The sequence below is a fragment of the Hyperolius riggenbachi genome, chromosome 2 (genome assembly GCF_040937935.1).
Source record: "Hyperolius riggenbachi isolate aHypRig1 chromosome 2, aHypRig1.pri, whole genome shotgun sequence".
In the NCBI taxonomy this organism is placed as follows: domain Eukaryota; kingdom Metazoa; phylum Chordata; class Amphibia; order Anura; family Hyperoliidae; genus Hyperolius; species Hyperolius riggenbachi.
Window position 1 is genome coordinate 163448861 of NC_090647.1, and position 121896 is coordinate 163570756.

The 121896-nt window shown below is 44.1% G+C and overlaps 2 protein-coding genes and 1 long non-coding RNA gene across 4 annotated transcripts; 1 reads left to right on the top strand and 2 right to left on the bottom strand.

The window, feature by feature from the left end:
- Window positions 1–16197: 16197 nt before the first annotated feature.
- NAA16 (N-alpha-acetyltransferase 16, NatA auxiliary subunit) lies at window positions 16198–83320 on the bottom strand. The gene is made up of 20 exons (XM_068267803.1): window positions 83013–83320; window positions 79024–79108; window positions 75540–75644; window positions 72920–73077; window positions 68374–68508; window positions 66599–66752; window positions 66072–66191; window positions 57333–57428; window positions 53993–54099; window positions 46906–46978; window positions 43642–43811; window positions 42295–42447; window positions 40186–40314; window positions 39814–40027; window positions 37715–37908; window positions 33914–34022; window positions 28487–28585; window positions 28256–28399; window positions 24604–24701; window positions 16198–17884 (listed from the first exon to the last, which is right to left on the bottom strand). The coding sequence occupies exons 1-20, from the start codon at window positions 83064–83066 to the stop codon at window positions 17684–17686; spliced, it is 2598 nt and encodes an 865-aa protein (XP_068123904.1). The 5' UTR covers window positions 83067–83320; the 3' UTR covers window positions 16198–17683.
- Window positions 83049–112331, top strand: MTRF1 (mitochondrial translation release factor 1). 2 transcript variants are annotated; one of them, XM_068267804.1, is made up of 10 exons: window positions 83049–83433; window positions 91960–92385; window positions 93930–94021; window positions 94182–94263; window positions 95128–95235; window positions 97998–98170; window positions 100259–100376; window positions 100812–100948; window positions 103594–103692; window positions 112097–112331. In XM_068267804.1, the coding sequence occupies exons 2-10, from the start codon at window positions 91977–91979 to the stop codon at window positions 112211–112213; spliced, it is 1335 nt and encodes a 444-aa protein (XP_068123905.1). In that variant the 5' UTR covers window positions 83049–83433; window positions 91960–91976; the 3' UTR covers window positions 112214–112331. The 2 variants fall into 2 exon arrangements, with proteins under 2 accessions (XP_068123905.1, XP_068123906.1); XM_068267805.1 differs by lacking the exon at window positions 83049–83433 and having other exon boundaries at window positions 92303–92389.
- LOC137545967 (uncharacterized) lies at window positions 93589–121629 on the bottom strand. Its single transcript, XR_011026138.1, has 3 exons — window positions 121461–121629; window positions 113928–114071; window positions 93589–93931 (listed from the first exon to the last, which is right to left on the bottom strand). It is a non-coding gene; the product is annotated as an uncharacterized lncRNA (long non-coding RNA).
- Window positions 121630–121896: the final 267 nt, after the last annotated feature.

Below are 121896 nucleotides of genomic sequence, written 5' to 3' on the forward strand. Positions count from 1 at the left end.
AGCCCTGTGTATACAGTTGGGGTCCTTTTGTACTTGAACTGGTCATAGTCCTGTGTTTTTCCTGTTAATTCGATCTTTATTGCAATTTTTTACAATAAAAAAATATATATTATGCATTAAGTGTTTGTCATTTGTTTTATTCCCTCATGGAGTCTGTGAATGCTAGAGAGTAGGAGGAAGTGTTTTTTTTTTTGTTTTTGTTTTTTATTTTTGTTGATTTTGTTTTGTTTGTTTTGGCTATACATTTGAATAAAATATAGATGCACAGTGCCTGGATCCATGATGTGCCTTCTTTATTTGATTACACAGAGATGGGGGAATCCTCAATATACTGTAACCTGTGTTGTATAGTAGAACAGGTTATAGTGAATCCTTTATAATCCATTATAGTAAGTATTGAGAGTTTAAAAAAATATTAAATCATATAGAAACAAACCTAAACATGTATTTCTAGTTAAGTAAAATATAAGGAAATGTTTTATACACACTTTCCTGCCAAATATACATATGTCCAAGCAAGAGGTACCTGAAATCATGTTAGCCACAGCAAGGGGTCAGTACAGTCATTGATAAAGAGGTACATGCTGAGGTACTGTTGAGAAACACTGGTCTAATCACAATACCAGCATGTCCTGTTTTACTAAACAATTCATGTTCGGTTTGGTTTCACCTCTACAGTGTAAGTGAACTCAGAACTTCCTCTCTGCTCTAAAACATAAGCAACAGCATAATAAGCTTTAAAGAAATACATTTCTTTGTTACAGCTGAAAGAAATCCTGCAATCAATCTGCAGTGTCTACTTCCTGCTTTGATGGAAGCAGACATATTGTTAACATCCTGTGTTTACCAATTAGCTCTCACAGTGAGCTAACACAGCTGAAGAGATCAAATTACAACTTGTAATTAGTCACAGATGAGGGGAAATTATACAGGCTAAACTCTCTAAATACATACAGGGTGAATTTCTCTTTGTTTTCCTTCTGTCTTGTGCAAGAGTTCAGGTCCGCTTTCACTTCAACAGCAAACCTAGCCCTTACATTGACCCTTGACCACAGGTAACAATGTCAGCGCTCAATATACACATGCTGAGATGACAAGTACTGGTTCTGTAGTAGGATGTCTCCATCCAAAAGTGTCTTTGCTGCCATACAGTGAGATAAAACAGAACTATTAGTAACTAGCAATGACAAGGAGAATGTCTGTGTGTACTACGTATCCCCAAGCAACATATGGTGCTGGTATAAATAAAGTTATTGAAGCCAATGGTTATAGTGTCACAGCAAGTACACTGACAGCTATACAGGCTGAGTCAGAAATAGGGCTGCCTGCCTTAGAGAAAACCCAACATACAATTTTCACTGTGTGGTGTGTCAATGAGCCATGTTACTTCTCCATGAATGACATGCACTAATTAAGGATGAGATCATGGGAATTGTCTTGAAAGCAGACAAGCAGATGAGGATGTCTGTTTTGCAAATGAAGTCAGCTCCTGTTTCTTGTTTTTTTTGCAGCTTTCCCTTGTAACTGTGACATGTGAAAACCAGACAATAACCGCCCTTGCATAATAATACTGAGCACTGGTGATAATGGTGGAAGCCATTCATCCCTGACAATGTGTGCATTAATATGCAAACTGTACTGCCCACCCGTGCTTTTTATGCACTGACCACAAATCCCTGATGCCAACCTTGTCCCAGTGATGACTATCCAACCCAATTGCCTTGCTTCCCCGTCCATATTCATAAAACCTCAGAAGGAAAATCAATCATAAGTACTAGAGCAGAAAATATTTAAAAGAATAATGAGAAATTAGTCTCTAGATTGTAGGTGAACCCTATAGGCCCACATACAATTCACATTAAAATGCTTTTTAAACCACCAGCAAGAAAGAAAATACTCAAAATAATTTACATGGTACTTTGTCAGCTACCTTTAGGTACTTTTTAAATTGCAAATTACTGGAAATAATTGTAAAAAGAAATAAACAAATTATCTCCTGATGGTGTAATGGTTAAGGGCTCTGCCTCTGACACAGGAGACCAGGGTTCGAATCTCAGCTCTGCCTGTTCAGTAAGCCAGCACCTATTCAGTAGGAGACCTTTGGCAAGTCTCCCTTACACTGCTACTGCCTATAGAGCGCTCCCTAGTGGCTGCAGCTCTGGTGCTTTGAGTCCGCAAGGAGAAAAGCGCAATATAAATGTTATTTGTCTTGTCTTGTCTCCTAGGAGAAAACGGAGGACCGCAGTGTTAAACCTCCTAGAGACCAGGCATTTTTTCCCTAATTGGCCACTGCAGCTTTAAGGCCAAGCTGCAGGGCGGCACAATACAGCAGAGGAGTGATCCCCCCCCCTTTTCCCCCCACCAACAGAGATCTCTGTTGGTGGGGTTTGATCGCTCCAAAGTTGTTTATTTTTTTTATATAAATATTTAATTTATTTTTTTAATAAAAATGACCTTTTTTTTTATTCGGTTTTCCCTGCTCCCTTCCTCCCCCGCCAGCCAATCAGGGTGATCAGCTGTCATAGGCTTCAGCCTATGACAGCCGATCACTGCCCAGCCTATGGAGGGGACAGCCGTGACACATGGCAGTCCCCAGTACAGCGCTGCTGCCGATCGCATCGCTGTACATGTAAATAGACGGCGATTACGCCATGTAAGGCCCAGTTCACATTAGCGTTCGCTGACTGGATTTGCCTGATCGGATCCGGACCGTATACTGTGCAAACGGAACGGACGTTCCGCATAGCAATGCAAAGTCTATGCGGCCGTTCACACGCGTCCGTTCCGTACAGAACGGAGCCGGATCGGATCCGGACACTTTTCCAACATGCTCTATTTTTGGGTCCAGATCATCCGCCCAACGCACCCGGACCGGAGCCTGACTGCACCATCCGTGCATAGAAACCAATGGGAAACGGAAAGCACAGAACACATTGGCTATAAAAACCTGACGTTCTACCCCACTTTCTATGCATTTTCTAGCGGCCATTTTGGATGGGGACACATGGGCCCAGCATTTCTGGAGTGGAGCAGCAGTGACTTTGTGCTGGAGCTGTTTGGCAGTATGTCGGACGTGGAGGTGAGGCCTAAACAGCGGAGGACCTGATTCTACATGTGCACCTTCTGCTGACCTCCCAGACCCCAACAATATTTATATAGTTTGTTATCTCTTTTACCAAACGGATCCGGATCGCAACCGTATCAATACATATGCAAACGGATCCGGTCTAGTCATCCGGTCTGTTCTTTACAGAAACGCAAGTGTGAACGGGGCCTAACAGTCTCCAAAGCAGCGATTGCTGCATGGAGACTGAAGGCGGGACGGAGCTCCGCCCCCCGAGAAGGAAATGCGCGCAATCTCCTTCAGTAGCCAGCTCCAGGACCTGATGCCAATTGGCGCAAGGCGGTCCTGGGGCTGCCGCCGCGGGCGTGGAGGTCGTAGAGTAGTTAAACCACCAGCAAGCAAGAAAATATTTAAACAAATATTTGACCGTACTTTTTCACCTACTTTTGGCTACCTTTTCAAATGCAAAGTGCTGAGAAGTTATAATAAAGCGAATATGAAAAATTATCTCCAAGGAGAAAACTCAGGAGAAAAAGTTAATTGCAAAGACTCTTAAATTAAAGGGGTAGAATGGCGAAAAACTGTAAAATTTAAAATATGTGCAAACATAAACAAATAAGAAGTATATTTTTCCAGATAAAATGAGCCATAAATTACTTCATTACATCTCCTATGTTGCTGTCACTTACAGTAGGTAGTAAAAATCGTCCCGAAGTGACAGGTTTTGGGCTAGTCCATCTTTTCATAGGGGATTCTCAGCAAGGCTTTTATTCTTTATAAAGATATTCTCTAAAAAGGATTTAAACAATGATGCTGGCCAGCTTCCCTGCTCGCTACACAGTTTTTTGGCAGTTGGACAGAGCAACTGCCATTCACTAAGGCCTAGTGCACACCAGAGCGGTTCTGCTGCGGTTTGCGATCCGCTTGTGGGTGCGGATCTGCTTGGGTAATGTATTTCAATGGGCTGGTGCACACCAGAGCGGGAGGCGTTTTGCAGAAACGCATACTTCCGGGGCTGCTGCAGATTTTGGATTGCGGATGCGTTTCTACCTCAATGTTAAGTATAGGAGAAACGCAAACCGCTCTGAAAAATGGCACTTCAGAGCAGTTTTGCAGGCGTTTTTAGTTACAGTAGCTGTTCAGTAACAGCTTTACTGTAACAATACATGAAATCTACTACACCAAAAACGCTTCACAAAACCGCAAAACGTTAGCTGAAACGCTACAGAAAAAGAAGAAAAAGCGTTTCAAAATCTGCTAGCATTTTGCGGATCTGCTAGCGGTTTTTGGTGTGCACCAGGCCTATGTGCTTTTGAAAATAAATAAATCTCTGAGAATCCCCTATGAAGAGATGGACTAGTCCACAACCTGTCGCTTCTGTCAGATTTCTACAACCTTCTGTAAGTGACAGCAACATAGGAGAAAAGTAAAGTAATGTATGGCTCATTTTACTCTGGAAAAAATGTACTTCTTATTTGTATATGTTTGCACATATTTTAAATGTTAAATTTTTTTGCCATAGTGCCCCTTTAAATTGTACTATATAGTTTTTCTTTAAAGTAAAGCTCTGAGACAATGGGAAATAAATGTTCTATACATACCTGGGGCTTCCTCCAGCCCCCTCCGTGCAGATCGCTCCCTCGCCACGGTCTGCAGCCTCCTGGATCCTCCGGTAGCTTCCCCAATCTCCGCAGTTTTTGGGCATACTGCCAGAGCCGGGACAAGGTCCTCCAGCACCCAAGGCTGAGACACCAAAGTGCGCCCCTCCATCCCTGCCACCCGAGCCGTCACACACTGATTGCTATTAGACTAAGAGGCGCCACAGGGCCCACAACCTCCCCAACACCTTAATATCTAGTTATATGGCTTGCAGTCACTGCCATGTATCCCCTTTTCTTATTTCTTTCTGCTTTAAACACAATTAGGAATGACAGCTAAATTAATTCTGCGCCCCCTCCTACACTGCGCCCTGAGGCTGGAGCCTCTCCAGCCTATGCCTCGGCCCGGCCCTGCATACTGCGCATGCACGGCTTGGTTGCACGCTCCCCTCGCCAGGAGCGTTCTGCACCTGTGCAGTACTACTGCGCAGGCACAGAACACTCCCAGCCACGGGAGCAAGACAGGGAGCGCGCTTGGCCGCACTGCACCTGCGCCAACTGGCCACGAAGAATGGGCTGCTGAGGATCTAGGAGGCTTTGGACCATGGAGAAGGAGTGATCTGCGCGGAGGGGGCTGGAGGAAGCCCCAAATATATATATAAAACTTTTATTTCCCTTCAGCTCAGGTAAGCAATCGGTATCTTGTGAGAATGTAAAATGAGAAAACCATCAGTCCACGCCAGGAACTAATGCCCCCATGGAGACATGGTACCTCAGAGAATGCAGGCAGAAGTCTGAGCATAGCCTGAGGTGCTGAACATTGCTTGGGGCCTGGCTTGTATCTTTACGGAACTTGTTCCTACTGAATTAACTTAATTTACTGACTAAAGTCATACCTGGAAGACAATAAAAGAAAGTTGTAGTAAACACTAAACAGCTTGTATTTACAGTGAGTGGCCTTCTTCATTAGCACTTGTTAAAACTATGCAAGTCTTTTGTGCAGCTGACAGTGAGGACAATAGTGACAGTGCTTACACTTGGCCTCAGGAATGAGACATGAGAGCTGCAAGTCTCCTGTGCAGACAGTGGGGCTGTGCTGAGGGACAGACAGTGCTTTTCACATTCTCTGCCCAGGGAGTCAGGAGATCTCATTATTCATTCCCAGTATTTGTAGACATCAGGTAGCCAGACTCACTCATAGTAGCCAAACAGTTTAACAAGTGTTTTATCTCATAGATGTTCAGTAGAGATGTTTGATGAAATAAGAATTTCATCTTGCATGCCAGATTAGTGCAAACTTTATGTAGCTGTAGCTTGGAATTGGGCTAATTAAATGCTCTTCCAATAGCAAGCCACATACAATGTTGTATTAAAATTGCATGCAAGGCAGACTTGTTAGTATCTCACTGACCATTTCTAGTGCTGAGCAAAGGTTGGCTCTCTAGTTGCTGACCACACATGGTCAGATGTTGGCTTGCCATCAAATAATGTGTACAACAGGAACCAGCGTTTGCAGGGGATGTCAAGAAATTAGCCAGAATCTTGATGAATAAAAGAGCTTCTAGTTAAAGCCTATCTACACTATTATATTTTCAAGACTCCCCTTATCCAGTCCCCCAACTACTGGAAATGCCCCCTTCTCCCCCAGCTATCCCTCGTTTGGGGCACTTCTAGCAATCACACTAGTGCTTATGCCAAGTCTCCAATCATCGTGACATCAGAGGAAGTGAGGTGCTCTTGGCGTGAACTTCTCCCTTTACAACTTATTGGAAGGGAGGTGTGGCTATTACAGCCACAAACTTCCCCTCCAGTATTTTGACGGGTTATATTGTTCAACTAGCCAATAATCTATATACATTGAACTGCAATCAGTGGAACTGGTTATTTCTATAGGCTTTGTATTGTTTGACCAAAATTACCAACAAAAAAACTTAAAAAAAATGGCTTGACTAAGGGCTAGACTAGCTTAACTTTCAAAGAAAAAAACTATACATCCTTATTTAGAGGAATCCAGGTTAGCCGGTGTCCTGTCGATTTACAATTCCCATCAAGTTGTTCTACCATCATAACTGCGCACGCGCACAGCCTTTTTGCACATGCGCAGAACAACTCTGACCAAATCACTCAATAGCCATCCGCGGCTTATCGATCTGTGCCTTCGGGGGCTCAAAGTGTAGAAGAGCCAGAGGAGACAAGCTGCGTGGTGAACCAAGGCCCGGGAGTAGAGGAGAGAGCAGCGTCTGACAGCTGGCGGGGACTTGCCGCTGTTACAGCCGCCGGAGGGAGCGCTGATCTGTGTGCCGCTAGTCTGACTAATATCTAGACACATTTATTTATCAATTGTCTATATATCCTACCTGATACTATAAACCTTTATACTTGTAAATCCTAATGAAGTAGGATGTCTAGACACATTAACAAATCGATTGTCAATTTATCCTACCTGTTATTTATATTTATTTAAATAAATCCCTATCGTTTTATCCTACTTGGTAAGTAAGCTGCATTGAGTAGGATACCTAGACAAATTGACATATCAATTGTCAATCAATCCTACATGGTAGTACAATTCTATGAAGTATATTAGTTTGACATACTGACATATAAAATTACTCTACCAAAGTACTCCAGGTATAATACCTGGACAAAGTATATCACCTAGACACCACACCGGCTATAATGTGTAAAGGAGACGCCTAGACAGCTCTAAATCCAGGTAATCCACAAATTCTAGCCAACAGTTTAGCTAGTCAACAACATTATGCAGATGTTAATTGAGTTTAATCAAGTTGTAATGTTAATTGAATTGTTAAATGCCTGGCTGGAGGTAGGTGTAAATTAGCTAGATGTGGTTCCTAGACTTGGTCATTTGCCCAATGCACCCCAGGGTGTTGCCACCAGACTGTCATTACAGCTCTCTGATGGCCCTCTAGCTTTTAAGAACCCTTTCAAAGTTCATCTCACCTTCCCAGTAACCTCAACAGTGCCCTTGTTTTTACCACAAGTCCCCTGCTCCTTCATTACAGTGTTCTGCAACTCTCAGTATAGTGACCCTCATAATACTGCCTTCATTACAGTACCTCCTTATTACTGTCACTTTCATTATCACGCTTCCTTCATTATAGGGAACTTGTAGTACTCATCACATTATAGTGTTCTTAATTATAGTACATTAGTCATGGTGCCCCCTAGTATTGCTCCCTCCACTATAATGTGACTCACAATAGCACTTGCAGACAGTGCTATCTCCGTTATACTACCTGTTCATACAGTGCCTCCATTGTCACCCCCCCCCCCGTGTGTGTGTGTGGTGTATGTGTACACATATACACACACTTTTTTTATTGTTATGTCTGTTATAGTGTCCTACATCTTAATGCGACAGGGCACATTTAGACTAGGCTGCCGTGTCAGTTTCTGAATTGGACGCTGCACCCATGCTTTTGTGAGTCTGCAGCCGAACCACTTACCTGTGCCATGCACGGCTATAGGGATTCTCATGCGTGCTGCGAAACACTGCAACATGCATCATTTTTTTCCCCGCACACTATTCAGATGCAGCCTATTGATTCCCAATCACATGCAGAAAACTGTCACAATTCGCAGCTAGTGGAAATGGGCCCTTAGTGTGTCTTTTCTTATAATGTCCCATCATTGCAGTTACAAGACAATGACAAGGATGGAGCATCGAGAGATTTTGCAGACTGGTTTCTTTAGCTGCACAGTTTTCCTCACCCATGTTCAGATCTATGTCAGTCACTATGCAGACTTTTGTAGACTTGTAGTTCACACAAGTCACATTTCAAAACCCCACTTTCTGAAGCTAACAAACTGCAGGGGTTTTGCATCTTTGTGGATGGGTGTACAGCTGCAGGCAAACAAAGCTATAAAATAGATTTCTAAAGTTGAACGTGCAGAGCAAAAAGTCATAATTTACACTAAAAATGCATGCTTCCAGAACGTAACTATTTACTACTTCAAATTAGGGTGATTTGGGTTTAAATGTAATTAAAAAGCATTTTTAAAGTCCATAGTTGTAAAGGAGTTATGTACTGTTGAACATGTAATAGGAGAGATCATCACACAGCCAATTCATACCAAATATTTATCTACAGTACATAGGAATCTTTTAACTTTTGTAGAGCTCTGCAGTGCCATCATGTGTTTCAAAGTGAGATAACACATTCCAGAAAACATTTTCATAGCATTGGATGCTTGGACACTAATTCAATTTCACACCTTGGCTCTTTTTAAATTAAAATGTTCTCCTAAGATTTTTCCTGGAGATACATTTTTCACCTATTCACACTGGAGTATTTACTAGCAATTTCATTTGATCGTTAGTGCTTTCACCTATTCACAATGGAGTATTTGCTAGCAATTTCATTTGATAGTTAGTGTTTTTAAAAGCACTACTGCATTGTAAAATGTATGGCTGTGTTCTCACTGTAGCGATCACCAGCGTTTAGCTAAAATCAAGCATGCATGAGGCCAGAAACCCACTAGGAGCGATTTTCTGAGCGCTTTGCGATTTGAAAACGCTTGCTAATGTAATGCTATGGCTGTGATCTCACTTGAGCGATGTGATTTTATAAAAATCCTCCATAGCATTGCATTAGCAAGAGCTTTTTCAAATCACTAGCGATTAGAAATTGCTCATAGTGGGTTTCTGTCCTTACTTAGTGATCTGTGAGCGACTGCTTTTCAATGTTCAAGAATTCCAAAATGCAATCACCCCAAAATGGCTTTTCCATGCAGTGTATAAATTGCAAGAAAATCGCTTTGCAAAATGCTAGTGATTCCCAGTGTGAATGGGGCCTATCTGCAACAAGCACGAAGTTGCAGCCAGTGAGTCAACGCATCTGATCTGCATGCGCCTTCTGGGCCAGTGACAAAGTATCATAGACAGCATCAGCACAAAAGTCAGGCAACTAGCATTGTTTATTAGAAAATGGAGATGGCACCTCCATATTACTTTCACTTCAGGTTCCCCTTAATTAACCAAAAAGCAATGAATTGTGGTTTCCAAGCCCCAAATGGCTATGTAGATTATGCAAAATGATTGAACTACAATCTTAGTTGGAATTTTAACACGTTGCACATTTTGTCCATCCAGTCAGTAAGATATGAACCAAAATAATATTAAAATTTTAGCTAGTTGTAATTAGAAATAAACAGGTTGCTAATTCAAAATAGCATTAAGTATGACATTCAAGACTCCCCAAATGTATGTGAGTCCCACCGCTCATGTACAGTGGTAAAGGCTCACCTGTCCGCCGGCACAATTCCTGGCCTTCTCCGGTGGCTGCTCATGTACAGTGGTAAAGGCTCACCTGTCCGCCGGCACAATTCCTGGCCTGCTCCGGTGGCCGCTCATGTATAGTGGTAAAGGCTCACCTGTCCGCCGGCACAATTCCTGGCCTGCTCCGGTGGCCGCTCATGTACAGTGGTAAAGGCTCACCTGTCCGCCGGCACAATTCCTGGCCTGCTCCGGTGGCTGCTCATGTACAGTGGTAAAGGCTCACCTATCCGCCGGCACAATTCCTGGCCTGCTCCGGTGGCCGCTCATGTACAGTGGTAAAGGCTCACCTGTCCGCCGGCACAATTCCTGGCCTGCTCCGGTGGCCGCTCATGTACAGTGGTAAAGGCTCACCTGTCCGCCGGCACAATTCCTGGCCTGCTCCGGTGGCCGCTCATGTACAGTGGTAAAGGCTCACCTATCCGCCGGCACAATTCCTGGCCTGCTCCGGTGGCCGCTCATGTACAGTGGTAAAGGCTCACCTGTCCGCCGGCACAATTCCTGGCCTGCTCCGGTGGCCGCTCATGTACAGTGGTAAAGGCTCACCTGTCCGCCGGCACAATTCCTGGCCTGCTCCGGTGGCCGCTCATGTACAGTGGTAAAGGCTCACCTGTCCGCCGGCACAATTCCTGGCCTGCTCCGGTGGCCGCTCATGTACAGTGGTAAAGGCTCACCTGTCCGCCGGCACAATTCCTGGCCTGCTCTGGTGGCCGCTCATGTAGAGTGGTAAAGGCTCACCTGTCCGCAGACACAATTCCTGGCCTGCTTCGGTGGCCGCTCATGTACAGTGGTAAAGGCTCACCTGTCCGCAGACACAATTCCTGGCCTGCTCCGGTGGCCGCTCATGTACAGTGGTAAAGGCTCACCTGTCCGCCGGCACAATTCCTGGCCTGCTCTGGTGGCCGCTCATGTACAGTGGTAAAGGCTCACCTGTCCGCAGACACAATTCCTGGCCTGCTCCGGTGGCTGCTCATGTACAGTGGTAAAGGCTCACCTGTCCGCAGACACAATTCCTGGCCTGCTTCGGTGGCCGCTCATGTACAGTGGTAAAGGCTCACCTGTCCGCAGACACAATTCCTGGCCTGCTCCGGTGGCCGCTCATGTACAGTGGTAAAGGCTCACCTGTCCGCCGGCACAATTCCTGGCCTGCTCCGGTGGCCGCTCATGTACAGTGGTAAAGGCTCACCTGTCCGCCGGCACAATTCCTGGCCTGCTCCGGTGGCCGCTCATGTACAGTGGTAAAGGCTCACCTGTCCGCCGGCACAATTCCTGGCCTGCTCTGGTGGCCGCTCATGTAGAGTGGTAAAGGCTCACCTGTCCGCAGACACAATTCCTGGCCTGCTCCGGTGGCTGCTCATGTACAGTGGTAAAGGCTCACCTGTCCGCAGACACAATTCCTGGCCTGCTCCGGTGGCCGCTCATGTACAGTGGTAAAGGCTCACCTGTCCGCAGACACAATTCCTGGCCTGCTCCGGTGGCTGGCAGCTCTGCAAGCGCTTGTACATGACACTGGTGCAGGGGGTGAGAGAGACACGGACACATACTGTATATACACACTGGGGGTGGCCCGGACAATTTCCAATAGATTTCAAGCTGAAACCCATTGGAAATTGGTGTGCAGTGTATGGGCAGGCAATAGATCCCTCTGTGATCAGATATGATTGGAGAGGGATCTATTGGTACATCGACTGAAGTATAGCCACCAAGTTTCACTCCTCCATACAAATGTCTTTGAAAAAAAACTGCGCCATCCACAATGTAACCAATGAGTCTTTACAGTGAGTCTTTGCTACCACAAAACCTATTATATGAATCCACGTTGCTGTGACAGCGCTCCTCTTGCAGTCTAAAACTAAACAGAAAACACATCCGCACATAGTGCATTACTGCAGTCTCAATTAGCAGATTACATTCATTTCACCCAACACGTGCAATGTGATGTCAATGTGCTCCACGCTTAGTGAGAAACAATCCCCTCCAATCTAGCAGCTCACCAGATGGACGTGCAGCCTTCAGGCGGCCAACTATAAATCACAGCCTCTACACTTGCTTTTCCATATAGCCATATGACTTCAGATTTATTGCACAATTCCACATGTAAAACAATTAAAAAACATACATAGCGTAATCCGGTATTTCAAATTGCAAAGGCCTGCGCAATTCTGAGGTGGTGTCCATCTGGTGAGCTGCTAGATTGGAGGGGAAAACAAGAGAACAGAAAACAAGAGAACAGAGTCAGTACTCTTACAAAGAATTTATTTATAAATCCATATCACATGAAATAAATAGAACCTCTTTGTAGCAATGCAAAAGGGTAGAATAACACATAGTACAGCTTTAAATGTATGAAATAAAGTTTTACTGTGATAAACCAGCTGTTTGGTTTGAAGAAGTGAAAGGATTATGAATGCAAAATGATTGCAGTGCAATGATCAGACCAAATATGTTTTGCAATAACATCTGAGAAAATGCAATGATCTCAAACCAACCTCCAATAAGTTAGAGAGTATAAGATACTTGGAGCACAAGCAGCAGGAGTTGAGAGAACACCCTAAGTGGGGAGGGTAAAAGGGTGATATACTTAGCACATTAGTTGGAAACCTCTGGATGGTCCAGAAGCATCCCAGAACTTTAGTAAAGCCAGTTCCAGTGCAGGGACCCCCTTCATTTTCTGGCCAAGGACAAGCTCATCCAGACTAGGCATACCCAGTAGAACAAAGCCACTCCTGCACAGCTGCTCTTCTCCCTGCACAAGCACTTTATTGTGCTGGGCATGCACGGACCTTACTCTTGCATGCCTAGTGCAGGTGCGCTCATCCATGGCATGGGTGTGTGGCTAGAAGAGTCCTGTTCGACTTGTGTGAGTCAAATAGGTATTGATGGAACCCTGAGCGGGCACAGTGGGCAGTAGGTGGCTCTGGGAACCCTCTGGATCATCCAGAGGCTTCCTACTGCTGAGGTATTTTTCCTCACTTCAGGTATTTTTTATATGTTCATCACTGATATCATTTGAGAACCATGCACTTTAGTAACTGCCATTAGCCTTGTGTAGAAGTGTTGTCTATACAGAAAGTAGCCAGACACGTCATTGTTCTATCAGATGACAAACTACCCAAGGATCTGTGTGAATGAAAAGTAAGGAAGAACATGTAAGTAGGAAGACACTCCATTACTGGAATAGCAGCAACCAGCACACACAGCAATATCAACTGGATTTTTGCTGGCTCTACCAATGGGTAATCATTTATTCCAAATCAAATGTTCTCCGAAGAAGACGTTTACTATATTAGAATTGGTCATATGTTGTATACCCACACAGGTGCATAGCTGGGACCTGAGGACTGAATCTACTATAGCCAGGGGTTTACTATAACGAGATTTTACTGCATTATTATTCTTCACCACTCTAAAAACAAACAAACAGAAAAAAACAGTAGTATTTCTTGCGGTCTCTTGTTAGTCTTGGACAGATTTCCATACTCCCGTCTGGACAGGAATTAAAATTAAATTCCAACAGAAATATTCTTGTGTGCAGTATTGTATCAGTATTACATCATTTTTATTGTCGGTCTATTGGCTGTTTTGATATAACTCAAAACTTTGTTTATTGAAAATGCTGATGCTATGTATACAAGACTGATCTTCAATAAAAGTTTGCTTTTGTTCAAAACAAACTCTTACAGACACAAAACAGTAAAACAAAACAAAAAAACCCCAAAGGAGGTTTCCAACACCAAACCATATTAAACCACACTAAAACAAAAAAAATAAATTCTGGAATCTAGCTTTAGCAGTCAGCACAGAACCCGAAACTGACCAGGTAATCCGCAATGGTCTTGCAGGTCCGAATATTTCAAGACCAGCCTTGATGAGTATCTTAGAAGCAGTCCTTTCCTCCTATAAAGTTATAATCACTAGCCATGTCTTCCTCTTGTAAATCCACCTCTGGGCTTCGTGTCTACCGACTCCCTCCCCCCCCCCCCCCTTAAAAACTGGACAGACACGGCCGGTGATTATAACTTTATTAGGAGAAGAGGACCCATATAGGATATACACTGGACATCTGCTTTCAGCTGGCAATATTCAGTTATCACTCAATTTTGTTGTCGATCAACATTACAATTGATATTAGTCTAAGGTCAATCAAAAGATATATCTGCAATGTTGGTTTTTTTAATTAATTTTAATATCGATCGTAAACAAAAAAATCAAATGATATTTGAATAGCGTATGGCCAGCTTTCCATGTTTACCAATACAGGTATAATCCTATTTTATCACCAGCGATATACGTAAATAATAATAAACTAAAAAAGGTAGCATTTACAAAACTTGGCTTACAGAAGGAAGACTGAATATTTTCTGTATTACTTGACAGAGTTACATCTTCCATACAGATCAAAGGAAAAGAGCCAGGATTCTGAAACAGTCCATTTTTTGCATTTGCTTATTTACAAAAAGAGCAAATTGCAAATTCCTTTATGTAGGGAAGTATCCATATATATCATGTCTTCCCTATGGTGCTTACTCAGTCATCTGATATATGGCTTACTGTGCTCCCACGAAGATATAAGCACCCTCTCCAACAACCATATACTAAACTAAGGATGACTACACAACCCAATAGCCACATGAGCCACAATAAATGCAAGATATATGACCTACCTACAATGGTGTGAAAAACTATTTGCCCCCTCCTGATTTCTTATTCTTTTGCATGTTTGTCGCAAATGTTTCTGCTCATCAAAAACCGTTAACTATTAGTCAAAGAAGACATAATTGAACACAAAATGCAGTTTTAAATGATGGTTTTTATTATTTAGTGAGAAAAAAACCTCCAAATCTACATGGCCCTGTGTGAAAAAGTGATTGCCCCCCTTGTTAAAAAATTAAAAACTTAACTGTGGTTTATCACACCTGAGTTCAATTTCTGTAGTCACCCCCAGGCCTGATTACTGTCACACCTGTTTCAATCAAGAAATCACTTTAATAGGAGCTATCTGACACAGAGAAGTAGACCAAAAGCACCTCAAAAGCTAGACAACATGCCAAGATCCAAAGAACTTCAGGAACAAATGAGAACAAAAGTACTGTAATTGAGATCTATCAGTCTGGTAAAGGTTATAAAGCCATTTCTAAAGATTTGGGACTCCAGCAAACCACAGTGAGAGCCATTATCCACAAATGGCAAAAACATGGAACAGTGATGAACCTTCCCAGGAGTGGCTGGCCGACCAATATTACCCCAAGAGCGCAGTGAAAACTCATCCGAGAGGCCACAAAAGACCCCAGGACAACATCAAAAGAACTGCAGGCCTCACTTGCCTTAATTAAGGTCAGTGTTCACGACTCCACCATAAGAAAGAGACTGGGCAAAAACCGCCTGCATGGCAGATATCCAAGGCGCAAACCACTTTTAAGCAAAAAGAACATTAAGGCTCGTCTCAATTTTGCTAAAAAACATCTCAATGATTGCCAAGATGATTTGGGAAAATACCTTATGGACCGACGAGACAAAAATTGAACTTTTTGGAAGGTGCGTGTCCCGTTACATCTGGCGTAGAAGTAACACAGCATTTCAGCAAAAGAACATCATACGAACAGTAAAATATGGTGGTGGTAGTGTGATGGTCTGGGGTTGTTTTGCTGCTTCAGGACCTGGAAGGCTTGCTGTGATAGATGGAACCATGAATTCTACTGTCCACCAAAAAATCCTGAAGGAGAATGTCCGGCCATCTGTTCATCAACTCAAGCTGAAGCGATCTTGGGTGCTGAAGCAGGACAATGACCCAAAACACACCAGCAAATCCACCTCTGAATGGCTGAAGAAAAACAAAATGAAGACTTTGGAGTGGCCTAGTCAAAGTCCTGACCTGAATCCTATTGAGATGTTGCGGCATGACCTTAAAAAGGCGGTTCATGCTAGAAAACCCTCAAATAAAGCTGAATTACAACAATTCTGCAAAGACGAGTGGGCCAAAATTCCTCCAGAGCGCTGTAAAAGACTCGTTGCAAGTTATCGCAAACGCTTGATTGCAGTTATTGCTGCTAAGGGTGGCCCAACCAGTTATTAGGTTCAGGGGGCAATTTCTTTTTCACACAGGGCCATGTAAGTTTTGAGTTTTTTTTCTCACTAAATAATAAAAACCATCATTTAAAACTGCATTTTGTGTTCAATTATGTTATCTTTGACTAATAGTTAACGGTTTTTGATGAGCATAAACATTTAAGTGTGACAAACATGCAAAAGAATAAGAAATCAGGAAGGGGGCAAATAGTTTTTCACACCACTGTACATACACATGACTTGTGACAGTAAAGCTTTCGTGGAAGTTTTCACATTGATAGAATTTCAATGAATTGTGAAGTCAGTTTATGATCTGCTGCTGAATGTACTCCTTTCTGTTTTGACTGGGAACAAGGCTCCTACCATGCTTATGCCACAAAGATCCATCAGGAAAACTTGGAAAAACATTTTGGCATCTCCTAGTGTCATCCAGATGCTGGTAAATGACACATTTTCATACCTATGGTCCTCCCTATGCCCTAGGACCATTTTACTCCATAATGTAAGAGATAACTGCAAAATGATCATAACATCTTGAAGATTGGTTTGAGAATGTTTGCTCCTTGGCCTAGCATGTGTGACTGGGGTCCATGGTGGCGGTATTAATTCAAGGTGAGTTTAAAGCTTCCTATGACAATACATCTGGCCATTCATAAAATTGCTTGGGCAGAAGACAGCACTTGTGTACTGTTTAATGCTGATAGATAATTTCCGACAGGTCCGATCTGATTTCGATAGTTTTTCTGATCGATTTTCTTAGAAGTGAATGAAAATCGATCAGAAAAAAGATCAGAAAATTGTTTGGGAAAAATGATCAGCCAATAAATCTGCAGAAAAATCTAATTGTGTATTTCCAGCATAAAGTTCAGAAGGCCTCATTGCTCTTCCCATAATTAAGACAAAAAGGTTAATGATTCTGGACAAGGAAAACAGCAGCAAACCCACCATGACAGCTTACTTGAATGTTTGAAAGTCGTCTTCAGACTCTCCACACAACAAACACACGTGACAGGAAAAGCAAGACGTTTTAAATCAGGATGATACCATTTATACAGGAAAACATAGACATTCCACCTGATATTGCTTCCTTGATATGCTGCACTTTAAGTTAAAATTAAAAAAGTGATTGGTATTTGATGAGTGTCTCTGCTTGGCAAACAAGTACTCCAGCTAGGAGCACGCGGCAGAGATGCTACCTCGGCAGGCCACTGAGACATAGCATGGTTTTGAAGAGAAGTCTTATAAATCACATCCTTGACTTAAAATCAATTCCCCCAAAAAATGTAAAAAAACTTTTACGCTAAGTACTTATATCCAACTAAAACTGCTACATATGACACAAAATATCAGAATTCTAGATTTGCAACATTCTAGGAAAGCATTTTGCCCTGTCTTAATGTTCATATTGCAGAAAAAAAAGGAGCATACTAACAAACTCCTTCACGAAATAAAAGTAAAAACAAACAAAAAACAACTTAAAACTGTACAGTAGTGGACATGACAGATACTGCTCAATTGGCCTTTCTTTGGGAGGCTCGTAGAGAGACAGAATGGAAGGCCAACCAGCCAGGAAAACAAAGCAAACCACATTCTGATCTGCCATGCACTTTAATGCACATGAACCCTGAACATGTCTCCTGAAGTCTTGCTGTTGTGCTAAATCTCATTGCAGAGCACATCATGGTTGATGGTGGCGTTGTTCATCTGTCTGGTGCTACAGTCTTCTTCATTTGAAGATAACATAAAGGCAGGTGTAAACGGGAAAAGTTTATGGCAGGCTGCCCGGTATTCCTCATACTGAGTATTACAGCTTCCAAAGCTGCCATCAAGCAGGGCTTCCAAGACCTTTGTCAGGCTCTGCACAAGAGTAAGGGTAAAGGTCAGTAAAAACAGTGCTGTGCAAGAGAATAAAGTATTTTATCAATAAATTCAGTGAAAAATGCACAAAATAGCAATTATATAACATTTCTTTGCCCTTTCACAAATTCATTCTGGGATTGTATGGAGATTTTTTTCTAGTATGTGATGGCAAACGTCAAGCTCAGGTTGTCACAATTGGCAATTAGAGTGGCCTCCCCACCAGGTTCCCAGAGGATGTAAAGACTCACTAGGTAATGTAATCTTTATGTCAGGAACACTGTTGCACCCTGCTTCACCGGCTGGTGTTATCACAAGTCACCAGCAGGTGGCTCTGCTATCCCTGCTATGTTACCTGCAGTTTCCAAGTTTCACCACAAGATGGAGTATCACCTTCTGGGCATGTCTCTGATCAACAGGTGTTCTCCTATCAGTTTACCATTTCCTATTTAAGACAACCACACCTCTTGCAGGATTGCCAGATCTCGAGTTAGCTTGGCTTCTGTTGCCAGGTACACCTTCTGATACCCTGCTCGGTAATCTTTTATCCTGATCTGCCCGTGTATGACCTTAGTTTGTGCTCTGACTTTGATCCTGTTACCTGATTCTGCCTGCTCTGTACTCGTTAATCCTGATCTGCCTGTGTATGACTTTAGCTTGCTCTTTGACATTGCTCCGGTTACCTGATCCTGTACCTCGGTTATATGAATATTGTGATATTGTATATTTTGTATATAGTTGCTAGTTTGCTGTGTGTTTGTGGGAGAGATTACTGTCACTTGTATGTATATAGCACGGTAGCAAAAGTACAAGTAAGAGGGCTAGCTCATACCACACTATATATAGTATAAAGCATCTGTAACAATTTATTCAATATAATTTCATTCCAATAGCAAAGGATAAAAGCAATTAAAAACAGTAACACAGACCCTGCATATTAAATCAATATATCATAAATAATGATCATAGAAAGCGGCATCAATGCATACATATATAAATAATGACTGTAAACCTGACAGTTCAAAAGAGAGCACCCCTACACTGCGTGAACCCGGGTTCAGAACCTCCAGCAAAAAGTGTGCAGTGAAAACCTACAATATAAATAGTAACAGTGCAAGTAACTCATAAACATAAGATGTAAATTGATAAACCTATAATAACCATGGATTTATAAAACAGTATAAAGTGCTATAGCGTGCATGTTTCAGTGAAACTGACAGTGGGTAACGTCACAGTGGAAATGAAGCAGGAGATATACTTAGCCGGTTTAGGGATGCCAGGGAGGCGAATGCGTTGGAGGTAGGAACCCTCGGCTAGCACACACTATGGTATGAGTGCAGTGTTTTCTCTATATTCTCTATATTTCTCTATTTTCTCTATATACAGTTTATTAAAAGCAGTTTCACTTATCTTTGTGTCCAGACTTTTGTATAAGCTGCTAAACGTGGTCAACAAATATCTTGTCTACAGAAGTCATAACGGTATATCTGGCCTAAACATTGATCACTAGCTGTACAAAAGACTACAATACTAACCAGCCCGCATGCAACTTCATGCAATCCATATCAACTTGCAACCAACCAGCATGTTATAGACTTTGCACCAATCCAGCCTGCAACTAACCAGCTTGAAAAAAAACTACAATAATAACCAGCGTGCAACTAGCCCACATGCAATTTCATGCAATACCAATCAATCTGCAACCAACCAGCAAGTTAAAGACTTTTCACCAATTCAGCCTGTAACCAGACAGTATACAAAAGACTACAATAAAATTCAGCTTGTAACCAGCCCGCATGCTATAGACTTTGCACTAAACCAGCCTGTAACCAGCCAGCATGCTAATAACTCTATCCAATCTGCAACCAGCCTACATTCAATACAAAGTGCAACAATTCAATCTGCAACAAGTCAAACTGCAATAAACCATGTTTCTTCCCAGCCTGCAACAAGCCAACCTGCAATAAACTGTGTTAAGTCTCATACAAACGGGCTACAACTGTCGCCGCAACCACGTGTCACGCGCGTGTAGCGGCGACAGGTCGCCCGTGTGTATGAGGTGCACGCCACGAACCGTCGCTTGTCAGAGCTGTTGTCGAGCGATTGATTTGGCCAATTGCCGGCAATAGCTGTCACCGCAACTTCAACGCAACTGTCGCTGGTCCGCCGTGTGTATGCGGACTAGCGACAGCAACTCCATACACAATGTATGGAGCTTCCGGCGGGGGGGAGGAACCTTCGGCGACAGCTTCCGCCAAATCTGTGTCCCTCTGTGCGCCGTGCGTACGGCTGTTGCACACAGGGACCAGCGGTGGCTCGTGTGTATGATCCATTACATCCCAGTCTGCTACAAATCAACATGCAGTAAACTGTATTTCACTTCAGCCTGCAACCAGTCAGCAAATTAACTGTACTTTAATTCAGCCTACAACAAACTGTATTTCAACCCAGGCTGCAACCAGCCAGCTTGCAATAGACTGTACTCCAGCTCAGCCTGTAACCAACTCACATGCAATAGACTGTACTCCAATTCAATCTACAACCAGCCAGCCTGCAAAAGATGGCATTTTTAGCCAACCTTCATTCAGCCAGCATGTAATTGCATGTCCTACAATCCAATATGCAAAGAATCATACTCCAAATCTGCCAACAACTGAAAATACACAGTACCAGTCTTTCAAAGAGATATCTGTTCCAGTACAGTACAAAGAAACTTGTTTCACTCCAATGCAGCTAAGAAAACCAATTTAATCCCTGTCCCCAAAAAGCAGGATATATCCGACCTAAATAACTACAGGCCTGTGGCCCTCACCTCGGTCATTATGAAGACCTTAGAAAAAGCAGTCTTGTCCGAGCTCAAGAACTCCACGCTCCCCCGACTAGACCCGTTCCAGTTCGCGTACAGAGCAAACAGGTCCACGAACGACGCCATCAACATCTGCCTAGAGCTCATCAGTGACCACCTGGAGAAACCTGACTCATACGCCAGAATCCTCCTACTCCACTTCAGCTCGGCATTCAATACAATCTGCCCTCGCATCCTCCAGAACAACCTGGAGGCACTTGACGTCCACTCGTCCCTACGCCACTGGATCACGGACTTCCTGACCGACAGATCACAAGTTGTCAAGCTGGGCAAGATCTCCTCCCAAGTAAGGTCTACTAACACAGGTGCCCCACAGGCCTGCGTCCTGTTGCCAATCCTGTTCTCCCTCTACACCAACAACTGCAGATCCACAGCAGACTCGGTCAAGGTCGTCAAATTCGCTGACGACACCACCATCATTGGTCTTGTGTCCAAAAATGATGAGTAAGACTATCATCAACAAGTCGACAGAATTTGCCGTTGGTGCAAGGAAAACAGGCTGGTCCTCAACACAGCCAAAACCGTTGAGATGGTTATTGACTTCAGGAAGCAGGCCCCCACCCCGCCCCCAATCTCCATTGAAGGCACGGAGGTGGAAAAGGTATCTAGTGTCCGCCTCCTTGGTACCCAGATCACCAGGGACCTGTGCTGGAGGACTCACACGAGCACCACACAGAGGAAGGCCCAACAAAGACTCTTCTTCCTTCGCCAACTGAGGAAGTTTGGGATGGCACAGGAGCTTATGTCAAACTTCTACTCTGCCACTATAGAATCCGTCATCTGCACCTCTATCCTGGTGTGGTATGCTGGATCCTCAAACAGGGACAAATACAAGCTTCAGAGGGGCATCAGGTCGGCGGAGAGAATCATTGGGAAACCACTCCCTTCACTTGACCTCCTCTACAACTCCAGACTGCGTTGCAGAGCACAAAGGATCGCAAATGACCGCTCACACCCAGGCCACCGTTACTTTAATGTGCTCCCTTCTGGAAGAAGGCTACAGACCATTTCCACCAGGACAGCTAGGCTTATGAACTCCTTTTTCCCTGCTGCCGTTAAACTCTTGAATTCCATTCAATGGCTCCCTCCGTCAGGCCGGTAGTCAGATCATATGGTTACAACGATATGGGTGATAGGCCATCCACTGGCTGTGCTTTTCTGTTTTTCCTGCCACCCGTGTCCCTATTAGTGCCTTACTCTGCTAAAGCCACTCCTATCAGTGTACAACTTTCTGCGCTATTGTGTTTTTACTGTAATGCGTCATCCACTTACTGTTCTTGGTTGCTTGGATGTCATGGTTGTTTTAAATGTCTTTGTTGTTGCCTTTTGTGTTGCTTTTTCTTTTTTTGTGTCGCTGAGTTCTCCGTTTGTGCCAAACCCAATTCCCGGCATGACCCAGTCATGCTTGGCGAAATAAACCTGATTCTGATTAATTCCAGCTGAGCTTCAAAGGACTTCTGACATTCCAGTACAACGTGCAGCCAGCTGTTCCAGCACAGCCACCACAAACTCTGCCAGCTGTTCCAGCACAGCCACCACAAACTCTGCCAGCTGTTCCAGCACAGCCACCACAAACTGCCAGCTGTTCCAGCACAGCCATCACAAATTCTGCCAGCTGTTCCAGCACAGCCACCACAAACTGACAGCTGTTCCAGCACAGCCACCACAAACTCTGCCAGCTGTTCCAGCACAGCCACCACAAACTGCCAGCTTTTCCAGCACAGCCACCACAAACTCTGCCAGCTGTTCCAACACAGCCACCACAAACTGTGCCAGCTGTTCCAGCACAGCCACCACAAACTGCCAGCTGTTCCAGCACAGCCACCACAAACTCTGCCAGCTGTTCCAGCGCAACCACCAGAAACTTTGCCAGCTGTTCCAGCACAGCCATCTCAAACTTTGCCAGCAGCTCCTGTACTGCGGCTACCAATTCTGCCAGCAGCTCCTGCACCACTACCACAAACTCTGCCAGCAACTCCTGCACCTCTACCACAAATTCCGCCAGCAGCTCCTGTACTGCCGCTACAAACTCTGCCAGTGGCTCCCGCACCACTACCACAAACTCTGCCAGCAGCTCCTATACTGCCGCTACAAACTCTGCCAGCTGCTCCTGCACCGCTACCACAAACTCTGCCAGCAGCTCCAGTTCTGCGGCCACAAATTCTGCCAGCAGCTCCTGCACTGCCACTACAAGCTCTGCCAGCAGCTCTTGCACGGTCACCACAAACTTTGCCATCTGCTCCAGCCCAGCCACCACCAATTTTGCCAGCAGTTAAAACTCCATTTCAGTCAGCCTTGTCTGTCCCAGTGTTGGTCAAAGATGATCCCTGGCAATGCAATACAGTCATGCCCTCAGAGACTTTGTGCATTCCTGCCATGCTCTCAGAGACTTTGTGTACGTCTGCCATTCACCGAGTAACTTTTGCCATGCACCCAGCCAGCATGCTAATAATTCTATCCATTCTGCAACCAGCCTACATACAATACAATGTGCAACAATTCAATCTGCAACAAGTCAAACTGCAATAAACCATGTTTCTTCCCAGCCTGCAACAAGCCAACCTGCAATAAACTGTGTTAAGCCTCATACAAACGGGCTACAACTGTCGCCGCAACCATGTGGCACGCGCGTGTTGCGGCGACAGGTCGCCCGTGTGTATGAGGCGCGCGCCACAAACCGTTGCTTGTCAAAGCTGTTGCCGGGCGATTGACTTGGCCAATCGCCGGCAACAGCTGTCGCCGCAACTTCGACGCAACTGTCGCTAGTCCGCCGTGTGTATCAACAAGTGTCAGGAACACTGCTGCACCATGCTTCACCGGGTGGTGTTATCACGAGTCACCAGCAGGTGGCTCTGCTATCCCTGCTAGGTTACCTGCAGTTTCCAAGTTTTACCACAAGATGGAGTATCACCTTCTGGGCATGTCTCTGATCAACAGGTGTTCTCCTAGCAGTTTACCATTTCCTATTTAAGACAACCACACCCCTTGCAGGATTGCCAGATCTCGAGTTAGCTTGGCTTCTGTTGCCAGGTACACCTTCGGATACCCTGCTCGGTAATTTATCCTGATCTGTCCATGTATGACCTTAGTTTGTGCTCTGACTTTGATCCTGTTACCTAATTCTGTCTGCTCTGTACTCGTTAATCCTGATCTGCCTGTGTATGACTTTAGCTTGCTCTTCTGTTACCTGATCCTGTACCTCGATTATATGAATATTGTGATATTGTATATTTTGTATATAGGTGCTAGTTTGCTGTGTGTTTGTGAGAGATTTTACTGCCAATTATTGTTATGTTATTAAAAGCACAGTTTCACTTATCTTTGTTTCCAGACTTTTGTATAAGCTGCTAAACGTGGTCACCAAATATCTTGTCTACAGAAGTCGTAACACTTTAAATGGAGAACATACGAAAACCTGCAAATTTGGTCTGGATGAATTAACTCTTTCCAATCCAACATGTCCAACATTGGCACTTTCCAGTTCAGCACCAATGCTGGACGTAGTCTACCACGGACATAGCCCGACATAGAAAAATATGGCCAGCACTATGGGAGCCATTGCCAGATCAAGTCTGGAACAGAGTCAGCCCCTTAAGATCAAAGAGCTAGACTAAAAAGAGACTAAAACTAGAAGAAGAATGCTAAAGAGTGAATCCCATGAAAAGTAAGCAGCCATGGAAGTTTACAAATGGGACCACAATCTTGCACAGCTGAACAACACCCGATCAGGATTATTTGCCTTGTTGTATATATGCTCTTTACATACTGCCTGAACACATAGGACACAGAAATACAGTGTTGCCATAGACTACAAGGGGTCAATATTCCACTGTAACTTATTTGACGGGCTTACCTGAACATTTCTATCAGTTAAAGAGTCTTCAAGTTTTGTAGCTATGGCAATTGCTTTCTCCTGTCTTGACTTGTCCAGATAATACATCATCTTTGCACCTGTGAGAAAGAACATTAGGTTAAACAGTAACAAAAACAGCATTGAGCAAGCAGTTGTACACAATGGTGATATTATGTAAAAAAAAAAAAAAAAAAACAACCAAAACAACAAAACAAAACAAATTGCCGAACAGTAACAACAAAAATTGCTGTTGTCCACATGAAATGTGTTAGTATATGAAATGCCTGTTTCTCCACTCATTCTTGAAAATATGACAAGAAGTTTTCATTGTGTTGAACCATTGCAACCATATCATACCACAGCGACAAGCATGGCGCTAACAAAGTAACAGGCAGTACTCCCCTGGCATTAGGACTGGCAAAATTGTTGCTCGCTGCCTGCGTATGGCAAAATGACCCAACCTTTCATGCATCAGGTCCAATATGTGCCACGCAAGTCATCAATCTTTAATCACATAATAGCAAACAAGTCCAGGTTTTCTGGATTGCTTATATTCCCACTGGAGATTCCTTTCAAGACAACTGTATAATCCAGCTTTACAAAGATGTGAACAGCATGCAGCTTTATGCATTCCAGAACACATCTCTAATTATGGATGCTTCATGAAACCATAGGACAATCCATGTGTTAAAAGAGATGGTAATGTATGCATTAAATGCAGGCATTTTACTGCAGTATGTAATGTGACTAGACAAAATGGGAGGCACCCAAATTCATATAAAAGGATTAGAAACAGTTTAAAAAGGAAGGTAAAAGGTGAACCTATTCATGTATCTGTGGAGGTAAGCCAAAAGTTACTTTTTAAACTTTTTGAGTGAATATAGGCGCCTCCCATCTTGTCTAAGTTCTAGTCTACCCTAGGGTTGCCGCGGTATACCCACTGGGTGCTGTTACAAGGAGATGGAACGCAAGAACAGGAAGGAGGAATGGGACACCTATACCTAACGAGCTATACTGGAGGCACCTATAACTGGCTACCATACAGGGGAGGTGGGAGAGTGGAGCTCTGTAAAAACCGCACCAGGGATTTGGGCGCAGCTGGCACCTGTAACGATCGGTGTAACACAGAGAGGGTCTGATTACCGGTGATCTGCAGTATCACCGAGAATGCAGATATATACCAGATTATTGATGATCTGCAGTATCACCGATAATCAGATATATCACTAACCTCTGGACACCTGAGACAAGAGAGTGTTAGGTGCGACAGTAATACTTTGAGGACTGTACCTCAGAAGTAGGTACAGAAGCAGTAAGGAATACTGCACAGAAGTACGTTCCTTCCGTTAGCCTAGACTCTCCCGGGGGAGGAGCTAGGCTGAGAGTAGGAAGGACAGAGAGTGAGCGACACCAGTGAGGGTGTCACTAACAGGTCTGGGAACTGCCTCTAACAGTAAGGCCAGTTCTCGAGGTCGGGCAAGCCAGGTCGTTAACACACAGACAGATAAGGTACAGATTCAGGAGACAGATACGGAATCCAATGGACAGGCAGAGTTTGGCAACAGGCTATCAAAATAGCAAGATACAGAATCAGAGGAATGGTCAGGCAGGCAGAAGGTCATAACAAATAATACAATACAATATTCCTAAGCTAAGGTGTGAGCTCCGTGATCATCAACACCTTTGGAAACTGATCTAGAACACAGATACTGACAAGGTCTGAGTGCTACCACGTAGTGATCGCAACGCCAGACACCAGAGAAATTACCAGCACCCAGTATATATACTATAGCACTCTCCAGCGCCACCCCTAAGTGCTGGACCAATGAGAACTGGTGATAAAGTCAGCTGACCAGCTTGGTGAGCTGACTCTCCTCTGGCTGTCATATAAGCTCTGCCTCTCAGCGCGCGCGCGTCCTTCTGAACCTGCGTGGACTATCAGTCCCAGCCACACCAGACATGTTTTGCAATGTATCTGCTGACTCGAGCGCGGGACCCGCCGCGCTGCTCTCCAAGCAAGCGGCGGCCTCCCCGCGTCCAACCACACTGTCATTAACATTGTCATGCGCGCAATCTGCCGCATCCAACGCGGACTCCACCGCTCTGCCCATGCGGCATGCGGCGGTTTCTCCGCGTTGTGCCGCCATGTTGGACGCGGAAACAGCCGCCTCACTCTGAGTACTTGCGGCTTTTCCGCGTTTCCTCACAGCACCGTAATAAGAATTATGGCTATAGTGGCATTCAGTGAGTAATTTGGGTGGCATCAAGACTGAGCACAAATTACAATAAAAACACTGTAATTCAGCTGCCAGCAATAGCTGGAAGCCGAATTACATCTTTCGCCACTATCCATAGCGATCTGGATAGTATTTATCACCGCCAGGACCTTTGCAGGAGCAGGGTGAGCCGTTTTACAGCTTTACCCTGCGCCCAAATCTCCCAGTCTTAATAATATGCATGCTGAGGGAGTGTGGCACATCTGGCTACCATACTGGTGTTGGTGTACACATTATTTAATGTAAAGAGGCGGCCTGGGTCCAAATAATTGTGTAATACCGTATACCGTAATACTGTGGCAGTTTTTTACGGTTATCATACCGTAGAAATTCATACCGTTGCAACCCTAGTCTACCCTGTTGAGGGGTTTTGGTTTACGTTGTTTAACATATAGTTTGTTTTTTTTTGAAGCGTGACTATTCAGCTTGGAAGAAATACATAGGAAGAGTGAGGCAGTACCTCCCCACATGTGCTATCAATGGTTGCAATTCATGGCAACGCAGGTTTGTGAGTACACAATTCTTAGGATCTTTATTACTACCAAAACAAGTAATGAGATTAGAGCAATATACTCGGCTCCTGGTGAGCCTGTTCTTTTGTTCTAAGAACCTCTGAACTACAGTTGTCCTGCTCAGTGTTATTATAATGGTTGCCATCTTAGCAACCTTTTATAAAATTATATTTCCCTGGCATCAGTGGCGAGTCCTTAGACATAACATCCTGGCCCCTTTGCAATTACATTTTTCTTTGAGTTTTCTCCTAGGAGACCATTTTTAATCTTCTTTTCAAAGGCAATTTGCACTTAAAAAAGTACCCAAAAAATAGATGAAAAAGTACTTTCAAATTTATTTTCAGTACGGTATTTTCTTGCCCACTGGTGGCTTAAAATGTTATTGAGAAGGTGTGAAAATATCACCTAGGACAAAATTCAGGAGATAAAAGTAAATTGTGTCACTTCTCTGGTAAAAGCATGCAAATGAAGACATTTTAGAATTCTAATTCCTATATACTTGTTCCAGAAGAGTCATTTAGATTATACCGAAGCCAGTGGATTAACATTACATCCAGGAAACATGCATTGTTTTTAGTATGACAGTTATAGCTCTCGAATGGCAAACATGTAGAAATTGCAAAAATGCTTCAGTTACAATAGAATCCCTTTATAGTAAATGTGTAAGGACCTGGCCAAGTAGTTAACCATATCAGAGGTTTACTATATCAGGATTAGTCATAAAGTGTTTATTTATACAGGCACATAGACGGGACCTGGGGACTACGTTTACTATAACCAGAGGTTTACTAGGACAAGAGTCTACTCTACTTGGATAGATATTTGAAGATTTAACACATTTTTAGAGTGATAGACACAATATACCTGAAAGCAGATGCTGAATGGAGGTAGAATTCTTTTTGAGAAACTCGTCGTTGAAGCTCTCCAGATCCTTGTTAGTAAAAATACTCTTCATTTCATGTAAGAGGACTTTATTCACCATTTCTGGGAGATTGCTGTGATCTGAAACTAAAAACATGGCATAATACAATAAGTAACAGGCAAACACAGAGAAGGTGTGTTTATTCTAGTGACAGTGAATGCTCTTCAGGTTACCTGACTTTGAGAACCGTATTAGACACTCATGCAACCAGGGGTTATTGCTATCAATGGAAAACGCTCTCTTGACAGACTGCAACATCAAAAGGAATTTTCCTGTGAAAATAAGGATAGGGTAGTTCTTTCAAAAGCATAAAATAAATAATTTTAGTACATAAAGCAAAGTTAGCTGGGCACTCGGCCTGCAGAGGGGTCCCACCACACATTGCCCATCTACTCACCCCCTGGTCACCCTATCTCCCTCCTCCATCAATATGCACCACAGACACAGGCTTGATGCATATCTTCATTGAACTTTGATGTTACTTTGGCTGTAATGTTTGACAATAAATGCAAGTAACAGGACAGTGCCCCGGTCTACCTCTTGTCATGCAACGCATAAAATAAATCATGACTAAAGGTAGCCATGCATCTACCGACATTGGCAGCCGATCGACCAATAGACAGATCTCTCTCTGATCAATGAGAGATCTGTTGGCCGCCATAAACCGCAGGTCGATTCCCCACCAATTTCAGCATGAAATCTTTCAGCAATCAGCCTCGTGACACTGCCCCGCTTCCTCTAGCTGCTGTCCTCCCTAGTGTACCTGCACTCCGCCAAATGCCCCTGCATTAATACTTTACCTCTCCACCGCTCGCCACTGTGTCCATACTCCTCTTCCAGGTTTGCCAGCGCATATTGGCGACAACTGCTAGGGGTGCGAACCTGGAAGAGTCCGGACACAGCGACAGAGAGGTAAAGTATTAATGCAGGGGCACCAGGGGGTACATGCAGTGCTGTGGAGTCGGAGCAATTTTGGGTGCCTGGAGTCGGAGTCGGGAAAAAAATGCACCGACTCCGACTGAATTTGTAACTGTAATTAAAATAGAAAATATGATAAAATGTTCTATTTCTCAGATAATAGTCATTAAAAATAATGTATATATACAGTAATAGCCTGATGTGTAGCCGTGTCACTAATAGAGATGGTCAATGAGATGGAAATAATTCTGCATTGATGCTGGTTTACGCAAATGTATGCACTCTCTTTGCTCATGAAATCAAATAAATTGATATGTTGTTAAAATTTGGTTTGGTGACTATGAATTAATGGGTACCTAAGGCGAATTAAAAGAAAAGCTTTATACATACCTGGGGCTTCCTCCAGCCCCCTTCAGGCCATTCGGTCCTTCTCTGTCCTCCTCCGCCACCTGGTTCTTCTGCTATGAGTCCAGGTAATTCAGCCAGTCAGAGCAGTCTGGCTACGTGCCGCTTCCACAGCCAGGAGCGTTCTGCACCTGCACAACAGTGCTGCGCAGGTGTAGTATGCTCCCGGCGGCGGAGTGTGTGCATGCGCACTACACCAGACTGGCTCAAGTACCTGGACTCATAGCAGAAGATCCAGGTGGCGGAGGAGGACAGCGAGGGACTGATTAGCCTGAAGGGAGCTGGAGGAAGTCCCAGGTATGTATAAAACTTTAATTTCATCTGTCTCAGGTTTACTTTGTTACACAGTAGTACTATACTCTACATATGCTCTCCCCACAGAGCTGCAGTGAATCCACTGAGAATGTTGTGCACATTGAACACAGAGGTGTTGTCTATCACCCATAAACCTTGTTCAGATTGTGCATGAAGAATGTGTAATAGAGGAAGAATCTCCTCATTCCCCTGCAGAGTACCTGCACATCATTCTTACATGTACCCACAATTACATTGCCTAGGGCCTGATAGATGTTCTTTGTTCCGGTCTGTACCTTTTACAAGTACTCTTACCAAGGACTAGTTTTAGCCTAAAGGGAATAAATATAGTAGGCTACATATCCTTCTCACTTCAGTTGTCTTGTAAAATTCCTAAGTGTTGGCAGTTAAGAGACGACTTTCACGTTACATACTGTTAATCAACAAAATTGTAATATGCAAATTAGAGGAGTCGGAGTCGAGGAGTCGGAGGTATCCTAAACTGAGGAGTCGGTGGATTTTTGGACCGACTCCACAGCCCTGGGTACATGTACACTAGGGGGGACAGCGGCTGGGAGTTTTTCATTGCGTTTGCGGTCATAGCACGCTGTTTCCACTGCTCACCAGATCAAGCATGTCGGCCCAACATCTTGCAGCATGTCTGATTGATACATCTGACCAATTTCTGGCCGAAATTTGTCAATTGGGCATGCTTTGGCGGCAGGCACCAATTTTCATGTGATAACAGGCAAGTTTTTGTCTCTGCTGGAAAGGGCTGTGATGCCGATACATGATCAGAACTGATCAAGTGCTTGTGGGTTATACATGGCACCTTTTCTGGAGAAGCACAGTTGTTTCTTCAACACTGAATTGTTTCCTAAAATAATCTGCAAAATACTGAATGACCTTATTCTATCTGTGACAAAGTATAGTCAAAATGTAAATGCAACTAGACTAGTCTACACTAGAAACCCTTACACAAATCAGATGGAAGTCGTAGACGAATGACTTATCGATTGACTATCGTCACAAGAAATTAAAGAATACCCTAGGTGACATGTGACGTGATGAGATAGACATGGGTATGTACAGTGCCTAGCACAAAAATAATTAGACATCAGTAGAGGCGAGAAATAGCTGGCACTGCTGCGAATTATGCCGAGTTCCTGTTTTTCTTTCTCTGACTGAAAGAGTTAAATGGCAGGTATGTAAGGGGCTGACTCAGTCCTGACTCAGACAGAAAGTGACTACAATGTGTCCCTCACTGATATGAAAATTCCAACTATAAAACCCTTTCCTAGCAGAAAATGGCTTCTGAGAGCAGGAAAGAGATAAAAATGGTCAATAGTTCATAGATTTGAGCTCTGGCATACTTCAATGAATGTGTTACTGAGCAAAAACAATAAAACAGTTAAAAACTTAAAAAGTAGATTTAAACAAACTAAAACTGTGGAATATCTTAAAAAGTCATTTTTAGGAGAAGGAAGATATATACAATTGTTTATTTCATTAGTTTATTTTCGTCTCGGGTGTCCTGTAAAGCGAACAACTGAAAAGATAACAATAAGCGATGGTTCTTGGTCATTTTGGCCAATCTGCCTGCTGCTTCATTTTGGCTGACAATCATTCATAATCAATGTGTATACACCAATCAGTAGATCATGAACAATGCGCCTGCAAAGTGTGGCTGCATGAAAAGAAGGCATTGTGTTGTCGTCCTGTTATTCAAAAGATGCATACACCCAACATAGTAGGGAAGTATTTGTGCATCAATGTGATGTTGGAAACCATCATCACACGAACTTTATGAGTTGATAGTGTGATGACTGTAAGAAGTATATTATTATTATTTATTTATATAAACGCCAACTTATTCCGCAGCGCTTTACAAAGCACAGTAAGACAACTCAGGGAACAACCAAACATATACAGCAGAGTCTCAAGCAGCACAAATATTGCAACAAAAACCGTAAACATTAGGAGGATGACCCTGCCCTTGCAAGCTTACAATCTAAAGGGTAATGGGAGACACACTAGGTAAGGAGACGTGGGGGGGGGGGGGGGGGGGGGGGGGGTTATGGATGAGGCATTGAGCCTTTGCCTCTGATTACACTGTGAACAGATAAGTATACAGGGGCTAAAAAATGTTATAAGCTTGTCTGAAAAGGTGTGTTTTAAGAGTGCGTTTAAAGTGAACCAGAGACGAAGCACCCTCATGTATTTTACTATATAAATCAGTGGGAACATTACAGAAAACACCTACCCTGCTCTCGGTTTCATCCTCACTGCTAAAAGTGTCTGTTGTCAGCTGTAATAAGAATCCCCGACTGAGCATTCAGTCTGGCTTTGCCGGGAATGATTATAGCTGAGTCATTATAGCAGAGCCACAAGGGGGCAGGCTTGGGCTTGAAAAGACACCAGAGAAGACAGCCTTAGCTATAATCATTCCGTAGCAAAGCCAGACTGAATGCTCAGTCGGGGATTCTTATCAGAGGTGATAACAGGAAGATTAAACAGAGAACAATAAAACAAACAGCATATTAGGTGTTTACTGTCATGTTCCCACTGATTTATAAGGTAAAATACATGAGGGTGCTTCATCTCTGGTTCTCTTTAACCTCCCTGGCGTTCAATTTTCCCGGGATTTCTGTGCAAACAGTGATAAAATGTATTTTTAAAACTTTTTTTTTCCTGTAACTTGCCAAAATGTGTCAAGCAAGGGTCTAGTGTACAGTGCAGGAGGGTATTGATGTGTATGCACGTTTATACTGTTCACAGCATGTTTTTTTTGAACGGACATTTCTGTCCGTACCGCTAGGGAGGTTAAAAAATGTCCAGGTTTGGAGCATGACGTACAGGCTGTGGAAGAGATATTGCATATTGTCTGTGTATTGATGTATTTGTATCCAACTTCCCAGATATTTACACGTTTGCTCCTTAAAGAGACTCTGTAACAATTTTTTCAGCCTTAGTTCTTCTATCCTATAAGTTCCTATGCCTGTTCTAATCTGCTCTGGCTTACTGCAGTCTTTCCTAACTGCACTGTCTCTGTAATAAATCAATGTATCTTTCCTCTGTCCTGTTTGTCGGGCTAAAGCTTGATTGTGTGGAATGTGCAGGGCTGCTTGTGATTGGTAGAAGCGATACACACCCTCTGCAGGCCCCCTGCATACTCTGAATGACTCATACACTATGCTTAGCTGAGCCTATTAGAAGCTGGTTAGTTTGTTTGTAAACACTGCCTAAAACTGTTAATTACAAGCCAGGATTGCAGCAGAGAGTGGCAGAAACAGCACAGAGGGGCACAGGAGAAAATAATGAATAGAATGGTATGCTTTTTATTGTAAGAATATTAGAGTACAGATTCTCTTTAATGTTTCATTAACCTCACTTCTGGAACTCTGCATTTCTGGCCGTGCGCACAAATTATATGTCAATTCACCTGCAGTTTACAGTGTCCTATGTACGCACGCCATTGCAAAGAACGCGTCCCACTCGACTCGGTCTTCCATTGTTAATTGTTCTTTTTTAACAACCTCCATCTGACGTGTGTATGAGACTTAACTTCAATAATTTATCAATACGAGAATCTTGCAACTAAAAGTCCTTAAAGGAAACATCAATCAAAATGTGCTGCCCCAAGATATTATTACCTGGGGCTTCCTCCAGCCCCTTGCAGCCAACATGTCCCACGCAGCATCTCCGCTCGCAGCCACTGGCCGGTATACACTGCGGACAATGTGGACTTGACTGACAGCGGCGCTTGTGCAGTAGAGAAGGACCGCGGGCTGGCGGCTGCAAGTGGAGATGCTGCGTGGGACAAGTCGGCTACAAGGGGCTGGAGGAAGCCCGGGTAAGTACATCATGGGGCAGCACATTTTGGGCACATTGAGGTTTCCTTTAATAGCACTTAATTCAAATGATTTGTCACCTATAACAATGAACTTCTTTTCTCATTATAGTGATGCTTTCCATTTTATTACCTTTTCTAAAATAAATCTCAAACGCCAGTAAATGAGTATGTATGTTGTTAGCTGCAAGGCTCTTCAATGGAGTGAGGAACTTGATAGCTTCTTCTAAGGGATGTTCAACCTGTTTGAGATGTAATAATACCTGGTTAGAAATGATACTAATGTGAAACCCTTAAAGGACAACTGTAATGAGAGGGATATGGAGGCTGTCATGTTTATTTCCTTTTCAACAATACCAGTTGCCTGGCAGCCCTGCAGGTCTATATGGCTGCAGTAGGGTATGAATCACACCAGAAACAAGCAGCTAATCTTGTCAGATCTGATAAGAATGTCAGAAACACCTGATCTGCTGCATGCTTGTTCAGGGTCTAAAGGTTAGTACACACGCTCTACTTTCAGGAATGACGGGTCCGTCAGACCCTCCTGCTGGGCGGTCGTTCTCCCGACAGTAGAGTGTTTGTACAGTCTGTAAGGCAGGCTGATAAGGCTGTTTCTGAACGATCCGCTCAGCGGGTTGGGGTTCCAGCGACAATAGAGCGTGTGTACAGTCTCTAAGGCAGGCTGATAAGGCTGTTTCTGAACGATCCGCTCAGCGGGTGGGGGTTCCAGCGACAGTAGAGCGTGTGTACAGTCTGTCAGGCAGGCTGATAAGGCTGTTTTTGAACTATCCGCTCAGCAGATCATTCAGAAACACTTATCAGTCTGCCAGACAGACTGTACACACGCTCTACTGTTGGGAGAACGACCGCCCAGCAGGAGGGTCTGACGGACCCGTCATTCTCTGTAGTAGTGCGTGTGTACGAACCTTATGGCTAAATGTATTAGTGGCAGAGTGAAGATCAGCAGGATAGCCAGGCAACTATTGTTTAAAAGGAAAACAATCTGGTAGCCTACATTTCCCTCTCCCTACAGTTGTCCTTTAAGTGCACTATAGAGAAAACTTCACACAAAATGCAAATAAGTAAAAAGAGTAAGATAAAAGTTGAGAGGTTGAGGGATTATAAGCAGAGCATTGTAAAAACCTGCCTGAGCTATTATTACAAAGAGTATAGCCTCATCTGATGCTCAGACAGACAAGCAATGCTGAAATCCCAGAGGGTTAATAAATGGCTGAGGGATGCCACTGCACATAAATGTCCTCAGCTGCTATTTTGCTATGCATAAAAAGGCTGGATTTTCCCTTGTGCACACTAGGCATATGCCCATACACACTTGCCACATCTCTATCTTTGTCACCCCTTCTCATTTGCCTCTGCAGGAGCTTATATAACTAGTTTGCCACCTCTTGATAGGCGCAGGGCCGGATTTGTACTTTTTACCACCCAAGGCCACTATCACCAGCTGCCCCCTGACAAACAACTAACGCCCTACCACACACACACACACACACTTTTATTGATCCCAGTAATCAATGTATTTAAAGATGCTTATTAACGATGCAATTTTACTGCAAACGACCAACTGTCAATTGTTTTATCGGTCTGTTTTGTGGATCCATTATATCTGAAATGGTCGGAATGGTTAATCATTTTTATTCCATTTATGGACCAAATCGATACTTTCCAATCTGATAGGTTGGAGCTGGTGGAGGGTGGAGTTGGATTCGAAAAGCGATGAGTGACAGCTCTGGTCACAGACAATAAGCTGCCCATGTTTGATGCCCCTTCACTCCCTGAGTTCCAGACACTTGCCCAACTGCTGCAGTTCACATGTTGGCAGGTTGACTGCATGAGTGTGCCAGCCTGCAACCCGCCCCTTGCTTCCTGGTGCCCTAGGCCATGGCCTATGTGGCCTTGCCTGAAATCCGGCCATGGATAGGCGTATCCTCTTTATAGGAAGAGTATTTCTATTGCATCCTAGAGGGGAATATTATACAGAGATACATTCTGACATATCAGTGTAATACAAATAGCATACTGAGCAGGGCATTAGAATCCATGGTAACACAGCAGGGGTTTAGCATGTATTAATGGTTGGGGCTTTCCATGCTATGGTGTTTTTGAACCTATAGGCTTGCGAGATGTAAGTATGGCCTAGTGCATAAAAGGAAAGAAACACACACCTGCAAGATATTGATACACAAAACTAAATTTCGTGGTAATCTTAGGCAATGATTTGTGTGACTACAGGTATTCCCCAGTGCCATTGATAATTGTTTAGTGATATGTTTTATTGGATACCTAATGACCAAATCTATTGCTATTATTTTGCTTTCCCAACTGCAGAAAGCCTCCCCATTCATCCCCTCTCCTTCCCTCTCCATAGAGCAAAACAGGCTGCATGCATGTGGTGGTCTCCACCTTCCCTAATATATAAATTAAGATCCTCTAAAAGATGCTGTAGTAGCATCTGTTTATCAGAATGATTTCCCCCTAAAATTAAACCCAATTAGTTGTTTTCAGGTTACTATGGCAAGTTCTGAAACTTGGCATTTTCTCTGTTATAGTTTTAATAAACCCGCCTTGCTCTACTGAAGGTGCAACCAGTGACTCCAATACCAGTCCTACAGATTCCCCAGATGGCACATGAAGATTGCACTCCAGAAAGGGGGGCGGGAAGCTCAGAACTCAGCTATACCTCATGGGTGACTGAAGGAACCAGGATGTCATCTGAAGGGACGTCAACCATGCAAAATTTGAATAGTCAATGTAAAGATTTAAGAGTACCGTAGTATAATTTCTTCATGGTGCTACTAAACTATGACAATTGTGACTATATGTATTGAACAACATCAAAACTAAATATAGCACTGCATTAATTAAAAGCAGACCAATCAAATAACTATTCACTGACCACTCATCAATCTATCCAATGCTATAGGGAGCGGTCAGCCACAAAACGTACGACCAGACCCCTCAATGGAGATAACATATTACCAGACCCCTCAATGGAGATAACATATTAAGATAAACCTCAGGTTAGGCATTTGAGCAGGGACAGTATGCCCAAAAAGGACATCACCGAAAAAGGTTTGGCCTAAGTTCATTGATTTGACTCAATACCGATATAATTAAATACACATTTGTATAATAGTATGCATAGCATCATATAATTCCTACTACTGAAGCACAGATATCCTTATCTCTTGAGAATAATGCTAAGTGTGTATGCTGTTTCCCCAAAATATAAGAAATCCCTTTAAAGTACGCCGTAGCAGGAATTTCGAGCATGAGCTAAATATAAGCCCAACCCGAAAGTAAGCCCTAGCAGTAGTAAGGGGACAATGTATGGCAACTTGTGTTATTATTATTATTATTTAGTATTTATATAGCGCCGACATATTACGCAGCGCTGATTACTGGAGATAATGATCTTGCAGACAGGAACATAGCTCAGTCATTGGCCCAATCACTGCACTCGCTGCTACTCAGCGAGTAGTCCCCACAGGCCAAAGGATTCAGGGGGACATCTGAGGACATGAGGGACAACGTGGCATGGAGCAGGGCATAAGAGGAAAATGCAGGAGGACACAGGGGACACCAGGAGGACATGGGGGTCATCAGAGAACATAGGAGACACAAGACAAAGGAACACAAGGGATAAAGGAGGACATGGGTACAGAGGGGGACACCAGGAGGACACTAAGGTACAGGGAAACACAGGAGCACACAAGAGGTGGATCCAGCAGAGGAAGAGGTGGCACAGTAGGGAAGGTAGAAGGACACACAGCACAGGAACTTGTGTGTTCATAGAAATATAAGACATTCCTGGAAAATAAGCCCTAGCACATATTTTGGTGCAAAAATGAATACAAGACACTATCTTATTTTCGAGAAAACATGTTAGTTGTAGTAGCGGGACAGGGTAAGTTACCCTTTCCAGTTTTTCAGGAACAAGTTCCTCTTTCGGACCATTGGTTTCTTCCTCCTCCTCATCTCTCTTCTTCTTCTGATTCTTCTGTTGCCGCTCCCTCTCCGCATGTTTCCGCTCCTCCTCAAGTTTTGCTTTCTTCTGGGCTCTCCTCTGTTTACTTAATACTTTCTTCAGCTCTTTGGCTGACAAGTTTTCTATACAAAAAAAAATAAAACAAATACACTTACATTAATATCATAGACAACGTAATTTGTCACGTAGTAAATTTAAAGAATCCATCATTTTGTGTTTTATTTGTGAAAATATGCATTTGGTCACACTCAGAATATCTCACTGTTAAAACTGAAGTCATTACTGATAATAAGAATTCATATAACTGCCATACATGACATTAACTTTTATAAGTAATATACCGGTATGTTAAAACACTAAAGACTTCATTATGTGAGTTATAAGCATGGTAATTAACAAAAGCTTTGCAGTCAGGCAGTAAAACAGACAGTCTTTGTTGGGTCCTTCCAGTCACACACAGGTAAAGTAAAAACGAAAGGGGCCCATACACTGATCCAATTAGCGGCCGATCGATCGCAAATCGATTGACAGATTGATCGATTTGTGGCCGTTTTTGATCGATTTCAATCGATCTGACATGCTGGAAAACCTAGGTCGATCTGATGAGATTGCTTATCATTTTGCATTGGACCTAATGGAAATCTGATGGCAAAAAAATGCCATCAGATCAATTTTCAATAGATTTCATACTGAAATCTATTGGAAATCTGTTCCTAGTAAAAAATTTTCCTAAACACATCAGATAGATCAGAAATCTATCTGATGATCTATCTGCTGCTAATCTAATGAGTGTAGCCACCTTAAAGGTGGCCATACATCTGTAGACTTGGCGGCCAATTGACAATCAGATTTGATATGTATCATGGCTAAGATCTGAACATAATGTTTGGAATACACAATGAATTTTTTTGGCAGATTTACTGGCCGATTGATTTTCCTGATCAATTTCCATTCACTTCTATGAGAACATTAATTTAAAAAAATGATCGACATTAGATCGGACCTGTCGGAAATTATCTATCGATCCATCTATCTGCCAAAAAAACTTGTGCATTTCCAGTATAAGATTCTAGCGCTGCAAGGCAAGAGTGCTAGCCATTTAGCCAATATGTTGTGTCTATAGACACGGTGACATGTTGCCGCCACAAAACAATCCTCAAAAACACTCTCAGTTCCTCTGTAAATGAAAGCAGTAAAGACACAAGAAGGAAATAAGTTAACATCATATAGTAAAATCATGTCACACTGATGTCTTGCCACAGCATAATCATCCATGTTATAAGTCATGAAGATCTAACTACTGGGCTACTAAGATGGAAGATATGTAGTTAGAGAATATACTTGCCCACATACAAATTTAATTAGGAGCTACAAATTAATTTCGGACTCATTGTAAGATGCACTCCAGTAAAAATAAAAAAAAGTCACCATAGCCTTCCTAGTTTTGCTTTACATTTAGACTTTAGGAGTGGGATAGTAGCATGCCAATGCTGAAAGTGTTGCTCTGGGAGCAACATTGCTTTTCAATATACATGTTGGCCAATTACAGATCATCCTGTTCAGTCTCAATGACAAACAACGATGGTGATATTATTCTTACCTCTTTCTGCCCTAACTATCTCTGACTCCCTATACTTTGATTGGACTCAACCCCTCCCCATCTTGATTTTTCCTGCATTCATCTGCATTTTCCTAGTTTCTTCTGTCAAAACAAATTACACACCCCTGAAGCTGTAAGGCCAACCGAATTATGGTGCCATTTCTGTGACCCAGCAGAATGCTGACTACATTACATGGATAAAATTCAGTGGATAGTCAAGTATAGTATTAGTTTGTCTCTTCCCACAGGTGTAGTGTTTGCTGGGCAATGACAGGACATCAGATCAGAAACTCACTCCACAATCTATCAGGAGTTGCTCTTGAAACATGCAGAAAATGCTAACTGCACATTCCAGGAACACCAAACGGCTACCAGAGACTTCAGATCTCCCCTACAACACTCTGTAGTGAACGTTGAGTGGATTTACCAGAGTTGACTTCCTGCTCTTTGCTCTCGTTCATTAGGGGGTTTTCATGCAGCTTCAGATAGATTCCTATGGCTACTTGAGCAGCTTTGAAATAGAAGACATGTTGCCTCAAGACATCTTCTAGGTGCAGAAGATCCACATAGGCCCTCAAGGTCATCTTCCTCATACAGTATGTGTGGAAATCAAACTGATCATCAGTGATCTCAAAGAAGTGCTGAAAAATAAACAAGGTTATTACATAAAAAAATTGGCACAACATTTAAGAAGCAGAGAAGCTGACCCAAAAGTAGCTATTTATGTTTTAGAAAAAAGCGAGCCCCTATTTCAGTCCACAGTTGTGACTAGAAAGGATATAAAATATTTTAGTTTTACCCTTTCTATTTCGTGACACTTCTTCAATGCCTCCCCGTATTTGCCCGTCCTCTGGAAGGCACCGGCACATTCTGTCTGGAACCACATGCACTGCATCTCATTCAGATTCTCCATGGCAGGAGTTCCTTCCTGAAAGAACAAGATTTACATTACTACGTAAAGTGAACCTGTGTACTACTAAATTGTGTCCAACCTTTCTCCCTTACTACTGTGTTTCCCTTAAAAATAAGACACTGTGGCAGCCCCCAGCACAGTAAAGCTCTTCCCTCCCTCCCTTCTTGATGTGCTGCCCTGGACCAGGTCCCCTCGGCTACAGAATGGCAGCCCCAACCCAGTAAAGCCCTTCCCTCCCTCCCTCTGCAGAGTTGCGAGCGGAGCATTACAGCAGAGGATACTCACCGGCTTCCAACGTAGCAGCAATAACTTCTCTCTTCAGTAGCACCCGGTTCCTCTGTTTGACAACGGCGGCTCATGTCATGTGACGCGGACCTGCGTGCATCACATGACGAGAGCCGCCGTTGTCAGGGAGTGGAAGCTGGACGCTGCTGAGGAAAGACGTAAACGCGGGCACGTTGGAAGCCGGTGAGTTTCTTCTGCTGTAACGGTAATGCACCGCTCGCGACTCCGCAGAGGGAGGGAGCGAAGGGGAGGGGGACACATTGCGCGGCCCAACTAGGCCTTATATTCGGAGGATGCCTTATATTTCAAGCTTTCCTGAAATATAAGACATCTTAATTTCGGGGAAGTGTTATATTTTAGGGGAAAGAAGGTAGTTGAGTAATTGGTGACAGATCCTTTTTCCCTCACAAGTCGCATCATTGGTGTCCGCCCCTTTCTCCCTCACTAGTCATGTGTCATTGTTGACCGCCCCTTTATCCCTCACTACTCATGTGTCATTGGTGACTGCCCCTTTCTCCCTCACTAGTCATGTGTCATTGGTGGCTGCACTTTTCTACCTCAATAGTCATTTGTCATCGGTGACAGTCCTTTCTCCCTCACTACTCATGTGTCATCTGTGACAGTCCTTTCTCCCTCACTACTCATGTGTCATTGGTGACTGCCCCTTTCTCCCTCACTAGTCATGTGCCATTGGCGACTGCCCCTTCCTCCCTCACTAGTCATGTGCCATTGGTGACTGCCCCTTTCTCCCTCACTAGTCATGTGCCATTGGTTTGCAAGTATTATCAGCACACCAGCTTTGCAGTTTATAGCGCTCTCTTTATTGTGCCAGTATCCACAAGGTATCCAATAATTGTTTCAGGAGCTTCAGAGTCCCCCTTTATCAATGAGTGTGGTTTACCTCCTCCTCCTCGATAAAGGGGGACTCTGAAGCCCCCAAAACAATTGTTGGATACCTTGTGGATACTGGCACAATAAAGAGAGTGCTATAAACTGTGAAGCTGGTGTGCTGATAATACTTGCATATCGATTGCACTACTTGGTGGATTGCCTACACCTTTATTAAGCACCCTTGACGGATTGATGGTGTGCCAACTCCACCTCTGGACTTTCATGTGCCATTGGTGACCACCCTTTCTCCCTCACTAGTCCTGTGTCATTGGTGTCACCCCTTTCTCCCTCACTAGTAATGTGTTATTGGTGTCCCCCTTATCTCCCTCACTAAACTGCTCCCTCTGGCCAACTGCCACCATCTCTACGCCAGTGGAAGCAGCTTAGTGAAGGGAGGAAGAGGTGGGCAGTGTTTACAACTCAGGCCTGTCTCACTCCATAAACAGTTGGACAAAGGTTCACTAAGTACTGTATTGTACTTAGGCATAACAAAATTCACTGCTAAGTTGTGGTAAATTTAGTACTGTACACAGGTTTTACGTAACCACAACTAGGCACCTGAAAGTAGCGATGCTCAAGTCTATGAGATGTGATGGGCTGTGATCATGTAATGCTTTAGCACATGATCACAACCAGCAAATAAGACCCCTACAAATCTTTCCCCTGATACAAATGATCACATGGTTCTCCATGATTTACCATACATGAGCACCACTACTTGTAAGGAAATGGAGAAGATCATCTTCACTTCAATGCTATGTGGAGGAACCTGAAAGTCAGTGAGCAGTCGTTTACTAAATATACAGCCATTAGGTTTACCCTTGTGAACTTGGAGCACATCTCCTCTGCTTCATGAATCATATTGGCTCGGAGCATGTATTTTGCACACTTGGAGTTTATGAATCGGTCTGCAGTGTCCAATGACTGAGCTTCATCCATCCACTTGGCAGCTTCTTTAAGATTTCCTATATGCTAGGGTTATTAAAAAAGATGCATTAGTGATGGGGAATCTCATGTCCTGAGGTTCAGTATGGCCTCGTTCACATTACAACACGCAGATGGCCATGCAAGCATGCACGCGTTGCCGAAATACGGACGGCAACGCGTGTAATGTGAGCGAGGCCTAAGTCAGGTGCTTTATGTAAAAACAAACTCATCTGAGATGACTTAAAGGGGTTCTGTGGGGGTTCCTGAGGAGAAAAACTGCCACTTACCTTGGGCTTCTATCAGCCACCTGCAGTGGTAATGTCCCACGCCGTCCTGCTCCCATCTGCCGTTCCCCGCAGCCGGCACCGGGCTATTATTCGGCTGTCACACAGACGAATAATGCGCGTTGCCGCACCTCCGCTCGCGTCATCTGAGGCTTACTGCGCAGGCGCAGTACAACGGAGCCTTGTACTGCGCTTGCGCAGTAAGCTTCCGATGACGCAGGCGGAAGCGAGCGGGTGCGCGGCCACTGTAGCGCAGCCGCAGTTGGATCCCATGCCGCTTAGACCGGGGCCGGCGGCGGAGAATAGCAAATGGGAGGAGGACGGCGTGGGACATTACCGCTGCACGGGGCTGATAGAAGCCCAAGGTAAGGGTCTGTTTTTCTTCTCAGGAACCCCCACAGAACCCCTTTAAGAGTTTTCATTATCAGTTACATTTCTGTGCATTTATTTAGTCTTGCAAACCCTAAAAAAAACAAAAAAACTAAACAAAAACACACACAAAGAAGCAAGAATGCAAATGCTTTCTAAAGTGGTGATCCTTTGTTTAACAAAATGCAACCTAATAGTCAATAAACAAAACAAAAAAATTAGCTGTGAGGTTTGATGTCACATATGTATTAGTACGCCGCCGGTGAGCTGCGTAGTACCGCCAGTGATGTTCCATTACACAGTTTTAATGGCTAAATAACACATCATTAGGTCTCCTGTTACTCTCAAAAATGAAACTTTGATGGTGTTCCATTTTGATTTATTTAGTTTGTAATGTTTCAGTGTATGCTGTATATACTGCTTTATAAATCAATAATAGGTAATACTGTAAGGCCTAAACTACAATGGGCTTACAGGCCTTCCAAGCTGGCTTGCTCGGGAGAATAATTACATAAACTATGCTAATAGGGTGCAAATTAGTGACACAGCTCAGACGTGTTCTGAAGTAAAATAGGTATGGTTTTACCTTATTAATCTTTGCTTTCATATAGAAAAGTTCTATTAACGTAGGCGTGCTTGCGATGGCAGAGTTAATATAGTCTAAGGCAACAGACCAGTGACCCAGTTTATCAAAGTGCTGTGCAAGGAAATATCGGACCCAGAGAAGCGTTGTAGGTGGCTCCCGTTCATCATTATCTGCAAATATAATAATGTGATAAACTGCTAAAAAAGGAACTCTACTCTGTTTCAAAAGCAAACAAGTGCGCAATATGCACATGATTAAAGGGAAAAAAGGGAACACATGGAAGTGAGTGACAGAAAGAGAGAAAAAAAAATCAGGGCATTAAATAAAAAAAGGTATTATCTGTTACCTTTATATGAAATAAAGGAAGAAAAGACAACAATTGATTAACGTAAACCTGAAGTATTAGATAAAATAGTGAGGTGGCAACAGAAAGAGGCTGCCAGTATGAGGCTCCCTGCACACTGCACATCCAATTTGCGATTCTGATTTTCCCTGGATGCTATTAAAACAAAAAGAAAAAACACAGAAAAAACGCAGCATGCAGTACCGATAAAAAATCGTAAATCAAAATTGCATGTTAAAATCGATTAAAAACCCAAATTGGAATCGGAATCGCATAAAGTGTGCAAGAGGCCTCAGAAGGTGTCTATTGCTGTGTCTTTCCTAAATCCCTGTCCCCTGCCACAGTGTTCATTCAACTGTCATATACAAATTACAGAAAACTCAGCTTTGTGGATTTTTTCATGCTTCCGGTCATGTGACTTACACTTAGGCTGGATTCACACTTGCCATTTTTTTCAGTGTGTTTTCTGCATAGAAAACCTGAGAACCGATGTTAATCAATGGGATCGTTTTTCAGGTGCAGAAAATTTAGTAACCACAATGTAGCACTGTCAGAAAACTACATGTAGAAAACTAATAGACAAGTGTGAATGCAGCCTTGGAAGCAGCTTGTACATCACATGGGAGTGCAGGGCTATCACAAGATCACATGGCGACTGTACCAAGAGAAATGGTTTTGGTAAATTTCTGTGGCAGCTGTCAGCTGTCTTCTCATCCAGAGGAGCACATCAATGCAGTGGTCACAACTACATATTGAATGTGACGGGTTTTTTTTTTAGATTTTAGCTCCTAATATAAATGAGTTTGACACCACTGCTCTAGATTGTATGCTCACAAAGGCAGCATTTCTTTTTTTCTGCTGTACTTTATCATATGAAGATCTATATTTCTGATGTTGTAAACCACACATCGCTCAGGGCGCCGGCTTCCAGGGAGGCGCACGTGATGTGCATTCAGCTGGCCCTGGCCACATTTCTACCTGTTGGCTGCAGCTGCGGGTTCCAGGTCTGTCTGTGGCTGCTGCAAGTGGTAGCTCCGCCCACTGGTACAGCTGGGGGTGATGGGGGCGAAGACTCCAGGAACCTGCTGCTGCCTCTTGCTGAGTCTGTGTAAGCTGTGCATGCCAGTAGCGCCCCCCCTCGCTCATTAGTAATATCTGCGCTGTGCACTTATCCGAGAGAGACCTGCTTGTCACTCCTAACTCCTGGCCATCTTCTGTCCCCAGCTACAAGCAGAAGAGTAAGATTCCCCAACTATCTCCTGGTTGGGAAAGGGGGGGGGGGGTGCCTATATACGCTAAAGGGGGATCTGCTTGTATACTATACACTACTTATCTGCCCAGCTATATACACTAAAAGAGGGATCTGTTTATATATACTAAAGGGGGGAATCTGCCTATATACACTAAGAGGGGGGGGGGGGGGATCTGCCTATATACACTAAAGGGGGGAATCTACCTATATACACCAAACGGGGGGATTTGTCTATATACACTAAAGGCAATTATGTACGTAAAGAGGATGAATGGGGAGGGGGGGGGGTTTACACTCAGGGCGCTGCGAAACCTAAGGCCAGCCCTGGATGTCCCAGTTGTACAGTGTTTTGAGCTTCTCTTGCATCTACGCTCCCCACTATTGCCCTCATTCAATTAACTTTTTCTCCTAAGTTTTCTCCTAGGTGATTATTTTTCATCTCATCTTTAAAATATTTTTCTGCACTTTTCAATTGAAAAAGTACCAAAAAGTAGTTGAAAAAGTACTGTTAAAATTATGCAGAGTATTTTCTTGCTTGCTGGTGATATTATCCGCCTTTTATTGATAAGGTGTTAAAATATCACCTAGGAGAAAACTTAGGAGAAAAAGTTCGTTGAACAGGGGGCCTATATGTCTTTTACTATGTACAGCACTACGGAAGATGTTGGCACTATAAGAAAAAATATAATAATAATAATAATGAAGCAATCAAAGAGACAAACAGGTGGGCACCTTCAGTTGCAAAAGTGTTGGCTTTAATTGTGTCAAAACGCCAGATCAAAACTATCTATCGTAAGCAGGCACTGAGGAATCATACATATCAAACGCACTTTAGCATGATGAAGAGTGGCGGACGTGGGAAAGGAGGCGGGTACGAAGGGTGAGAAGGGACCTTCTGTGCCCTTGCACCTACCTCTTCTCACACATCCACCACTTTCCATCATGCAAACACAGGATGAGATATATTTAGATATATATCTTGTACACTGGGTACATAACTGTATAACTGAGGGAAATTTGCATCTCGGTGACTATCTCTACTAGTGAATGCAGACCTAGACCCAATACCTACTATCCTCTTCTCAACACCCACAGGTATTGGAGGCCAAGAGGTCTGAAAAGCCAGGTTTATATTCAGAACGAGAGTTTCCTCAATCTAGATGACACTGCTGAGCAGAAAACATGCAGCTTCTCTATTTATTTCAGTAAAGAGATGGTCTTCTTCCTACTATAAAGTAAACCCAGCAGCCAAAGAAGAACACAGGTGCGAGATGTTACCAAAAAGTTCTAGTTTCTCACATTACTCCAGCGCTGCTCACTGCAAGTGCACACAAGCGGGAGCAGGTGATGAGGGGGAGTCATTCAAGATGATAACGCATGCATTGTGGATAATTGTACCTTAGCCCCGTGCACAAGGAAGATAATATTTCACAAGCAGCATATGTGAAACCACAAGGCCTTTCTACAGCATAAAATGCACATGTGTTGCTGCTGAAGAGAAGGGGAGGATAGCCACTAACTAAAGCATGCTTAGTTCGTACTATTTAGCAGGAGTCTGCAATATACTAAAGTGGAGGTTACGTTGCATATAGTGCAAGATATATCCAGGTAAAGCCTTCTAACGCTCAACCAAGTGGAAATGTCATCCAAGAAAAAAATAAATACGTACCATCGGCATTAAACAAGCCACAGGCTTTCAAAGAGTTTTCATACCCGATAACAAGTTCTTGTATTACAGAGACCTGTAAAACAAATACATCATGAAGAGAGCAACATCTTCAAAATAAACACTTAATAAACAAACAATTTCAGATGAACAGTGTTCTCTGGGATAACAGCCCACATAGCAGCAGCAACCTCTAATAGTTTGTAATGGATCCAGGGCTGAGGAGTCGGAGCAATTTTGGGTACCTGGAGTCGATGGTTTCAATAAACTGAGGAGTCGGAGTCAGATGATTTTTGTACCAACTCCACAGCCCTGAATGAATCTATGCAGTAAGCACACGATTAAACATACAGGGGGATCTCAAATTACATCTGGCTGATGTTCGAGGAAGAAAAGACGCACATCAGATTCTGCATACATTAAACAATGGCAACTTATACAGCTATCTTCCTGAGGAATTCATGCTATATCAAGAAGTACTGTAAACATAAACCAAGCAATGTATTCTATTTAAAAATGTTACACAGAGTAGGGACACCAAGAGCCACATATAGTGTAGTATGTACTGGTAGTTGATATGAAGTATGATAGAGTAATAAGCTATACTCACAAAGCAGGGTTACCTCCAAGGCAACCTCTGTATAGGCAGCTGGGGAGATTAGACCTGGCCCCACTCAGGATTAAGAAGTCGCTCTCCGTAGATGAGGAAAAAAGGGGTAACACCCCTCCACCAGGGGTGGACTTAATATAGTGTAGTATGGATACAGAGGCGCCAAAAGGATAAAATAATCTAAAAAGTTTAAAACATGAGTAGGTGGTGGACTTGTCTCCTCCAAGCAGACACAAAAATTGCCAATGCCTTTGTCAAATACAACAAGTTTGTTTACATACTCCGGAGGACAATGCAACGTGTTTCGCAGGTTTGATCCTGCTTCATCAGGCAATAACAACGGAGCAAGAGCATATGTGGTCAGTAGAAGAGCCAGGCACCTCTCTGCAGAGGTGCCTGGCTCTTCTACTGACCACATATGCTTTTGCTCCGTTGTTATTGCCTGATGAAGCAGAATCAAACCTGCGAAAACGCTTTGCATTGTCCCTTGGAAAGTGTAAATAAACTTGTTGTATTTGAAAAAACACATTGGCAATTTTTGTGTCTGCTTGGAGGAGGTAAGTCCACCACTTCCTCCTCATGTTTTAAACTTTTTAGATTTCATCTTTTTGGCGCCTCTGTATCCATACTATGCTATTTAAAAATTCTACTTCAAAAATGTATAAAATCAGATCCCCCTGTACACAACCTGAATTCCTTTCAGTTAAACCTTATCCATAGTTTCAGAGATACAAACTATGACAAAAACATTCAAACCACAACTTTTCCTGAAAATGCTGCCCTTTACCCGGATCGGGTCTTGCCACTTCCCAAGCCTTCCTGTTGGTTCTCAATGTGGTGGGTCATGCAAGTTTAACTGAATGTGGTCGCTGACCATATATTTTTATCATCGCACCTTAAGTTTTGCAATCAGCATGTTTTAAAGTTGTATTTACTGTATTAGGCAATACAAAATCAGTGTGAAAGGAAAAAATGTTGGGTAGTGTCCTTTCCTACTCTTTGTTATGGTTTATACTTGTTCTGTATGTAAGTTTTTAACATGTACCCCTTCCTCAATTATTGCACAGCACTTTATAATGTATAGGTGTCAATTCACCAAGCATTAACCAATTCGGTAATGCTGAAAACAGCTGTTTGACCAAGCACGTAGGAAAGTGTCAATTTACCAAGGCTGTTACTGCATGAAAAGCTGAAATTACAGAGCAGTGAGGTAATTTACCAACTTGTGCAGTAAATACCTCTACAAATGTCAGTAAATTTAAATTCACCAAAGTTACAGCATGCAGTAAAACAGTTCCATTACAGACAGTTCTCTTATGTCGGTATCAGTGCGAGACTCACAGAAGTAGAGCAGCAAGCAGAGAGATTACAGAACAAAACAGGATCCCCTGCCACCCTTCAGCAGTTTAACCTCTTAAATTACTGCTTGAAAATGCGGAGGAGCTAGTGGGAGAAATAAGGAGGTAGTAGGGAAATAACTTAAGCAGGGCATGTGTAAAGTCTCTTGGAGCTCATCTAAGCTGTGGCAAATAAATATAATGTTAAAGAGACACTGAAGCGGAAAAAAAAATTATGATATTATGATTTGTATGTGTAGTACAGCTAAGAAATAAAACATTAAGATCAGATACATCAGTCTAATTGTTTCCAGTACAGAAAGAGTTGAGAAACTCCAGTTGTTATCTCTATGCAAAAAAGCTATTAAGCTCTCCGACTAAGTTAGTCGTGGAGAGGGCTGTTATCTGACTTTTATTATCTCAACCTTAATTGAACTGTCTACTTTTCCTCTGCCAGAGGAGAGTTCATTACTTCACAGACTGCTCTGAAAGACTCATTTTGAATGCTGAGTGTTGTGTAATCTGCACATATTATAGAATGATGCAATGTTAGAAAAAACACTATATACCTGAAAATAAAAGTATGAGAATATTTTCTTTGCTGCTAATCTTCTAGTAATTATTCATAGTACACAACCAATTCATTATATCATTTTTTTTTTCGCTTCAGTGTCTCTTTAAGAAAAACTAATGGAGACAAGATTCAGAGCGAGCAGAGGCAGTATAACAAAACATGTACATCTAAAGGGATGTCAGGATGCCTCTTACTATTGTAATGCTGTCTCTGCTCAGAACAGCATGTAACAACACAGATACCGACAACTGGGCTTCAGTAAATTACCTAACTTCTACCGCACCTGTGAAAATATTGGTGAATTAGCACACAAAAGTCTAAAATACCGAATGCGGTATTTTCCCGACTATTTTTTTCTTATGTCTTTGGTGAATTGTCGCCATTGGCAATTTATATAAAATAAACAATATCAAACAGCAGTCCATGTTGATGTTGAAGCTGACCTGAAATCTTTACTGTAAAAAAACACCTCAGTGCAACACCGTCCTTTCCCTGGGATGACAATCCTCCTCATGCAAACTCCAGGTATATCGGTTTCTGTTAACCATCATCACACCCAGTGGGAATGCGACTCACCCTCTTTGGAGACCAACAGATTGGTCTATACACGCCTTGGGGTTATTCCCTGGCCACGCCTGACCACCACAATCTTAGCTGCTTCTCTGCAGGGATTTTATCACTGGGGTCCTCCGTAAGGATTATCCTCTTCTATTTAAAATTATGCAGATACCTCCAAAGAGATGCTCAACATAGCGTGATACTGTATTAAAACGTTTATTGCTAAAAAAAACGATTGCACTTACAGATTCCTGACGTTTCAAAACACATGAGTTTGTTAGACGGGCTTTCCCCCGTTTGTGTTGGCCACTGGAGGGCTGTTCCACGCTGTTATATGAGGCTGGTGTCGGCTGCCGCGCGCAAATCCGTCCCACTCCTCCTTCCCGTTCGCTCTGATCCCCGCGGAACAACCCTCCAGTGGCCAACACAAACGGGGGAAAGCCCGTCTAACAAACGCATGTAAGTGCAATAGTTTTTTTTAGCAATAAACGTTTTAAGACAGTATCACGCTATGTTGAGCATCTCTTTGGAGGTATCTGCATAATTTTAAATAGAAGAGGATAATCCTTAAAGAGAACCAGAGATGAAGCACCCTCTTGTATTTTACCTTATAAATCAGTGGGAACATGACAGTAAACACCTAATCTGCCCTTTGTTTCATTGTTCTCTGTGTAATCTGACTGTTATCACGTCTGATAAGAATCCCCGACTGAGAAGTCAGGCTGCTCCGTCTAGCTTTGCTACAGAAAGATTATAGCTAAGTCTGTCTTCTGTGGTGTTATTTCAAGCCCAAGCCTGCCCCCTTGTGGCTTTGCTATAATGACTCAGCAATAATCATTCCCAGCAAAGCCAGATTTAATTGCTCAGTCTGGGATTCTTGTGACTGCTGTTAACAGACACTTTTAGCAGTGAGGAGGAAACAGAGAGCATGGTAAGTGTTTTCTCTAATGTTCTTACTGATATACATGGTAAAATACACAAGGGTGCTTCCTCTCTGGTTCCCTTTAAGGAGGACCCAGCGATAAAATCCTGCAGAGAAGCAGCTAAGATCGTGGTGGTCGGGGGTGGCCAGGGAATAACTCCAAGGAGTGTATAGACCAATCTGTTGGTCTCCCTAGAGGGTGAGTTGCATTCCCACTAGGTGTGGTGATGGTTAACAGAAACTGATATGCCTAGAGTTTGCATGAGAAGGATTGTCATCCCAGGGAAAGGACAGTGTTGTGCTGAGGTGTTTTTTACAGTAAAAATTGAGGACTATTTTTGTACACTAGCGCACTGCCTACAAGAGCTTGTGGACTTTAGCTTATAAATCACCTATGGTGTGCGCTGTTATCCTGATTAACATGACCTGAAATCTTGAACAGCACACAATGGAAAGTCTTCATTCCACGTATAAATTCTGCAGAAAGCCACTGCACTGAGCTATGTGTTTGTTTAGCAACATCAGTGTGTAATTTGACTTATCAGTAACTGTGAATGAGAGCACCATGGTTCTGCCTGTACAGGAAAAGACTGAGGTGAAACCTTTTCTGTGCTCCCTGCAAAGTTAATCCAGTTAAAACTTCAGTTAACAATTTCAGTAAATTGTAATGAAGAGCTTTTTCCCTATAGGTTATTATGCTGTGCATTATCTTTTAGAGCGGACAGGAAGTTGTGAGTTTAGATCCACTTTAAATCACTAAAATCTGAAACCTGCTTGGCTGCAAATAGTCAATACCCAACTGAAGAAAAAAGTAGCAAAAAAATAATAATAATAAACATTTTCCATAAGCTGAGTTTGAAAGGCACATTCCAATAGCAATCAGGATAACAGGGGAACACAAGCAGCAAATTGCTGTTAGTAAAATATCTATTCCAAGAACCAAAAGTGCTTGCCACTGCATTATCAGTTGCTTCCTCTCATTTCTGGGTACAGCCAATGGAAAGTTTCTTTAAGGACACCTTAGTCCAAAACAAAATTTAAAAACAGCGGGAGCAGCATGTGTAATGGGCTCTCCTCATGCCCACCGCTCCCCCAATTCTTCTTCTGCACCCTCCGTTACCCTGTACCAACCCTCTGAAGCCATTTCCTTTTGGGAGGATTGTCGAAGACTGTGCAGGCGCTGCTTGGCGATGTGCATCCTTGATCAATCGCGCACCCGCGGCCAGGAGCGCTCTGTGTATGCCCACTAAGGTATACTTTAAAGGGACTCCGAGCAGTGCAGAAACTATGGAAAGATGCATATCATTTTAAAGCTCTCTTTCTCCTCTTTCCAATGATATATAAACCGCCACCCTACGCCTTTTAGTGTTCGCTATTTTCGCGATTGAAATTGCCGCGACCGTGATTTCAATCGCGAAAGTAGAGAAAACTAAAAGGCGTAGGGCGATGATTTAGGTGTCGCCAGAAAGAGGAGAAAGAGAGCTTTAAAATGATATCCATCTTTCCATAGTTACTTGTATTACACAGGACGACACTTTCCCCAGTGTCAGCAGCTCCATTCAGCAGAAAAAGTCGGCCTGTGTAATACAATGTAACTATGGAAAGATGGATATCATTTTAAAGCTCTTTTTCTCCTCTTTCTGGCGACACCTAAATCGTCGCTCTACGCCTTTTAGTTTTCTTTATTTTCGCGATTGAAATCACGGTCGCGGCAATTTCAATCGCGAATATAGCGAAAACTAAAAGGCGTAGGGCAGCGGTTTATATATCATTGGAAAGAGGAGAACGAGAGCTTTAAAATGATATGCATCTTTCCATAGTTTCTGCACTGCTCGGAGTCCCTTTAAGGGTTGACCACATGGCAACCAAAGTTAAAAAGTGAAGCTCCAGCATTACAGTGAAAACCATGGAGTTGATTTACCAAAACTACTTCATGAACTATCTCACCTTATTTACGCACAATTTTCTCTCCTTATCTCTCAATTCACAATGTATCTCTCCTTGTCTTAATCCATGATTTGTCTGCATCATATCGTCATATCTGTTTATCTGCTCTTATTCAGGCGTGATTCATCAATTTTATGGAGCTGCCACAGAGGAAGTTAAATACCTCAGTGCAAGTTAATGTATTGAAGGCATGCTACGTGCGTTGCTAGCAGCAGCAGCTGTTGCTAAGGCTAGCAGCTGTTGCTAAGGAGCGTACGCTACACTGCTAGAAACGCGTGTAGCCTGTGCCTGATACATTTAACTTGTGCTGAGGTATTTAACTCGTGCTGTGTCAGCACAATAAAACTGATGAATCAAGCCCCTCATGCTTTACTTATGGTTTATCTCTCCTTATCTGTGTAGTTTATAAATTAAGCCTCATTCACACGTATGAGGCAAGTCACCAAGAAGGGATAAGGACTCAACCCTAGGACTGATGCTGTACAGACGCTGGAATCTAACAACATATTCTGTTGCTGTGTGTGGGGGGATTTTGGGGTGATGACACAGTGCACACAGAGCAGCAGCAGGAGGAAGGGAGTAAGTGAGAAGAGCAATGCTCTCAGGCCAGTGATCGGCCAAGTTAATCCGCTGAGCTGTTCACTGGTCAAGGCATTGGAGACCGCTGTACACGAGTTAGGTTTTAGGCAGAAGTATTTTTCTTGGCCGCATTTCATGTAGAGTGTGTATGAGGCCTAAGTCTCCTCATATTTCAGGGGAAAAATAAGGTGAGATAATTTTCAAGAAAAGTTTTGCGAGTCAACCTTCTACCTGAGCAGGCTTGAAGTTTATAGGAAGTAGGTAATGACCAATTGGTAAGATCTCATGTCTGCTAAATGGACACTATCGAGCAGAAGTAGTCTTTATGGATGGGCGCACAGCTGCAGGCAAGCTGGGCTACACAATGAATTCTTGAATCTGAAATGTTCAGTTCCAAAATCTTTATAATTTACGCTGATCAACATGATTACTTTCTAAATGTGACTTATCAAATTTTGAGTTTAGACTTAATATGTACCACAGAGAAAAGTTAATTCACCCAGGTAAGTCTACATGTTAGCAGTAGACAGCCAAACACCAGGCAAATATCAAGGGAAATTTACCTTTTCTGCCGAACTGTACAGAGATTTTAATGTTGTAAACAATGGTGGGCAGCCTTTGCTGAAGTTAACGCGTAAGAACTTATCCATTCTGTCTCTAAACTTGCTGCCTACAAAGATACAACAGCAATTTATCAAATGGTTAATATAGTCATAAGAATTTTCTGCCCTCTCTTTCATGTGGGTGTCAGTTTGGCTAAAGCACTCATCACAACAATGCAACAGTTTCAAAGGAAAACAATACCAACATCTTCAGTAAACAAATTGCATGCACGATAATCTCCAGTACAAAGCTGAATCCATCCCGCTAGGAGCATTTCATCTAACCCCAAACCAGAAAATAATGCTCTCTCCTACAAAGATTTGCATATCTCTGTAGCGTAGATGATTTTTATATGGAAATTTGCAACGGCTTAAAGACTAAAGGTTCATACACACGCTCAACAAGTCTTTTAAATGCACGATTATCAAACACCTTGAAGAAGTTGGACAACTTTTGTCAAGTAAAAGACGTGCAAACAACAAGGCGTTATCACTAATAAGAGGCGACCAATGACTGATAAGATGCAGCTCAAGTCAATCCAACAGTTGGATTGACTTGAGCTGCGACTTATCGGTCGTTGGTCGCCTCTTATCAGTGATAACGCCTTGTCATTTGCACGTCTTTTACTTGACAAAAGTTGTCCAATTTCTTCAAGTTGTTTGATAATTGTACATTTAAAAGACTTTTGTTGAGCGTGTGTATGAACCTTGCTCATTAAAAACAAGTAATAAGTAAGCAAAGAAAGGTGTAGCAATAACCAGAGCACTGCAAATGATTTTAAAGAGGTGAGTGACTTGGGGCTCTGTAGTCTGTGACTGCATACGGATTGGCCAAGGTAATAACAGTATTTCTAAACTGCTTGAAACAAGTGTATGCAGTTTGTTGATAATCACTAAACAAGATAGCACAGAGCTGTGGCTTACAGAGCCAGAAAACTATATACAGAAAAGTCCCTAGTATCCGGCACTGGTGGGGATCACCTGATATATATGCTTTCCAGTTGCTTGAACAACCGGCCGAAAAAACCTCTCCCCTTCCCTGCAGCTTAGAATACTCACTGAGCCTCCAGCGATGTCCTGTAGCTCCTATTGGTTTTACGGCGTCCTCCCAGCGTGTCACCTGACCTGCATTGGGTCACGTGACATATGTGACACACTTGGAGCCGTGCAGGGACTCCGGAAGGCAATAGGAGCTGAAGGACTTCGTTGGAGACTACCTGAATTCCAGATAATGGGGATTTTGCTGTACAGATTTTTCTACAGAGCCCCATCATATATAGGTATACAGTACATCCTCACATAAAGAGCAAGGAAATAGGAAACCCACCACGGCTATAGGGATTCAGATGTGTGATTAGGAAAAATGCTGCATGCCGTCTGATTTTTTTCCCCGCATATTAATTGGAAGGTAGCCTATTGATTTCAATAGACAGTGCTATCCGTCCAAATACGCATGCAGGGAAACGCAGTGAATTCATGCTAATGGAAATGGACCCTAAGGTTACACACTTATACCCAAATTGGTTGCTGTCAGTTATAACTGAAAGGACAGCAGATGTGCAAGGTAATGTCCATGTTTCCCAATGGCCTCTTTCACACAGTACACTAAAAAAATGAAAGCTTTTTCACAATGCACTGCTAAAGAAAGTTAAAACACATACGTTTTTCAGTGTATAGTGTAAAAGAGGCCTTCAGTAATTTTAGGGCCAGTTCACATGGGTTTCTGCCGCCTGACGTTCAAACGCTTTTCTGCAAGCATGCATTCCCCTCACCTGGAATTTGTCTCTTTAAAGAAGAACTCCAGTGAAAATAATGTAATAAAAAAAGTGCTTCATTTTTACAATATTATATATAAATGATTTAGTCAGTGTTTTCCTATTGTAAAATCTTTCCTCTCCCTGATTTACAATCTGACATTTACCACTTGGTGACATTTTTACTGCTGGCAGGTGATGTCAGTGGAAGGAGATGCTGCTTGCTTTTTTGGCAGTTGGACCCAGCTGTAAACAACTGTTATTTCCCACAATGCAATGAGGGACCAGGGCCCTGACATCACACTGTGGGAGGGGGTTGACTTCAATATTAGCCATACAGAGCCCCCTGATAATCTGTTTGTGAAAAAGAAAAGATTTCTCATGGGAAAGGGGGTATCAGCTACTGATTGGGATGAAGTTCAATCCTTGGTCACTGTTTCTCTTTAAAGAAGACGCTAGGTATTTTGGGCATCAGGTGTGTCAGTCTCTACTTCACATATATATAGGTACAGTGCAGTGTTCTCCCCAGGCTCTTTTACCCGGGTGCTCCACCCAGCTAGTGTTGGTGAGCACCCGGTTGTCATCGCTTCACCTCCTTCTCTGCTGTAGGCAGAGATGAGCAGAGAAGCACCAGCCCTGTATTCTCTCATTTTGCCCCACCCAGCTACTTTTTCATGTCATCCAGCTACTTTTTCATGCCACCCGACTGGGAAAAATTCTGGGGAGAACACTGCAGTGTTATTAGGCGTTGGAATAGAGGAGGTTAGTGTTAGAGGATAGGGTGGGGGGAGGTTTCTACTAAAAAGCAATGGCAATAGTGGCAGAGCCGGGACAAGGTCCTCCAGCACCCAAGGCTGAGACACTAAAGTGCGCTCCCCCCCCCCCCCCACCCCAGCCGTCACACACTGATTGCTAGTAGACTAAGAGGCGCCACGGGGCCCACAACCTCCCCAACACCTTAATATCTAGTTATCTGGCTTGCAGTCACTGCCATGTATCCCCTTTTCTTATTTCTTTCTGCTTCAAACACAATTAGGAATGACAGCTGAATGAATTCAGCGCCCCCGCCTACACTGCGCCCTGAGGCTGGAGCCTCTCCAGCCTATGCCTCGGCCCGGCCCTGAATAGTGGCATGCCAACCTTCGTCCATCATTTGAATCACATAATCATACATAAGTAACAGCAATACCCGGCCCCCAAAACACCTAGCACTCCTTTTAAAGAGACACATTCCAGGTGAGTGGCAGAGAGCTGGCCCACACTGCATCCCCTGGTGTATCATGCATTGCACTGCACTTAGCCCTACACATTCATGTGAATGGAGCCTTACAAAGAATTATAGTCACAAGACCCAGACTGCTTTCAGAATAAATTGCATTTTCCAAATATGTGCAAATATTCTCCTGACTGGGTACCTTAAACAGCAAAAAATACTGCAAAGGCAAGTTAAGGAAGGTGGGAAACATGATCAGAGACTGAGTGGTGGAAACAGGAAGTGGAGCACAAACACAGCCCCCCTGAGGTAACACATACCCTTGTGCCTTTACCTGTAATGAAATGTAGTGGAAGCCTCCTTGGTGACACTGCTCGTGGGTGTCTCCTACTTATTTCATCATACATTTCAAGCCGTTCCTCCACTGTAGCTATAATAAAATGGAGTTTGCACACATCAGTCATAACATAAATTAAATGTTTTATGCTACAAATGCACCAATATACCGCAGTACATTTTAGCCTACCTAACTGGATACAAAGGCTGACTTATTTATTTCCTTTTCAACAATGCATATTACCTGGCCGTCCTGCTGATCCTCTGCTTGTAATACATTCAGCCATAGACCCTGAATAAGCATGCAGATCAGATGTTTCTAACTGAAGCCTGACTAGATTAGCCACATGCTGGTCTCAGATGTATGATTCAGACACTACTGAAGTAAACTCTGGTATGGTCTTGCCTCCTTATCCCTCTCACTGAAAGAGACTCTAATAAAAAAAATACCTCCCCTGGGGGTTTACTTACCTCGGGAGGGGGAAGCCTCAGGGTCCTAATGAGGCTTCCCCCATACCTGTAGCTGCAGGCAATCCAGTGCTGGCTCCCTTGAAGCATCCTGAAATCCTGGCTCGACAATCCTGACAAGGCTTGATATACAGTATTTACCTTCCCTGGCTCCAGCAGGGGCGCTGTTGCGGCTCTCAGCATAGAGATAGGCAGAAATATCTGATCTCTGTCGGGTCGGCTCTACTACGCAGGTGACTTGCACATAGCGATCGGCTATTCCCTCTATCTCCGAGTAGAGAGTTGATACTGCGCCTGTGCTGGAGCCAGGAAGGTAAATGTTTACATCCCCGCTGTTCGGAGGGGCACAGCAAGACCGCCGTGGGACCGAGGAGGACGGGGGAAGCCTCGATAGGATCTGGAAGCTTCCCCCACCCGAGGTGAGTACCCCCCAGGGGAACTTTTTTTGTTACAGGTTTTCTTTAAAGGGCACCAGAGACGAAGCACCCTCATGTATTTTACCATATATATCAGTGGGAACATTAGAGAAACCACCTACCTTGCTTTCTGTTTCATTCTGAACTGCACAGCTTGCTTCTAATCAGCCCTGATAAAATCCCCGACAGAGCATTCAGTCTGGCTTTGCTCAGGAATATTTATAGCTCAATCTGTGTTCTCTCATGTCCTTTCAAGTCCAAGCCTGCCCCCTGCTGGCTCTGCTCAGGAATCATTATAGCTGAGTCATTATAGCAAAGCCAGACTGAATGCTCAGTCGGGGATTTTATCAGGTCTGGTAATAAACAAGCTGTGCAGTGCAGAATGAAACAGAAAGCAGGGTAGATGTTTTCTCTAATGTTCCCACTGATCTATATGGTAAAATACACAAGGGTGCTTTGTCTCTGGTTCACTTTAATGCCTGGTACACCATGCAATTTCCTGTCAGATTGATAAGTCGAATCGATAATTTCTGACATGTCACCACCAGTGATCAATTTCAGCATGTAAATCATGGAGTGGAAAGACAATGGGCAAACACTGACTAAATAATCTATAAATTAATATTGTAAAAAAAAAAAAAAAAGCTATTTTATTCATAATGTTATTACAGGAAATGCTTCAGAAAACAAAGAAAACTCAGAGAATCCCCCATGAGGAGAAGGGCTAGTCCAAAATCTGTCGGTTTTAACTGCTTACTTTTTTGGCTGGAGTGGTCCTTTGAGAACCACATGGGCTAGTACTGCTCAGGCAGTGAATCCCCAAACTGACAGGCTCAGTCATAACAAGCAGAGGCAGGCATAGGCCCACGCAGGCCGTGTAGCCGCACAGGGGCCCCATGTCCTCTAGGGCCCATGCAATTGCACCAGTTAGGGCCTGATTATTCTCTAGGCTTTTCTCCATGTATTTCTCTCTGAAATTCATGAGAAACAGTGATAATAACTTGTACCCCAGTGAGAGAAACAAGTTTAAAATGTGTGCTTCATTAATACAGTACCTACAGAATGGGACCGAGGTTCATGTACTCTTATCTTATCAGAATTTTTTGGATCCAACCATGATCTGTTATGACTGCGCCCACTCACATGGGGCTTGCTTCATTCATTCTGCACAGGGGCCCATCGTTGGCTTTGCCCTCAAGTGGCTTAGCAAGGCTTGGAAGAAGGGCTTGGAAGACATTAATACTTTGCAAAAAATAAAACTGAGTCGGTTGCAAAAAAGGCCACCACCCTGTGCTAAGTGATATATCTTATCTCCTCAGTAAAGCTTCAAGCTCATTGTGGAAGTGACACATCACCTCATACATCTGACAGCACTGACAATAAGTAGCTAAAATCACCAGATGTTAATTACTGACACCATATTTAGCAATCAAGCTTTTAATCACTCGGATACTACCTTTAGGCCGGGTCCACAATAGGGACTTGATTCACTAAGACAAATAGCATGCCTTATCAGAGGTAACACGCCCTATCAACGTTAACACGCCTTAGAGTTAACACGCCTTATCAGAGTAGCATAGCTAGCGCTACGAACTTATGCCTGCTAATTGGCAATGACCAAAGCTCCACTCGTCCTGCCCTGAGCCCCTGCGGGTCCAATCACTTTAAAGAGACACTGAAGCGAGAATAAATCTCGCTTCTTGTCTCATAGTCAGCAGGGGCATCTGTGCCCCTGCTAAAACGCCGCTATGCCGCGGCTAAACGAGGGTCCCTGACCCCCCCAACACCCCCCCCCCCCCTGCAAAATCAACGACCAACTTGGTCGTAGATTTTGCTGCTCTTCAGGCAGGACTAACGGCTGCAGCCCTGCCTCTCAGCGCCGTCTATCAGCGGCGCATCGCCGCTTCTCCCCCGCCCCTCTCAGTGAAGGAAGACTGAGAGGGGCGGGAGAGAGGCGGAGATACGCGCTGACAGACGCGCGTGAGGCAGGGCTGCGGCGGTTAGCCCTAGCTTAATCCGGAAGAGGGGATGCGTTGCCTGGAGGGGATTTCGGGGGGTAAGGGAAACCCGTTTAGCCGCGGGATAGCGGCGTTTTAGCAGGGGCACACATGCCCCTGCTGACTATGAGGTCTGAAGCAAGATTTATTCTCGCTTCAGACTCTTTTTAAAGGACATTATTCCCACACTTTGATTGGCCCAACAGGCTGCCTGTCACTTGACAGGAAACTTGACAGGCAGCCTGTTGGGCCAATCAAAGCTGAGCTGAGCGCTAGTTTAACCACTTCCCGACCGCCTAACGCACAGAGGCGGCCGGGAAGTGGAGCCCTGAAGGACCGGCTCACCCACAGAGGTGGCGGTCCTTCTAAGGGCATGGGCGGAGCGATCGCGTCATCCGTGACGCGATCCTCCGCCGGCGCCTGTCACCGCTCGCTCGCCGCAACATCCCGCCGGCTATACGGAAGCGCCGGCGGGATGTTAACCCCGCGATCGCCGCATACAAAGTGTATAATACACTTTGTAATGTTTACAAAGTGTATTATACAGGCTGCCTCCTGCCCTGGTGGTCCCAGTGTCCGAGGGACCACCAGGGCAGGCTGCAGCCACCCTAGTCTGCACCCAAGCACACTGATTTCTCCCCCCCCTGCCCCAGATCGCCCACAGCACCCATCAGACCCCCCCCCTGCCCACCCCCCAGACCCCTGTTTGCACCCAATCACCCCCCTAATCACCCATCAATCACTCCCTGTCACTATCTGTCAACGCTATTTTTTTTTTATCCCCCCCCCCTGCTCCCTGCCCCCTCCTGATCACCCCCCACCCCTCAGATTCTCCCCAGACCCCCCCCCCCTGTTTACTGTATGCATCTATCCCCCTGATCACCTGTCAATTACCTGTCAATCACCCGTCAATCACCCCCTGTCACTGCCACCCATCAATCAGCCCCTAACCTGCCCCTTGCGGGCAATCTGATCACCCCCCCACACCAATAGATCGCCCACAGATCAGACATCAGATCACCTCCCAAATCCATTGTTTACATCTATTCTCTCCTCTAAACACCCACTAATTACCCATCAATCACCCATCAATCACCCCCTATCACCACCTGTCACTTTTACCTATCAGATCAGACCCTAATCTGCCCCTTGCGGGCACCCAATCACCCGCCCACACGCTCAGATTGCCCTCTGACCCCCCCTTATCAATTCACCAGTGCATTAATTACATCTGTTCTTCCCTGTAATAACCCACTGATCACCTGTCAATCACCTATCACCCATCAATCACCCCCTGTCACCCCCTGTCACTGCCACCCATCAATCAGCCCCTAACCTGCCCCTTGCGGGCAATCTGATCACCCACCCACACCATTAGATCGCCCGCAAACCCGCCGTCAGATTACCTCCCAAATGTATCGTTTACATCTGTTATCTTCTCTAAACACCCACTAATTACCCATCAATCACCCTTAATTACATCTGTCCTTCCCTGTAATAACCCACTGATCACCTGTCAATCACCTGCCAATCACCTATCACCCATCAATCACCCCCTGTCACTGCCACCCAACAATCAGCCCCTAACCTGCCCCTTGCGGGCAATCTGATCACCCACCCACACCAATAGATCGCCCGCAGATCCGACATCAGATCACCACCCAAGCGCAGCGTTTACATCTATTCTCTCCTCTAAACACCCACTAATTACCCATCAATCACTCCCTATCACCACCTGTCACTGTTACCTATCAGATCAGACCCTAATCTGCCCCTTGCGGGCACCCAATCACCCGCCTACACGCTCAGATTGCCCTCAGACCCCCCTTTATCAATTCGCCAGTGCAATATTTACATCTGTCCTTCCCTGTAATAACCCACTGATCACCTGTCAATCACCTGCCAATCACCTATCACCTATCAATCACCCCCTGTCACTGCCACCCAACAATCAGCCCCTAACCTGCCCCTTGCGGGCAAACTGATCACCCACCCACACAAATAGATCGCCCGCAGATCCGACATCAGATCACCACCCAAGCGCAGTGTTTCCATCTATTCTCTCCTCTAAACACCCACTAATTACCCATCAATCACCCATCAATCACCCCCTATCACCACCTGTCACTGTTACCCATCAGATCAGACCCTAATCTGCCCCTTGCGGGCACCCAATCGCCCGCCTACACGCTCAGATTGCCCTCAGACCCCCCCTTATCAATTCGCCAGTGCAATATTTACATCTGTTCTCCCCTGTAATAACCCACTGATTACCTGTCAATCACCTATCAATCACCCATCAATCACCCCCTGTCACTGCCACCCATCAATCACCCCCTGTCACTGCCACCCATCAATCACCCGCTGTCACTGCCACCCATCAATCAGCCCCTAACCTGCCCCTTGCGGGCAAACTGATCACCCACCCACACCAATAGATCGCCCGCAGATCCGACATCAGATCACCACCCAAGCTCAGTGTTTCCATCTATTCTCTACCCTAAACACCCACTAATTACCCATCAATCACCCCCTGTCACTGCTACCTATCAGATTAGACCCCTATCTGCCCCTAGGGCACTCAATCACCCGCCCACACCCTCAGAATGCCCTCAGACCCCAGCCCTGATCACCTCGCCAGTGCATTGCTTGCATCTATTTCCCCCTCTAATCACACCTTGAGACACCCATCAATCACCTCCTGTCACCCCCTAGCACACCTACCCATCAGATCAGGCCCCAATTTGCCCCGTGTGGGCTCCTGATCACTCGGCCAAACCCTCAGACCCCCTTCCGATCACCTCCCCAGTGCATTGATTGCATCTATTTTCCCCTCTAACCACCCCCTGAGACACCCATCAATCACCTCCTGTAACCCCCCTAGCACTCCTATCCATCAGATCAGGCCCAATACAACCTGTCATCTAAAAGGCCACCCTGCTTATGACCGGTTCCACAAAATTCGCCCCCTCATAGACCACCTGTCATCAAAATTTGCAGATGCTTATACCCCTGAAAAGTCATTTTGAAACATTTGGTTTCCAGACTACTCACGGTTTTGGGCCTGTAAAATGCCAGGGCGGTATAGGAACCCCACAAGTGACCCCATTTTAGAAAAAAAGACACCCCAAGGTATTCTGTTAGGTGTATGACGAGTTCATAGAAGATTTTATTTTTTGTCAAAAGTTAGCGGAAATTAATTTTTATTGGTTTTTTTCACAAAGTGTCATTTTTCACTAACTTGTGACAAAAAATAAAATCTTCTATGAACTCGCCATACACCTAACGGAATACCTTGGGGTGTCTTCTTTCTAAAATGGGGTCACTTGTGGGGTTCCTATACTGCCCTGGCATTTTAGGGGCCCTAAACCGCGAGGCTGCAAAAAAGTGTCACACATGTGGTACCGCCGTACTCAGGAAAAGTAGTATAATGTGTTTTGGGGTGTATTTTTACACATACCCATGCTGGGTGGGAGAAATTTCTATGTAAATGGACAATTGTGTGTAAAAAAATCAAACAATTGTCATTTACAGAGATATTTCTCCCACTTAGCATGGGTATGTGTAAAAATACACCCCAAAACGCATTATACTACTTCTCCTGAGTACAGCGGTACCACATGTGTGGCACTTTTTTACACCCTAAGTACGCTAAGGGGCCCAAAGTCCAATGAGTACCTTTAGGATTTCACAGGTCATTTTGCGACATTTGGTTTCAAGACTACTCCTCACGGTTTAGGGCCCCTAAAATGCCAGGGCAGTATAGGAACCCCACAAATGACCCCATTTTAGAAAGAAGACACCCCAAGGTATTCCGTTAGGAGTATGGTGAGTTCATAGAAGATTTTATTTTTTGTCAAAAGTTAGCGGAAATTGATTTTAATTGTGTTTTTTCACAAAGTGTCATTTTCCACTAACTTGTGACAAAAAATAAAATCTTCTATGAACTCACCATACTCCTAACGGAATACCTTGGGGTGTCTTCTTTCTAAAATGGGGTCATTTGTGGGGTTCCTATACTGCCCTGGCATTTTAGGGGCCCTAAACCGTGAGGAGTAGTCTTGAAACGAAATTTCTCAAAATGACCTGTGAAATCCTAAAGGTACTCATTGGACTTTGGGCCCTTTAGCGCAGTTAGGGTGCAAAAAAGTGCCACACATGTGGTATCGCCGTACTCAGGAAAAGTAGTATAATGTGTTTTGTGGTGTATTTTTACACATACCCATGCTGAGTGGGAGAAATATCTCTGTAAATGGACAATTGTGTGTAAAAAAAATTAACAAATTGTCATTTACAGAGATATTTCTCCCACCCAGCATGGGTATGTGTAAAAATACACCCCAAAACACATTATACTACTTCTCCTGAGTACGGCAATACCACATGTGTGGCACTTTTTTGCAGCCTAACTGCGCTAAGGGGTCCAAAGTCCAATGAGCACCTTTAGGCTTTACAGGGGTGCTTACAATTTAGCACCCCCCAAAATGCCAGGACAGTAAACACACCCAACAAATGATCCCATTTTGGAAAGTAGACCCTTCAAGGTATTCAGAGAGGGGCATGGTGAGTCCGTGGCAGATTTCATTTTTTTTTTGTCGCAAGTTAGAAGAAATGGAAACTTTTTTTTTTTTTTTTTCTCACAAAGTGTCATTTTCCGCTTACTTGTGACAAAAAATAATATCTTCTATGAACTCACTATGCCTCTCAGTGAATACTTTGGGATGTCTTCTTTCCAAAATGGGGTCATTTGGGGGGTATTTATACTATCCTGAAATTCTAGCCCCTCATGAAACATGACAGGGGGTCAGAAAAGTCAGAGATGCTTGAAAATGGGAAAATTCACTTTTTGCACCATAGTTTGTAAACGCTATAACTTTTACCCAAACCAATAAATATACACTGAATGGGTTTTTTTTTATCAAAAACATGTTTGTCCACATTTTTCGCGCTGCATGTATACAGAAATTTTACTTTATTTGAAAAATGTCAGCACAGAAAGTTAAAAAAATCATTTTTTTGCCAAAATTCATGTCTTTTTTGATGAATATAATAAAAAGTAAAAATCGCAGGAGCAATCAAATAGCACCAAAAGAAAGCTTTATTAGTGACAAGAAAAGGAGCCAAAATTCATTTAGGTGGTAGGTTGTATGAGCGAGCAATAAACCGTGAAAGCTGCAGTGGTCTGAATGGAAAAAAAGTGGCCGGTCCTTAAGGGGTAGAAAGCCCTAGGTCCTCAAGTGGTTAAAAAAATAAATAATCGCTCCATTAATTTTCATGAAAATCGAGGTAAAAATCGCCACGATCGCGTACTTTTTTTCGCATACGCAATTGCGGCCATTTTCGCTGAAATTTTAATGAAAGTGAATGGGAGCAATTTTTTAACAAGCGTTCAGAAAGTTCTAATTAAACGCAAACGCTCCAAAAAGTGCTTATAGTGTGGCCCGGGCCTCACTAAGGAATAACTCAGAAATTATGCACTTTTTAAGCAATTTTTTAGTTTGGGGCTTCCACATCTGCCTAAAACTTAGTATGTATGGCAGCCCCTGATCCTCCCCGATGTGTTGCCAAGAGATCCAGAGTGTCAGATCATCTCAGCCAAGGACAATTTCTTACCCTTACCCCTCCTTGATCTGCATGTCTTCCAGCCTCCCTGCTCTATAGCAACAGTATGCATCGCCAGCCTGTAAGCTAACAAATCATCTGTACAGCACTGGGTCCTGAACTGTCGCCCAAGGGATTGAGTCCCAATCCCTGCAAACATCAGTACTTGTGCGTGTTTAAGTACCTTAAAAGTCCCCAACTCTAAGGCTAAGATTTAAATACTATTACAAAGATGTAATGAATTTTGTAACTTACCAGGCATTCGCGCTTTCTCAAGATATTCATAGTATTTCCAGTTTTCAGGATTGCGGTCATTAAGCTCTCTATAGACTTCTGCAGCTTCTTTTAATCTTCCTAGATTAAATAATACTTCACCTTCAAAATAGCAATATGAAAGTTAAAAAGGACAAGACACAGAACATTTATATTATGCTTTTTCTCTTCACAGACTCAAAGCGCCAGAGCTGCAGCGACTAGGGCACACTCAATAAGCAGTAGCAGTGTTGCCCAAGGTCTCCTTACTGAACAAGGTGCATACCGACAAACAGTAGAATGCAGCAAATGATTTAGGATAACCATTTTTACATTTGAAATATCTTGGAAGTGAGCTGCGGCAGGAGACCGGAGGATCGTTTTGCCTGGTGCAGGCAGAGGACGTCTGCAGGGGGCAGGTAGTAGCACCAGGCAAGTTGAACTCTTTTTTTTAATCATTCTTAAGATGACATTTCTATAATGTATACACAGCATACATTTCTATTAATTAGTACAATATTCCAATTCACCTTTAATCTCCTCTACCTGAAGCTTGTCACAGATTTGCTTCTCATAGGCTTCAATGTGATCTAGGGACTCCTGGAAGAGATTGGCTTCCCTCATCACTTGGTTCTGATACAGGATTAATTCACTATATTCATAATCTATTTTATTTGGCGGAACCTGAAAACAGATGGCAAGTGTTACAAATGGCCTGGCAGCAACCTGTAATAATATGTTCAGAATTGTTCATTTATTCCTATGTTATAACCATATATATATGTTACGGCCAGAACCTGAAGTCTGGCCACTTCGGGTTCTGGCCGGTCAGAATGCGAAGTGGCCACCTGATGCGGCCAATATGCAGAATGCTCCTCAATTTCGGACTTTGGCCGGCCAGACCGCGTTGCCCTTAAGTGAAGCAGTGTGTGTGACGTTCAAATGTTGACCCACTGTCCCTGCTCAGCTCTCCTCAAAAATCTGCGGTGTCCCTGTTGTGCCAGCAGCGAGGTCCCATGAGGGAAAGGAACGACCCGAGGCTGCCTTTCATCCAAAGGACCCTGGGCTGCTAAATGCTGCAGATGCTCCAAAGAAATCACCTAGGCTGCTTTCTCCTCCCTTTTTTCTGGGCTGTCACACAGAGAAGTCACACAGAGGTCACACTCAAGGAGGTGACAAGAGGACTCAAGAGATGACACAGGACCTGAGTGCATCACCATGTTGTAAATGATCCACAAGTATTGCTACCGTGGCTGTGACTCTGGCAGGATCCTGGCTATTAACACTCGCTGGAGCAAAGAGATGTTGCTGTGATGGGTGAGGTAGAGAAAGGCAATGTGTGAAAAACATAGCACACACTTCATATTTACTGTTCCAAGCGAGCTTTGAGTATATTTCAGCCACTAAGCATGTTCTCCTGTCCTAACATTTCAGACGTCTACATCAGCAATTCACAGCCGCCAGCACACCGATCGCCACCGCCCCGCGCCCGATCACCGCTATCCGTAGCCCCCCCCCAGACCCCGTGCGCTGCCTGGCCAATCAGTGGCAGGCAGCACCGAGGGGTGGATCGGGACTCCCAATGACGTCACGACGTTATCCCGCCCCGTCGCCATGACAGGGGAAGCCCTCCAGGAAATCCCGTTCTTTGAACGGGATTTCCTGATCGGTGATTGCCGAAGCGGATTTAACAAAAAAAAAAAAAAAAAAACTGCTGCGCTGCCTCCTGGCGGAATTTTTCATACCGCCAGGAGGGTTAAAGTGGATCTGAACTCTTGCACAGGACAGAAGGAAGAAATAGAGAAATGCACCCTGTATGTATTTAGAGAGTTTAGCATGTCTACAGGTGATTCCCCCGCATCTGTGGCTAAGCTAAGTGTAATTTGGTCCCTCAGGCATGTCAGCTGGCTGTCACGGCAGAGCAGTTAATTAATAAACACAGGATGTTAACAGAATGTCTAATTCCATGAAAGCAGGAAGTAGACAAACTGCAGATTGTAGGATTTGTATCAGCTGTAACAAAGAATTGTTTTTTTCTGTAAAGGGTATTATGCTGTTGTGTATCTTTCAGAGCAGAGAAGAAGTTCTGAATGCCATTCATGGTGCTGGACAGAACCTGGGATGTTCTGGGATTTGTGCATTTTGGACTTTGGCCGACTGACTTTGGCCATTTTGCAAACTGGCCGGCCAATGTCAGAAATTTCCAGCATTTTGGACTTAGAAATGGCCGGCCAATTCCCACTTTGGCCGATTTCTGGTTTTGGCCGTAACATATACATAAAATGCATGCATGTTACTGCTGTACCTGCTGAGTCTTCCTGAATTCCTCAAGCAACTTTAAGGCCATTTCATAGTCTTTCAATAAATGATATGCTATGGCATAGCCAATCCACGATGCTCTCTGCATTGGCCGTAACTGTAGAAGTTGGTATCTGGTTTCCTTAGTCAAAAATATTTAATATGTAAATAGACACATTTTCAAACGCAATGCTTTTTTTTGAAATGCTTAAAGTAACAGAGACAAACTAATATAAAAGATTTATATATGCCTGAGGCTTCCTCCAGCCCCCTCCGCATTGATTGCTCACTACTCTGCTTTCTCCTGGTCCCGGTAAAAGCTCAGTAAGTTTTGCGAGTTGGGGCACATTGCAATGCGCCGCCCGGCCAAACTCCCATGGCCAGGAGAGCCCTGGGCCTGTGCAGTACTACCGTGCAGGCGCAGAACGCCCCCAGCCGCGGTAGCGAGACGGGGGCATGCACAGCCGCACTGAGCATGTGCCGACTCACCCCGACTGGCCAAACTTATGGGGCGTCTACTGGGACCAGGAGAGGGCAGAGGAAGACATTTTGGGAGCGATCGATGCGGAGGGGGCTGAAGGAAGCCCCAGGCATGTATAAAACTTTTATAACAGTTAATCTCTGGTACGCTTTACACCTGAAGTGAGAAGGATATGGAGGCTGCCATACTTATTTCCTTTTAAACAATACCAGTTGCCTATTAATATTAATAGGGCAGCGCTGCCTCCAATATTTCAATTAATCCTCGCTCAGATTTCAATTACATCAAACCATAGAGATAATATAATCATTGAGCACCTCTTATAAGACCTTACTGCAGCCAACTGGATTTCACATATCCAGTTCAAGGAAGAAAGTCAATAGCTTTTTCACACAGTCTTAATCAGACCTTACTGCAGTCAAATATTTGTCCACTTCTATTAACTGTGGGATCGCTGTGTCATTTTTCCAAAGGGTAGATATAGTAGCTTGCTGAACTGCGCTCTCCACCACTCCTAAAATATACAAAACAGACTGCACATAGCGTAACTCCGTAATATTATTACACAATCACCCGTGTCTCAGTGAAAAGCACTCGTGAATCCTCTCCCAATCCAGATTGCGCCCACCAAATTCCAACCACCTCAAACAACAGGTGGATCTAGCGTTTTGGAGTTACGCTATGTGCAGTCTGTTTTGTATATTTTAGGAGTGGTGGAGAGCGCAATACCATTTGCCTGGCAGCCCTGCTGGCTGCAGTAGTGTCCGAATTACACCATAAACAAGCATGCAGCTAATCTTGGCAAATACAACAAAAATGTCAGAAACACCTGATCTTCTGCATGCTTTTTCTGGCTCTATGGCTAAAAGTATTACAGGCAGAGGATCAGCAGGATAGCCAGGCAACTGGTATTGCTTAAAGTGGACCTGAACTCTTGCAGAGGACAGAAGGAAAACATAGAGAAATACACCCTGTATGTATTCAGTGAGTTTAGCTTGTCTAATTCCCCTTAATTTGTGTCTAATCACAAGTTGTCATTTGATCTCTCCCATGTCACCTGACTGCCATGGATAAGCTCATTTGAAGGCACAGGATGTTAACAATACGTCTGCTTCCATGAAAGCAGGGAGTAGAAACAGTGCAGATTTATTTCAAGATTTGCATCAGCTGTAACAAGGAAAAATGTTTTTCTTTAATGTTATTATGCTGTTGCGTATTTTTTAGATCAGAGAGGAATTTCTGAGTACAGGTCTGCTTTAAAAGTAAATAAATATGGCAGCCTTCATATCCCTCTCACTTCAGGTGTCCTTTAAAAGACAAGCATAATAATAAAGTGTTCTTATCAAAATGATATGTATAATACATAATTATATATTTATATCAGATTCATGTCATGTGGCAGCTGCTGCTTTCTTCAACCTTCATTTCTGAGAATATATACAGGATCTTCTCAAAAAATTAGCATATTGTGATAAAGTTCATTATTTTCTGTAATGTACTGATAAACTTTAGACTTTCATATATTTTAGATTCAAATACACACAACTGAAGTAGTTCAAGCCTTTTATTGTTTTAATATTGATGATTTTGGCATACAGCTCATGAAAACCTCAATTTCCTATCTCAAAAAATTACGATATTTCATCCGATCAATAAAAGAAAAGTGTTTTTAAAACAAAAAAAGTCAACCTTCAAATAATTATGTTCAGTTATGCACGCAATACTTGGTCGGGAATCCTTTTGCAGAAATGACTGCTTCAATGCGGCGTGGCATGGAGGCAATCAGCCTGTGGCACTGCTCAGGTGTTATGGAGGCCCAGGATGCTTCGATAGCAGCCTTAAGCTCATCCAGAGTGTTGGGTCTTGCGTCTCTCTACTTTCTCTTCACAATATCCCACATATTCTCTATGGGGTTCAGGTCAGGAGAGTTGGCAGGCCAATTGAGCACAGTAATACCATGGTCAGTAAACCATTTACCAGTGGTTTTGGCACTATGAGAAGATGCCAGGTCATGCTGAAAAATGAAATCTTCATCTCCATAAAGCTTTTCAGCAGATGGAAGCATGAACCCACTTTTGAACCAGAAACAGCTGCAGAAGCGCCTGACCTGGGCTACAGAGAAGCAGCACTGGACTCTTGCTCAGTGGTCCAAAGTACTTTTTTCGGATGAAAGCAACTTTTACATGTCATTCGGAAATCAAGGTGCCAGAGTCTGGAGGAAGACTGGGGAGAGAGAAATGCCTGAAGTCCAGTGTCAAGTACCCACAGTCAGTGATGGTCTGGGGTGCCATGTCAGCTGCTGGTGTTGGTCCACTGTGTTTTATCAAGGGCAGGGTCAATGCAGTTAGCTATCAGGAGATTTTGGAACACTTCATGCTTCCATCTGCTAAAAAGCTTTATGGAGATGAAGATTTCATTTTTCAGCACGACTTGGCACCTGCTCACAGTGCCAAAACCACTGGTAAATGGTTTACTGACCATGGTATTACTGTGCTCAATTAGCCTGCCAACTCTCCTGACCTGAACCCCATAGAGAATCTGTGGGATATTGTGAAGAGAACGTTGAGAGACGCAAGACCCAACACTCTGGATGAGCTTAAGGCCGCTATTGAAGCATCCTGGGCCTCCATAACACCTGAGCAGTGCCACAGGCTGATTGCCTCCATGCCACGCCGCATTGAAGCAGTCATTTCTGCAAAAGGATTCCTGACCAAGTATTGAGTGCATAACTGAACATAATTATTTGAAGGTTGACTTTTTTTATTTTAAAAACACTTTTCTTTTATTGGTCGGATGAAATATGCTAATTTTTTGAGATCAGAAATTGGGGTTATCATGAGCTGTATGCCCAAATCATCAATATTAAAACAATAAAAAGCTTGAACTACTTCAGTTGTGTGTAATGAATCTAAAATATATGAAAGTCTAATGTTTATCAGTACATTACAGAAAATAATGAACTTTATCACAATATGCAAATTTTTTTAGAATATATATATATATCTCATGATCATCCTATTATTTCCCTACTTAGTGAGGCACTCACTTTAAATGGATTGTGCTGCATACACCCAGACATGTTCAACACAGAACTTACAACATAGGCATGGACAGCAATGGAAGGAGAGATAAGAGAGGACTTCATATTCTTTAGCTAATTTGATTGCTCCTTTAGTGGGACACTGTACCCCTATCTGGCAGCAATGCTGCATAGTATGCAGACTTAGCTCCTCAGCAGCACTGAACGCTATCCCATATGCATCTCTGGTAAGCCCTAGTGAGTAGGAATGAGCAAGCAGAGTTCTGTGATAAGTGAAACCGTACCCGCTAGTGTCCAAGATGGGGCGGCAGCAGGGAGGGTTAATTTGCCTGTTTTAACGACTGCTCCACGTTGCACATCATGCTGCACTCCACAAAGGTCTCCATCCCTAAACTTCCTGCTTCACCGCTTGAACGTCCGATGTGAAGGAGGAAGTATCACGAAGATGAAGCGCAATGTGGAGTAGACATCACATAGGCTAATGAACCGCCCCTGCTGCTGCCCCCATCTTGGACACAGTTGGGTACAATATTGCTTCACACAAAACCGTGCTTGCTCAATCTTACTAGTGAGTTCATATAGTTAGAAGTAAATCCGTCTATGAAATCAACTATCAACTCCCTTCAACCCGACAGGTCTCTATGTTGGTGCAGAAGCCAAGCGATAACATCACCAGGGATTGGGCATGGCTGGATTAAAGCACACGTGGAGGAGTGAGGTCGAAAAGAAAATGGCAGGGTATTGACATTAGGAAGACTCCACCAGAGCTTAGTATGTCCTTAGTGATTGCGGAGGATTGCTTTAATGTTTCTGTGAAGTCCAGATTCAGATAACCGTACATCATACATAACTAAATAGTTCCGCTATATTTCAGTAAACTTTAATGCTCCACTGTAAACACATCCCCATTTGTCAGTATTATTTTTGAGGAGAAGCAATAGATTTAGTACAAGTCAGGGAAGAAAGTTACCAGCTCTTTTATAGCCTGTTTTTCTTTTCTTTAGTGAACTGATAATAAGAAGACATACATACCCGGTATCCTTCCAAGTCTCTCATCTGTATCTGTAATAACGAGAGATCTCTGAGAATCTGCAAATTGTCCTTGTCCAGTTTAAGTGCATTTCGATAACACTTAATTGCTTCATCATACTTCTTGTCAGATCTCTGAAGTAGACCGTACACATGCCAACCTGTGTAATACTGAGGAAAACAAACGCATTGCAATGCACTTACTCTCAGGTTGTGGGTGATCTAAAGCAGTGGTTCTCAGACTGTGGTACAGTAACTACTGGTGAGTTGCCAGCATGTGTCTGGTGGCCCTTAATGAAGTTTGAGAAGACAACCAGGAATTTTGGATAGCTAGCTCAAACCTCTAAACCCTCAAAATATCTATATTATTTTTAAAAAGTGATATGAAGAGGTTGTATAGACCAGGGCTGTGGAGTCGGAGTCGTGGAGTCAGAGTCGTGCAATTTTGGGTGCCTGGAGTCGAAGTCGGGAAAAAATGCACCGACTCCTAATGAATTTGTAACTGTAATTAAAATAGAAAATTTGATAAAATGTTCTATTTCTCAGATAATAGTCATTAAAAATAATGTATATATACAGTAATAGCTGTGCTTAGTCCACAAAAATGAAATAAACCAATCAAAATTAGTTACTTGTTCTGCTTCAATAAAGCAGTCCCCGTATTTTTTAAGGTCAGATATACATATCTGATTGTGACTGTATATATGATGTGTACACAGGAATCTCTTATATATACTAAATAACATCTATGCTGTAAGAATAAAGCCTGATGTGTAGCTGTGTCACTAATAGAGATGGTCAACGAGATGGAAATAATTCTGCATTGATGCTGATTTATGCAAATGTATGCACCCCCTTTGCTGATGAAATCAAATAATTTGATACGTTGTTAAAATTTGGTTTGGTGACTACAAATTAAAGGGTACCTGAGACGGATGAAAAGAAAAGTGTTATACATACCTGGGGCTTCTTCCAACCCCCTTCAGGCTAATCAGTCCCTCGCTGTCCTCCACCACCCGGATCTTCTGCTATGAGTCCCGGTAATTCAGCCAGTCAGCGCTGTCCGGCCGCATGCCGCTCCCACAGCCAGGAACATTCTGCACCTGCGCAATAGTGCTGCACAGGTGTAGTATGCTCCTGGCGGCGGAGTGTGTGCATGCGCACTACGCCCGACTGGCTCAAGTACCTGGATTCATAGCAGAAGATCCAGGTGGTGGAGGAGGACAACGAGGGACTGATTATCCTGTAGGCGGCTGGAGGAAGCCCCAAGTATGTATAAAACTTCATCTTCATTTCATCTGTCTCAGGTTTACTTTGTTACACAGTAGTACTATACTCTACATATGCACTCCCCACAGAGCTGCAGGGAATCCACTGAGAATGCTGTGCACATTGCATACAGAGGTGTTGTCTGTTTACAATCTCCTCATTCCCCTGCAGAGTACCTGCACATCATTCTTACATGTACCCACACTTACATTGCCTAGGGCCTGATAGATGTTCTTTGTTCCGGTTTGTACCTTTTACAAGTACTCTTACCAAGGACTAGTTTTAGTCTAAAGGTAATAAATATAGTAGTCTACATATCCTTCTCACTTCAGTTGATTTGTAAAATTCCTAAGCGTTGGCAGTTAAGAGACGAATTTCATGTTACATACTTTTAATCAACAAAATTGTAATATGCAAATTAGAGGAGTCGGAGTCGAAGTCGGTGGAATCCTAAACTGAGGAGTCGGAGGATTTTTGGACAGACTCCACAGCCCTGGTATAGACTGGCTATACTGTCAACTTCTGTAGTGTTTTTACATTTGGCTCCACCGATCATCATGCCCACATTCCACTGCGTGGCACTGCCCTTTTTGTGCCTTCGCACACCACAGGACTAACCAGAGAGGGTGCATAAAAAAACGGTCGTTGTCCTAGCTATGCCTCTGTGAATGAGGACTGTGAGCTGTGCTTGCAGTGTGCCAAGAGCGACGGGGAAGCACGCCTGGCTGGGCATGCTCAACGAAGCGCAACTTGGCCAGGCTTTCGGGCAGATTTGCTGGTGACAGGAGCCACCTGGGGAGATGGTGAGGGACGAGCGGCCTCAAGAGGGCTTAAGGAAGCTCCAGGTAAGTATAGTACCTGAGACACTACTCGTCTCATGTACACTTTATATGTTATTATGCTGTTGCTTTTCTTTTAGAGGAAGTTCTGAGTTTAGGTCTGCTTCAAGATCTCTGCAAGGATGAGCACATCTCTCTTTGTTTGAATGTAAATCATCAGCAGTGCTGGTGTTGTATATAAAATTCAATATAAACAAGCTATCAGCATTCCCTACTCCTTCAACATGATGAGTGGCTTAACTGACCAATATAGAAGCTCAAGTAACCAGAGTTACTATTGTTGCTTTATATTGGAATTGGGCAATGGCATATTCACACTGTATGTTTTAAGAAGCCATTGTTGTGCCTTACAGTATTTTAGTGGAGGGCTTTTCTTCTCTTTAATTTCTCTTCTCTCCTTGTCTATTAAAAGCTAACAAAATGCTAGATGACATTTTTCATTAGGAGTAGTAACAGCCTCCCATGACAAATACGACTAGATACTGTTGCTGTAAAAATACAATCGCAAAGGATACAGACATGACTCTTCACATCATTACGCAGTCCTTTCCGCACAAACTCATAAGCTTCTTCTTTTTTCCCCAAGCAATTTAAAGTCAGTCCTTTCATAGCTAAGGTTTCTGAAACAAACAAAAAGGACTTTAAGTCAAACATCAGATCGTTATGTAAAATACTTTCAGTATTTTCACTTTTCTATACAATATCCACTTACTTTAAGAGCATTTTCATGAACTTGCCCACTGAGATGAACACTTAGCAAGAGTTTGGCGCATTAAAGGAAACACCAGGCGTTAAAAAAAAAAAATCTACTTACCGGCAGCCTGCGCAGAATGCTCCTGGCTACGGGAGCACGACTGCGAGCAGTGCGGCAGCGCGCAGAAGCGGCTGACCTCGCCAGGTTGCCGGCTGCTACGGAGACCCAGAGACAACAGCTGGGATAGGAGCTGCGGCAAGAGACACATAGGCTGCCAGGAGCAGGAGGAAGCCACAGGTAAGAAGATCTGTTTTTTTTTTCTTTCTTTTTTTTTTTTTTTTAAGCACCTGATGTTTCCTTTAAAGGGGTTCTCTGGTATTTCTAAAAGAGATTAAACTGACACTTACCTGGGGCTTCTATCGGCCCCCTGCAGCTGTAATGTCCCGCGCTGTCCTGCTACGATGCTCCGTTCCCCGCTGCCGGTAACCTGCTAATTATTCGTCTAACTAGACGAATAGAACTGCGGCAGTACGGCCACACGAATGCTCGCTCCGGCGTGCATCATCGGGAGCTTACTGCGCAGGCGCAGTATGAAGTTTTCTTGTTAGAAAAAAACGTTGTTTTTGCTAATTATTCGTCTAGACGAATAATTAGTAGGTTACTGGCGGCGTGGAACAGAGCATCGGAGGAGGACGGCGCGGGACATTACAGCTGCAGGGGGCCGATAGAAGCCCCAGGTAAGTGTCAGTTTTATTTTTCTTAGAAATACCAGATAACCCCTTTAAAAGGGAACCTAAACTGAGAAGGATATGGATTTTTCTTTTTAAAATAGTACCAGTTACCTGACTCTCCTGCTGATTCTGTGTCTTTAATACTTTTAGCCACAGCCCCTGAAAAAGCATGCAGATCAGTTGCACGGACTGAAGTCAGACTGGATTAGCTGCATGCTTGTTTCAGGTGTGTGATTCTGCCCAGAGGCGTAGCAATAGGAGTTGCAGAGGTTGCGAACGCATCAGGGCCCTTGGGACAGAGGGGCCCTCCCTTACCTACAGTATTACTCTCTGTTGGTACTGTGCTCATAATAATAACTTCTATAGATACTTTAAATAGTGATAATCATTAACAAACTGTTTCCCATCCCCTTCTTCCACCTCTGACACTGTAGTTGGCATTGGCAGGTTTTGGTGCGTCGTATCAATTGTTATGTATAGAGTGCTTGGAGGGCCCCAATGTAAAACTTGCTCAGGGCCCATAGCTCCTTAGCTATGCCACTGATTCTGCCACTACTGCAGCCTAAGAGATCAGCAGGATGCCAGGCAAATGGTATTGTTTAAAAGGAAACTTCCATATCCCTCTAAGTTTAGGTTCCCTTTAAGCTTCCTTAGTACCTCAAGACTAGGTTCATACTGGGGTGTTGTGTGCCCCGTAAAAGCAGGATTTTATGCAATGCAAAGGAGTGGGAAAGTTGCACCGTGCATTATGTGTGCGTTGCGATTCATACATTGAAGCAAATAGTCAATGAAAAATATGCTTCACTGCAATGTAAACATGCACGTTGTCTTATACCTCATAGCCTGACTTGCGTTATGCAAACATATTCCACCACACAGTTAATGCGCCAATCTGAAAATACCATTACAATATAATATACTGTATTTTCCTGTGTATAAGACTACTTTTTAACCCATGAAAATCCTCTGAAAAGTTGGGGGTCGTCTTATACGCCGGGTGTCATTGATGCTGGGTGATACGCCCTGTCCCGTTACCGCCTCTCAGATCTCCCTGCTGAGGGAGCGCAATCTATTCTTCCATACCGCTCTGATAAACAGGTAGACAAGGAGAGCAGACCAGTCTACTTAAGGAGAGTTGACCAATGCAACAAGTCAATTGACTATATACTGTTATATACTGGGTAACACATACAGTACAGCACCAGTATCTGTTCATACACAGCAACAGTACATGATTTTTTAATTTTTATTTGGTGTGCGTTGGACGAGGAGTAGTCTTATACGGCGAGTATATCCCAAACTCTATATTTTAACTCTAAAAGTTGGGGGTCATCTTATACACCCAGTCGTCTTATACGCCGGAATATACGGTAATCGGAATGTGTTTAAATTATTGGTGCAACAGACTGCAATGCCCCAGTGGGAACTTAGCCTTAAAAGGAACCCAAGGTGAGTGACATATGGGGGCGGACATATTTTTTAAACAATGCCAGTTGCCTGGCAGTCCTGCTGATCGTTCTGGTAAGTAGTGTCTGAATCACACATCTGAAACAAGCATGCAGATAATCTTGGCAGGTTTTTACAGAAAGACCTGATCTGTATGCTTTTTTCAGAATCTATGGCTGGAGGCAGAGGATCAGCAGGACAGCCAGGCAATTACCAGTCTTTAAATGGAAGTAAATATGTCAGCCTGCATACGTTTCTCACCTTGGGTTACTTTTAATGTTTGTTTATAGACATATTTTAGGATTGCGTTAACCTCATCTCATCCCAAGTTTTACTTCAATTAAAAACCCAGGAGAACCGAGCTTGAATCATTTTGAACCAAATTATGTGCATTAATTAACACATATGATAAATGACACCTACATTATCTAATTTGGTACAGCAGAATGATTTGTAAGTTTTTCACCTGGGTCATATCAGACCATAGTAAAGGTCGATCGGACTCACCTCCTTTTTTTGTCCCTTAGGGGACATGCTGCCTGATGTGTCCGATCGCTGTGGCAGTAGCATTTTATTTTTTTTTGCAGCCTGTATCAGGCTGTTTCTCCTTCCCTCCCCTTCCCTCCGTGCACTGTATTTGAACAGGACGGTGATACGTCCTGTTCCGCCTCTCATAGGCATCAGCCTATGAGAGGACGGCGATCCCCGGCCAATCAGAGGCCGGGGATCGACGATCTCGTACAGCGATGCCGGAGACCGCAGCGCTGTACGGATGTAAACAAAGGGGATTTCTTTCCCCTTTCGTTTACAAACAGCCTGCTAGCCGCGATCGGCGGCTAGCAGGCTAATCGCTCCGCGAACAGACAGGGAACGATCGCGCATGCGCGTGGCCGTTCCCTGGGAAACTGCAGCTCCAGGACTTGACGCCAATTAACGTTAGACGGTCCTGGGGCTGCTGCCGCGTTCATGCCCATTGGTGTGACGCAGTCGTTAGGTAGTTAAATACTTCATACATGTACTGATATAATGCAATGATAAAACACATCTAGGAATACAAGTTGTAGAATGGTATTTGTATTATTGAATGCTTTACTCACAGACACCACCCTTAATATGATGTAATCTTACCTCCATGTTCAGCAAATTTGGGGTTGGATAAGATCATCTTGCAAAACTTAAGTCCATTTTTATACTGCTTTTGTTCATAGCATTTCTGGGAGGAAAAAAATATGCAATTTTATAGATACCATGCATCTAAGTAATCATTTCAGAAAATGATTAACGATAACATCTGCTGGGTCTCACGTCACTGTATGTAGTTACATTACTAACTAGGCTGTAACAATGCACATTTCCATTAAGCTCATTCTTACTTAGTCCCAATACATTCCCCTGTGGGAATCTTTTTTTGGGTGTCATACCGGAGTCAGTTTGGCACTGTCCATTATACACGTTGCATCTATGCACAGGTATTTTCCATAATTTGCATCTTTCTAATCATGAATCACGCTCTTTACCAAGTCCGGATGTTGTGGACTTGCAGTACTGTTGGTTCTCCTTTTGGTACTGAGCACTTTCTATTACTTTTCATAGGTTGTCTACCATATTAGCACTTGCATCTTTGATCTCTTGATTATTCTCATGGTAATTACCTTGCAGGTTCTCATCTCTGTTACAGTAAAGGTTAATCTCTCCATGCATCTAGTGTGACAACACTCATTTATTATTGTTGTTTTCTTGCAGCAGGGAGTGATTTATTATTGATTATTTATTGTTTTTGTTAGATAGGGAACCCTTTATAGGCCCTTATTTATTTCTACCCCACACCACCACTTATTTGTTTAAATGTTTTATAGACTGATGGATTAATTAAAATTTGATTTTGGTTTCTAACTTACCTGGTTTGGTGCGGTACTTCTAGACCTACTGTTTGGCTGCTTTGTTTATATACTAACCATACCAGCCCACATGGTACATGATATGATGGGGGGGGGGGGGAGCTATGTAATAGAGGGGCAACAAAGCCTCCTCATTTCCAACAGAGCCCTAGTCCACACCACGGACAAGGAGATCTTCCCAAGAAGGGTCACTTTTGACCCTCTACCTATTTAGTGTTAAGAACAGAGTGATGAACTTTATTAGGGAATTAAAAAAACAACAACACACTTCTGTATTCTTTTGTTTTTCACATCTTTATTCTCCTTTAAATCTTGACTGAATTCATCACCTGATGTTCAACACTGCATGTCCGGCTCTAAAGGGTTTGTCACTTTGTGCTGACCCTCTAGACCAGCTGTGACAGCAACCACTGCTCTCCTAATTCTAAGAATCTTCATAGCTCCTACCAGGGCTCACCATTGGTCATTATGATTCTCACTGGTCCACCTTGTGGACCAATGGGGAGGCTTGGCAGGAGCTATACAGATGGATTTACCAGGGCTCCAGCATTGGAAGAAAGAGAGGAGAACAGCAGTGGTGGTCCCAGCTGGTCCGGTTCAGAGTGACAGTCCCAGGAGAGCCTGGCATGAAGCGGCGGACATCAGGTGAGTGGTGGTGAGCTTTATAGCTCTAGTTAAGGACATTGGGTGACGGCGCCAGTTGCACACATCTTCTGGGAAAGAAGAACAGCAGTGCCGTGGTGCTCAAGGTCAGCACTACAGCACAAAACCTAGCTTCTCATTGTCAAGCGCATAAGAGCATCGCTCAGGCGAATAGTGACTATTTGCCTGAGTTATGCTCTTTACGCTTGAACATCGCTCACGTTGTGATGTTTGTAGAAAGTGGTGCTACTAGTCTGCAGCTTCTCTTTTTTCAGAAAAAGGATATATCATTAGCCTACAGGGTTAAAACTAGTGAAAAGTATACTTCAAAGTGAGATATTTTCAGTATGCAGTCGGGTTCTGGGGAATTAGAAAAAAAAATAAATCTATGAATTAACCTAACTTGTGGTGTACTGTGCACTGGCTTAACAACATTCTGCCCAGCTAGTGGGGAGGCAGCCACTGCATCAAGTCACATCTGAATGCAGCAGCACTCAGTTCTGACATTATGTGTTTTTGTTGCTGCTGGGTAACAGCTCCTTGTGCCTAATGTCTCCATTTGGCTGCATTTAATAGCAGGCGGAAGGTGGCTGGTAAACAGGGTGCCAAACTACAGAAGAAGTGTGCAATTCAGCCTCCTGTGTAAAAAGAAGCCTTAATTTGGTCCAATGCATGGATGTGAATGCATGGATTGTGGAATCATTGCAGCACATTGCTATGTGGTTAAAGCTTGCGGCTGTATTTACAGTGGAACATTGCATTGTAATGCGATGTTAAAGTCACAATGCAGCATTACAACGTAACGCAAAGAAAAGGTGTTAATGCAGATTAAGGCTGCGTTAAAGAGAACCCGAGGCGGGGTTCTAACAACTAAATCCCCATACAGAGGCTGGCTCTGCCTATAGAGCCCAGCCTCTGTTGCTAATCAGATCCCTCGAAATCCCCCCTGCGCTCTGCCAGATCCCATAAATTACAGCCGCGCTATGCGGCTGTGTTTACCTTCCTAACGTCAGTCTCGGCGCTCCCCCTGCCTCCTGCAGACTTCCGTCCCCGCCCGCGTCCCTTCCCTCCAATCAGCGGGGAGGGAAGGGACGCGGGCGGGACCGGAGCGATGCAGGAGGCGGGCGGAGCGCCGAGACTGACGTTAGGAAGGTAAACATAGCCGCTGCTGCGGAGAGTATCATCGGGAAACCTCTTCCCCCTCTAGATCTCTTTTACAAAACCAGGCTGCGTAACAGGGCAATGAAAATTGTGAGTGACCACTCACACCCTGGTCACAGTTTTTTCAGGCGACTCAAACTAGGTCGGAGGTTCCAGTCCATCCCTGCAAAAACCAGTAGGCGCATGAACACCTTTTTCCCTACTGCCATTAGACTCTTGAACTCTGCCTGTTCTACTGCCAGCCAGCCTCTGTATGGGGATTTAGTTGTTAGAACCCCGCCTCGGGTTCTCTTTAGCATCGCATACAGTAGGTACAGCAAAGCATAAATGCAATGAAAGGTATGCTTTCCTTTACCCGGTAAGTTAGGTGATTGACATGGAAAATGAGCCAAAATACAGACAAAACACTTTGCAAAACCAAAACTGAGAAGAAATTATTTATGTTAATGTTGCCTCTATTTAGCAGTGCTGGCATCCAAACTCACTACCCTCAAGTCTTCCAGGTTTGAATATCAGTGCACTATCTGCAGAAAGTCTGCATGGATTTCCTCCTACATACCAAAAACCTTCATGTTAGATGGTGTCAACGTTGGGGCACTAGTTATCTTAGGTGACCCAATGGAAAACCTCATAGGGAAAGCCCACTAACCTGATTGGATGGAAGCACCCTCTGGTTTCGGATAGGTTGTGGTAAATTACAACACTTCAAGTTGTAGCGGGTGCTGTGATCGAAGAACTGTTCCCAATGATTTTTTTGGCTGGGTCACCTAAAGCAAACTAGCTTTACATTGGCCCTAGACTTTGGTAGATAAATTACAGGCTACATTACAATGAGACTAAGTTGCTAATACTTATTGCTGTGAACTGTTCCACGTACTATACAAAGCAATAAGGAAAATGGGTGCTAGTCTAGTTTAGGGGAGCCAGCAGGAAACCTCATATGGAATTTCGCTAACAGCACCCTTCAGAACTGCTAGGTTTCAGATAGGTTGTTGTAGACTACGCCCACACTATCAGGCCAATAACAACGCTTCGTGCTGCAGAAAACTGTTTCCTATGAGTGATCTTGCTGGGTCCCCTAAACTAGACTAATGCTGGAAAAGGTGTCATCAGTACTCTATAAATAATTAACAATACAAAAATTAAGAACCATAAGTTGAAAAGTGAATTTAATTTAGAGAACAAAGTAAACTTTTTGGAATAAAAGAGAAAGAAAATAATATGAAAGCAAGTACATTTAGGGGCAGAAATGACCAGAGACACATTTTTTGAGGTCTAGGACTACCCCTACTTGGAACTCTGAGACAGCACTGGACTAGACTGTGTGCAGCTCCCTAAGAAGTGTCAGGGAGGTGACAGCTCGCACTGACTCATTATAGAGTGTCTGCTCTGCGGCACAGGAAGTACTCAGCTCACCAAGATCCTCTTGAAGAGGTTGTTCTCCTTGGGTGGAAGTGTGACACCCGGCATGATTGCTCCTGGATTTGCCCGCCCCTCGCGGGGGTCCCGAAAAAGAAGCCACCTTTCCCGGAGGCCGCACAGCTAGCTGGGGGTCTACGCATGCGCACGATGCTTGTGTGTACGCACTTTGATGACGCAATATTCCCTCACTTCTATCTAATTGCGAACAGGTCACGCTGACAAAGCGACAGAGACTCAGGGAATAACTAGTTTCAACGTGATATGTTGTGCTGTAAATTATTCCACTGACGCAGTGTTCTGTTTTCTACAGTATCGCTGTGTTGTGGCTTGGTACAGTTCGGCTTCCGTACAGAGGTCGCCTGTACTTGTCTTTGGGCATGCTGGGAGTTGTGGTGTAGCTTCCACCGGCTTTCAGGTGAGTGCAGTGTATGATGTGTGTGAGGTTAGGCTACTGGGTGAGTGCAGTGTGTAACAGGGTGAGGAGAGGACAGGACAGTCTGCTGAGTGACACTGACAGGTGTGAGGAGAGGACAGGTGAGTGCATTGTGTGACAGTGGAGAGGACAGGTGAGTGCATTGTGTGACAGAGGAGAGGACAGGTGAGTGCATTGTGTGACAGTGGAGAGGACAGGTGAGTGCATTGTGTGACAGTGGAGAGGGCAGGTGAGTGCATTGTGTGACAGTGGAGAGGGCAGGTGAGTGCATTGTGTGACAGAGGAGAGGACAGGTGAGTGCATTGTGTGACAGAGGAGAGGACAGGTGAGTGCATTGTGTGACAGAGGAGAGGACAGGTGAGTGCATTGTGTGACAGAGGAGAGGACAGGTGAGTGCATTGTGTGACAGAGGAGAGGACAGGTGAGTGCATTGTGTGACAGAGGAGAGGACAGGTGAGTGCATTGTGTGACAGAGGAGAGGACAGGTGAGTGCATTGTGTGACAGAGGAGAGGACAGGTGAGTGCATTGTGTGACAGAGGAGAGGACAGGTGAGTGCATTGTGTGACAGTGGAGAGGGCAGGTGAGTGCATTGTGTGACAGTGGAGAGGGCAGGTGAGTGCATTGTGTGACAGTGGAGAGGACAGGTGAGTGCATTGTGTGACAGTGGAGAGGACAGGTGAGTGCATTGTGTGACAGTGGAGAGGACAGGTGAGTGCATTGTGTGACAGTGGAGAGGACAGGTGAGTGCATTGTGTGACAGTGGAGAGGACAGGTGAGTGCATTGTGTGACAGTGGAGAGGACAGGTGAGTGCATTGTGTGACAGTGGAGAGGGCAGGTGAGTGCATTGTGTGACAGAGGAGAGGACAGGTGAGTGCATTGTGTGACAGAGGAGAGGACAGGTGAGTGCATTGTGTGACAGGAGAGGACAGGTGAGTGCATTGTGTGACAGAGGAGAGGACAGGTGAGTGCATTGTGTGACAGAGGAGAGGACAGGTAAATGCATTGTGTGACAGAGGAGAGGACAGGTGAGTGCATTGTGTGACAGAGGAGAGGACAGGTGAGTGCATTGTGTGACAGAGGAGAGGAAAGGTGAGTGCATTGTGTGACAGAGGAGAGAACAGCTGAGTGCAATGTGTGACAGAGAAGAGGACAGGTGAGTGCAATGTGTGACAGAGAAGAGGACAGGTGAGTGCAATGTGTGACAGAGAAGAGGACAGGTGAGTGCAATGTGTGACAGAGAAGAGGACAGGTGAGTGCAATGTGTGACAGAGAAGAGGACAGGTGAGTGCAATGTGTGACAGAGAAGAGGACAGGTGAGTGCAATGTGTGACAGAGAAGAGGACAGGTGAGTGCAATGTGTGACAGAGAAGAGGACAGGTGAGTGCAATGTGTGACAGAGAAGAGGACAGGTGAGAGAAGAGGACAGGAGAGTGCATTGTGTGACAAAGGAGAGGACAGGTGAGTGCATTGTGTGACAAAGGAGAGGACTGGTGAGTGCAGTGTGCAACAGCGGAGAGGACTGGTGAGTGCAGTGTGCAACAGCGGAGAGGACTGGTGAGTGCAGTGTGCAACAGCGGAGAGGACAGGTGAGTGCATTGTGTGACAGAGGAGAAGACAGGTGAGTGCAATACAGGCAGTGTGTAACAGGGTGAGGAGAGGACAGGACAGTCTGCTGAGTGACACTGACAGGTGTGAGGAGAGGACAGGTGAGTGCATTGTGTGACAGTGGAGAGGACAGGTGAGTGCATTGTGTGACAGTGGAGAGGACAGGTGAGTGCATTGTGTGACAGTGGAGAGGACAGGTGAGTGCATTGTGTGACAGTGGAGAGGACAGGTGAGTGCATTGTGTGACAGAGGACAGGGCAGGTGAGTGCATTGTGTGACAGAGGAGAGGACAGGTGAGTGCATTGTGTGACAGAGGAGAGGACAGGTGAGTGCATTGTGTGACAGAGGAGAGGACAGGTGAGTGCATTGTGTGACAGAGGAGAGGACAGGTGAGTGCATTGTGTGACAGAGGAGAGGACAGGTGAGTGCATTGTGTGACAGAGGAGAAGAGGACAGGTGAGTGCAATGTGTGACAGAGGAGGACAGGTGAGTGCAATGTGTGACAGAGAAGAGGACAGGTGAGAGCATTGTGTGACAAAGGAGAGGACAGGTGAGTGCATTGTGTGACAAAGGAGAGGACTGGTGAGTGCAGTGTGCAACAGCGGAGAGGACTGGTGAGTGCAGTGTGCAACAGCGGAGAGGACTGGTGAGTGCTGTGTGCAACAGCGGAGAGGACTGGTGAGTGCAGTGTGCAACAGCGGAGAGGACAGGTGAGTGCATTGTGTGACAGAGGAGAAGACAGGTGAGTGCAATACAGGCACAGTACGGTCCAGGTGATATGGGCGCGTTCGCACGCATGCGCAGAGGACACCGACCCATTGGGAGTTGGCGATACTTTATAGGCTGCCAGCAGGCCACGGGAGAAGACCAGAGCTGCTGCAAGGGACACACGTGACTTCTAGGGGCTGGAAGAAGCTCCAGGTAAATAAAGCTGGATGTTATTAATCACCTTGAAAATATCCTTTAAGGTGGCCACACAGCATACAATTTTCTATATTTCTTTTCAATCTGAGAATTCCAATCATTTTTTCTGATTAATTGTAACATTTAAAAAATCTGTCCGATGTATCACACACACATTCACGGTTTACCCAATTAGCAGCACGGTTGCAGCGCTGGTCCACACTTCAAATCTGGGGACCACGGGCTCCGTGCTACTGTGCATGAGTGGGCTGGCTCGTGAGACTACATCGTCTGTCTAATAAGATTATATCTGGTGAGTGCAGTGTGCAACAGCGGAGAGGACAGGTGAGTGCATTGTGTGACAGAGGAGAAGACAGGTGAGTGCAATACAGGCAGTGTGTAACAGGGTGAGGAGAGGACAGGACAGTCTGCTGAGTGACACTGACAGGTGTGAGGAGAGGACAGGTGAGTGCATTGTGTGACAGTGGAGAGGGCAGGTGAGTGCATTGTGTGACAGTGGAGAGGACAGGTGAGTGCATTGTGTGACAGTGGAGAGGGCAGGTGAGTGCATTGTGTGACAGAGGAGAGGACAGGTGAGTGCATTGTGTGACAGAGGAGAGGACAGGTGAGTGCATTGTGTGACAGAGGAGAGGACAGGTGAGTGCATTGTGTGACAGAGGAGAGGACAGGTGAGTGCATTGTGTGACAGAGGAGAGGACAGGTGAGTGCATTGTGTGACAGAGGAGAGGACAGGTGAGTGCATTGTGTGACAGAGGAGAGGACAGGTGAGTGCATTGTGTGACAGAGGAGAGGACAGGTGAGTGCATTGTGTGACAGAGGAGAGGACAGGTGAGTGCATTGTGTGACAGAGGAGAGGACAGGTGAGTGCATTGTGTGACAGAGGAGAGGACAGGTGAGTGCATTGTGTGACAGTGGAGAGGGCAGGTGAGTGCATTGTGTGACAGTGGAGAGGGCAGGTGAGTGCATTGTGTGACAGTGGAGAGGGCAGGTGAGTGCATTGTGTGACAGTGGAGAGGACAGGTGAGTGCATTGTGTGACAGTGGAGAGGACAGGTGAGTGCATTGTGTGACAGTGGAGAGGACAGGTGAGTGCATTGTGTGACAGTGGAGAGGGCAGGTGAGTGCATTGTGTGACAGAGGAGAGGACAGGTGAGTGCATTGTATGACAGAGGAGAGGACAGGTGAGTGCATTGTGTGACAGGAGAGGACAGGTGAGTGCATTGTGTGACAGAGGAGAGGACAGGTGAGTGTATTGTGTGACAGAGGAGAGGACAGGTGAGTGTATTGTGTGACAGAGGAGAGGACAGGTGAGTGCATTGTGTGACAGAGGAGAGGACAGGTGAGTGCATTGTGTGACAGAGGAGAGGACAGGTGAGTGCATTGTGTGACAGAGGAGAGGAAAGGTGAGTGCATTGTGTGACAGAGGAGAGAACAGCTGAGTGCAATGTGTGACAGAGAAGAGGACAGGTGAGTGCAATGTGTGACAGAGAAGAGGACAGGTGAGTGCAATGTGTGACAGAGAAGAGGACAGGTGAGTGCAATGTGTGACAGAGAAGAGGACAGGTGAGTGCAATGTGTGACAGAGAAGAGGACAGGTGAGTGCAATGTGTGACAGAGAAGAGGACAGGTGAGTGCAATGTGTGACAGAGAAGAGGACAGGTGAGTGCAATGTGTGACAGAGAAGAGGACAGGTGAGAGAAGAGGACAGGAGAGTGCATTGTGTGACAAAGGAGAGGACAGGTGAGTGCATTGTGTGACAAAGGAGAGGACTGGTGAGTGCAGTGTGCAACAGCGGAGAGGACAGGTGAGTGCATTGTGTGACAGAGGAGAAGACAGGTGAGTGCAATACAGGCAGTGTGTAACAGGGTGAGGAGAGGACAGGACAGTCTGCTGAGTGACACTGACAGGTGTGAGGAGAGGACAGGTGAGTGCATTGTGTGACAGTGGAGAGGACAGGTGAGTGCATTGTGTGACAGTGGAGAGGACAGGTGAGTGCATTGTGTGACAGTGGAGAGGACAGGTGAGTGCATTGTGTGACAGTGGAGAGGACAGGTGAGTGCATTGTGTGACAGAGGACAGGGCAGGTGAGTGCATTGTGTGACAGAGGAGAGGGCAGGTGAGTGCATTGTGTGACAGAGGAGAGGGCAGGTGAGTGCATTGTGTGACAGAGGAGAGGACAGGTGAGTGCATTGTGTGACAGAGGAGAGGACAGGTGAGTGCATTGTGTGACAGAGGAGAGGACAGGTGAGTGCATTGTGTGACAGAGGAGAGGACAGGTGAGTGCATTGTGTGACAGAGGAGAGGACAGGTGAGTGCATTGTGTGACAGAGGAGAGGACAGGTGAGTGCATTGTGTGACAGAGGAGAAGAGGACAGGTGAGTGCAATGTGTGACAGAGGAGGACAGGTGAGTGCAATGTGTGACAGAGAAGAGGACAGGTGAGAGCATTGTGTGACAAAGGAGAGGACAGGTGAGTGCATTGTGTGACAAAGGAGAGGACTGGTGAGTGCAGTGTGCAACAGCGGAGAGGACTGGTGAGTGCAGTGTGCAACAGCGGAGAGGACTGGTGAGTGCTGTGTGCAACAGCGGAGAGGACTGGTGAGTGCAGTGTGCAACAGCGGAGAGGACAGGTGAGTGCATTGTGTGACAGAGGAGAAGACAGGTGAGTGCAATACAGGCACAGTACGGTCCAGGTGATATGGGCGCGTTCGCACGCATGCGCAGAGGACACCGACCCATTGGGAGTTGGCGATACTTTATAGGCTGCCAGCAGGCCACGGGAGAAGACCAGAGCTGCTGCAAGGGACACACGTGACTTCTAGGGGCTGGAAGAAGCTCCAGGTAAATAAAGCTGGATGTTATTAATCACCTTGAAAATATCCTTTAAGGTGGCCACACAGCATACAATTTTCTATATTTCTTTTCAATCTGAGAATTCCAATCATTTTTTCTGATTAATTGTAACATTTAAAAAATCTGTCCGATGTATCACACACACATTCACGGTTTACCCAATTAGCAGCACGGTTGCAGCGCTGGTCCACACTTCAAATCTGGGGACCACGGGCTCCGTGCTACTGTGCATGAGTGGGCTGGCTCGTGAGACTACATCGTCTGTCTAATAAGATTATATCAGCTGGGTTCTGGTGCATAGCTCCACTCCTTGCAGAAAATGGCCATTGCCTTTTCTTTATTATATATAGAAAAGGCAAAGACTTTCTTCATTGTGGAAGGGCTACATGCTGAAACTCGGCTGATATGGGGCTGTGGTGAATCTTATTATAAAGACAACTTTCCGACCTATTCATGTTGGCAATGACAGGCTGGAATAGCTAACAGGTTAGAGCAGGGGTCAACAAACTTTTTCGGTCAAGGGCCGGGTCAACATACTTCAGACTGCTGGGGGGCCGGAACATACATAAAATGATGTTGAAAAATATTACATTGAATCTAGGTATTGATTTCCCCCAATCATCTCAGCAGCAGCCATTCAGTCACGTAACGCCTGAAGAACGTCTTTGTGCACCAGACAGTGAAGCATACCCAGGTGACAACCTGCCAACCAGTTGGACAGCAGTGTCATCTGATGCAGAATTGGAAGCCAGCGAATGACTGCTCATTGGCTTCTACAGTATGTGGATGGGTGGTGCCAGCACTGCTATTCTATATACGGGCCATCAATATTTAAAGGTGCAGTGGGCCACATCTATGTTATACACTTTGTGTTTGGGGGCCAGTGAAAAATACTTGGGGGGCTGTAGTTTGAGGACTACTGGGCTAGAGTGTCAGCTTCCTGGCAAGAAGCTTTGTTTTGTTCCCAAAAGCAGATACTAGTCCTAATATAGCTTTAAAATTTCTAGGCAGTAATGAAATCCCTTTTATGTTACATACTTTCAATCAACAAGGTTGTTATATGTAAATTATAAGTCGGTGGAATCATAAACTTGGGAGTCGGATGATCTTTGTACCGACACCATAGTTCCGTTAGAACAGATGAGCGTAATATGAGGAGAGGCATGTGAGTGCAGTTTGTGATAGGTGAGTGCAGTTTGTGATAGGTGAGTGCAGTGCGTGACAGGTGTGAGGAGAGAACAGGTGAGTGCAGTGCGTGACAGGTGTGAGGAGAGAACAGGTGAGTGCAGTGCGTGACAGGTGTGAGGAGAGAACAGGTGAGTGCAGTGCGTGACAGGTGTGAGGAGAGAACAGGTGAGTGCAGTGCGTGACAGGTGTGAGGAGAGAACAGGTGAGTGCAGTGCGTGACAGGTGTGAGGAGAGAACAGGTGAGTGCAGTGCGTGACAGATGTGAGGAGAGAACAGGTGAGTGCAATGCGTGACAGGTGTGAGGAGAGAACAGGTGAATGCAGTGTGTGAGGGGTGAGTGCAGTGTGTGACAGGTGTGAGGAGAAAACAGGTGAGTGCAGTGTATGACAGGTTTGAGGACAGGATAGGTGAGTGTAGTGCATAGGCAAACGCAGGGGGGGATTACAGCTGCCCAGAATCCCCCCTCAGACCAGGTCTGGGGACAGGCACAAGTTGAGATACCAGAATATCTGCAGGCATCCTGCAGCTCACAGCACTGCCCCCTTTCTTTTCCTGCTACAGTTGACTTTGGATGTAGCAGCAGTGTGTGTACAGAGCATGGAGCAGCCCTGGGGAACTTTAACAGTGTCATGTATGAGCACATCCCTGTGCCCTGCTGTGTGAATGCTTCACTTTCCCCTTCATTAGCAATGTCGGCTGTCCTCATTATTAGCTGTATCCAAACTGCTACTGATTGATCCCGTTGCATTATGTGTACCAAGCATGATGCCCTACCATATTGTACTGTATTGTGTGGGGCTGAGGGAGACCTTTCAGGTATCCCCCTATTGAAAATCCTGGGTTTGCCCCTGTATTGTGTGTCAAAGGTAAGGTGAGAAGAGGACAGGCTGCCAGGGGAATGAAGTGTGTGATAGCTCTGAGTGGAGGACAGACAGCCACATGAGTGGAGGGTTCAATTTATTTCAAAAAAGCTTTATAGGCAGGGCCAAATACATTTAGCATTGCCAAAGCAAAATGGAGTAAAAGGATTAATGCATGGAAAGGGGTGGTTGTGAGATTATATGGCTGTATAGGGAGTAGAATAAATGGTATACAATCCATGGGGTATATTCCTCTCAGTTGGTGGCAAGCAGCAGGGATGCTCACAAATTCGAATTCGAATTCGGATGAAATTCTAATAGGGTTATTCGAATTTCATCCTGCTAATTGCAGAACCTGTGCGAGTGGGCGAGAGGGGGTTAATCATACCCATCAGCCGTCTGCTTCGCTCGTCCCTCGGCGCCTTCCACGATGCGTTCCAATCCGGTGTCATGTGATTACAAACACTTCCTCCTTCTGGGTTGAAGGAGGAAGTGTATAGTCACGTGACGCCAGATTGGAACGCAGCGTAGGAGGCGCCGAGGGATGAGCAAAGCAGACGGCTGATGGGTAAGATCAACCCTCCCCCCTCGCCCACTCGCACAGGTGCTGCAATTAGCAGGATGAAATTTGCATAACCCTATTCGAATTTCATTTGAATTTGTGAGCATCCCTGGCAGGCAGTGACATATCGGGCAGCTATTTGCACCATTGTTTCCTCTTCCCCCAGTAGGATGTAGAGTTTCCTCTCCATCTGTGGAGGTGAAATCTGGGATGTGAGTGGAGAGTCTCCCGAAGTGGGCAGTCCTCATAGGTGCATATTTGCTGCAGTGTAGCAGGAAGTGGGCCTCATCCTCCAGGGCCCCGTGCTCACCCTGCCTGCACAGTCTCTCCTCATGGTTCTCTCCAGCAGGTACATAGATGGCAATCTAATCAACCTTTTCTCACATGACCCAGGACAAAAGTGTTACTAAATTTGGACTTTTTTTTTTTTGTAAAAATAAATGTTTTAACTACAGATAAGTTCCCTAGCAGCTGTATGATGCAAATGTGTTTATGACTTTGAATTTCTTTTGGCAGTGATCTGAGATGACACAATGAATTGGCTGTCAGGTTTTGCACTGTGTAGAAGCTGTGCGCATGGTTTTCATCGTCTACCACTTAACCAGCACTCTCGCAAAATATGTACATTTTATTTTGTAAAACCTGCACTTGGATTACAGTTAGAAAATAAAAATCCAGTTGTCGGTCTGAATGGATGTCAGCCAAGAAGACACTGCTCTTATGGCCTCGCTGCTTTTTGGCATAATGTGACTTTGCAGAATTACCTGCAGTCCTTAATCAAGGAACATGACGAGCTGGGGAAAATGTTAAGCCGTACCTTAAAAGAGGAGGAGCGCAAATCTCTCAATTTGCGGCACACTGAACTGTCTTCTGTTTGTTCTCTGCTACGTGAATTACAAAAAGCAGAAAATGATCTCAAAGAGCTAGAAGCCATGACTGCTGGTAGGTAAGAGTTTAAACAAAGTTCAGATAAAGCATTGTTAAAATGTTAGCGGAAATGATCATTCATAATTCGTGTTCAGTGTCAGGTATAACTCAAGTAAATAGCAGTTGGGGAGGGCTGAGGAATGTCTTTGCTGATTGCTTTTGTTCTAGCATGCTGTAGATAGCTTCCTATTTCTCTACCCTCTCCCTCTCTGTAACTAATAATTATTATACCTTTGCTAGGATATCGATCTCATCACCATCACTAGTCCTGTTAGGGCAAAGCTATAAAAATGGTGCCTGCTAAAAATAGCACTGGAGGCTCCCGCAAGTAGAATATTGGTAAAATTACTGCTATTCTACTACTTAATTCCTATAGTAAAATATGAGTAATATTTACTGATAATTTACTATGACCTAACCCTACTCTCACACAGAGCCCTCCCTCTACCTATGCTGCCTAACCCAAAATACTTCTCCCTTCTACCCCAGGTACCTAACCTTAATCACTCCCCCTGATGCTTAACTGCCCCCCCACCCACACACTGCCTAACCTTAACCAACACCCCCTGGTGCGTAAACTTACCCCCATGCCTAACCTTAACTCCTCCCCGATGCCTGTCCTTAACTCAGTAAACTACCACGCTGCTGCCGCAGACGGCAATAGTAAAAGCCTCCAGTAGCGGCAATGAACGATAATTAAGGTGCCCGCTATTTATCTAGCGCCATAATTATTCATCATTGCCGCTTATTGCGGTTTTTATTATTGCCATCTATGGCAGCACCATTTTTAGCATCATTCCTCATGCGCCATTTTTACTTAATCCTCCTGTTGGGTACCAGTTAAGACTTCAAAAGATGTCCAAAGATTATATTATTTTACTTTTCAGCATATCCAATTGCAATACTGGGAAGATGTCCATGTTTTCAGATCTGATGTGATCTATACAGGTTGGTTAGCAGCGTCACAATCTCAATCCATATTAATAAAAGTGGCCACTATTTAATGCTGGGAATACACGGCTCATTTTTTAGCTGATAAGATGGTTCGATAGATAATTTCCACCATGTCCGATCTCCCTTTCGACTCTTTGGCCGCTCGTTTTCTGATAGAAATGAATGGAGGAAGATAAGAGAATCGACCGCAGAATCGAGCGGCAAAAATGATTGAGAGCAGAAACGCATGGCAGAAACGAACCGTGTATTAACAGCATAAGCATCACGCAAGCCAATCGGTGATCGGTTCATAAGACAAGGACATGGATTTAGATTTTACAATCCTTTTTAAATCGTTCAGAGATTCTGTTCAATACACACTCCTCAGATCTGTGCAGAGATATGACCTAATATTGAGAGGTTCGAGGTGGCAGGCAGACTAGTGATTGTCGTGAGGTATAAATTGATTGTTTACTTATTCTAATAGTGTTTGCCTAGCTCTAATTCTCACAGGTTTTTGAGTAAAGTTGTCATCACTGCACCAGGTATTCCTTTTGGTAGGTCTTCTTAGATGATGTAAATACTTTGTAATGTCTGAGCCATACATTAAGTGGATTTCTCTTTAGATCTAAAAACAAGAGAAGATGAGTCATTGCTGAGCCTTGCATTGGAAGAAAAGGATGCTATGAATCACAGTATCAGCCACTTGCATAAAAAGGTGACTTGCCCAAGTGCTGTATAACGCATAATGTTCATAAACTTCAAATACATAAGCCTGAACGAGGCCATTAATAGATATAGCAGTAAGATTATTACAGTTCACAGTGATGGGATGCTAGAAAGAATGATTTCTTAGTTTCATTCCTGTTTGATTTCAGGTGTTAAATCTTCTTGTGCCTCAAGAAAAGTATGACATGAATGATGCAATACTGGAGGTGATGTCTGGCAGAACTACTGGTGGTTAGTTTTATATATAAAGCCATTCAATAGCTCTAAAGTGTTTTTGATGTGTGTGTATGTGATCATTTTATCCTATGTAATAAAAGCTAAGTGTCCCTGCGTCATCCTGTCCCTGTGTCTGTGTGTTTGCGCTACTGCGCATGTGCCGCACGGACAGGAGGTCGGGGCCAGGGAGCCAGGCGGATAGGGTGCGCCACGTGGTGGCGGTGAGAGACACCTAGAGCTTGTTTTGAAACGGGATTAGGTCTACTAGTATCATATAATCTGATCAAGCTGGGTAAGGGGAATTGATCACATTCACAGTGATGAAAACCTGACAGCAGTCCTTTATTTTCCTGTACCTATTCTTCATCTTTTCTTGAGCACTTAAAGCGGACCTGAACTCTTGCACAGGACAGAAGGAAAACCTAGAGAAATACATCCTGTATGCATTTAGAGAGTTTAGCCGGTCTAATCTCCCCTCATCTGTGACTAATCACTACTGTAATCTGATCTTTGCCATGGCAGAGAGCTAATTGGTAAACACAGGATGTTAACAATATATCTGCTTCCATTAAAGCAGGAAGTAGACAAACTGCTGATTTATTGCAGGCTTTGTATCAGCTCTAACAAAGAAATGTATTTCTTTGAAGGTTATTATGCTGTTGCTTATCTTTTAGAGCAACGAGGAAGTTCTGAGTTCAGGTCCTCTTCAATGATGGCTCAGATGAGTTTTGATGTTTTGGGGTCTTTTCATATCTTTATGAATGTGCAACACGCTGCTGTGCATATTATACCCTAATGTCACACATTTATACAGGAAAATGTATTATTTACTAGTTTCGGAGTTGTTGACTTGTCTCTATCACGACTGTCCTTTTTCAGGTGATATATGCCAACAATTTACTAGAGAGATTTTTGATATGTACCAGAACTATGCACAATACAAGTCTTGGACATTTGAGGTCATGAATTACACACCAGCTGAATATGGTAAAGTATTTTACTGTATTCTATTCAGTGTTTTATATGTCTTGTAAAAGGAGCTAAGTCATGCTAACGTTTGCCTATTAATCAATGGAATTTACAATGTACTGTAACAAGACTAGTTTAACCACTTAAGGACCAGGCTCGTTTTGGATGATCTGTGCTGCGTGGGCTCTCCAGCCCGCAGCACAGATCAGGATTGCTGCAAAGCAATCAGACTCCCCCCCCCCCCCCCCCTCCCTCCCTTTTTTTCCCCCCCACTAGGGGGATGTCCTGCTGGGGGGGTCTGATCGCCACCGCTCTGTGTGGCTATTCCCCCCCCCCCTCCCTCTCCTTCCCTCCCTCTCCCGGTCACAGTGGGCGGCACAGGACGGCGATCCGTCCTGTACCGCCTCTGGTAGGCTGCAGCCTATCAGATGGTGGCGATCCCCGGCTAATCAGAGGCCAGGGATTGCCGTTCTCCTCCGTATGTTGTAAATACAGGGGATTTCTTCCCCGCATGTTTACATTTCGCCTGCGATCCACGATCGGAGGCTCGCAGGCTGTTCACAGAGACACCCTCCGTGAACTGACATGGAACGGCCGCTCAAACACCACCACTTCGACCTGCCGACGCCTATCGGCATTAGGAGGTCGTTAAGTGGTTAAAGGACAACTGTAGCAAGAGGAATAAGGAGGCTGATATATTTATTTCCTTTTAAAGTGAATGTTTACCCATTTAAAAATAAAAAAGTCAGATACTCACCTAAGGAGAGGGAAGGCTCGGTCCTAATGAGCCTTCCCTCTCCTCTCCCGGTGCCTGGTCCCGCGCAGGATCCCCCGTAGCAGTATTCGACCAGTTCGGTCAAATACTGCCACTTCCTCTGCCGAAGGGATGTTTCGGGAGCACTCGGGCTCCCGAGGACGGGGCCGCTCCATAGTACGCATGCGCGAGCGCCCTCTATGATGCACTCAGGCGTACTTAGTATGGAGCTGCCCGTCTTCGGAAGCCCGAGTGCTCCCGAAGACCTCCGAAGTCCCTGCGGCGACGGACTCGAACAGGGGAGCCAGCGCAGCACCGAGGGTACCAGGAGAGGAGAGGGAAGGCTCATTAGGACCGAGCCTTCCCTCTTCTTAGGTGAGTAACTGACTTTTTTATTTGTAAATTGGTACCCATTGGCTTTAAGCAATACCAGTTGCCTGGCATCGTGCTGATCCTCTGCCTCTGCTACCTTTAGCCATAGACCCTGAACAAGCATGCAGAAGATTAGGTGTTTCTGACATTGTTGTCAGATTCTACAAGATTAGCCACATGCTTGTTTACTACTGCAGCCAAATAGGTCTGCAGGATACCAGGCAACTGGTATTGTTTAAAAAGGAAATAAATATGGCAACCTCCATATACCTCTCACTTCAGTTGTTCTTTATAGTTGAATTTCACATTCCAATCAGTAGCTGATAACTCCTTTCCCACCAGAAATCATTACCTTTTCTCAAATAGATCATCAGAGAGGTCTGTATGGCTGATATTGTGGTAAAACCCTTCCCACAGTGTGAAGTCATGACCATGGTCCTGACAGTTTGCTGTCTGTGAACCTCTCTGCATTTTGGGAGATAATGGTCTCCAACTGCAAAGCAAGTAATTTCTCCCTCTGTGCATAGAACTCTCACTAAAGAACATTCCATACAGATCACCTGGCAGAACTAAAGATGTCGCCACCTGTGATAAATTTCAGAATGTAAATCAGGGAGAGGAACGACTTAACAATGGGCAAACACTGACTAAATAATCTATAAATGAACATTGTAAAAAATAAACAGTGTTATTCATTAGGTTATTTTCACTACAGTTCCCAGTGTTCTCCCCAGGCTAGTGTTGGTGAGCACCCGGCTGTCATCGGCTCACCGCCTTCTTTGCTGTAAGCGGAGTTGTGCAGAGAAGCGCCAGCCCTGCATTCTCTCATCTCGCCCCACCCGATTACTTTTTCATGCCACCCGTCTGGAAAAAATTTCTGGGGAGAACACCGGTTCCTCTTTTTAAGGAAACTTTGAGCATATAGTCAATAGATGCCCTGATCAAGGATTCTGATTGGTTGGGCTGAGAATTTGTTCTGCTTTTGTACACGTTTTCTCTCATTTTCTTTGCCCTGGTTTTGATAAATCTGCCCGGTTTTTCATGATATACAATGCACTATGGTGGGACTACTTTGCCCAGAATTGGAATCATTTATTTTGCCAAGTACAAACAGGGTTCTACCCAGAATTGGTTTTGGCTTATACATGTTCTGGAAGGATGGACAACCCCAGAAGCTTGTATGTGCTATTGGATCTAAATACATGGGAACATTTCAAATTGTTATGTTGTCTTTTTAGAGAGTTGAAGGAATAGTGCCGTAATTGTGATTGATTGATTGATTGATTGATCGAATCTGCCAGGAATCAAATGGTTAAATAAGTGTATGGCCACCTTCAGAGGGGCCAGTCAGAGTCCTAAATCAATTTTGCTCCAATTTTCCTTGCACTGGTTTTGATGAATATGCCCCATGGTTTCAAGATCATCCTGAAATGCATTCTCTCTTTTAGTTCATTGTATCTAAAACAGTATTTAAAATGTAGTAATCGGGCTATGTTGCAAATGAAATAATACATTTTTTTTTTCATCTTGAGCTACTACTGGAGATAGAGGCCTCTATAATTTGCAAAAGAGACAGTAACAAGGGTTTGTGACTGATGTGTTGTGATTTCAAGTGTAACGTTTGCCTTATGGAGAGCCTGTTGTCCTGTTTCAGGAGGCCTGCACCATGCAGCTGCACGTATTGCAGGGGAAGGCGTGTACAAGGCTTTGAAATATGAAGGAGGTGTCCACAGAGTTCAGCGGATTCCGCAGGTGGGCCTGTCCTCCAGGATGCAGAGGATTCACACAGGAACTATGACTGTAATTGTCCTTCCACAGCCGGATGAGGTAAACCACATGGATGTAGCATTCAGAGGTGTATTTCAGGTAGAATGTAATAATGGCACCAATTGAAAAGGGCGCCACATTCACATCAATGCAAATCTTTTCTCCATTAGTGCCAAGTGTATAAAAAGGGCACTATTACAATAGCCCATTATTTAACAAATAATCGTTTCTAAAACTGTTCCCTATTGTTTACATTTCAACTTTTTGCACCACAATGAGCATACGATAGTTTTTCAACAAACATATACTTAAATAAATAATACCATTTGCTGAGCAGTCCTGCTGATCCTCTGCCTCTAATACTTTTAGCCATAGACTGTGAACAAGCATGCAACAATCACTTCTGACATTGTCAGACCTGACAGGGTTATCTGCATGCTTGTTTCTGATGTAATTCAGACACTACTGCAGCCAAATAGATTAACAGGGCTGCCAGGCAACTAGTATTGTTTAAAAGGAAATAAATGGCAGCCTCCATATTCTTCTCACTTCAGGTGCTAACATGGGCGGGTTTTGTGTGAGAGTTGGAAGAGGTTAGGATAAAGTAAATTATTGGTAAGTATTAAAGGTATTTTACTATATGAAGTACAATATATTTTATCACTTTTACACTAGGGCGATTAGCGGGTGATTCCCAATAGAAACTTAATGGCAGTGATCTCACTGCCGCAATTGCCACCAATCGCGGCAGTCGTAAAACTTTTTACCTGCAGCATTTTGCTGCAATTCTTGAGTGATCGCGTTACACGATCGCCGGGAATCCTGGAAGTGTACAGTGAGTATACCGTACACATTAAGCACTACCTTTTTGCACTTTAAGTGTGAATGGGCCCCTAATAGTGCCCATTTTACTAAACATAAAAATAGAGGTTACAGTGGGGAATAGTAGAATATCACTATTATAAACAATATTTTACGCCTTATCCTGATGCCAATTTTACTAAACGGGAACTTCAATATTGTTTTATGTCTGGTGCCCTTTTTAACCAGAGCCTTTATATGCACACGTATTTCAAGCAATTGCTTTAAAGTGAAACGGTGTCACACAGGGCTGGCCAAAGCCTAGTTGCCAGGTCACCATTGTGATTTAGAAATGGTCCTATGCAATAAAGACTGTGTCACTTCAGGCCATTCATCATTCTATACCATTCATTAGCTCTCCTCTGACCAGATAACTCCTTTATAGAGGGATTTGGTAGCTGGAGAAGCTCTGCTTCAGAAGCAGGAGACAGACACCAGATAATCTACTAGTTAGCAGTTGCATAGATGGGGTATAGCCTCAATAGAAACCAGCAGAAATGTAACTGCAGCACCTTGGCTTTCATCATGAGAGCTGTTGGTGTTGCCAAGACAGCAGCTTTTATTACACATTGGCAGAGCTGGAGTTTCCAGAGAAACAAATAAGTGTTATTTTCAGAGCACATCAGCAGCAGTTACCACTGTAGAAGCATCAGCCCTGTTGTGCTGGATCTAAAGGGACCCTGAACAGTAAATGAAAATGAAATTTGGACTTGCGTGGGGCTTCCTCCAGCCCCCCCGTAGCCTGTGAGGTCCTCCAGCATCCTCTTCTCCCCTCTCCTGGTTCCGCTGGCAGCTCCGGCAATTGGCGACTTTGAAGTTGTACGTGTGTCTCCACTCCAGTTGCCATAAGCCTCCTGTGCATGTGCAGTTCAGTCTTTAAAGATGTACGGCTTACAGTGACCGGCGTGATGACGCTTGACTTCAAATGAAGTCGCCAATTACCGGAGCCGCCAGCTGCACCAGGAGAGGGAAGAAGAGGATGCTGGAGGACCTTGCGGGCTATGTGGGTGGCTGGAGGAAGCCCCAGGTAAGTCCAAATTTTGTTTTTATTTAGCGCTTAGGGTCTCTTTCAAATATTTCTGAAGCAGGAATGACTCTGTGTGACCTCAATTTGTTTTAGGTATTATTACCCAATGTACATGGCTGGGGTAGTGTCATCATTAGACTGCTAGAGACATTTTATATGCAGCGCTGTGAAATCAAGGCCCTATGATTGTTTATTTCTAGATTTTTGGCAGACATGTACTACCCTAAACGAACACTACATTGTTTTTATAACCATTACAGGTGGATATTAAAATTGACCCAAAAGATCTGCGAATTGATACATTCAGAGCTAAAGGGGCTGGAGGTCAGCATGTTAACACAACGGACAGTGCAGTGAGGATTGTGCACTTACCTACAGGTACAGTATTTCACCATTTTGCACACTTGAGTATTGTCATGTTTGTAAAATGTTATACTAACATACAAAATAAAGAAAACCAAAAGCACCAAATTGTACAAACTGCAAAATAGCAAATGGTTAATAATACTATCATTTTCCTCGCACACTATTGAACAATTCTTGTTACTAACTGTCCCTTAGAGGAGCTCTCAATCTAATATCCCTACCATCACCAAAGTCCAATGTAGTCTAGGGTCATTTTCAGGAAAGTCAATACATTTTTCTCAGTATGTCTTTGCTATGCGCAAATGAAGAATACAGAGACACGGAAACCTCTAAGGCTGGCTTCACACTGGTGTTGCTTTACGTTTTTATTGAGGCTATCACCTCAGGCGAAACAGCATTTTGCCTTGACCAACTTATCCTTAATTTTATGCTCTTTCCTCCATGTAGGGATTTCAGCGGAGTGCCAGCAAGAGCGATCTCAGATAAAGAACAGGGAAACTGCCATGAGGATGCTAAGAGCTAAAATTTTTGAACAAACCTTTAATCAAGAACTATTCCAAAGACAAAGTGCAAGAAAACTTCAAGTAGGTCATAAGAATAACAGCAATGATAATATGTACAGTAATTCCTGGTTTGATTTATTTGCACAACGGAATATCAGCCTTTACCTATGAACAGCTCTGTAGCTACTTTTTTTAAATCAATCTAACAATCCTTCCATCTGCCTGTGGCCTTGTACTGAGCTGCAGGCAGAAACCTTGAGCACGTCAGCTAGCCCGCACCATTCTCTGGGGCACCACTATAAACACTACATCAATGAGTGAAGGCTCTTAACAGTACAGAGTGAAGGGAGCCAGTATTTAGTAAAAAGCTGACCAATCTGGCTTTGGAGTAGTCCATGTCCTCAAGGGAGGATTCTCCGTATTAACTTTTTTTTCTTTTCAAAGGCACTTCATGGAACGGATCTATACAAAATGTCAGCCAGCTTCCCTACTCGATTTGCACATTATTTTGGCAGTTGGACTGATCAACTGAGGTTCAGCAAGTGCTTTTGAAAATAAAGAAATAACTTGGTTTCCCCATGAGGAGATGGACTTGTCCAAAACCTGACAGATCTGTCAAATTTTCACTACCGTCACTGCAGTAGACAGCAACGTACGACGAGCAATTTATTGTACATTTTACTCTGGGAGAAATGTACATTGATGTTTGCATTTTACATTTCTTTCTTTGTGATAGATGTCCTTTAACCTTTTAGCATCCAAGTAAAGTAAAACTGTATTTGGCTGCAGGGCTGAATTTTTCCTGCTTGTGGGGAGTGTGCCTCCCCCAGCCTGGCCAGGTATGCAGAGCTTCGCAGGGAGCTTTCATATTTATCTGTTCCGGATGCTGGACCGGCTTCCTCTCTTCCTCCACCTGCGGCTTAGCACTCCCGACATCCCTCGTCTGACTTCCAATCACACGTTATTACATGTGATCGGCGCTCAGAGGATAGTGTCAGCGGTGCAGCGCGACCCGGTGGTGGAAGAGAGCCACTTCCTTCCATCCATCACCGAGTGGCGCTGCGCCGCTGACACTATCCTCTGAGCCCTGATCACATGTAATAACGCGATGGGAAGTCAGAAGAGGATGTCGGGAGTGTATCGCCTTGGGTGGATGAAGAGAGAAAGCCAGTCCAGCATCCGGAACAGGTAAATATAAAACCACTCCCTGCAGTGCTCTGCATGACCATAGTAGGCAGAACAACGAGTTGAGGTTAAAATGAGTGCAGCATATTCAAACTAAATATTTTGTTTGAAGATGCTAACGGATTAAACTAATTTTAAAATGCTTTTTATTTCGTGTCAGCATTTTGAAGTCTGTTACAGAATGTAAAGTATAAATTACAGTCACAATTTCAAGGTTACCCAAGGTGACATGTGACATGATGAGATAGACATGGGTATGTAAAGTGCCTAGCACACTAATAACTATGCTGTGTTCCTTTTTTTTTCTTTCTCTGCCTGAAAGAGTTAAATATCAGGGTATGTAAGTGGCTGACTCAGTCCTGACTCAAACAGGAAGTGACTACAATGTGACCCTCACTGATAAGAAATTCCAACTATAAAACACTTTCCTAGCAGAAAATGGCTTCTGAGAGCAGGAAAGAGATAAAAAGGGTCAAAGGTTCATTTTAGCTCTGGCATACTTCAATGAAAGTGTCATTGAGCAAAAACAATAAAACAGTTAAAACTTGAAAAGTAGATTTAAACCTAAAATAAAACTTTGGAACATCTTAAAAAGTCATTTTTAGGAAAAGGAAGATGGATACAATCGTTTATTTCATTCGTTTATTTTTGCTTCGGGTGTACTTTTAAAGTGTATTTGAGGTGGGGCCACAACAAAAAAAATATATACATAACTGGGGCTTCCTCCAGCCACCTCCAGCCTGATGGCTCCCTTGCCGTCCTTCTGCCTCTCTGTTCGCCCGCAACTGGCCCCAGATAATAAGCCCCAGGTATGTATATTTTTGTTGTTCATCTCAGGAACACTTTAAGGGCTCTTTCACACCAAGATGTTGCGTTAGATGCGACGTTAAGGTTGCATATCGTGCCCCTAACACAACGCATGTTAGCTTTGAAGTTAGACGTTATATAGAGCCGCGTTATGCGTCTCTTCATGCGTACGTGATGCATACTTTTTGACGCATACTATCGAACTAAAACGCTGCATGCGTCAAATTAAAAAAAAAAAAAAAAACAGTACTGAGCATGTGCAAACATTCAAACGCAGCACATACGAGTATAACACACAGTTCGCTGCACTTTCATTTACCGTGCTGCGTTATAGTCCAACGCAACGTGGGCACTGTGAACAGCCCATTCATTTATCATTGCTGTCAGTTGGGCTGCGTTACAGGCTGCTGTGAAAGCAGCCTAATAGTTGGTAAGGAAATAATCCTTGTCTTTTCACGACAGCTTTGCCAGTGTGCTTGTGAAGAAATGTATGTACTTGGGTACTTGCATGATAATTTCTTTCATGCTCCCATGCGTTTTCATTTCAACTAAAAAGTGCAACATGCAGGGTTTAGGAAAAAGTTACGTGACTGAATTGCACTACTGATCCGCCATGCATTTTTAAAAAAACAATACAAATGCATAAAGTGTAAAATAGCCCTAACACCAAATGCTACCTGACTTTTATGTACACTTTACTTGCATGCACTATCATGATTTTATTTCCCATACAGGTTGGGACAAGAGATCAGTCTGACCGAATCCGTACCTACAACTTCACTCAGGACAGATTAACTGATCATAGGATAGGCTACGAGTCCCGAAATTTAAAGGTAATTACATATACCACCAAGAAGCAGAATTCTAAAAACCAGACCAAACAAAATTGCCCTCACAAGCATTTTGATTGGTTGCTCTACTTTTCCAACTGTTGCTTCAATTTTCCTTGCAATGATTTTGAGATGTCTGCAGGAGTGTGAAAAGGCCGAAAAACACATCCTCTATAATAAACCCGTGTCCCTGCGTGTACCGTCTCTGTGTAGCTGGTCCGTGCTTTTTGCCACTGTGCTTGTGCGCAGCATGGACCCAGCCTCAGAGACAGGAGGACAGGGATAGGGTCTGGGAGCCAGGCGAGCATGTGAGTGGGCTGACAGGTGTGCGGCGTGGGCAGTACATGCTGTGGTGAGAATCACAGATCCTAGAGCCAACGGGCTTGGGTCTGCTAGTAACAATATATTTATGAATGCATTGTCATACACTTATCTGCAAAGGTCTGGCCTTGTAGAAGGATGTAAAGGTGTTCTCTATGCAATATTGTTAAGGGATCTCTGAAAGATTGCTCCATGTACCTTATAACATCAAGAAAGATGTTCAGTAAGATGCAATTGATTTTGACATGCATGTAGATTGTGTTCAACTTGGAATAAGGCCTATCCAAACTTGCAGGAAGTTCATTTCATTGACTCATTGACCATCTTCACAAGAAACACACAAAAATGTATAAATGCCTACATCCATCCTCTCAGTGCTATCCTGTCTTTATTTAGGAAAAACACCTTACTTAAGATCTTTCTACCCAATTGGCTCCTACTTTGTTGAAGACTTTGTTGCTGACTGGGAGACATAACCGCTTTGCCATCTGTGTTAGAATGTGAAGATTTTTTGCAGTTTATAAGACGAATGCATAGGCCATCCAAACATCCTTAAAGGGACTCCGAGCAGTGCAGAAACTATGGAAAGATGCATATCATTTTAAAGCTCTCTTTCTCCTCTTTCCAATGATATATAAACCACCGCCCTACGCCTTTTAGTTTTCGCTATTTTCGCGATTGAAATTGCCGCGGCCGCGAATTCGATCGCCTATATAGAGAAAACTAAAAGGCGTAGAATGACGATTTAGGTGTCGTCAGAAAGAGGAGAAAGAGAGCTTTAAAATGATATCCATCTTTCCATAGTTACATTGTATTACACAGGACGACTTTTTCTGCTGAATGGAGCTGCTGACTTTGAGAAAAAGTCGCCCTGTGTAATACATGTAACTATGGAAAGATGGTATCATTTTAAAGCTCTCTCTCTCCTCTTTCTGACGACACCTAAATCGTCGTTCTACGCCTTTTTTAGTTTTCTCTAATTTCGCGATTGAAATCGCAGCCACGGCAATTTAAATCGCGAAAATAGCGAAAACTAAAAGGCGTAGGGCAGCAGTTTATATATCATTGGAAAGAGGAGAAAGAGAGCTTTAAAATGATATGCATCTTTCAATAGTTTATGCACAGCTCGGTGTCCCTTTAACCACTTAAGGACCGCCCCCAGCCGATGGGCGGCGGCAAAGTCCGGGCCCAAACGGCGGGGGCGGCTGCGGGAGTGGCTATGCGGCGATCGCGTCATTCGTGACGCGATCAGCCACCGGGGACTGGCTCCGCCCACCGTTCGCTGTAACCTGCCTGCCGTTCGGAAGCGCCGGCGGGTTACTAGCACCCGGATCGCCGCTGAAACAATGTATAATAGGCTTTGTAATGTATACAAAGCCTATTATACTGGCTGCCTCCTGCCCTGGTGGTCCCAGTGTCCGAGGGACCACCAGGGCAGGCTGCAGCCACCCTAGTCTGCACCCAAGCACACTGATTTCCCCCCCCCCCCCCTGCCCCCTGATCGCCCACAGCACCCCTCAGACCCCCCCCCCCCCCCCCTGCCCACCCCCCAGACCACTGTTTGCACCCAATCACCCATCAATCACTCCCTGTCACTATCTGTCAACGCTATTTTTTTTTTTTTTAGTCCCTAATCTGCCCCCTACTCCCTCCTGATCACCCCCCCCCCCCCTGTGTACTGTATGCATCTATCCCCCCTGATCACCCGTCAATCACCCCCTGTCACTGCCACCCATCAATCAGCCCCTAACCTGCCCCTTGCAGGCAATCTGATCACCCACCCACACCAATAGATCGCCCGCAGGTCCGACATCAGATCACCTCCCAAGTGCAGTGTTTACATCTCTTCTCTCCTCTAAACACCCACTAATTACCCATCAATCACCCCCTATCACCACCTGTCACTGTTACCCATCAGATTAGACCCTAATCTGCCCCTAGGGCACCCAATCACCCGCCCACACCTCAGAACGCCCTCAGACCCCAGCCCTGATCACCTCGCCAGTGCATTGCTTGCATCTATTTCCCCCCCTCTAATCACACCTTGAGACACCCATCAATCACCTCCTGTCACCCCCCTAGCACTCCTATCCATCAGATCAGGCCCAATACATCCTGTCATCTAAGAGGCCACCCTGCTTATGACCGGTTCCACAAAATTTGCCCCCTCATAGACCACCTGTCATCAAAATTTGCAGATGCTTATACCCCTGAACAGTCATTTTGAGAAATTTGGTTTCCAGACTGCTCACAGTTTTGGGCCCGTAAAATGCCAGGGCAGTATAGGAACCCCACAAGTGACCCCATTTTAGAAAGAAGACACCCCAAGGTATTCTGTTAGGTGTATTATGAGTTCATAGAAGATTTTATTTTTTTGTCAAAAGTTAGCTTAAATTGGATTTTTATTGTTTTTTTCACAAAGTGTCATTTTTCACTAACCTGTGACAAAAAATAAAATCTTCTATGAACTCACCATACCCCTAATGGAATACCTTGGGGTGTCTTCTTTCTAAAATGGGGTCACTTGTGGGGTTCCTATACTGCCCTGGCATTTTAGGGGCCCTAAACCGTGAGGAGTAGTCTAGAAAACAAATGCCTCAAAATGACCTGTGAATAGGACGTTGGGCCCCTTAGCGCACCTAGGCTGCAAAAAAAGTGTCACACGTGGTATCGCCATACTCAGGAGAAGTAGTATAATGTGTTTTGGGGTGTATTTTTACACATACCCATGCTGGGTGGGAGAAATCTCTCTGTAAATGGACAATTGTGTGTAAAAAAAAAAATCAAAAATGTGTCATTTACAGAGATATTTCTCCCACCCAGCATGGTTATATGTAAAAATACACCACAAAACACATTATACTACTTCTTCTGAGTACGGCGATACCACATGTGTGACACTTTTTTGCAGCCTAACTGTGCTAAGGGGCCCAAAGTCCAATGAGTACCTTTTAGGATTTCACAGGTCATTTTGCGACATTTGGGTTCAAGACTACTCCTCACGGTTTAGGGCCCCTAAAATGCCAGGGCAGTATAGGAACCCCACAAGTGACCCCATTTTAGAAAGAAGACACCTCAAGGTATTCTGTTAGGTGTATGATGAGTTCATAAAAATTTTTATTTTTTGTCACAAGTTAGCGGAAATTGATATGTATTGTTTTTTTTCACAATGTGTCATTTTCTGCCAACTTGTGACAAAAAAAAAATCTTCTATGAACTCACCATACTCCTAACAGAATACCTTGGGGTGTCTTCTTTCTAAAATGGGGTCACTTGTGGGGTTCCTATACTGCCCTGGCATTTTAGGGGCCCTAAACCCTCAGGAGTAGTCTAGAAAACAAATGCCTCAAAATGACCTGTGAATAGGACGTTGGGGCCCTTAGCGCACCTAGGCTGCAAAAAAGTGTCACACATGTGGTATCGCCGTACTCAGAAGTAGTATAATGTGTTTTGGGGTGTATTTTTATACATACCCATGCTGGGTGGGAGAAATCTCTCTGTAAATGGACAATTGTGTGTAAAAAAAAAAATCAAATAATTGTCATTTACAGAGATATTTCTCCCACCCAGCATCTGTATGTGTAAAAATACACCCCAAAACACATTATACTACTTCTGAGTACGGCGATACCACATGTGTGGCACTTTTTTGCACCCTAACTGCGCTAATGGGCCCAAAGTCCAATGAGTACCTTTTAGGATTTCACAGGTCATTTTGCGACATTTGGTTTCAAGACTACTCACGGTTTAGGGCCCCTAAAATGCCAGGGCAGTATAGGAACCCCACAAATTACCCCATTTTAGAAAGAAGACACCCCAAGGTATTCCGTTAGGAGTACGGTGAGTTCATAGAAGATTTTATTTTTTGTCACAAGTTAGCGGAAAATGACACTTTGTCAAAAAAACAATTAAAATCAATTTCCGCTAACTTGTGACAAAAAAAAAAAATCTTCTATGAACTCACCATACTCCTAACGGAATACCTTGGGGTGTCTTCTTTCTAAAATGGGGTAATTTGTGGGGTTCCTATACTGTCCTGGCATTTTAGGGGCCCTAAACCGTGAGGAGTAGTCTTGAAACCAAATTTCTCAAAATGACCTGTGAAATCCTAAAGGTACTTATTGGACTTTGGGCCCCTTAAGGCAGTTAGGGTGCAAAAAAGTGCCACACATGTGGTATCGCCGTACTCAGGAGAAGTAGTATAATGTGTTTTGGGGTGTATTTTTCCACATACCCATGCTGAGTGGGAGAAATATCTCTATAAATAGACAATTGTGTGTAAAAAAAAATTAAAAAATTGTCATTTACGGAGATATTTCTCCCACCCAGCATGGGTATGTGTAAAAATACACCCCAAAACACATTAAACTACTTCTCCTGAGTACGGCAATACCACATGTGTGGCACTTTTTTGCAGCCTAACTGCGCTAAGGGGCCCAAAGTCCAATGAGCATCTTTAGACTTTACAGGGATGCTTACAATTAGGCACCCCCCAAAATGCCAGGACAGTGAACACACCCCACAAATGACCCCATTTTGGAAAGTAGATACTTCAAGGTATTCAGAGAGGAGCATGGTGAGTCCGTGGCAGATTTCATTTTTTTTTGTCGCAAGTTAGAAGAAATGGAAACTTTTTTTTTTTTTTTTTTTTGGTCACAAAGTGTCATTTTCTGCTAACTTGTGACAAAAAATAAAATCTTCTATGAACTCACCATGCCTCTCACTGAATACTTTGGGATGTCTTCTTTCCAAAATGTAGTCATTTGGGGGGTATTTGTACTATCCTGGAATTTTAGCCCCTCATGAAACCTGACAGGTGCGCAGAAAAGTCAGAGATGCTTGAAAATGGGAAAATTCACTTTTGGCACCATAGTTTGTAAACGCTATAACTTTTACCAAACCCAATAAATATACACTGAATGGTTTTTTTTTTAATCAAAGACATGTAGCAGAATAACTTTCACGCTCAAATGTATAGGAAATTTTACTTTATTTGAAAAATGTCAGCACAGACAGTTAAAAAAGTCATTTTTTTGACAAAATTCATGTCTTTTTTGATGAATATAATAAAAAGTAAAACTCGCAGCAGCAATCAAATAGCACCAAAATAAAGCTGTATTAGTGACAAGAAAAGGAGGTAAAATTCATTTAGGTGGTAGGTTGTATGAGCGAGCAATAAACCGTGAAAGCTGCAGTGGTCTGAATGGAGAAAAAGGCTCTGGTCCTTAAGGGGCGAAAAGACTGTGGTCCTCAAGTGGTTAATGTTCTTGCATTTTTTTGCAGTGAAGCTAGGATAATGGCCTTTGCATCAGTACACTCCAAGTGCAGTTATCATAGCATGTTTAGACTTTTCACATAGCACAGGTTCCTTATTCTGCACATTTAAAACAGGACCTTTTTGCTGACTGACTGGGCATGTGCAGGTCTGGGGCGTATGTCCGGATAGTCAGCAGAAGGGTCTGGCCATGGCAGCTGTGCACTGCTATGTGGGAGTGCGCACAAGCTCGCGACATGGAGGAAAGAGCATGCAGCAAAGGAGGGGAAGGCCTTCAGCTATTAGGACCCACTTGACATGGGCACTCTCCTCCTCTTGGACAGAAAAGTCTTAGCTACAGTACAATAAATATGCAAAGCATCTTGGTTAAATATACTTGTTTTCAATAACCATTCTTGTCTGGATAAAGTAGCTAAGGTTGAGCTTATCTTTCGCTGGATAGTGTTGTCTTCTAAAGTCTCACACTGAGAGGTTATTGGATATGCCTTGCTGATCTCTAGAGATTCTCAGTGAGATTCATATTTAATTCCGGTTTGCAAGCAAACTGAATGCAGCTTAGGACTGGTCAAATAAAAATGCAATCCCTGCAGGTTTGATTGTCCCAGTTCTAAACCGGAAATTAGCATGCAAGCCAGAATTATTAGCATCTCATTGACTATCTCTAGTGATACCCTATTATGGAGGATGACATGCAAGTTCATAATTAGTTATGTGTAATGAGATTTCCATATTTCCTCCATGACCACTAATTTAGCAAATCCTGTCTGGTAAGGAAGGTTATCATCCATGCATTGGTGCCCAAAAAGTCAGGATGTAGTCCGTTCAATGAAATGCACCATGCACATTATGCAACATGTAAGGCTACATACACACTTGAGATAAAAGTCTTTGGAAAATGAAAGATCACAGACCAATTTTACCCCCTTTCATGTAGTATGAGAGCCATACTCTACACAGTCTATTCTATGGAGCTGAACTTCCCATCAGATAAAAATCTTTGCAAGATGCTGCACACAAAGATGCTGCACACATTCAAAAGATCAGTATCTGCAAAAGATCAGTTCCTGAAAAAGATCCGTTCCTGCAAAATGCATTCATAGTCTATGATATCTGCAGATCCTCATACACACCTTGTTTAACAGACATTCATCTGCAGATCAGATCCACCAGGATGGATCTTCAGATCTGTAGATGATTGTCAGATATGCAGATGAAGTCTGGTAAACAAGGCGTGTATGATGATCTGCAGATATCATAAACTATGAATGCATTTTGCAGGAACGGATCTTTTGCAGATACTGATCTGTTGCATGTGTGCAGCATCTTGCAAAGATTTCAGCTCAATAGAATAGACTGTGTAGAGTATGGCTCTCATACTACATGGAATGGGGTAAAATTGGTCTGTGATCTTGCCTTTTCCAAAGACTTTTATCTCAAGTGTGTATGTAGCCTAAGGACCTGTTTAGACTATGCGCGTTCCTGGACGTTTTCAGGGAACGTGTCTGGGTACCAAAAACGCATAGGAACGGCTCCTAATGCTTTTGAATGGGCTGGTTCACATGTATGCGTATGAGACGCATACGTTTCTCATCTGCATTGCTGCACGCAGTTCTGTGCGATACGCATAGAAACGGACGCAATGAAAGTCTATGGACGCGTATCAAAAACGCGTACTATTGCGTTTTTAGCGTCCGTTTTCCTTTGCGGTTCCCATAAATTTTTTTTTCCCCTGGGTCACGTGTGTGTGCAAAACGGAATAGAATACGCATTAGAACGCAAGAGAAACGCATGCGTTTTTCACCTTGCGTTTCTTTGATTTTAAACGCATTCTTCATACGCAGATAGTCTGAACAGGCCCTAATGGTACGTACACACTTGCGACTATGGTCGTTTGATCGGTCTGCCAACAATCGGGTAAAGAACTTTACCAAACGATCATTAAGGACAAGAGTGAAAAAACGATAGAAAATCCAACAAGACGGATCATATCGACAATCGTTACAAAACTATAGTGTGTATAGTTATCTGCCGAGAACGATCGTTACAAGGGCCAATGCGCCTGCGTTGGATTCTGCCCAGCTTCTGTACTTCCTGTGTAGCGCGACCCGTAAAGATTGTTACATTACAAATTTCAAATAAACTTTGTTTTCAAGTTAACTATCATATATTTTTATCTATTGGAACTCCATGTTAGTGGTTTTTTTATTTTATATAAATATGTACGCAACATTTCCCTCTGATCGTTCTTTTCTGTGAGAACGATCCTTAAAATGTGTATGATGATCGCTGCATCCCATTGTTGCATTCCAATCGTTCCAAGATTGTTCGTCTGGTAACTATCGTTCCTTGCAAACGATCGTTATCGGAAGTGTGTACGTACCATAAGTCTGACAGGGTACATTTAAGTCTGTGTGCTGTTCATATCATCATGGACCAATGACTCTGACTGCAGTCCACACAGCTGACCAATGAAATAATAGCTTCTCCTATCACACAGGAAGGGGAGCTGTGCAGAATACAGATGATTGATGATTTTTAAAGTCTGTCGCAATTCTGAATTTCTTTGGAAATAAGCTAATCAAAATTGGCAGCTACTGCGTACCACACCACTGCAGCCATGGAGACCAGGGTAATGCTGCTAAGACTGATGGGAAATCAGCAGTTTTACAAGTGCAAGTGATTTGATTTTTTTTTTTTTGTAACAATGACCACATAAGTTTCACTGATCGTATCATAGAATATTTTAATATATTGCAAAGGGTTCATTAGAATTTTGCTTTAACTCTGGAATTCTTTGTTTGGCTTCTGCAGGAATTCCTAAATGGAGATGAGTGTTTGGATGACTTAATAGAAAAGTTACAACTGTCAGCAGATGCAGAAGCACTCCTAGAAGTCATAGAAAACAATTCCTTAAAGCTACACCAATGACTATGTAGAACTGAAAAAGCTGAAAATGCTCTCCATTGCCTTTTTCAATGTGTCTGCCTACATGCAAGTATTGTAATTAACTGCAATCATTTGTTATGAAATAAATTATTTTATGTGATTGCGCATTTTATTTGATTTTCCCAATATTACTTTTCAATGACTGATTATGTAGGTAGAAAAAAATCAATGTATTGTAAAAGTAATACCTTTTAATGGCTAACTGATAAAGTTAAATTCTGCAAGCTTTCTGGGATCTAGTCAATGACTCTTATGAAATTAGTCCAGCAGAGCTTCTGAAGGTTGGTAAGAGACAATGGTGAAAGTTCTTGCTCCACAGAACGCAAGGATTTTCTGTATGCTTGAAAGTGTAGCTCTGGTCACAGAAATGGGGAAGAGCAGCTTTCTGTTTTACCAACCTTAAAAGGGTACCTGTGAGTTTAAAAAGTTAGATGCCCACTTAAAAAGAGAAAAGCCTCTGGATGATCCAAAGACCTGCCCCTGTCCCCCTCGAGCTCGACATTCCAGCTCTTGGATTCTCCAAATGGCTTTATCCGCCATACACAAGTGGGCTCTCTGCTGCTGCCCAGGTGTGGTCTGTCTATGCTTGTACACAGATGGGATGGCGGCTGTGAAGGAAAAGATGGTCCCAGCGAGGATTGGTGGACTGCAGGAAGATCAGAGAAGCCTTTGGGTCATCCAGAGGCTTCCATCTAGGGAGGTAAGTATCTGACTTTTTATTTTTTTATTTTTACTCACAAATTTACTTTAAGCCGAATAGCCTATTATGACATGTAAAGTTGAAGAGAAATCGAGAGCCCAATATGGTGTAGTATGTCAAAATTGATTGGATAAATGAAACAGTGAGATGGTAATACTCACAAACACGGGTTACCACCTAGGTAACCACTCATTAGGCAGGTGAGGAGATTAGACCTGTCCTCACTCAGGATTAAGAAGTCGCTCTCTGTAGATAGGAAGAAAGGGGGTAGATCACCCCTCCATCTGGGGTGGACTCAAATATATTGGTAGGTGAACAGAGGCGCCAGAAGGATAAAAGTACATAAAAATTTTAAAAAATTGCTGGGAGGAAGTGGTGGACTCGCCTCCATTAAAGCAGACACCAAGGACTGTAAATGTATAGATATACACATTTATTGAAAATACCCCAAATATGCAACGCGTTTTGCGGGCACAGGCCACTTCTTCAGGCAATAAGCAGGGGATAAACAACAGCAATTCAGTTATAGCAAGCAGAGCACCTCAGAGGTGCTCTGCTTGCTATAACTGAATTGCTGTTGTTTATCCCCTGCTTATTGCCTGAAGAAGTGGGCTGTGCCCGCGAAACGCGTTGCATCTTTGGGGTATTTTCAATAAATGTGTATATCTATACATTTACAGTCCTTGGTGTCTGCTTTAACGGAGGCGAGTCCACCACTTCCTCCCAGCAATTTTTTAAAAATGTTATGTACTTTTATCCTTCTGGCGCCTCTGTTCACCTACCACTATTATGACATGTAACTGCTTTAAGTCTTGCAGTGCTCTAAAAACTTCTCTAAGGCCTAGGACCCAATAGCAGCTCTTTTCTTAGCGCTTGGGATTTGAACAGCTTTTAAAAAAAAAAAAATCTCCTATAGCATTACATGAGCAAGAGCTTTACGAATCACAGGCGCTTTGAAAAGCGCTGGTGGGTCCCAGGCCATAGCATTTCAATTACCTGGTCAGAGGAATGCTCCTCTTCCTTTTTCTTGTGTGAGAAGGCTCATCACAACCCCCTGAAAGCTAAGCTTGTCTCTTCCTCTCTTGATCCACTCAGCGAGGCTTGCCAGTGGCTTCCCACAGCAGGCTGAAGAAGGGAAATCTGTTGAAGATTTAAGGACAGAATAGATATAGCATCATGATGTCTGTATTGCACAAGTGTGATGAGGACACTCTCCAAATAGCTTTTTTATATACTGGTTTTGAAAAGTTGGCCGCAGTTCACACATGGGGGTAAAAAAATGCATTTGGTACTAATGTTGGCAATTATACACTCACCTTCCCCTTTGCAGCTATTTAAGAGATCTAAACTGCACATACTTTGGAAAACCTCCTGCAACCGTAAAGGAAAGCTGTACTATAGTGCGAACAATAAGGAAACTGCCATTTTCAAGTTTCCCTTAAAGAGGAACTCTAGTGAAAATAATGTAACAAAAAAGTGCTTAACAGGGACTCCGAGCAGTGCAGTAACTATAGAAAGATGCATACCATTTTGAAGTTCTGTTTCTCCTCTTTCCAACGATAAATAAACCGCCGCCCTACGCCTTTTAGTTTTCGCTATTTTTGCAATCGAAATTGCGGTGGCCGCGATTTCGATTGCGAAAATAACAAAAATTAAAAGGCGTAAGGTGGCGGTTTATAGATCGTTGGAAAGAGGAGAAACAGAGCTTCAAAATGGTATGCATCTTTCTATAGTTACTTGTATTACACAGGGTGACTTTTCCCCAACGTCGGCAGCTCCATTCAGCACAATGCAATGAAATACAAGGAACCCAGGGGGATATAATTACAAACCTCATGCTGGTAGGTGTGAGGATATACGGTAATTAATTAGTTGTGGGTATGCTTATAGGCATACCCACAGGCACTGCTCGGAGTCCCTTTAATTTTTACAATAATTATGTAATGATTTAGTCAGTGTTTGCTCATTGTAAAATCTTTCCTCTCCCTGAATTACATTCTAACATTTATCACATGGTGACATTTTTACTGCTGGCAGATGATGTCACTGGAAGGAGATGCTGCATTTCTGGCAGTTGCATACAGCTGTTATTTCCCACAATGCAACAAGGCTCCCTCAGTGCTGTGAGGTGCTGACATCACACTGTGGGAGGGATTTCACCACAAAATCAGCCATACAGAGCCCACTGATGATCTGTTTGAGAAAAGGAATAGATTTCTCATGGGAAAGGGGGTATCAGCTACTGATTGGGATGAAGTTCAATTATTGGTTACGGTTTCTCTTTAAAGCCCTTATCCACTCAAATGTATTGTTTCTTAAAGGGATACTGTAGGGGGTCGGGGGAAAATGAGTTGAAGTTACCCGGGGCTTCTAATGGTCCCCCTCAGACATCCTGCGACTGCGTAGCCACTCCCCAATGCTCCGGCCCCGCCTCTGGTTCACTTCTGGAATTTCAGACTTTGAAGTCTGAAAACCATTGCGCCTGCATTGCCGTGTCCTCACTCCCGCTGATGGCACCAGGTGCATACTGCGCAGGCCAAGTATGGTCTGTGCCTGCGCCGTGCACTCCTGGTGACATCAGGTGAATCGAGGACAGGGCAACGCAGGTGCAGTGGTTTTCAGACTTTAAAGTCTGAAATTCCAGAAGTGAACCAGAGGCGGGGCCGGAGCATTGGGGAGTGGCTGTGCAGGCGCAGGATATCTGCGGGGGACCACTAGAAGCCCTGGGTAACTTCAACTCATTCCTCCCCCCCCCCCCCTACAGTATCCCTTTAAGCATCCTCCTCACCATCCCATTAAACTTTCACTAATGCTTAAAATTTCAATAATGCTTAAAAAAAAGACTTAAAATAGGTGAAACTAGTAATGGTCACATGAGCACTGCCGAGCACCAGAGCTTACAGCTTTCCCCTTGAAATCTGAGAGAGCTGATCCTTGCAAATTTTCCACCCATTTCCATTCTCCTCTGTAGCCCCCTATGATAGAGAGCTTGAGTGCAAATGAATGCAGCTTGAAAATGGTGCAATTAAATCACACTTGACTGCGGGGAAATGGTATTGCATTTGTACCTGATCACTTACTATCTGTGCCATTTAACACCGGTTTCCATCACTCCACCAACATCTGTGCCGTTTGGGCTACATCTGGTGCCCAAATTGTCCATTGAGAGCCTCAATTAACCAGGCCTGTGATGTCGAGGAGATAGAGCAATTTTTGGTACCTGTAGTCGGAAAAAACTGCTCCGACTCCTAATAAATCTGAACTGCAATTAAAATAGAAGATATGATAAAATGTTCTATTTCTCAGATAAGAATCATCATAAATAACTTATCTATCCAGTAATAGCAGTGCGTAGTCCACAAATAGGAAATAAACCAATAAAGAAATGGTTACTTTAAAACTTCTTGCTATAACTGTACATCTCACTTGCTATTTCTAAGGTTACTGCATTACGGTACTCACCTCTGCCGGAGCTCATTGTGAGGGCACTGTAAATCTATGGAGACATACACAATATGGTGAGGCAATGCGGTGTGATGGAAGTAGCTGACCCCTGCCTCCTGCACAGATTGTGCAATAATGCAAGTCTGTGGTGACGCGGTAAGCACGATTGTGATATCGGTACGCATGTGCAGAGCGAAAGATAAACAAAGCTGTAGAGTCAGAGTTGAGGAGCAATATTTTAACATCTCTGCTGTAAGAATAAAGCCTAAGGTGGTCAATGAGATGCAAATAATTCTGTGTTGATGCAGGTTAATGCAGATTTTGTATATAAATGTATGCACTCCCTTTGCTAGTGAAATCAATTTCATATGTTGTTTAAATTGGTTTTGGTGACTATGAATTAAAGGACAACTGAAACAAGAGGTCTTTGGAGGCTGCCATATGTATTTCTCTTTAAAGGGAAGGTTCAAGCAAAATAAAAAAATGAGTTTCACTTACCTGGGGCTTCTACCAGCCCCATGCAACCATCCTGTGCCCGTGTAGTCACTCACTGCTGCTCCAGTCCCCCGCTGGCAGCTTGCCGACCTCGGAGGTCGGGTGGGCCGCATTGCGCACATTTTTACGCATTCCCGGTAGTGCAGGAACATTAACACATACATTTTTACGCGTTACTGGTTCAATGCGTACATTTTTACCTGCCTGCCAGCGAGGGACTGGAGCAGCAGTGAGTGACTACGAGGGCACAGGATGGTTGCATGGGGCTGGTAGAAGCCCCGGGTAAGTGAAACTCATTTTTTTATTTTGCTTGGACATTCCCTTTAAGCAATACCAGTTGCCTGGCTATCCTGCTGCTGATCCTCTGCCTCTAAGGCCCGGTGCACACCAAAAACTGCAAGCAGACCTGCAAAACGCTAGCGTTTTTAGCTGCTTTTTTTCTTATTTTGAAGCGTTTTGCGGTTTTGTGCTGCGGTATTTGGTACAGCAGATTACAGATATTGTTACAGTAAATCTGTTACTGAACAGCTTCTGTAACAAAAACGCCTGGCAAACCGCTCTGATGTAGCATTTTTCAGAGCGGTTTGCGGTTTTTCCTATACTTTACAATGAGGCAGAAACGCATCCACAATCCAAAATCTGCAGCAGCCCGGGAGTATGCGTTTCTGCAAAACGCCTCCAGCTCTGGTGTGCACCACCCCATTGGAATACATTACCCTAGCGTTTCCACATCCGCAATCGGATCTGAAACCGCTACCGAACCGCTTTGGTGTGCACTAGGCCTATTACTTTTAGCCATAGACCCTCAACAAGCATGCAGCAGATCAGGTGTTTCTGACATTATTGTCAGATCTGACAAGATTAGTTGCATGCTTGTTTCTGGTGTGATTCATACACTATTGCAGCCAGAGATCAGCAAAGCTGCCAGGCAACTGGTATTTAAAAGCAGATAAATATGGCAGCCTCCATATTCTCACTACAGTTGTCCTTTAACAGAGTTGTTAGGCAAACTATGCTGCCATATGATATACTTACCCGGGGCTCCCTCGAGCCCCTTGCAGCCAACATGTACCACGCAGCATCTCCGCTCGCAGCCGCCGGTGCAGAGGCTGATCTTCTCTACTGCGCCTGTGCGAGCACTGCTGTCGCAGTACGCTGTGGACATCATTGATAGTGGTGCTTGTGCAGGTGCAGTAGAGGATGACTTTGAGGTTGGACTCTGCACCAGTGGGGACACCGGGCCAGTGACTGCGAGCGGAGATGCTGCGTGGGACATGTCGGCTGCAAGGGGCTGGAGGAAGCCCCAGGTAAGTATATCATGGGGCAGCATATTTTGCCTGACAACTCCTTTAAGTTACACAGTAGTACATATGCACTCGCCACAGAGCTGGTGTGAATCCACTTACAATTTTTTGCACACTGATCGCAGAGGTGTTGTCTATCACCTGTAAACCTGGTTCAGATTGTACCTGAAGAATGTGTGTTCACATTATAAATAGCAAGTGCTGAGCACTTTTGTGAGCACTTTTTGAAGTGATTTTACTGGTGGTTTTGAGTGATTTGCAGCTATTTTTTTGTAAGCGCTTTTGTTTTGAGATTTGAGCTCTTCTGATTGCAGACAATCAGGAAGTGAACTTTTTGACCTGGAACTGAATATCTTTAGCTTCCCTGGCTGTACGCAGTTTTAGAAGTTGCGTCCGCGGGAGGATTTTTAAAAAAAATAAAAGTTACTCTATATGCCTAAGCTAGCATTTCACTAGCTAATTATGTCCGTTCTGATCCCCCCGATCGTCGCCGGCAATATTCACCCGTCAGCGTTCCTGCGAGATCCGAGGCTTCATGGTCCAGCTTTACTCGTCGCTATGGCGATGATCGGACATGACGTCATGCGCAGTCACGACCCTCCCCATAGCGAAGCCTGGAGGTGAAGGCTGAGGCTGCGCCATCGTGGGATCCCTGGGGGGGGTACGTATTATGGTGGTGATCGGTTGGGACCGGAGGCACTTGAGGAACATCATTAGCTAGCGAAGTGCTAGCTGAAGACTATAGAGCAACTTTTATTTTTAAAAAATCCTCCCGAGGCCATGTGCCCCCCTGCGGCGGCTAGCCCGACCCTAGGTCGGGCTTACCCCCAGGGAGGTTAATATAATTTATAATGAAATGCGCTCTCAAAATCGCTTTTTAAAGCGCTTTGCGATTGTGATTTTCCTATACCTTCCATTGGAGCGCAAACGCTCAGAAAATGATGCTGGACCAGCAATTGCGATTGGAAAGAAAGCTCATCGCTCATGTGAGAACAGTCACATTGGAATTCATTGCACTAGTGATTTTACAGCGCTCTTAACGCTAGCGCTTAAAAAGAAAACCCTCAAATCGCTAATAGTGTAGAGGAAGAATTCCCTCATTCCCCTGCAGAGTACCTGCACATCACTGTTACATGTACCCACACAGTTAGATTGCCTAAGGCCTGATGTTCATTGTTCCTGTGTGTACCCTCTACAAGTAAGGTCAAATTTCAAGCTACTTTAATATACATCTTAAAAGGAACCTGTACTGAGTAAAATTATTTAAAATAAACACATGAGGTAACGTCAAATGAAAATTACATAGTTACCTCGCCATCAGTTCCTCTCAGAAGCTCACCATTTTCTTCTGACAATGATCCCTTCCAGTTCTGACAACATTTTGTCAGAACTGAAATATATCAGTTGCTGTCAGTTATATATCAGTTTGTGTCAGTTATAGCTAAGATGACAACTGATGTGCCAGGTAATGTCCATGTTTCCCTACGGCTCAATTGGGCGATTTTACAGTTTAACAGTGTGCTGACCAGAAAGCTGTTATGGGGTATTGGCCATTTTCAAAATGGAGGTCGGAGAACTCCCTTGATCACAGTGGACAAACAGGATGTGGGACAGCAGAAAGAGATTGAGGAGTAGACTGCACAGTAGGTAAGTATGACTTGTGTATGTTTATTTTGACTTTCAATTTTCAGTTCAGGTTTTCTTTAAGGTGCATACACCCGCTAGATGAAAGTCTGCTGATAATGACTGCCTATGCCAATAATCAACAACCCCAGACTCCCACCTTGCTAGTGATCCACAGTGCTCGCTCCTCCCACTGTGTGCTGTCAAACACACACTGTCAGCCATACCATACCCCGCACTGCAACAGAACACATCATCAGTATAAATGCTGACTATCTATGCGTATGTACAGCCTGGACTCAGTGATGTCACCCAAGGGATCAAGTCCTTATCCCTGTCGAGCAACATTAATGTAGTGTGTGTACAAGCCTTTACTGACCCAAGCATACAATGCTTTTCTATGCAGCCAAAAAGGTATGTGTTTTTGCATATGATTTTATGTAAAAACAGATCTATAAATGTATTTTTTCTTCCTTGTTTGAAAAGGCAGATAAATATAAACGCAAGAAAAATGCAAACGCCTACAAAACGCAAGTTCAAAACTACAAACGCACTAAAGAGGGACTAGATTGTGAGCCCCTTTAAGGGACAGTTAGTGACAAGACAATATACTCTGTACAGTAGTGTTGTCCGGATCATGAACGATTCGAATCTTTGATCCGGATCTTCTTTGTGAGTCTAATTATCCGGATCAGCACAAGGAGTGATTCAGTTCATAGTTAGGGCCCTTTTCCACTACGGAAATGGCTAAATCGCAAAACCGCAAAAGGCTAGTGATTTTTCAAATCACTACAGTTTGCTTTTAACATAGGAGTCGTGGTAGGTCATTTCCACTACCGCGATTCGTTTTTTACCTGATCGCGATCGCGTGGCCGAGCGATTATTGCCGCGATTTTGCTATGCAGTGCATAGCATAGCAAAATCGCAAATGTCGGGAAATCGCTGGGAATTTTTTACCTTTTGCTATTCAGCAATCGCTAGCGTTCAGCGTGAACGCTAGCGATTGCTAGTGGAAAAGGGCCTTGAGGAACTGCAGCTTCTGCTGAGCTGCAAAGATTTAGGCCTCGTTCAGACTATACGCGCTGCCGTCCGCATTTTGGCAGCGCGTATAGTGTGCGACACGCAAGAACGGTAGAAGGGCAAAGACAGCCCTTCTACCATTCCCATCATATGCGCTGTGTGGCAGCGCGATTGCGCTATCGCGTGCTGCACGCATTTTTGGGAATCGCAGCGCAGATCCCATTCATTGTAATGAATGGGATCTGCAGCGCAGCGCATAGGAGCACAGATGGCGTGCGATCGGACGCGTTGCGTTCCAATCGCACGCGTTGCGTTCCAATCGCACAGCCATCTGCGCTAAATGATGTGAACGAGGCCTTAGGGACTGGGGAAGTGAGAGAAGCAATGCCTCCCAGCTCACTGAGGGTGAGGGATCAGGTTACAGCAGCAAAAGCAGTAGAGGCAGCTCTTTGGTTACAAACAAAGTTAATAACTCCTGGTCGCACGCCCACTATCACTACTGGCTAGGCCATGTGTCCTCACACAGCCACTATTATATATATATATATATGGTTTGGCATACTGGGAGCTGTAGTCCCCCACCCCCCGTAAGGCACACACATATAAGGCTGGGGAGGCATGCTGGGAGTTGTAGACCCCTCACCTTCATCCTCTTGCTCTGGATCTCCAGGCTCTTCATAGTGAAGTCCACCCCAATGCTGTTGCCCTGTCTCTCCACAAACACGCCGCTCTTGAACCTCTGCATGACGCACGTCTTCCCGACCAGAACCAGCTTAAACAGGAAGTCATACACATCGTCCAACTCCAGTGGGGGCTGCATGCCGGGGGCCCACCACGTGACGCGTGTCGACACTGCGAAACTACAGCGGCAGCTTTACAGAATACCCAGCATGCTCAGGGAGAATCAGATGGGCAGGCCATAAAATGTTAACTCTTGACTTAACTTAAAGGGAAGGTTCGCGCAGACTATAAAAAACAAACTGCACTTATCTGGGGCTTCTTCCAGCTCCTGGTAGTGGATCGGTGCCCTCGCCCTCTCGGTGTCCAGTGATGAAGAAGCTGACCTCGCCAGGTCAGCT

Coding starts and splice junctions, on each gene's coding strand:
- NAA16 (XM_068267803.1), bottom strand. CDS start 83,066: ATGCCGGGTGTCACACTTCCACCCAAGGAGAACAACCTCTTCAAGAGG. Junction 66,192..66,598: donor TCAGGTAGAGGAGATTAAAG/GTGAATTGGAAT, acceptor GCTATTTTGAAG/GTGAAGTATTATTTAATCTA. Junction 57,429..66,071: donor TGAGAAAGCGCGAATGCCTG/GTAAGTTACAAA, acceptor ATTTTATTATAG/CTACAGTGGAGGAACGGCTT.
- MTRF1 (XM_068267804.1), top strand. CDS start 91,977: ATGAATTGGCTGTCAGGTTTTGCACTGTGTAGAAGCTGTGCGCATGGT. Junction 92,386..93,929: donor GCTAGAAGCCATGACTGCTG/GTAGGTAAGAGT, acceptor ATTTCTCTTTAG/ATCTAAAAACAAGAGAAGAT. Junction 103,693..112,096: donor ACGAGTCCCGAAATTTAAAG/GTAATTACATAT, acceptor TGGCTTCTGCAG/GAATTCCTAAATGGAGATGA.